The following is a 137,766-nucleotide window of genomic DNA, read 5'->3' as shown; positions in this document are numbered from 1 at the left end:
AACTCGCTTTTCAAAATCATGATTTTCAAAAGAGGTTCCTGTAAGGAAAACAAAAGGAACAGAAAGGGGTGAGCTTGCGCTCAATGAGGTACCAGACATATAGCAGAAAAATCATGGCATTTCACATTTAACAAATCAGATACACATGCTAGATGTAAAGTAAAGTAACTAATGATTCACATATGAAGGATACAGGTGGCTCTCAGGAGCCAAATTCTCATTTGCGTCACCGAAGCTTGATCGAAGTTGACACTCCGCCAACGTATATAGAACCAACGTCCGTAGACCCCTCTTTACACCGAATCCCGTTCACCAAACACCCCTTTACCGGGCCCGCTCACCGCAAACGAACAGAAATGGTAATACTCGAGTATACCCGGAATCAAGGGTCTCAATACCCAAAATCCCTGAACAGACTACCGTGGTTCGTTATCTAATCGTTCAGGCCCTTACCGGCCCGACTCGAATAACTTACCACAGGATTGAGCTCATAGGTCATAGAAATCCGAACATATGCAGACACAGATAACAGATTCAAATTTTGCATAGTAAATTGGCATATGAACAGACAAGAGAACGAGTGTGATAAAGTACACCCTCGTCTCAAACAAATTAAACAGATTGCAGAGCAAAAATCAAGTTAAACAGCAATGGAGGGGAGTGGTACACTCACCGGCTCAACTTCAAAAGTTTTCACTTCAGATTGGCCTTAATCGCCAAGAAACCCTAAAATAATCAAAATAAACCAATTGAAGGTTTCATATTTAAATCGAGCAAACGGAATGCACAAGTGAGGCTCGACTACACGTCGTATGCCTTGCCAAAATAAATACTAATGCAAGGGTGCAAAAACATGATTTTCTTGGAAACAAAAAGGTAACATGAAGACTTAGGCGCAAACAACTCAAAAGCCTTTCATTTCTACCAAAAGGCAAATCCAACTTAAGGAACCAAACGGCCTAGAAAATCGGGCAGCACTTCCCCTAAATTTCTTACTTTTCCAGCCCTTAAGGCTTCACTATTACCTCAAATCAGTAAATCAGTCCCAACATCTCACACAAAAGTCATCTCATTTCCCAAAAGCCGTTCACTAGGCTCAAAATAGTACAAGTACAAAAGTTAGCTAGGAAATGATCTGAATGAAAACAAGCCTTAAAACTATTCAAATAAACACAATAAGATTCGTTTACAAGTCATAAACCAAGGCCAAGTATTACCAAAATAAGGTTTCATAAGAATATATAAGTATTAAAGGAAACCAGAAAATCCGGAAATGGAAATAAGATTTAACCCAAGAAAACAGTTTTTGACGTCATTTTACGGTTTTGGCACCAAAGACACTACGATTGTCGGATGAGGGTGCAAGACCCACCATTTCGAAGCTAAAAGACAGGGCTACAATATCACAGAAGGTCACTCAGCCCAGTTTTGAGTGCAAACAGGTCAAAAATACAAGATACTTCATCAACAATGTAAAACAGATTCACCAAAACGCATTCAAGCGGAAACATCATAACTCAGGCTCTACAAGTCCAAATCCAGAAATTTCAAAACCAGTTGAAATCTAAGAAACATGGCTAAATTTCATCAGAAGACCTCAATAACCAATTCGGAAGCAATTCCAGCCAAAACAACCAACTACAGTCGCAAATCCCAATTTCGGGTAAACCAGAACAGCAAAAGTAATTTCAACTTTTCTCACTCTACACAACTCCGATTGACCTGAAATTTCGTAGGCATCTCTAAAATGTCATTCTCTACAACTTTTATGTTTTAAGCAAAGGCCAATTCGGCCTCTATCTAGGACCTAAAAATTCGGACAAAATGTTCATCACAAAACCCTCACTTTTCAATTTTTGGTCCAAAACAAAAATTGATTGCAATTAATCACTTTTTCCACCTCATAGAGTCCTTAAACATCATTTCCAATCATCATACATAGCCACACAATCATGCTTATATTAAAACAGAAAAATCCCCAAAAATAATAAAATTTCATAATTTCAACCACAAATCAAGAATTAATCCATAAATTTGCATTTTATACTACCACTAAGCATGATTTAAGCATCAATTAAAGGAGGAGGGTGGTTCTTCACAACTTACCTTTAAAACAAGAGAGAGAGAGCTATGGGTCACCTTAACTTTCCAAACAACTTCACACACCAACTCACAATCACTACTTGAAGAGGTTTTATGGAAGGAATTCAAGATTAAACGGTTAGTTTGTGAGATTGGACAATATTGGAGCAAGAAACTTGGAAGCTTTTCTTTCTTTTCTTGTAAGAGGAGGTTCGGCCAAGCTTGAAGGAAAAATGGAAGATTTTTGGTCAATTTTGATATTAATTTGGTAAAGTCATGAATAGTGGTCAAATGGCAAAACTAACTCTTATGGTGACACTTGTCACCTTTTATTAAATATCTACCTAACTTGTTTCCCTCATATCAATCCACTTAGCACCCTCTACTTATCTCCTAACACCCGGTAAAATAATTCCAGTAGTCAAAACTTAATCTAGTTGGCCGAAATTTTTCGAACTTTTCGCACTAGTGGGTCCCACGTCCAAAATACGCTCTTAGTTTCTCAAAATCTATTCGATACTAGAAAAATCATCTAAAAACTATATTTACTCATAAAATTTATCTAGAAAATTTTTCGGATACAGAAAGTGCAGAAAACAAGCCATTGAAAACAAGAAAACCGAGAAATATAATAAAACCTAGAAAATAGAAAAATTACGGGTTCTCACACACTGACCTCTCCCTATGAGGAAATTTGCTGACAATAAGTTATGTGAATTTACTTTTATGCCCTGACTAATTGTAGAAACTTAATGAAAAAATTCTTCACTTATTAAAGACAACTTTATTTTATTAGTGTGCACTTTTAATTATTTCGAACTAGACTTATTTCATGCTCAATAACTTTTAGTGATGCTTAAGTATGTTGTTAATCAGTTGATTGCTCAGTGATTTTTTTTTTTTTGATATATAATTGGTGCTAACAACATATATAAGCAGTTGTGTTACCCCACAAATAGCTATTCACATTGCTAATAGAAAGTTTTAAGAGCGAGGTGTATTCTTTATAAGCTTTGCTGCAAGAATCGAGATAAGTAGTCGTTTAACTAGTTGTTAATATCCACTGGTGCTTCATGTATCATTGGTAAACTTCATTCAATTGCACTTACATCTCTTGAATTTTACTAATTCTTAATAGCTTTTCATATTTTGTCATTCCTTTGTTAATACAACTTAGCAAGTAGCATGAAGGGCAAATCTGGTATAAATTTCTCATCTTACTCCTTAAAACAATTTTTTAATGGTTGCTTTTCTGCCATGGATTGAATATGCAACAAAATCCTTAAGTTCAAGTAGGTGTGTGAATCAAAATCGAAATCGGAACTTTGAAATCGGAATTTTTCGAAATTTTGGTATTAGAATTTTCGACCGATTTCGAATTCGAATTCATCAATTCCGAATTCGAATTCGTTCCGAATTCAATTTGAAATTCGGTAAATTCCGATTTCACCGAATTCATGAATATAAAAATTATTATTATTATTATATAAATATTATATTACATATATAAAAAAATATTATATATATGTGTGAAAACGATATTGAAATCGGAATCGGAATTCCGATTTCACCGAATTCATGAATATAAAAATTATTATTATAATATAAATGTTATATTATATATATTATAGATATATATATATGTGAAAAATAGATTTGAAATCGAAATAGGAATTCCGAATTCAATTTCGATTTCGATTTGTGAATTCGAAATCGGAATTTCCGATTTGAAAAATATCATTACCGAATTCGACCAATTCGAAATCGGATATTCCGAATTACCGAATTTGAAATTCCGAATTCAATTCGAATTCGCTCGGTAAATCGAAATTTTTCGATTTTGCACACCCTTAAGTTCAAAGGTGGTCAGTGCTATTTTCTAAATCACCGGGGGGGTGAGTGCTAGTATCAAAAACCTCAGGGGAGGTTTATGCAATTTTCCCTCTGAACAAAGCAATTGGGTTCCTTGAATATGGGCCCATAATCCACAAAACACTTTCCTTTAGCATTCCATCTGCAGTCTTCTACTCATCAATTTTACAAAGTGCTTTCTCCTCGAGGGGTCTTTCGTTAAGTAACCCCTGGAGTGAAACAGTCATCTATCTCTCCTCCTATTTTGTTACTAGTCATCCTTGTTTTAGCAACTTTATGGATTGCTATTTTCTACCATTTTTATAAAAATAATATATTATAATAATTTGATGCATGTGATGTTTAAAAAGCGATTAGAAAATATGTTCATAAAAAACTTTTGAAGAAAAATTACAATCCAAATAAGGCCTTAGTCTCTTGATTTAAATTATTCTGTTTCTTAGCATATAAAGTATATTGGTCCTTGTTTGGATTGCCGGTTTCCGTCGAAAATTTACGTCATTTTCCGTTATCACATTTTTCTATTACCTTTTCCCTCACATATATCAAATCGCTACAGTAATTTTTCCATGAAAAATCACGGAAAATGCAATCCAAACACAACAAACTTTCTTTTGTGTTGCTCTTAAAAAAAAAGACTGGCAGATTAGTAGTATTTGCAATGGTGAGAAATGTCAACCCGTCGAAAGTTGAAAGGTGAGCGATTGGTTCAAGGGCGTGCGTCTTGGACAAGAAAAAGATTAGCAAATTTCTTCATTTTGAAAGAATCAGCGAATTTGTAAAGCTGAAGGAATTGGGAAACTTGCTTATTACGGATGTTGGACCTGGCGTCAACATCTTATCATATAAGTGGGAACACAGCACGTCCGGAGACCAGCCGACATGAGTTAGGTTCACATGATATGATGTGATGAGAGTCGTGGGTGGGCTGCTCCACAATTTTTAGCGCTTCCAACTTCTCATCATATCGTACTCAGTGGTGACCTTTGAATTGCAAGGGCCACTTAACCTGCCCTGCTCAAATCACTCGCGAGTCTTACTACAACTTGTTTTTTTTTTGACAATCATAATATTTATATAATTTAATTTATTCTATTCTATTATAATAATTAAAAATATTATACTAGTTATATTTTTATCTATTTAACCAGCATATTCTTTTCCACCCAACCACCAACAAAGATCAGTAATAACCAAAATTCACGGACGTTATCTGTATATCTCGTCTATTATTAATTAAAGAGATCCACTTAGATGGTATATTTTATAATTTTTTTTTTTGTAAAATTTTACTGTAACTGATTTATTGTGAAATTTGTAGAAAAACTTTTGGTGTGTTTATCTCTAGAGAAAATAACCAGGGATAGTTGTGGGCCGCAATTTTTTTTAACCTACCAGTTTTTTTTAAACAATTTTAACTATACTAATCTCAAAAAAATTTTCAAAATTTTTAAACTACACACAAAAAAATTTACCTTCCTTCTTTCTTCTTCTTCCTCTCCTGCATCAGCCCGCCACCACCTCCGACACCAATAGAGGTAGGTTTTTTTTTCTCTCTCTTCTTCCTCTCCGCCTTCCTTCTTTTGGTCACGTGATCTGCATAGGAAGGGAGGGGGAGGGTGTTAGGGGAGGAAGAGGTGGCGGGGAAAAGGGAAAAGGAGAGAGGAAAAATTTTTAAAAAAAACTCTACTGCTGAGGTGAGGGGGAAGAAGAAGAAAGGAACAAAAAAAGAAAGGAAAAAGAAAAAAAGTTTTACATCTTATAAATTTTTCTATAAATTCTACAATCAATTACGGCAAAATTTTAAATAATTAGTCGAAAAACTCATTTCCCAAACGAATCTTTGTTCTAATTTAGTCCAATGAGGTCGTTCCGTTATGTATCCACTTGATGGAAGTTAGTTACTGTTAACACCATCCATAAAAAAGAAAAGAAACGGCGAGTGGTATCAAATACGGAACGGCAATGATGGCGCTGCCGGTAATGTTAACGCAGTGCTTCCGTGGGCTAAGTTCGTTTGGAAGCGAGTTAAATTTGAAAATTTTGGAGGGTTGGGATTTCGTATTGCACCGGACGACTCAAGTAGTGACAAGTGCCATCGTCCGAGTTTCCCGCTTTCTGGTCAGCTCTGACCACTAATTAAGTACTACTACTTGTCTAGGCAGAAGGGTTTGAGATGTTGCGTAGCCATTTTTGCATTTTCTTTTGTTCTTGTACTTGTAGTAAGTACCATATTATCTTCTTCCCCAAGACTCTTTCTTAGGCAACAAGTTTCTTAGCGAAGCCAGCCCAAGTTTCAAAGTTGAAATTTCCAAAGTTAAAATATATGCACGTGAAGTAGGATCGACCAACAGATTGTACCATTATTTAAAATAATTATCATGACACTTTTTGTGATGTAATATATATAAGATAAAAAAATAAATTAAAAATATATTTATGATAAGAGTAAAATATTATGTTCAGATATCAAATTTTTTCAAGTAATATTTCGCTTGCATCATAACTATATTTTTAACCTATTTTTTTATATTGCTAATCACCCTTTTATTTCACATATCTCACATTACAGATCCATTTGGATTAGTTATTTTTTGAGGTGTTTTTGAAAAACTTTGCTGTAGCAGAGTTTTTAGAGTATATTTTGAAATATTTAAGAGTAGAAGAGTTTCTAAAATATATTTTAAGATATTTTTTAAAATTTTAAAAAAATTTAAACTAATTTTTAGATTACCCTTTAGAGTACTTTTTAAAAATTTTTATTGTATTTAAAAAATTAATTTTTAAAAAACACTCCAAAAATAGAGGATGCCAAACAGATATGTCACGTAATTCTCTATCCAAATAGTGACGGGAGGACGAGAGAGGAAAATTCCATTCCAAACCTAACATCCGCAGGAATCAGGAATGTGCTTGCCCGTCGTGGAAAAGCCAACGTGTCGCTATCCAGGAAAGAAATGTCCATAATAGAAAAGGAGTAGCACAGTACCACCGACCACGACCGCATATTACATGGCGTACAGGACAAACCACTCGCTAATTAATACTAGTAGTAATTACTCTTAGGTAGCAACTAGAAGCACTCTATTACTAGGTAGCAACTAAAATAATTCCAATTAACACAATTTTAGTAAAACTAAATCAATAAGAGACAAATTCTAGTCAAATGAACAATCTTGACTTTGATTTATTTAACTGATCATCGATACAAAAATAAATTCATATAGTCATAAATAAATTCTAATAATCTGCCTTTATCTTACTTTTTTGACAACTAAGGTACGACTATTAGTTATTTCTCTGATTTTTCTTTTTGGCAATTAAGGTACGACCATCAGAGTTACCTCACTAATTAGAAGATAATTCTAAATATGACCATATGATTTAACCTTTTAATAGCATTAAGATTTAGAAAAGCCACGAATTCTATTCAACAAACAAGTTACGAGAATTTGTTTAAATCAAATTATATATTCTCGTGATATACATATACATATATATATATATATATTTGAAAGTTTTTTCGGTAATCAAATTCGTTACTTATCATAAACGTAACTATCAAATAATTATAAATTTGACATTTTATATAACAATAAATTATTTTGTCAAATCAAATAAAGGCCTGTTATTTAATCAAACAAAATAATCATCTCGCAAATCTACAGAAAATATATAAATACTTATGAACTAATTGAAATATAAAAATCAAATTAGATCTCGTAGTTGTTCTCCTAACTAATGAAAGGAACTATACTTTCTTTATTGACTCCTGCTTGCTTAATAACTGCTAGTACTAATAAGAAAAAATAATAATTTATTCGGGTAGGAGATTATTTAAAATAATATTTTTTTAAAAATTATTATAGCACTTTTTTTTAATGTGATTTAAAAAATATGTAATATGCGTGGTGATTGAAAAATATATTGATGATTCAAGTAAATTAGTTTACTACGCAAGTAAACAAAAGGTGTACCTTTGTCGGAACAAACAGCTCCCCAGTCCCCCCGGCAGCGAATCCTATCCTGCCCTTCCGCCTCTTCTTGGAAGGAGCTTCGAAATGGAGCACCCTATTACATAGTACTAATATTCCGTTATTCACATCACATCAGACGACTATCAGAGGAGAGGGAAAAAAAGGCGAAAAGAAAACAAGCCCTGGATCCGCGGCCGCCCATTACGCCGCCCGCCCCAAGAACCATTCATGATACCTTCTTACTATTAGCATTATTACAAAAAGTCTCCAACAATCCAACAGCCAAGAAAGCTCTCACAACTACCCAAGTCTGCAAAGGCCCCCCAGGCCAGGCAAATCTTTTTGTCGTCTATCTTATTAATAGTTGCTTGGCAGTCAAGAACTACCACTACTACAGTACTACTACTACTATATAAATACTAAAAGAAAAGAAAGGCGTATAGCTATAGCTACCGGCGCAGGGTGGTGAGTGGATCTTTGGAGAAGCCATCAATCCCTCCCTCGACCACCACCAGAAGAAGAAGGAAGCAGATTCATCGAATTTTTTTGAAATCCCTCCTCAACTTCCGTATCTCTCTCTCCCCACTCGGTAGAGACTAATAAGTCTAGTACTACTTGTTTCCTTGCCACCATTTTCCATACATCATCTGCCCAAGTCGATACCACCAGCGTCCTCTTCAGCCACTCTAGATATCTCTCTCTCTCTCTCTAACCAATCATCGCCGGCCGATCATCTGCTGCTCTTTCTGTATCTGTACTGTAAGTCCCACTACTATTTCTTTTCTTCACTAGTTACTATGCCATTAATTAATTGTCTTCATACTCTAATTACTCCTTTTGCCATCTCAAACTTCATTTTCATACTCTAATTACTCCTTTTGCCATACTCTATCTTCATTCATTCATTCATATAATTGCCCGCTCTCTCTCTCTCTCTCAAGGTTCAATCTTTATAGTAGTAGTAACCAAAATGTTCGGACAGATGCTCTATCTTTTTTTTCCCCCTCTTTTCCTTATTATTTTTTCTTAAGTTGGTTTTATCTACTACCATACTATCATCATGCTATTCTTCTATCAACTAGTACATCTCACCAACTGCCTTTTTTGTCTTAAAAATGTCTTCTCTATTGGAGTACTAGTAGTAGTATGTACAAAAGTCAATAATGGCTTCCTGTTTCATTCACCGGTCCTGCTTTTTTTATGCCACTTTCTCATTAAATGTGTTTTCTTTAATTTTGATTTGCACTTACATGAAAAGACTCTTCCTCTTCCAGCTAATCCGCCCTGGACACTACTGATTGCATATGTTATGTGAAGTGTCCTTGCAAAATACAAACAGGTTTCCGCCTTCTTTTTTCTGATCCTCATCAGACCACCAAAACGCAAACCGTTCCCAGAGTACCAACCAACTCGGGAGGAACCAACTAAAACAATCTGTTAGTAACTAAACAATTTGTTAGGAAGGAGGGTCGTTTGTGTACGATGACGGGTGATGAAGAGAGTGGTTCCCCGCTCAGCGGCCATCCAAATACCAACCAGCTGCCCGCAGCCGCAACAACCCAGGGACAGATCCACGCTACTACTGCTGCTGCAGCAAATGGCGATCTGGTGGCCACTACTCAGCAGCACAAGGAGGAGCCCACCACTACCACTACCACCACCAATACCGTTCCCTTTCTTAAGCTTTTCTCCTTTGCCGATTCTACCGACATGTTCTTGATGATCATTGGAACCATTGGTGCCATTGGCAATGGCTTGTGCCTTCCCCTCATGACTGTCTTCTTCGGAGAATTGACAGACTCTTTCGGACAAACCCCGAATACCAAAGATGTCGTCCGGGTGGTTTCTAAGGTAAAATAGCTTCCTTCTTCTACTAAATCAATCGGCCAAATACCCCTCCTCTTTCGCTTTACCCTACGCCAACCCATATGCTCGTTCATACTTTTATGTGCTGCTCTACCATTCATAATAAAGTTAGTACCGAGTGGCAAACACTACTACTACTCATTGCTAAATGCAAACAAATACTATGTATTCTAGGACTCTAGTAATTTCATCCGTCCTCTTATGTTCCAGGAACACCGCAACGTATATCTTCTACTTTACTCATCATCTGCCCCATACCTGCTTAATTCTCTTCTAACTTCCCTACTTGTTTGCATCTTTACTTAGGTTTCTCTCAAATTCGTCTATTTGGCTTTGGGATCTGCTGTCGCTGGGTTCCTCCGTAAGTACTACTAGTAGCTACTCCTGCTGCTGCCTCCCTCATATTCTACCTCCACGTTTGGCATTGACCTGTGTCTGGATTTTTCTTCACAGACACAGGCTATTCACCTAATACTCAGTACACCCCGACATTCCATCATGTTTCAATTATAGGTCCTCACTGTGTGTGCGTGTGTTTGATACTAACTAATATCTGCGACCAATTTGTTATTAGAGGTGAGTTGTTGGATGATCACCGGTGAGAGACAGGCTGCTCGCATAAGGAGCCTTTACTTAAAAACTATTTTGCGCCAAGATGTCGGATTCTTTGACAAGGAAACCAACACTGGAGAAGTTGTTGGCCGGATGTCTGGGGACACCGTTCTCATACAAGATGCTATGGGTGAAAAGGTAACAACCTATGCAATCAGCCGTCTCCAGGGGCCGCTGCTTACACTAATTCCTTTTTCCTTTCTTTTTTTTTTAAAAAAAAAAAATCTTTTTTCCTTCAGGTTGGCAAGTTCATACAGCTCGTGTCTACGTTTATTGGAGGTTTTGTCATTGCCTTTGCCAAGGGGTGGCTTCTTACCCTCGTCATGTTATCTTCTATTCCTCCACTTGTCATTGCTGGAGGACTTATGTCCCTTGTCATTTCCCGAATGGCTTCCCATGGACAAGAAGCTTATGCCAAGGCTGCAATTGTAGTTGAGCAGACTATTGGCTCCATCAGAACAGTATGTCCATCACGAGCTCATTGTTAATTCATTTCCTAGTTAAACAAATACTAGCGCTTGAATTTTGTCTTCGAACAATTTTGGGATATTTGGAAATACCCTGCTTCCACCAGCTGTAACCATTGTTGCCATTGCTGCAATCCCAGGTTGCGTCGTTCACAGGGGAAAAGCAAGCTGTGGCCGACTACGACAAGTCCCTGACAAAAGCTTACAGATCAGGAGTACACGAGGGGCTGGCTACCGGCCTAGGTCTAGGATCAGTCATGTGTCTTGTGTTCTGCAGTTACGCTTTGGCTATCTGGTTTGGTGCAAAGATGATTGCAGAAAAAAAGAATACAGGAGGTGAAGTGCTTAATGTAATCATTGCAGTGTTATCTGGTTCCATGTGAGTATTACTCGATAAATTGCTCTACTTTTTCGAAGGCTTGTTGTCTCTACGAAATTAATGTCTCTAATTTACACTCTAAGCTTAAAAAGAGCCCCTTCATTGTACTATCTTTTGCTGATTTGATTTTTTGGATGCTATTTCAGGTCCTTGGGACAAGCATCGCCCTGCATGACTGCATTTGCTTCAGGTCGTGCTGCAGCCTTCAAGATGTTTGAGACAATAAACAGAACACCCGAGATAGATGCATATGATGCTAGTGGAAAGACACTGGACGATATTCGCGGAGATATCGAGTTAAAGGATGTATATTTCAGCTACCCTGCCAGACCGGATGAACAAATTTTCAGTGGATTATCAGTATTCATACCTAGTGGCCATACTGCAGCATTGGTTGGGCAAAGCGGAAGTGGCAAGTCAACTGTGATTAGTTTGATCGAGAGATTCTATGATCCACAGGCTGGTGAAGTTCTAATTGATGGAACTAATCTTAAGGACTTCCAGCTCAAATGGATCAGGGAAAAGATAGGTCTTGTCAGCCAAGAACCTGTGCTTTTCACTGCCAGCATTAAGGACAATATTGCTTATAGCAAGGAAAGAGTGACAATTGAACAAATTAGAGCTGCAGCTGAGTTGGCCAATGCTGCTAAATTTATTGATAAGCTACCCAAGGTTCTTCTTCTCATGTTCAAAATTATTTGCATCTATCATGCTGACTCTCACTTGTATTAAATTTCATGAGCATGGGATAACTAATCATTGTAATTGGCATGTCCAATTTGCGCTTATGACTTCTAAACACTTACATAGTTTGTTTTCCTCAAAAATTGTGAGCAGGGATTAGACACCATGGTCGGAGAGCACGGAACTCAGCTTTCTGGGGGACAAAAGCAAAGAATTGCCATAGCTAGAGCAATTTTAAAAGATCCACGAATTTTACTTCTAGATGAAGCAACTAGTGCCCTAGATGCAGAATCTGAAAGAATAGTACAAGAGGCATTGGACAGAATCATGGTAAATAGAACAACTGTCATTGTTGCACACCGTCTGAGCACGGTGAGAAATGCTGACATGATTGCAGTCATTCACCGGGGAAAGATTATTGAGAAAGGTACTCACCATCATATGATGTTTTCAGTTATACTTGGAACCATTTTTTGTCGGAATGTCCTCTATCTTGTGCTCTTTTCTTCTTTACAGCATTTATGATGAATAGCATATGGTTTGTTTTCACTTTTCAGGTACGCATTCTGAACTAACTAATGATCCCGAAGGAGCTTACAGTCAGCTTATACGCTTGCAAGACATGAATAGAGATACAGAAGAATATATTGAAGAAAAAGACAAATCTGATATCACCATAGAATCTAGTAGACAGTCAAGCCAAAGAATGTCACTCAAACGTTCCATCAGTCGTGGATCTTCTGTAGGAAATAGCAGCAGACGGTCAATCACTGTCTCATTTGGTTTACCTACTGGACTAACTATGTCTGAACATACAGTGGCAGAACCTGATGTCAATACGCAGGATATCACAAGTAAGCCTTCAAAAGTCTCAATGCGCCGCCTTGCTTCCCTTAACAAGCCTGAGATACCGGTGATCTTTGTTGGAGTAATAGCTGCAGTTGCTAATGGCGCAATATTACCTACTTTTGGAATCTTAATATCTAGCGTGATCAAAGCATTTTATAAGTCACCTCATGAATTAAAGAAGGATTCACGATTTTGGGCGTTAATATTTATGGCTCTTGGAGTGGCATCATTACTAGCATACCCATCAAGAACGTACCTTTTTGGCGTGGCTGGATGCAAACTGATCAGACGAATTAGATCTATGTGCTTTGAGAAGGTGGTTCATATGGAGGTTGGTTGGTTTGATGAGTCTGAGCACTCAAGTGGAGTTATTGGCGCAAAGCTCTCTGCTGATGCAGCTAGTGTGCGTGCATTAGTTGGAGATGCACTGGCGCAGTTGGTTCAAGACACTTCCTCAACAATAGTTGGTTTGGCTATTGCTTTTGATGCAAGTTGGCAACTGGCACTTATTATTCTTGCTATGTTACCTTTGATAGGATTGAATGGATATGTACAAATCAAGTTCATGAAAGGGTTTAGTGCAGATGCAAAGGTTAGTTTCGGAACCCATACTATTAGTTTCATTGCTGTTGCTGTTGAGAGCTGATTTTCACTTATTATAGAGGATGTCAACAAATTCTTTCTAGAAAAAAAATCAAAATATCTGATTTTTTTTTATTATTATTTTGGTAGTAGTGGTGGTGAGCATTGGCTAAGTCACCCAATTATGTAAAATGTATATGTTTGCAGATGATGTATGAGGAAGCAAGTCAAGTTGCTAATGATGCAGTTGGAAGTATAAGAACGGTTGCTTCATTTTGTGCTGAAGAGAAGGTGATGGAATTATACAAGAAGAAATGTGAAGGACCAATGAAAACAGGGATTAGGCAAGGTTTGATTAGTGGAATTGGTTTTGGTTTATCATTCGCATTGCTTTTCTGTGTTTATGCCACCAGTTTCTATGCTGGAGCCCGTCTTGTGGAGGATGGTAAAATAACATTCTCAGATGTTTTCCGTGTAAGTACAGAGAACAATCTACTGCATAAAGTACTAGAGTCTATTGCATAATCACAGGACAATTTCATCAAGTACTGATTAAGGAATTCTGTTGCTTGATTAACGGATTAAACCTCTTAATAATCTTGCAGGTTTTCTTTGCTCTAACAATGGCAGCGATGGCAATCTCTCAATCTAGCTCAATTGCACCGGACTCAAGCAAAGCCAAGGGTGCTGCAGCTTCAATATTTGCAATACTTGACAGGAAATCAAAGATTGACGCAAGCGATGAGTCTGGAATGACCCTAGAGAGTGTGAATGGCGAAATTGAGTTGCAACGTGTAAGCTTCAGGTATCCAAGCAGACCAGACGTTCAGATATTCCGAGACCTGTCCTTGAAGATTCGCAGTGGCAAGGTGATATTGTATAGAGGACAATTTTCAGACAGTTATTTTTCAGACATTTTGTTTTTTACTAATTTGATGGGGGTGGGTTGTGATGTTTCAGACGGTTGCTCTAGTTGGAGAGAGTGGAAGTGGGAAATCCACAGTGATCTCGTTGTTGCAAAGATTTTACGATCCCGATTCAGGTCATATTACATTGGATGGGATTGAGATTCAAAAATTCCAAGTGAAATGGCTAAGACGGCAAATGGGCCTTGTGAGCCAAGAACCCGTGCTGTTTAATGATACAATCCGAGCCAACATAGCATACGGGAAGGAAGGGAATGCGACGGAAGGAGAAATCATAGAAGCAGCAAAGTTGGCAAATGCGCATAAGTTCGTCAGTGGGTTGCAACAGGTTCGTCTCTTGTTGTAATTTAGTCGTGCATTCCTGCGATTTCGGGTGCTGTGATAAGTTTTGCAAGTACTGATATTTGGTTCTTTTTGGTGGTTATTACAAAAATAAAAATTGAAAAACAAAGGGATACGAAACAATAGTCGGAGAGCGTGGAGTCCAACTGTCGGGCGGACAAAAGCAGCGGGTGGCCATCGCACGGGCCATAGTAAAAGGTCCAAAGGTGGTGTTGCTGGACGAGGCAACCAGCGCATTGGATGCTGAATCAGAAAGAATAGTTCAAGATGCACTGGATCAAGTAATGGTGAGTCGGACAACGGTGGTAGTAGCGCACAGGTTATCAACAATTAAGGGAGCAGACGTGATTGCAGTGGTAAAAAATGGAGTGATCGTGGAGAAGGGAAAGCATGACGCTCTGGTCAACATTAAAGATGGTGTTTATGCCTCCTTAGTCGCACTTCACATGAATGCCAATGCCAATGCCAATGCTCCTGCTGCTTCTTCTTCTTCTTCTTCATGACCTTAAAGAATACTCTACTTTGCTGCCGGATCGCTAGTTTTTTGCTGCCGGATCGCTAGTTTTGTTTCCTGGAGTCGTATGTATTCAACGCCACAGATTAATCATATCCAACCCTGCGGGCTGAATAGCGCACAGCTTAGCTTAGCTATTCTTTATTTCTTGTACCATCTTCAGCTTGTACGCATAAATCTGATCAGCATTCAATGTAAGATTATTGTAAACCTGGCACAAAATGACCATGGAACATCTAATGGATCTGTTTTAGAATTTACATTTCGCTGCCTCAGAACTTGTATTGTATGGTCGTCTTAAAGCTCGCTAAGCTAACTAAATTGTTTTAGAATTCCGGTCGCCTGTATTTCTCTCGATATCCTCAATAGCCTGGCTGTCAGAAAATGAAGTTTGTAAAAACAATAATGAATAATAATTACGCAAACAGGCATTCCTCATAAGCTAATCTTGTAGTATCATTGTTCAACAGTGATCAAGCCGATCGTGAACTGACTTTCTTTTTGAATTCGCTTGTAGTATGAAACCACTTTGCTAAAAAATCAATCAAAACTATCAAAAATCACCCATTCAATGTAAATGATCTCTAAATCAAGATGTTATGATTTCATTAATTTAGCATCAATGATTCCAACTTGCATTAATTTATTTTTTCAAGTAATTTTGGAAAATGGACATATTTTAACCATGAATTGACATTTTTATATATAATCATTAGGTATATATTTGATTTCAAGTCTAATATTTTTGAAACATTTTTCATGATTAGCCAAATATAATCAAGAACTTAATTTCAATATTTCTGAAACTTATGAAAATATAAAATAATTATAACATCATGCTAATATCAACGAACGCTCCGACCAATTGACCCATGACCCAATAGTTTAACCGAATCATTATCCGGTCCGAATTTAACAACAGTGCTGTTCAACTCTTACTCTTATACCACAAACTGCCCCATCACCTTTTTTTTTTTTTTTTTTACACCCAAGTATTACTGTGATTTGATGCTTGACTACCACTTGCCGTTCATAAAGAGCAGTAGACAAGATTTATACCTAAACCCAAATGAGAGTGCGCCCGTCTGTTCCTATCTCTGTACAGGAGGTAAAAAAAAATGAAAATTAGTTTGTTTATATCTCTCCCGTGCGAGCAACTGTAAGCTTTACTACTGTTCTTGTGGTGCTTTGTTTGTTTCTTCTCATTCTGCAAAGTGTTGGTTAAATCAATAATCATTCGGTTCACTAATTGAAATTTGGAAAAGAATACGCCCTTCAATCGGTGCCTACTGCTGGAAAACGGTGAAGATTGCAGCTTTTACAACCACTCTCCCTGTGTCGTGAAAAACTATTGCTGCCTCAGCTTCTGCAGCTTCATTCCCGCGAGTTTGAAAATGCATTTCCAAAGATCTCAAAGAGTTCCAAAGAGAGAAGAATTCATTCGCTCTAGTTCCCCATAGTTTCAGTTAGCAACGGTATCCTCACCAAAGTAGCAGTATATTGCAAATTAACAAATTAATCTACCACACAGAGAACTAAACAAAATCTCATTCATCTTCATCACTTTCACTGTACGAAACCAAACCGCTATTCCTAGCAAAATGGAACTTCTCATTATCGCTATTATGAGTTTCAGCTTTATCACCACCAGGTGTTTCCACAGCAATTGATGTCTCCTCTGAACCCATCAAATCCCCTTTTGCTTTCTTTGCTTGCGGCTTGACTTTAATAACCATGCCTAATGGTTGAGATGAAGGATTCTTCCTCTTGGACACATTTTGATCCTATTTACACCGAAAAATGATCATTACATCAAGAATTCAGCTATACAAACGGAGTTGCCAATCCTCCTTTAACCAAACTTTCTGAAGCATGGCATCATTTAATGCAGGCAGAGTTTGCAGCAGTACTAATTTCAGTAGCATAACTTGGGCCTCATTTTGCCACAAGATGACTGCTAGTATTGTGTTTATAGACTAACTAGATTGCTTTAGTTAGTAAAAAATGCCAGAGAAACTTTTCAACTCAAGTAGTGGCTTCACCATCAAGATTTGTGCAATTAGTCTAGTGCCACCTCCATCTGGAAACCAGAGTAGTCAATCTTTCATGGACTGAAGTTGAATAAAGGCTTTCCAGAATCTTCCCATTCTTTGGCACTTCCATTGATCTCAACTCATCCAAAGTTTTCATTCCATATATTAGCCAGTCCAGATAACATTGAACCTAAGATATGCTATCTCATGGCACCCGAAGACTCCCGAATTCACTTGGATAACTTATAGCTCTTAGAACTAGATAAGCTTTGGATAAATTGGCCCAACCCAACACAATAAAAAAAAACCTACCCCAAGATTCAGTAAAAGTTCCCTATCTTCTGTCTGGAGCTTGACAAGTGCATATGCATCATAAATCTCATCCCCAAATTGATCTTATATATCTTTCCCCAGGTTGATTTGTAAGTGATCTTCTGTATTTGATAAAATTACTTCATCCTTATTGTCTATGAAAAAATAACCATCTTATCAAATTTGTTTCCTAATTAAAAAAGTGAAATTGCAAATAGAGAAGCTAAAAACAGCAAAGACAATACAAAACTTACCTGTACTTTGGGAGCAGAAGGCGTCTCCTTTAGCTCATGAACATCACATTGTGCTGCCACAGCCGCCTAAATCAAAATCCTATAATTATTCGAAACTAAAGAAGAAAGGAAACAAACATGGTAGCATGTAGAAGTAAAAGACAGATGAAGAGGCTTCGGGCGATTAGAAAAGAGATACCTAATCCCTAGTTTGAAAGAAGGAAAAAGGCAAAAAGCAAGAGATACTCTATGGTTAACATTTTCAGAAATTCAAGCTTTTAGGGATTGTCAGGATGATACAATTCAGAGACCAAGAAGCAGCACAAGCAAATACTATCTTACGGCTTTTCTTTGATTACCTTCCCCGCCTTTTTTATTTTTGTGTTTTTTTGGGGGGCGGGGAAGGGGTGGGTTGGACGGGATACAACTGAGGATAACACAATTCCTAGCACCTTGGGTGTCCAAGTCAATGTCCTTACCAACCCAACTAAGATTGCTGTTCCCCTTTCCTTCCCCTTGTATTAAACAATTTAATGCAACTTAAGGGAGGAAAATAGTTTGAGAAGTATCGCGAAATTACTTGAAATCTTTGCAGCTGCAGTGCTTCTTCATCTGCCACTTGGCGTTCATATTCTCTCCTTGACTAAAAGAATATTCAAAAGTCAAGATAAAGCTACTATATCTACTAAAGCAGATACTAACAAATATGTATCAAAAACTTCCAAATCATGACATTACATTGTCTCCAAGTTTGAAATCCTTTACAAGTGAATAAGTGATATACCCTAACATCAAAGCTCATGATATAAATTTTAATTAATACAAACCAACAAACAGAAGGATGCAAAAACTTGTATCCCGTCCAAACTCTCAAGATTAAAGAGCAATGATGCGAATAATCCAAAAGTAAATTGTTTTATTTATTGTTCAGCTTAAACCTAAGGAGAATTATCCAATTGCAGACATCCTTTTTCTTTGTTAATTTTAATTTTTCTATTTCAGCAAGTCCTAGAGACCAAGAAATTAACCACCCAGACACAAATTAAAAACTTAAGGCAGATCTTCATGCATGATTAGCTCTCTTTTCATATACTTTCACAACTAGGTACGTGAAGTGCAAAGAAACATTAGCCTCCAAATTGCAGTCCTATTTCGGTAGATGAAACTCAAATCATACTTGAATTTGAAATACCAATAGCTTAATCTGCAGTTATTTGTGATTTACATCGACTTACTCTAGTTGCACCTCCATACACAAACAATAGCATATAAATGAAGCAGATAATAATGAATCCTTTACAAATTTTAAATTCTTGATGCGCACAACATTAACTTGAGAAAACCATAGAGATGAAACAAATCCACTTCAATTTACAAAGTAAGATTTTATAGCTAACTCCAACTTGTAGTGTGCTAATAGTCAACAAAATTTGAACTTCAGCACTTGAGCATGTTACCTAGAAAATCTCAACACGGCCATCGGAAGAGCTATGCAATACATGAATGGCCAAAAAAAAAAAAGGTGTCAAGAGTTTATTCATCCTAGCACGATGCTGAGTAAACAGGTTACCATCTCTAATTTATCAAGAAACTCAGTCTCATCTTCATCCAATGCTTTGGGAGGTCCTGCAACATAGGGAGATATCAACTTTCTGCTTTCAAATGATTGTCAAATGCAAAAACCTCAAGATTTCATTAAAAAAAAATATAGAATGTCTTTGTTTTTTTTGTGTTTTTTTTGGGGGGGGGGGGGGGAGCAATCCAGAAAAATGCACGCAATACTAAGAAATCTGAATTTAAAGAAGAAGAAGTGAGATTTCTTTTCTCAATAAGGTTGCAGAACAAGGCGCAAAGGAATTTTGTGCATAATGGAAAAAGACAACTAGAAGAAGAAATCTGGCCGTGGAAGACAATACTAAGAGCTTACTATGCTTGAAACGCTCATTGAATTCTGCATCTTTTCTGTCTTTATTCTCCTTGAGGATCTGCAATTTTGTGCGAGGAAAGATAGCTCATGATTGCCAACCAATTCAAAAGACAGAAAGACATTCATACAAAGAACAGGAAAGACGGGCAGGCAAAAAAAAATGCACATAAAATGTAAACTCCGCCAAAACTACATGAAGCGAAAATCCTGTAGCAACTTAAGGGTAGCCGTGTTTGCAAGGATAGACAACACAGGCTGATAGTGAGGAAAATCCGGAAATGCCTGAGAAGCTGATATCTTTTTGGGAATAGGAGCGATTATGGATAGCAAGAGTTAAAATGCAGGAGTTAATTATATTGATGCTAATAAATGGGGTTTTTTTTTTTTGGGTCTCTCTTGCCATATTGGCTGAAGTAATAATGGGGGAATTGTGTGTAGTTCGACTAAACTCGGAAAGATAATAGAATGCCAGTAAATAGAAAACCAGAAGCACAAAAATCTAGTAAACTCAAGAAGGGAAGGGAAGGGAAGGGAGGGGAAGGGAGGGGACTGGGGAAGAGAAACAAAGACAGAGCACCAGACCTCGTACAGGGACCTATCTCTCTGGGCAGTTCCATCGTCGATGCGAGACCCCCTACTTCTCCTGGCTTCTTCCAACTGAAATAACCCATCATTTTCATTCATGAATTACTTTGTTTTTTTATTCATTTATAAGGACCAGTTAACGACAATTAATTGATTGAGTACTAAAATCCTAAAGAAAGAGGCCAAGGGAGTAAGGAACCTGTTCTTCAGAGACGAAATTGACGAGCCTGATCTGGGGAGGTAAATGGTCGTCGTCCGCCATCTTCCTTCCCTCCCTCGACGAATTTGATTTGATTCCAGTCAATCAAACTTCAGAAAACCCTCTAAGGTTTCCTTGTTTCGGGTCTTTTAGCTGATAAGCTTAAAAGTGTATCCGATTATGGCCTTAGTTTTGGTTTTTGTGTGTGTGTGTGTGTGTGTGTATATATATAGGGATAATTTCACAAACCTCTATTAGGTTTTTAACAATTACAGAGAACTCCTCTCGAGTTTTAAAAATTATATATACCTCCCCTATTTTTAATGTTTAATAATAACAAGATCGATTTTCTCACAAAAATCCTAAATTACTCTTTTGTATAAAATTTAAAAAGAAAAATATAGTATATTCAATCATTTTTCTTCTACACTTTGCATAAATCAACAATTTTAATTCCTAACAATCATTCAAACATAAGTTTTAAAATCAAATAGTCATCCAAAAAATTTCAAATTAAATATACAATATTAATACTTGCCAAGCAAAAAAAAAGAAAAAAGAAAAAAAACACACACACAAACCCCATTGACAACCAGTTGTACCCCAAAATTAAATATTAATGTTCAAATACCTTTTCAATATAAGTTAGTCTGACCTAGAACTGCTATTATAACTCTCCTGTAGCTTTAAAAATATTAACATCTCAAAAGTAGAAAATAAATTCTATCTCCATATTAAAATCATAAAAAATTTCTAATCTAGTGAAAGAAATCCTTCTGTAATCATTAACATTTTATAAAAAAATTTCTTGACAACAAACAAAATATGACAAATTCTACATTTTTAGTTTTTCTAATTTCATCAATTTCATTATTTATTTTTGTATCACTACTTGTCTCTTTATTTCCTTCTAATTTGATACACAATCTGCAGTCTTTACTGAATTTGTAATTTCAATTTGCTAATATCCACAAAATTAACGATAATAAAAAGATGTTATATTAATTAGAAAAGAGAGGAGCGAAAATAGATAAGAGACAAAAAAAATGGATTTTTTTGGGTTTTGTAAATTTATTGTTTTAAAATCTAAAATTGTTTATCAAGTGGAGGGCATTATAGGTATTTTACTATATTAAGGGAAGTAAGTGTAATTTTTTAACGAGTGAAACTGTTAGAAACCTTAAGGAAGGTTTCTGAAATTATCCCTATATATATATATATATATGATAATAAAAAAATAGGGTAATTTGTGATTAGCATTGAAAATAGATAATCATTCTTATTTCTAATGGTAACTTTCAAAAGAAAAAATGGAATCTCTAATGATATAAAAATGGAAGGACAACCATAAAAAAATGTATCCACGCCACACCGGCGGTGGTAGGAGTGCATTGGAAATTTTCGTATCCCGATAACCAATACCTGCCAGCAGTGAACACGTGGCATTGGATTCCGTAGTGATGGAGAATGAGCATCCATATGTCATGTCAACATGTACGTGCATAAAAAAAATGAACTCTCTCTCAAAAAAGATTAAAAGTTTGCAACAAGTTTATGCATATAAATTCACAAGTATATGAACACATTTGAAATTTACGAAACTAAAAACACGAAAAAATTTATTAGTATGATCTTACAAAGATTGGATAGTTTATTGTTTGCATAATTTTTTTTTTTACCTACATCATAAATACATTTTCAACCATTTTTTTATCACATATATATCGCATTAAAAAAATATTATAATAATTTTTTTAAAAAAATTATCTCCTATCCAAACACACTCGATGTGGTTGTTTGGATAGTGTTTATTTGCACAAATTTTATTTGTTTGTATCACTGACGCATCTTTTAATCTCACTTACATTACATTAAAAAAGTGTTATAGTAATCTATTCATCGTTAGATGCATTAAAAAAGTGTTATAGTAATCTATTCATCGTTAGATGCATGACAACAGATATTACTCCTCAACTATGAGCTTTCGAGTTCCAACAGACGTTACTGCAAGTGGAAGGGACTAGGATTTCTTAACCACAAACTTTGAGGTTTGAAATCCAAAAAAATGAAAAGAACAACGTTGAGAGAGCTTTCCTACACAAGGGGTCTGATCCGATTTGAACAGGATTGGGTTCAAAACCCTTGGAAATGGAAAGGACAACGTTGAGAGATCATTCTCCCGCAGGGAACCTAACCTGACTTGAAACATACTCCTATTTTACATTCACATACAATCTTTGAAATACAAGCGGTATGAATTATTTAGTCTCTCTTTATTCGAAATCTTTCATTTAAGTATGAGCTTTGAGAATTTTGGTGATTTCTCAGGCGTGACCAATACTAATAGGCATTCAGTAAAATATCGATTTAACATCAAATTTACCATTCAAATATACACATTCATTTTTTATTACTCTCTCTTTACATTTGATCACATTTTTTGATTTAATTTTACAGTTTCAAAAAAAAAAAAAAAAAACCTAACGCTTAGAACCCCTCCTCTTATCTAATTCTAACTATTGCTTGTTAAACACCCATCACGCAGACCTATGAAAATAAACAAACACGTTCCAAGGATTTGTTGTGTTATTAACTCTTAATCGGAGATACACTTGCGCTCACTGATTACTAGTCTCTCAAGGATTGGAGCACACGCACGGTTAAGGTTCAAGTTGTAACTTTGAGGTAGAAATTTGATACGGTGCTATCAGGTAAAACGCTTGAGGCCTTTCCAGTTTCCGCTCCTGCTACTGCGCAAGAAGAGAAGGCCAAAACAAAGAGTACAGTAAAACAAAAGAAAACACACTTAAAAAAACTCTTGCATTTGCACTGCTGCTATTGTAAGAAGAGGCGGCCGGGGGGGGGGGGGGTGAAAAAATTCCATTGCATATGCGAAGTGTTTTATTGGCGTACCTTGCTATTTCAATAAGAGAAGTACACAAAATTCAGTTGAGACTTTTCATCTCTCTCAGTTACAACCGGTATAAATTTTTGACAGCAAAAGAAATAACTAAAACTAAAACTAAAACATCAACAACAAACGAAGAAAAAAGAAAAAGGAAGAACTTCTCTCATTGAAGTTACTGCATGGCGGGGCGGAGACTCCACGAGTTTGTCATCCAGAAAATATTTAGCTTGGCTCTGGTGGCAGAACTTTCAAACTTCGCATCCACTCACAGAAGCTGGGATCGTCAAAGTTAAGAAAGCTACTTTTCAGCTTCGTCCTCTGCTCTGCTGACAAAGTCCGAAGCTGTGGAAACCTAGCCTCCTGCAATCACCGTACAAGAAACTATCTATAACAAAAAGATCGGCAACCGGACAAAAAAATATTCTCCTGGTTTCACTTCTTACATGGGATTAAGCTCCATAATACACTAGTAGCATTGCACATTCCTTTTCACTTACCTGCTCGTATGGGGGGTCTTTGTGAGCCGGAATCAACCGAGAAACAAAATATCGAGCCTGAGAACTCCCCTCCTGTAAACAATACAATAATTTTGAGTTTTATGGTGGATCCTTCCGAGGAAAAAAAAAAAAAAAATCCTAGCAGAAGCATGTCAAGAAAGAAAAAAGGTGCCTTGAAAGCAAGAATCCGTGGAGCTGGGAACCGCATTTCAGTTAGCTCTTCAGCCAATGTCCTACAAGCTGCCAAAGCAGCAGCGCTTTTTCCTTCCTGAGCAGCAAGTTCGGTACCCTAAATGCCACCAGAAAAATTGGAATCACGCAGTTAGACATGAAGATAAAGACATAAAATGATCCATGTAGTCCTAGTTCTGCACTACATTCTCAGACTTCATGGTACTTCTAGGAGGACCCTAGAATTGATAAAAATAAACGTTTTTCTGTTCTGTATTAAGCCTAAATTTATACTCTTATATGAGTTTATTGTCAATACAACTGCCTCCAAAGACCTCTTTATTCACTTAATGGACTAGTCTTCCTGAAGGGTGCCAGAGTTTGTACAAGGGTGCTAAATTCTTTGGTTTATTTCCTCATTAAAGTTTCTGCAACTTCAGAATTTTTTACTTTGTAAATTAATTATTTCACCAGCCCAGAAAAACACGTCCATGCAAATCAGGGGACAAGCAGAGCCATATATGTCTGTGAAAACAATACAAAGAGAAAACTCCATCAGGAAGAACAGAATAAGATTTACATGTCCACAGTCTTAAGAACAGCAATCTATTTCTCTTTGACTAACAACCACAAAAATCAAATCAGATTAGTGAGACTTACGGGGCCTGCAGTCATAACAACAAAATCCAAAGGCCAGAATTATGTTTGTTGAATCTTTTCTCTAAAACAAAAAAGAGCAAGTTGTAGACCATCAAACAATACAACTTCCAGCATTATTACTGATATTCTCTATGTCTCTTCTCTGATATAACTGATTAGAAAGCAAAAGCCACAGTTTTGTGAACATTTCCAAGTATGTTAAAACTTTTGCAGACATTCATCATCCTGACATGAGCCCAAAATAAACTCAGATTTTATCTCTCATGTTTTTCCTTATTCTTATTTTATCTATCTGGGATGGTTACCAGATTGCCTGATGATAGATGAGTTGCTTGGATGATACTAGGAGATCCCAAATCTAAAATAGAAGATAAAGATCAGCCATAGAGGGCTCAAACAATAAAACTTCGTGCACAGAAAGGAAGAGAGATTATATGACACAAGGACAGTCATAGGCTGGTACCAAAAAATTTACAATATATTCAAATTGGGTAATACAACACTTTCAACAAATACTTGCAGGCCCAAACCATTAAATTTTGAAGGACTAAGTTGAGAATTTACAAAATTTTATGGGGTGAAAGCATAAATTTTTGGATACCCAGCACCTGCTATGTGCCAGAAACATTATATGCATGAAGAATAGCAGCAATTTTTCTTTAACCTAAGCTTTTTTGTTCTTTCAGGAACCCCCCCCCCCCTACTTTTGGCCTTTTTTTTTGGGGTGGGGTTGGGGGAAGGGTAGGTAATTCTTAAATGACCAAAAGAGTTGAATGACAAACCAGCCAAATGAAGACATCTGTTCCGTGGTCAAGAACCACTGCTGCATCAGATTGCATAGCAAGGTCATATGCAGGTAGCTCCTCAAATGTGCCCCCTTCTCGATGCATTAGACAGCGAGGTGCTACCATACGAAGTGACAAATCAAACGATGCATTCAGAAACAAGTTCCGCAATACAGACCTCTCGTCCTCATGACCGAGAATGCTTCCCAGAAGTGGGCCTCTTCTGAGATGGAATAATAGTTCTGGCAACAAAGAGAGTTCCTTCGGAAACTGATTAAGCTTTGATTTTGGCAATTGAGACCCAAACTTACTAGCAATATCTTTAACTCTTTCATCAATTGTTGATTGCATATCAAGTGCTTCATTGAAGTTCTTGGCTCGCAAAAGGGTCTTCTTGGCAATAAGTACGGCAGCAGCTTCATCTTGGACACTCTCAAGATAAGCCGACACAGTGTCCACTGTAGGAAATCTGACAGTTATCACTCTTGAGATATCAGCTTGATAAACATTTGAAAATTGGATTACAAATTGAAAATACACAAAGTCACTCTTGATGTCTGCCCTAGCCTCCATGAATAATGCAAAGCTCTGTGTTTCTTCAACACTAAACATCTTTACAGAAAGAGCGCCATCATTCCTGAATGCATCATTACTGTCAATGTGTGCCTCCTCACCAGGGCCTATTACTTGACTCACAAAAATATCATCAGAACAACGGACCTCCAGCAAACCTTGAGAACCTGCAGCCCTGCAAGATGCCCTCTGCAAATTCACACCAAATGCCTCACCAAAATCATCATGAAGAACAAGAACTCCACCAGAAGCTTTGGCAAGACATTGTAATATAGGTACTCGTACTGGGCATGTCCCAGCGCATAACACATCAATCACTGTACCACGGTGATGAGCCTCGCGGCCTAGATTCTCCATCCACTTCAGTGCTGTTTTCTCCAAGTGAGGATAATTAGGGTGACCGAAAGAATGAGGAACTGAACCAGGGCCATATGTAGTAGGACCACCAGCGCAGACAATTATTCTACTATTTCCACCAGGCCTTTTTACAACCCCCCGTGACACTTCTGCAGAAGGACCCTGGACTATTGCCAGAGCAACTTCTACCGCAGCACCCAGACAACGGTCTCTGGAAGCTTCAGGAATATTTAGTTTGAATGGCCTCAACGACGAAAATATTGTATGTGCAACGGGAAGGGATGCATGAATTGGTGACAAGTATATCCCAGTCCCATAAACCATTGCTTTTAAAGACTCTGGACTAGGTGATTTGCCCCCGGGGAGTACATCAGCACAGGCAGATAATTCTTCTGAAAAATCATACACTGACACCGTCCGGCCATAAAGCACAACTCCAATTCGTGTAGTTGGAGGCAGAGAATCAACAAACGCATGCAACGAGCTTTGTAGGTGTTGGAGATGTGATTCGTCCAAGCACTCATCTATTACAAGAACAATTGGTGCTGTCACCCTAGAATCAGAAACTGGAATAAACCCAGGTCTCTTGTTACCGGTCTGAACATATTCAACCAGTGGAGAAGACAATTCTGGCAGATTACGAAGTTCTTCCTTGCTGGAAGCTATGTATTCACCCTCACTTGCATTTAGATTACGGCATATGACACACTGCCACTGGCCTGACCCAAGCAAGATATTGCAATAGAGATTTGAAAAGGCCCCACAATTTTGGCACCTGTGGGGATCACGTTGTATTATTTGAGGACCTGGTGAGACCTCCTGGCCAGGGGAAACAAGTGCACCAAATCCTAAACTGGGAACATTAGCTAGTTTCTTTTGTTTCAGCACCTAAGGGAGTTGAACAAACAGTCATATATAAGGGAAATATGGATGGTACAAGCTCCTAGGTTTTCAAGGTTGCAAATCGGCCTCTGGAAAATTAATCACATTTGCTAATTGCAGCTCAACAACAAATGGGCCAGCCATGATAATATAATCTTAGAATGTTGAAATTCACCTCCCCAGAGAAACCATCGTTCTAAAAATTAGAAGTTGATTGTAGAATAAAGCAAACATATACTTGGCAATGTCCTTAAGTAAAAGATCTATCTAGCAGGAAAGAATCCATAAACTGAACAAACCAAGAGTCTATGTGCCTGAATAGAAGCAACAGACAGATACACAGACACATGCAGAGAGAGAGAGTAGATACCTTGTGGGCTGTGAATAAGACATTTGGAGAATCCGAAAGATGGCTATACTCCTCTGTAGTGTCAGAAATTTGGTGCTGCAACTGAGTGATGCCATTTAAAACTTGTGGAGACGAAGATGCGGGTAAAGACGAACCGGAAGAGAAAGCAAGTGGCTGAGGAGTGGCTGGCGAAGTTCTGAATGGCACAGCAGCAGGTTGCAGTGGGGAAGAGAAGACAGGAGGACCCGGTGGAGTGCTGAGATGAGGAACAGGGAGAGGGCTTGGGGTTCTGATGGGATTGGAAGGGGAAGCTAGATTTGGGATCTTGATAGACGGTGATGGGATTTGGTTGGGCTGCAGAAGTGGTGGCGCCGGCGGAGGAAATCTTGACGGTGGGGCAGATGGTGAAAGGAAAGGAGAAGAGCTGCTCAACTTAGTTTCCGCAGGGTTGGAGGGGTGGATGTTAACAGGGTAGGCATTGAAAGACGACTGTGGGGGCGGCTGATTGGTCATTGATGCCTAAGCAAATGCCAACCTTTTTTTTTTTCGGTTGGGGAGGGGGGCGGGGGAGGTTGAAGAGAAACAGGAATCCCAGTACCAGTTTGAGTTGTGAATCTAAAAATGCTCGGCTACCAAGTCAAAGTTAACCAGATTGACTGATTGATTGTGGTGAAATGAACCAATCAACAGAATAACAGCGGTTGAAAGACATCAATCAAACTGGATTGTAAAATTGGAATGAGTCTGCAATGTGAAACCTACAAAACCAGAGACCCAAAAAGACACACGGGGCAAGGGGAGAACACCTCCCCACGGGGCGGGGAAGTGGAGTATGGCCAATTAAAAAAACAAAAAAATTCACGGCGAAAGGAATCAAAGATTTCACCTTTCCTCCTCCTTATATAACACGCCCACTCCCTGGAGGCTGCAACGACTGCACAACCACCGGAAAGCTGTTGAGAAACTGCCACGATCAAAGTCACAGATACAACAACCTCAAATCAGTTCGGAATTAAAGATTGATCCAGAAGACAAAATATGATGAATTAGAAGCAGCGGTACTAAAAGTTTTGTTAAAACCCAAATCACCTGGGCAAGGTTGGAGAAATTTTTGCTATTAAAAACAGAGACGCCGACAACGGTTCAAGTTTGAAGACTGCAAAACGAGGGATGAGAGAGAGTGGACCGCTATCATCACAAGAAAATAGTAACAGCTACTATTGCTCGCTAAATTAGACTTTTCCTAATTCTACACAAAAATCCGGCCACAGTTCGATCCTCGCTCCGCCTCCGCCTCCGCCGCCCCCGCCCGGCGGTACGCTTAGTACAATGAAGACAGTCGTAGAGACCACACTACAGTACAGAGACTTGTCTCATATCTCTCTTCTAAGTACGGATACGGAGCAATTACTCCATCCCACCGCAGTAGATCTTTCTCTCTCCGCCTCCCTCCCTCCGACACTTTATTACTACTACATTTTTCTATCAAGGGGAAGTAATAAGTAATCAACTTAAATGCGCCTAATTAAGTTCGAGTTAGAACTAGGTAAAAAATAAAAAAAAAAATTCTATTCCACAATACTCTAAAATATGCCTGTAATTTTTTTTTATAGAATGTGTAAACTAATAAAATTTTAACCTATTATAGTTCATGAATAGTATATATATATTTTTTAATTATAATTTACATCATGTAATGACATATATTATCAATTATAACAATGAGATCGTTTATCGTCTATCAAAAAATTTTAGGATTTATACATACAAAACAAATAAAATGATAAAGTTTTAATCAGCTTGACTTGACGTGTCATATTGGATAAGAGTTAAAGTTTCAATTTAGAGAAAAGCGCCAATTTAGTCCTCAAATTATTTTACTAAGTCGATTTGATCCCTTAATATTTTATTGCATGAATTAAGTTCCTTAACTAAAATTCTTGTGTCAATTGAGGATCTGTACGGTGCCGTCACCCAAAACACATGTTTCTGTAGGCAGATCAAACGATAAAATGATAAAGTTTTAATTAACTTGACGTGTCATATTGAAAAAGAGTTAAATTTTCAATTTAATCTGCTTCAGAAAAAAAAGTGTCAATTTAATCAACTTCTTGATTTTTTCTTACCTTACTACATAAAAATCATGAATCACAGTAGTGTCAATTAATTTTTTATAAGCAATGCCTTATCCGAGTAAAACTACAGCCGAACACGAGGAGAGAGGATGTGTGTGTTGGCATATTTGTGAAGGAAGAGAAGCATATCTGGAAACTGAAGAAGAAATACAGAAGCAAACACTACTTACAACTTGCTACAAAAACTAGTGTAGTAGCAGTATTGTAAATTTGCAGCAGCTGCAGAAGGGAAGAAGAAAGCCAAGTAAGATAACAGAGACTTGCCATCAACATCATCAATATCGGCGGCAGGAAGGGGGTTGGGGTGGCCTATGGCGCTGCTGCAGTTGGAGTCTCTTCCAACTTGTTCCCTCTCTTCCTACCTCCCAGCAACAGCCACCCCTTGCCTCTTCCCACCCCACCGTCCCCGACCACCACTGCTTCTCCACTCTTCAGCTCATTATTCTTCCTCTGACAAACTTCTAGTACAACTACCGCCACCACTGCAGCAGCAACCCTTCCTTGGCCCCCTTAGGAGTCGGAGGTTCCGCACCCTTGCTTCCTCCTCTTCCTCCTTGGGAAGTCTTTTTGGTGGCATTTTCAAGGGCACCGACGCCGGCCAGTCCACCCGCACCCAGTACGCCGATACCCTCGCCCTCATCAACCGCTTGGAGCCCCAAATCTCCTCCTTGTCCGATTCCCAGTTGCGGGAAAGGACTTTCCTCTTGCAACAACGGGCTCGTCTGCCGGATTCCTCCTTGGACTCCCTCTTACCCGTCAGTAGTCTCTCCGATACCTTCTCTGCTACCCCTTTTTTCTACACACTTCATAGCTACTTGTGCTTTATTCACATGTTTATTTTCCCTTCATCTTATTTAGTCAAATTTTAATCTATTTGGATGGCCATTTTTATGTTTGTTACAAACAAGTGTGTTGTCACCTGTGGAACCAACGCGGTGGCATTTGCCTTGCAGGAAGCATTTGCTGTCGTGAGGGAGGCCTCCAAAAGGGTTCTAGGACTTCGACCATTTGATGTCCAATTGATAGGTGAAATATGCTGTTTTCAGTTCTACAACTTTAAGCAAGAATAGACTTTTACTAGCTCTGACAAACTCAACAATATTATCCGGGTGTGTTCAATATGCTGTCTTCACTTCTACAACTGTAAACAAGACTAGACTTTTACTAGCTCTGACAAACTCACCAGTATTACCCGGGTGTGCTCAATATGCTGTCTTCAGTTCTACAACTTTAAACAAGACTACACTTTTACTAGCTCTGAAAAACTCACCAATATTACCCGGTTGTGTTCACTGGAGTCTTCGAATGTTGACCTAGGTGGTATGGTCCTTCACAAAGGAGAAATAGCTGAAATGAGGACAGGTGAAGGAAAGACACTCGTTGCTATATTGCCCGCATACTTGAATGCACTGACTGGGAAAGGAGTGCACGTTGTTACTGTGAATGATTATCTGGCCCGAAGAGATTGTGAGTGGGTTGGTCAAGTTCCTCGATTTCTAGGACTCAAGGTCGGCCTTATCCAGCGTATGTATTGCATTTTCCTCCTTTTCTAATTTAACATAGTCTTTTGACACTACTTAGTGACATTCAATCCTGTGGCTTCACTGACCATGTAGTTCACTGTACAATGGTGTTCCAAATTGCTAAAAAAGGCCCACCAAAAGTAATCGCATTCTACCAAATACACATAATTTGGGGTCAACTCTTGAAGCTATAGCTCCTAAAATCCTGCATCATCTGTGCTTCATCCTCTTGTTGGACTTCATTTCACGCTTTTCATTTATGGTACTCGGGCAATTTTTGAGCTCCTCCTTTGTTCTTTTGCCTCAATATACTCTTCTCTTCCATTCCTTTGTTGGACCTGTGAGTCAAATACATGCACTTCTATTCTGATCCTCAATTAGGGGTATGCTGGCTTGTCTGTGAAGTTTCAAAATATCTAAACAAGGGGTGTTTTATACATGCAGAGAACATGACAAGTGAACAAAGGAGGGAAAATTACTCATGTGATATCATATATGTCACAAATAGCGAGCTGGGTTTTGATTACTTGAGAGATAATCTTGCCACGGAAAGTAATTTTGCTTGATGTATTTGCTTTTGGTTAACTTTCAACAATTGTATTCTTTTTCTTCTATAATTTGACGCTCTGCTGGAGGTAACTTATTTTGTTCTGCAGAACGTCGATGAGCTTGTACTCAGAGGCTTCAGCTACTGTGTCATTGATGAGGTTGATTCTATCCTAATTGATGAAGCAAGGACTCCTCTCATCATATCAGGACCCGCTGAAAAACCAAGTGATCGGTATTATAAAGCTGCAAAGATAGCTGCTGCTTTTGAGAGAGATATACATTACACTGTAAGATCATAATCATAATGCTCCCAGAAAAGAACAGAAAAGAGAAGTCTTTAGGGTTTAAGTCGAGTCCATACAGACGAGATTACTTCTAGTTAACAAGTTACTTTCTTTCCTGAGAGAGACTACTTTTTAAAGCATATGGTGGATCTTTGGGTCTTATTTGGGGATCCTTATGGAGAAAAGTGCTTATGCCTATTCTCTTTCTCTCTTCATCAACTTTGTACTATAACACGTAAAGATTCTGGGTTCAATTCTCAAACCTGCCCTGTAAAGGTTTGTCTGTCGAGGATCCTTGTCAAAGGAATTCAAGACACGTGTGAACTGTGAGAGGGTGTCTTAGAATGTTTAAATATTCTGATACAATTTTCTCCCTTGTAGCCTAAGCTTATATATTAGGGGTAATTCAGTAGTGATAATCCTTCCCTGCTTGGGGAAAAACTTTATCCAATGTTTTCTACGGTACCCAAAGTGTACTGCTTACATTAAGAGTGTCTTTCAAGTAAATCCCTTTGTTCCCGGTTTCACAACTGGGGAATAAAGACTTTAACTCTTGGTCTTGGGAGAGATCTACATTGCCTTGTAATGACAACAGTTGTTTTATAAGTGGTGGAATTCATAAAGTTCTCTTTTGCAGCAACTATCGGGATATTGATTCTGTTTGTAGGCACTGGAATATGTATGTGTATGACTAACATCATTGGTGTTGCAGGTTGACGAGAAACAGAAAACTATTCTACTTACTGAACAGGGTTATGCAGATGCAGAGGAAATTCTGGATGTGAAGGATTTGTATGATCCCCGAGAACAGTGGGCATCATACATTCTGAATGCTATAAAAGCCAAAGAACTTTTTCTTAGAGATGTCAATTATATCATCCGCAGCAAAGAGGTTCTCATAGTTGATGAGTTTACAGGTCGAGTCATGCAGGTAATTCTTTACTGATATTCCTGTTCTCAGTTCCATAAAAATAATTGAAATGAATTAGAAGACTTCAACAGGACATGGCTTGTCTAAGAGCTGCTTAATGCACATACTCCTATCTATGATAAAACTTCTCTGGAAGCTATCCTTCTATCTGTATCTCTTTCTTCCTTGTTATCTTTCAGGAGCATGTGTTTGTCTTAATTCACTCTCATGTATAATCTACATCTCCAGAACTTTGTCTTACATGTGAAGAGAAAAGCTAAATTGGTTGATCAATGAGAAGACACATGAGAACACACCAGAATTGATCTTAAACAATTTCAAATATACCAGTGTTGTTTTCATCTGGTTATCATGTTGTGAAGTATGGTACGTTTTGATATTTTTGGTTTTCTTTCTTATTCCACCTCTCTTTCAACAATTTTTTGTTTTCGTTATTACCAGAGACTTTTTTTTTCTCTAATTCTTTTTTCTTTAATAGGATCTGCTAGAACTTATATCCTTTACTGACTTATTTTTTTGCCTTTAGCAGCTAAAAAGGACAAGTTTTTATCCAAATTAACTTTGTTTTCAAAAATTATTCCCACAGTAACTATTTCAAATTATATTCCCTTTCTAATACCTCTAATGCCATTTAGCCTTCCTATCTTGCACCATGAAAAAGAATCATTTGCAGAGCCTTCGTTTACTGCAGCTGTCAGCCATTTTTATCGGCTTAATCATCTTTCTTGTTACACGCTGCAATTATATCCCCCCCTAATGCAGCTTAAAAGTTTTTGTGTTTTCTTTTTTAATAGAAAAATGTTGATAGTACTCAATGATTATAAACCTATTGTTTTGAGACTTTGCGCATGGACTCTACTTCTATTGAGCAATCATTTAAATTGAGGATGCAAGCCTTGGACTTAACGAGATTTTACAATTTGCTTCACTATTATCAAGTCATCTTAAACTCTAAAATGCCTCAAACGAACTTAAAATAATGCCTTAAATGTCCCAAGGCTTCACATACTTGGATGCTTTCCCCAGCACAAGGCCAGTAATTCATGTCAATGTAACAGATTTTTATTTTATTGTATTTTAAGTTTTCAAGAATTAAATCAATCATCTAACAGGATTAATCAATGATCCATGTGAATTAGTATTCTTGTGAGACTATTTCCAAATAGATTTTCTAAGGTCAAAATTTTATTTGTGCCATTTCATCATACAAGTTGGGGATGAGGATTGTTTGCTATAATTTGAAAACTCACCAACTGCCACATGTGTGAGCGTGTATAGAATAAGAAACATGTTGTGTGCCTTTGATATTGTTTTTGTAATTCTACATTATTAGTTGCTTTTTTGACATCTGGTATGATTCTACATGAATTGTTGAATTTAGGAGCAATTATCATTTGGTACAGTTGTTACCCAAGGAAAAGAAGAGACGGGGTGGAGAAGAAAGGATTAGTGTGAACTAGGGAGGACAAGGAGGGTTTAGAGATTGGAGTCTATGTGGCATAATATGATTAGGTAGGGAATTAAATTTGGAAGATTGCTTCTAGGCTATTTTACAGAAACAACAATTTTCTGGCTAAAAGCTCCAAAAAGAACAGGTAAATTCTTATTTTTAGTTTTTCAATCTTAACCTATACTGGAAAGCTGGACACTTGTCAAAGAGAAGAAACTGCATTATCAGTGCTCGACTTTTATTTCTAGTTCCTACTTACCCTCCATCATGGTTGGTATCTCTTTCTTGAATCTTCATTAGTCTTCCTCCCTTCCTCTCTTCTTAAAACTTCACCATTTCCATGGCATCTAGAAGCTTTAGTTGTCCTTCCTTTTCTTCTCCCTTTCTCACACCCACTTGCTTTTCTGTAAAGGGTTTTTGAGGAGACAATTTGGCACAGAGACTGGTATGGAGATTGGTTTCTTACTGTTGTGTTTGGTGTATTTTTATCTAACTTGGACACTGCAACACTCTACTTCTCTTTCTCTACCATATTTTTCTCTGTTTAGTTTCTAAAAATTATGGTGAAAAGTCTGGTGATGGACATCTCATGAGCCAACTTGGGTTGACTTGGACGATTCACTCCTAGTTGTTTACTCTATGTGTCATATCATCCTGAATTGTCCAAATCTAAGTGATTCTGCCTCATCCTATGGTTAAATAATATCATTTTTTGGTGGCTTTATTCATAATCTGCACGAGGTTAACAATGACAAACTTCTTTTTTTTTTTTTTTCAATTTTTTTAGCTAGGGAGGGTTGGGATTTTAAGGAGAGGGAAATAGGGGGATTTTGAACCAGGACCTCTAATTCCTAGAGCCTCAACCTTAGCCACTAAACCAAGGCCTCCTCAGCGACAATGACAAACATTAATAGACTATGGGTTAGTGTCACATTTATTCTGTCTCAGAACTTTCAGGAGCTCATGTATATTTTATCATTGGAAAGATATTTCAAAAATTTCCACATAAGATATAATAAGTAGGACATTGGGTAATATGTGAAGCACAAGAAAGCACATGTTTTTAAGGCAAGTTAATTTAACAGTTGATCATTTGTTTCAGGGGAGGCGTTGGAGTGATGGCCTTCACCAGGCAGTTGAAGCGAAAGAAGGCTTACCTATTCAAAATGAAACTGTAACCCTGGCTTCAATTAGCTACCAGAACTTCTTTCTTCAGGTTGAGGCCCCTCCTTGAGCAATTGAGAATTTTGCTCAATCCATCTGATGTTTGTCACCTTGTTTACTCAAAAGATTATAATGTTGGTCCAAATTACCGTTATACAGTTCCCAAAACTCTGCGGCATGACTGGAACTGCTGCTACTGAGAGTACTGAATTTGAGAGCATATACAAGCTCAAGGTTACAATTGTACCAACAAACAAGCCAATGATAAGAAAGGTTCATGCTGAGCATATCACCTACTTGCCTTGTCAAATATGTTTCTTAAGCTTAACTTTTGGATGAGGGAGAAAAAGCTGCAGTGGATGATATGACATTAATTGCCTCTTATTTCAGGATGAATCAGATGTAGTGTTCAGGGCAGCTAATGGAAAATGGCGGGCAGTTGTTGTGGAGATATCCAGAATGAACAAAACAGGTCGCCCTGTTCTAGTTGGTACAACAAGTGTTGAGCAGAGTGATGCGCTGTCAGAACAGCTTCATGAAGTGGGGATCCCACATGAGGTAGGTCGCATGTGGACAATGAAGAATAATTCACAGCATGGTTCCATAAGTTAGAATCTTCTGTTAACACTGATCCTCTGACTATATGTTTCTTTTTTGGGATTATCTTGTCTAAGAACTTTTACTGATTTCTCAGGCCTTCTTTTTTCTGCCTAATATTGTTGCAATTTTTATTGTGCATGTAAGGTACTAAATGCAAAACCAGAAAATGTGGAGAGGGAAGCCGAAATTGTTGCACAAAGTGGTCGTCTAGGTGCAGTTACAATTGCAACTAATATGGCAGGTCGTGGAACGGATATTATCCTTGGCGGCAATGCAGAATTTATGGCAAGACTAAAGTTACGTGAGATATTAATGCCAAGGTATTTTATAGCTTCATGACAATTTATCTGTTTATATTTGATATTTACCACATTGTCTCGATGTGCTTGTCAATATCTTTTGCCTCTTCAAGCTGCCTGCACTTCCAAAGCCACATGACCAACCTACAGAAAATACAGAAAAGGAAACGCGACTCCTCCTTGTCTTTAATGTGCAGGTTTTAACTTGTTCAAAGCATTGTGATTTAATCTCTAACTTCAAAAGATTATGCAGCAGACAGAGTGTAATGTTAATGGTGACTACATTCTATCGCCTTCTAAACCAACCGAGTAAATTTTTTAGATTTTGTGTTTTAACTAACATGTTAGTGATGGTAGTCACCTTTGTGGATTTAATTGTATCAGAAATTTTTGAAAGAAACAGCATTTGAATCTTTAATCTTGTCTTGGCTCTTGCACGTGTTAGTGGACTGTCCTTCTTAGTTTGGGATAGGGCTGTAGGCCTGTAGCAACCTGAAAGGAGGAATTTGTTTTAGAAGCTGGGATCTCACTTTTTTCTTCACACAGTTAAAGATACAAAATTTCTTGTTCTTCAATCCTTCATATGATGCAGAGTTGTTAAACATGCTGAAGGAGTTTTTGTTTCTGTGAAGAAACCTCCTCCAAAGAAGACATGGAAGGTTGGTTTTGATTTTTGGAGTATTTAGTTTTATAAATGTCTGTTTGTGTTACCATTCTCATAATGATAATATCCAGGCATGATTTTTCTAGGTGAATGAAAATTTATTTCCATGCACACTGTCCAAAGAAAATACTGCATTGGCCGAGGAAGCTGTGCAGCTAGCTGTCAAAACTTGGGGTCAGAGATCGTTGAGTGAGCTTGAAGCAGAGGAAAGGCTCTCTTATTCTTGTGAAAAGGTGCAGATCTTAGACAGTGCTGGTTCATTCCAAGCAGTCATTGACATTTTCATTTGATATCACATGATAATGTTGATAGTAGGGATTGTGGATCGAGGATCTTGTTTTGTTTATGTCATTTAAGATAAGCCATAGTAAATATGGGATGCACATCCTTCTGAAATACATGTAGATGTACTGTAATTTATGCTTAGAGGACATGCTTACCATATACTACAGGAGTAATAATATAACGTTGAATTTGTAGGGCCCTGTTGAAGATGTGGTCATTGCAAAGCTGCGGAGTGCCTTTCTGGAAATTGTTAAGGAATATAAAGTTTACACTGAGGAAGAGAGGAAGAAGGTACCTGTATACTGCTAGTATTCCTATTAATGAATTTCTGCAATATGAAATTGCAGATCACAGAGAAAAGATCCTATTTTCATCAATGTACAAACCAAAATGAATTCCTCAATGTACATTTTCAGCCTTACACATCTATATGGTGAGAGCACATACCTAAATGTCATAGCGATGTCAGGGCCTTACATTTTTAGCCTTACATGTCTATATGATGTCTGCACATACCAAAATGTCATAGAGATGGAGGAGAAGAAAAAGCAAAGATGAATAATAGGTCAAAGGGAGGCTGAGAAGAATGACAAGAGTTACAATTTGGTCAATGTACAGCTGTATCCTTGTTTGGCTATAGACAGTACAAAATGCAGGATTGCACAGGACTGTAGAATTAAAACATTTTTATGTAGTGAGAATGGTTTGTACTTGTATTTTAAATTTCTAAACTTTCATAGGTAGGAACTGGAGTGGAACTTCAAGCTGTTTTTGTATGTCCGCCTTAGAAGAAATAAAAGTGTGCTGCATTTTCTTTGCTTGTATAGAATGATAGATAATTGACATACCGCATCATGATTAAACTTCCTTTGGCTTTATTATGTCAATATTATGCAGTATATTCTGGATGTAACATGTTTGCTGTCTGTGTTTGTCATCTTTTAAATTTTCTAGCTTTCCCTATTAAATTGTCATGGTGATGACAGGTGGTGTCAGCTGGTGGATTACATGTAGTGGGTACTGAACGTCATGAGTCACGCCGAATTGACAATCAGGTGATATGTCACAATATCCTTCCTTGGTGGTGTCTTCTATATTGAAAATCACTAATGAGCAGAACCTTCGGATGTTTCTTCCACATTCATATTTGGACAAGAAAGGAAACTTACACAAGTTTATCTTAATTTTTTTATTTCCTTTCCTATATTTCATTGAGTAAATGTTGTGTAAATTGTGCTTGAACTCATCATGTACTTCATACTCCTGTTCCCAAAGTATAACTTTTCAATCATGTAAAAGCATCCTACAACTGAATTTTAATATGTGCAGCTGCGTGGTCGAACTGGCAGACAAGGAGATCCTGGTAGTTCCCGCTTCTTTCTTAGCCTTGAGGATAATATATTTCGCATCTTTGGTGGAGATAGAATCCAGGTCTAATGTGATCTATGGTTTTTTTTCTCGTTCTACCAGGAAAATGCATGTGAAGAAGTTTTAAATTCTTGATCATTGTGATTGCAGGGTCTGATGAGAGCTTTTAGAGTTGAGGACCTACCAATAGAATCCAAAATGCTGACAAAAGCTTTAGATGAAGCTCAGAGGAAAGTCGAGAACTACTTCTTTGACATTCGGAAACAATTATTTGAATATGATGAGGTTTTGAACAGCCAAAGGGATCGTGTCTACACAGAAAGAAGACGGGCCCTAGAATCTGAAGATCTCCAATCTCTTCTCGTTGAATATGCCGAACTGACCATGGATGACATCCTAGAGGTAAAATGTCTGTTAAGTATAGCTACTGCTACACTTAATTTCCTCTGTAACGTTTAACCTCTGACACATTGTTGATTAGGCAAACATTGGTTCTGATGCTCCAAAGGAAAGCTGGGATCTTGAAAAGCTCGTTGCAAAACTTCAACAGTATGGAATATTTACTTTTACCTCTTTCAGTAAGTTGTAATTTGTGTTCTTCAATGTGTAGCCACACCTCCAGGACAGGGCGGACGAAGAATCCTTTACTGTTCCTCGATTTGTTGAATTTCCAGTCATATTCTCAGGAAAAGGAGGAAAAAGAATCCTTTTTTTATTCTTCCAAACTTTAGCCTTCTGGTTGTGTTAGGAAGACAGAGTCCAAACATTGCCTGTTGATTTACTTGGCCAGTATATCACTTCAATTTCTCAATGACATATTACATGTCCTCGTTCTTGTTCCTTTGAACTTGCCTGTCATTTGATTTGGAACATGGTCTCATTTTGTTACTTATGAAATATGTAGGTACTGCTATCTTTTGAATGACTTGACTTCTGATTCATTGGCAACCAAATGCACAAATTATGAGGAATTGCGGGACTACCTTCGCCTTCGGGGGACTGAAGCTTATTTGCAAAAAAGGGTCAGTGTTTTTTGTACCTTTGGAGGTTTTATTAATCATATTTCGTGCTAGTATGGCTATCTACACAATTCGAGATACTATGTTATTCTTTAACCATGTCTTCTGATATTACTTTGGCGGGTATGTTGTGTCAAATTACGTCAAAGCTTGAGTCTCTGTTCTTGAATTTATGCACAGATACTGAGGATACCTTTATCAGGATGTTGTCGCCTTTTCCCATCTCATTCAGGGGTTGCATGATCATCCTGTTATATTTTGATTTTGTAGGCTATGGTGGAGGAACAAGCTCCAGGCCTGATGAAGGAAGCAGAAAAATTCCTGGTCTTGAGTAATATTGATCGGCTGTGGAAAGAACACTTGCAAGCACTCAAGTTTGTTCAGCAGGCTGTAGGTTTACGTGGATATGCACAACGGGATCCACTGATCGAGTATAAGCTTGAAGGATATAACCTCTTCATTGAGATGATGGCACAGATAAGAAGAAATGTTATATATTCCATATACCAGGTTTGTAACTGGCAAGCAGAAAGTTTTGACGTTGTCAGATATTTTGTTGATAAGAAATAGCTTCGGCAGCGTGGTGTTGGGAAACCCTCCTGCCACCAACTCTCTCTTTCCTTTTGAGTGATCACTGCTTAAAAGTGTGTTTGCTCAAACACCTTTTTTCTGTTACAGTTTCGGCCAGTGTTGGTGAAGGAGCAAGATCAGGGAGAACAGACAAGGGCAGACAAGCTCGATTCAAATGGAAAGGTAACTGATAATAGCATGCCCAAAGCAGCTGGTGCTGCTAAGCCCTCGCTATAGCATGTCAGGCTCTGGTGAAGACCGATCGAGGAAACTTGAAAAGGATCGGACAGCATATCGATGTACAGAAGTGTGGTTATTCTTACGACACGACCTATTGTAAATGCAGAAAACACGGAAAGAGGCATCAGATTTTAATTAGTAGACTCAGCGTTATGTTCCAAGAGATTGAAAATTTGAAAAACCGGAGGATCAAAAGTGGCATCATGATTTCTCTTCTTGATATATGCCATTTCTCGGCATTCAAAGTTCTATTTGGAGCTCCAAATAGTCAGGAAAGACTATTTGCAATAACAAATCAAGACCCCGGGACCTGTTGTCGAGTACCAATTATATTTTGGTTTTTCTTGCCCCTTCTCTTCGATGTTTTGAGTTCTTAAACGATACATGTTCTCAACAAAAAAAAACCCATGCATCTAATTGACATATGCTTTTAAATAAACTTTGGGTTAGTGAGTGTAAAAGTTACAGCACGAAGCAACAAATCAATCTCAAAGGCTGAGAATTTGAAAACAATTTCGGATTTCTGTTGTTCATCCTACTTTGGGGATATTCTGTTCCCGTCTTTTCTCAAAATTGAGCTCAAAACCTGCCTCGAAATGTAAGTCTCAAGTTCACTAGAGACCTGTGTGAGCTGTAAATCGAAATTGCTCCTGTATCTCTGCTTTGGTGACCCCATTATGGCAGCAGGTATTGTCGGAGAACAGGAAATTCGTCGTCTTGGACTTGAAAACTTCCCTGGCGATCCTGGAATTGTCTCCTTTAAAATGAGAGGAGTCAAAGCCGTTCCCATATTGCTTCCTATACTTTTCTCAGGTTTGATGGACGGTCCACTTTTTGTTTCTAATGGTAAAGGTTTCAAAGGATCATGCTGTGTCATGGTTTTCTGCTTCATAAGCCTTTCTTTTGCTCTATTGGCTGCTAATATAGCTTTCTCCTGACTCATCGTTATTAGTTTCCATGGATTGATGCTGGCACGAAAGCCTTGCTTTTTGTTCGTTGTCGATGCTCCTGCTTGTCTGTCAATTGTTATGGTTAACTTCTCTGGGTTCTGCAGTGCACAATGTGCAAATTTTTCTTGTAAAACAATATTACATAGCAGAGTTTGTAAGAAGAACTTGATGACTTGCTGCTATCCATGGCATTACCTGATTAATTCCTCCTTCACTGCATGTGACTCTTGACATAAATGATGGCTTTTCCGGGGAACTGGAATCAGTACTTTCATCTGAAGAAAAATCTGAATCTTCTGCTGATTCTACTTCCATAAACTGGTTCTCCTCTTTCATTGCCAAGATATAATCATAGGTTCTCATTCCCTGCCAAAAAGAACAAAGTACTATTTCATATTTCAGCAAGAACAAGATCAGCAATATCAGTCAATGGCTCCATTGATACGACTGAGAGAATCTTTCAGTCATCTGTGTAATTGCAGTTGTAGTCTTTTTAATATCAGCACAAAACCTACAGTGAATAGGTTTATAGCTAGCATCTAGAATTAGTAGAGACCAAAAAACCAAATGATATTTCGTTTGACCATATTTGTATGTCTGTTTGGTCAGCTGTAAGATCCTAAAACCTTTGCCCATTATGTGATTCACACCTATCCATCTGGGGGTTACCTGGACTTGGTTAATGAACATGAAAAATGGATCCAGGATGGTCATAGTATATCAATACCTTTCGGATAAGAAGCATGTGAAAGAAGAAGAGCTGTCCCAGTGCTATTGAACTATATGCGGTCATCATAACCAACAAAACCTGTGAAAGAAATAATGCTGGTAAGTTCAACAAAAATGGAGGCATAAATGCACTGAATCATAGTTGCTAAACTGTTGGAAATGCTGAATGATAAAGCTAATTATTACTGATATAACTGCAAGAACTCCTCGGGGAAACTTCAAGTAGTGTCTTCTATTCAGTTCTAGCTCTATCCCTTTTTGATCCGCGAAACACCTAATAAATATAGCAATAGCTGTGCCTCCTTCAACAATAAGCTGCAAGTGGCAAGCATTGATTTAACCGTCAAAGCCAAGCTTTTGACAAAACAAAAGAAAAGAGAGACTTTTTGTGGAATGCTGATGTCAGTATGATTTTGGCTTAGTAAGCCTTACTAGAAGGGACTTGGAAAGAAGATGAATGCTTGACGCTTACCATTATTAAAACAAATACCATCAAGAGAATGAATGTTGTGTAGTTCTTCTTCCCAACACAATTGTTTAACCACTGGTAAGAAAATCAAACACAAAAGAATATTGTGGGAGAAAATAACGTGTCACGCAGCAGCAGTTTTAAGCATGCATGTTAGAAAGAATGATCAAACAGGTCCGGAGTTGATTTACCCTGCAGTGGTGATCAAAACCTTCAACGCATCGGTTGCAGGTCCTGCAGTGTTTGCTGTGCTTTTGAACCTGCAGTTGCAGTTGCAGGGGTAGTGACAAATCATCATCACAATAAAAAAGCACAGATCACATATATTTTATCAATTGGATAGCAACAGGACTGATAACTGAAGTCAGTAAGGCAATAGCCAGGCGGCAGAACTCAGTTATGAAGAAGTCCAATCGAAGTTTGCAATTCACCCAAGACAAGGAAGAGGAGGAGGAAACGGACCTCAAAATCACATAGAGCGCAAAAAGAGAGGTCGAGCTCCTTGGGATGGGGAGCCACAGACGCAGAATCATCATCCCTGAGGACGAGGAGGTGAAAGGGCAGAAGAGGCTGAGGCTGCACGGATGGCTGTTGATGATCCAGAAGGAGGTACTTCCTCCTGATGAAAGTCCTGAGGATCTTGCGTTCCACTCTCCTGAAAACCCTGGCAAGAAGATGTCCCAACGCGAAGAAGCCAAATTTTAGATTGGACGAAATGCTTCTTGCCTTGACAGTAGTTTTCTTCCTGCGTCGAAATCTGTACCGGGTCTTGTCAGTGGGATCGATGGCCGTGCACCTAATGAAAAGGAAGGAAGCAGAAAGTGCCTGCAAAGGACGACACGAAATGATCCTTCATTGGGAAAAAGGGATTGGTCAACACTCCAGTGGTGGCGACTATGGTGAGAAGGTGTTTGGGGGGGGGGGGGGGGGGGGGAATTACTTATTTTTACCGCAAAAGAAAAGACGGTGGTGACGGTGATTTCGGCTATGGCGTTCCCGAGGAACAGGCCCAGGAAACAGTAGAAGGCGGCAGCCAGCAAACTGAAAACTGACATTCCCACAATCTGCAATAATAATAAGGTGAAATTGATTATATATGCGCCTCTTTCATGGACATTATTGCATTCGGACTAAAGGAGCAAATTGTTGTTGAGGTGTTTGGTTACATTCTGGAGAAATTGATAAAGGACAACGACTGTAACGGAAAAGCAGAGCAAGAGTAGCTTTACCTGTAAAGGGTGAAGAGGACGCTGCCAGCCATGGCGTCTCATGGTTTTTGGACTGAAAAACAGCAAGAAGAAGAAGAAGAGCAGATGATGAAGTGAAGGTAGTATGAATGATGATGGCTCTTCCTTTCTTGCGAGATCCCCAAACTACTACTACTACTACTGCTACTTCTTCAAGTTCAACAGGAGGAGGGAAAAAGGCCAGTCGTTGGCGGTGATCCCAAACCCAAAGGGAATTAATTAGGTCAAGAAGGCTAATTAGCTGCGCAGGTCAGGTGGAGGAGGAGGAGGAGGAAACACTCCCGCTTTTGCTCTCTCTCTCTCTAGTCAAGCGTCATATGCAGTACAGTAGAATATCAAATGTAACGGTCGACAGCTCTCCCACTCCTTCCTCTTTTTTCTTTTTTTTTTCTTTTGAATTTTGAATCAATCTCAAACTTTTATAGTAGTATTGTTATTAACCCAGCACTAGCAGCCAGCGATACCTTTCTCGGACGACGCGTGATCCTCCCCGACAATACAATGAATACATTTGACATTGAGATACGTCCAGCTCTCGCATTCTGCTGCTCCCCCTCCCTCACCCATGCCATTTAACATCAGCGCGTAACTCGAAGACACTTTTCAGCAATGTTTTTAAACTCGGACCGGTCAGTGAACCGGAGAGGTGGCCGGTTCGCGGTTCGACCGGTCCGACCGGCCGGTTCATAGGTTCACTGTTTTTTTTTTTTTTTTTTTTTTAAAGTGTTAAGTACTAAGCAGGTTTCATTCTACACTTGAACTTTACCAACATAACTTAATTTAAGTTATGATAATAATAAATTTTCTAAAAGTTTATACACAAAACATGGAATGATAAATATAATTAAAATATCATAATTCACCACAAGTTTTCATAAATTCATTATAAACATAAAATAGATACAATCCAAATGTGCACCAATTATCACAAATAAAAAACACAAAAAAATAAATAAATTAAATATTGAAATTCTTTTACAACCCTTAAAAAAATCCATAAAAGAGTTCAAGTTAAGACAAACTATTTGAATAGCAAACTTTTATCAGTGGCATGATAAGCAACCACACCACCTTCACAATTTCATCAACTTAAGCTGAAAAAGTTAAAATTTTTATTATAAAAATATAAATCTAATTGCTCAAACTAAAAAAAACTAAAAATTTTTGAAAAACAAATATACAGTTAAACACATAAAAAATTAATTGCTACTAAACATTACTAATTAACATGTTATATTAAATTCAATGATCCTATACCATTAATTATTTTAAATTCAATTATCAATAGCTTCGATTATGTGCCAACTACCATATTTTTTGACCAACCCAATGTTATTATTTGTAATTCCTACCAATTCCTACACGGATGTGCACTACTTTTGCAAAAATTTCATCCTTAATTAATCGAATAAAAATAAAACAAAAATGAGGGAAACATATGAAAATTGAGGGGAAAAAGAAGAAAATGCAAAAAATCAACTAAAGATAATAATATAGAAAAAAACCTTGAAAAGAAAAAATTAAACTTACTAAAATGTTGGAAAACAAGAAAAGTTGAAATTTTCAACTTGTTTACAATCTGCTAAAGATAATAACCTGATAATAATGGTGAAGACTTGAGAAAATCTTGTTGTGGATATTTGGGTTAAAAATGGTTAAGAAGAAAAAATTGAAAAAAAAAAATAAGAGAAGAACTTGATGTTTTAATATATTTTTTAGTCAAGTAGAATTCTCAACAAACTTAAGTACAGTCTAGCGGTAAGATTGTCATATTTAATCTTGGAGACCCAGGTTTGAATCTTAGCTACACCATTCTTGATATTTTGTTGAAGAATTTAAAAAACCGCCGGTTCACGGTTCTTAACGATTCGCACGGGTTTCAACGGTTCTCCGTGAACTTCCGGCCGGTCCGGTCCGGTTCTGAAAACATTGCTTTTCAGTAGCCGATGAACGAATCTACAGACTACCGCCGAGAATTTCAATAGGTATTGTGGTTCAACTTTTAAAATAGTTTTGAAGCTTCTGTCAAGGCGTTTTGGTGCTTTTATTGAAATATCCACGCAAGTAAAATGGTACCACCAAAACTTGCGACTGCATATGTTTCTGGAAAATTGTGTGTTTAACCGTTAGGAACTGCTCAAACATGTCTCAAGTACTTGTTTGTGCTTTCTCACTTCAGCTCGACTTGTTTCTCACTGCTGACGCTGTTTAAAGCTCTTAGCTCCTAATCGAACGAGAGATCAAACCTACACCTCTTAGCTCAATAGAGGCCCGAGTTAGAAACTCCGAGAATCTAAATTGCCTGCTTAGATTCTTAAGCTTTCCGATGATTAGCCTCATTAATCTCTGCTGCTTCGAATGAAAGCTGAAACAGCTCACACGCAAAAAGTCTTGGATTCTGCAGACAAAGAACAAATTGGTATGTTCGTCTGGGGCAGCAAGATGGCAAAAACCTAACAAACCATCGCCACTGCCCGCCCCAAACCTAAACAATACTGCAAACACAATTCCGCTGAAACCTCCAGAACATCATTGGAGGAAGAAGATTAGCAAAATTATTCATAAAATGGCCATTTTATCAAATCCAAAAAAATGAAAAATACAATAAGTTTTCTTCTTCTGGTAAGACTATTTACTTGCACACATATTGAGCCAAAAAGTCTTTTACCTCAGCTGCAACTTCATAAGCACCCTCCACACATCTCCCCAAAGCTACCCCAGAAACATAGTTACCCCCAAGAAACAGTCCTTTTAATCCACAGTTAGCGAGACCATTTTTTGCAGCATTTAACGTATCCAAATGACCAACCAAAAACTGTGGAATTGCCTGTGACCATAATCGGACCCCCAGAACAAGAGGTTCGCGAGCATTAGAATTTATGAGCATCTTCCTCACGTCACGATCGACTGCTTCAACAAGTTGGCTCTCAGTCTGGGCGGACAAAATGAGGCATCAGAGAGTATAAAAACGAGATGTGAGAGGCTTAAAGCATGATAGGCCCAGAGGTCCAAATAAATGTCTAGCAGCCTTTCTCCAAACGGTAGATTAAAATGTTCAAACACAGAGATCTCACGAGAAAGAATTTTGTGAGTAAATAAAATGGATGTCAAGAAAAAGTTCTGTTATATATGAATCTTAATCTCTCCTTAACTAGCTACAGAATGGGTCCGAGTACATGGTAAAGTCTCCCTACCTTCAATGAAATTCCAGGATTTGTTGCTCCTCCAATGTAGTTCAGGAGAAGGACCCGCCCAGGCGGTGCACGGTTAGGGAAAAGCGATGAACTGTATATGGTACCTGAGTGACCAAATTAAACAAGATAACAAGTTTGATTGAAATTCAAGAAAACCTTCACCATGACTACTTTTCTGCACATTAAGTCCTCTATGTAGATTGTAAACTTTCACTTTTGCTAAGAGAAAAGAAGAAAGTCGATTAAAATGGCAGTTTACCCAAAGTTTCAACTCCTTGGGTGCGTGGATGCAACTGTCCAAAACCCTTCAGTTCACCATCAATCAAACAATTCCCACGAACTGCCTCCTGAGGATACGAAATGGTGACCGCAGCAACAGGAGGGTAGTAGAATTTTGAAAGTGCATCAGCTGCAGCTGCCTGCAAACAAGCATATAAGAGAATCAACAAGGATTTGATTACAGACCGCAGTCTAAAACTACAACTTCAAAACATAAGCCTCAAACATAAATAAGTGCACATAAGTAGATGGATACAATGTCGAAGAATGGTCTTCACAACACACAACAGAAACCTCCTTTATCTTCAACAACTACAGAACACGTTCAAAAATCAACTATACTACCATTCTCCACGTCTGACCCAGAAATGCTATCTGACTCTGGAGAACATACTTGGCCTCAAGAATCTTATTCCCTACCTTTTCCTTGAGAAAATCAAGTATACTACATTTTGTCTGATGCAGCAAGGACGTTAAATGTCCACAACATCAAAGCAACAATGACTATAATGCTACCTTGCACGGGTTATGCGATAATACAAGACAGTTTAAGATCTAGCTAGAATATTCTCTAACCGAACTAACTGTCTTATTACTGATATCATCTTTTGGCGTTAAATTTAAGCCAAATATTCAACAAACAAGGCATGAAACAGCAGAAACTTACTGAAAGAGGACGCAATAAACTGCTTGCCACATAGGAAGGAACAGTCATCACCACACTTCTGGTCTGCACAGAAATAACTCCCGCCGGTGTCTCATATATTAAGGTATACCCATCGTCTTCTGACTTGGCAATACTTGAGAGCTTCCATGACAATTTAACTTTGCTTCCCAACCTAAAAGAAGAACAAGGGCAGAGTAGTAATGCAAACCAAGAAGATGATGCACTGATAAATTACTTTAAGGTATCATCAATTCATCATAAGCACTGATAAATTACTTTAAGTCTGTAAAGACTACCTTGACCATAGATACAAAAGAAGGAAACAAGAAGTTAAAAGGCATCTCAAGCCATATGAAATACTCATAAATCATCATAATGTTGCAAAGACTACCTTGAAGAGATCGCATCAGGTAACATGGCCAGTCCCTTCTTAAATGATCCGACTGTTTGACCTTTTGGCTTTGGCAAACGCCTGAGAAGTGCCAAGAGTTAGTGAACTGTACGAGTATGGATTAAAACAGTGAAAAGAACAACAAAAAAGGACGAAAGATGAAATAAATTGTTACGGATCTCGAGGAACTTTGGCGCTACTAGATCTATCTTTTAGTGCTTTAATGGTTCCACCAATGATGCTGCCGCCATTTTGCTCCAACTTCCAAACTTTTCCAAAGGCAGCTTTCATACTCAACTTTGATGGATCACCAGCATAAACACCTGTGTAAGGCCCCGGTTGGGGTTGGAATGCTTTTGTTAAAAAAAGCATTTTGGAGGATAAAAGCATTTTTACGTGTTTGATGAGCATCATTCCTTGAATTCAGGAGTAAAGTTTTTAGCCATTAAAGCACTTTTGGCATAAGCAACAATTAGTGCTTTTAGAGCAACTTAAAACAGCTGAGACAGCACCCTACATATACTGTACTCACAAAAACATCCATAACTGATGTACATGTTTAGGAATGAAGTAAAGGAACTTGGGCATAGATGTACTTGGCTAATAAGAGAAAGCCGCCACAAACTAAAGCAACAGAGAATCACAGGAGAATGTTCAAATTCATGGTTTTATCAGCAGAGCAGAAATTTATGTAGCAGGCACAGCAACAGAAAAAGTAAGGCTGATATAATAACTTGACAGATACTTTTTGAGAGTTAGGGGAAGTTAAGTACTAGAAGATACCAGAGCAGAAAGGCTCAATCAAGCGTTCAAAGACCTCGTTGCCAAGATTACGACGCACAAACTGTTCAACCGACTCCTCATGAGCCTGTCACCTTCGTCAAAGTATATGATATGAGCAGAGTAACCACAAAGTTGGGAACACTATCACTGTGATTTAATTTTTCTTACACTTAACCCCTCCATTAGGCAACTAGGGTGAAGAATTTAGAAGCAAATACACACGTTATGGAGACGTGTAACAATTAATTGAGCCATAGCCAGAACAAATTGTACGAATAATATGTGGTTATTCCAGCATTGGCATCGCTTAACTGTTTGTGCTTCTTTTAACAAAACAAAGGGTTCTTTTTTTTTATTTTTAAAAAAAACAATTTACCTCAGTAGCGCATTTTTTTTCCCCTTCGGCCATGCATGACAATGTACTAGTAGTACCAAATTTCCAATAAGAAATGCATGACAACTAGGCAAGATCACAAGACTATCATTTTCTTTGGCAAAAGAACAGAGACTAAAGAGGACGCACTGGAGGTGAAGGACGAAAACCTAAGGCACCAAAAGCGGCCCTGAGTTTGGCGGGGAACGACATCAAGTCGAAGAAAGGAAGGTCGGTGGGGCTTGAGGGGACAGCTCTGAGCTTGCCCTCCCAGAAAACGAAACGAGGGGCTTTGGGATCTCCCAGTACCAAATCATCCTTGAGGCCGCTATCCACGACCAGGGTCAGCATTGGGTCGGAGGGCTGGAAACTGTTGGGACCCTCTTCCCATAGATATCCGTCCCTCTCCACCGTGGTAATGTTGCCGCCCACTCGTTCTCTGGCCTCCGTCACGAGCACATTGTTACCAGACAGGGCCTGGGCGATGGTGAGGCCGGTTATACCGGCTCCAACGATGACACAGTCCAAGCGGGATGTGGAGCTGCCGTCGATGGGAGCGTTGGAATACGGGGTGACTGTGGTGGAGTAGGAACATCGGAAGCTCCTCCAACTGAGTGTATGACGCCTGGAGGAGGCCAACTTTGGGGGGCTTGTGTTGATAGTGTGGTGGCAATGGCAACAATAGTAGCCCAAGGAAGTGATGGTTATTGCCATTTCAATATCAATTTCAAACCCCTAAACCCGAAATCCCAAACCTAGAATTGGGATTAGATTCCCGCGTTCAAAGAAATTTAGAAAAACAAAAAAAAAAAAGAGGAAGAGATAGAGAGAAGACAAAACGCTCCTCAAGGAGAGGAGATCTTCAACTTGTCCTTCCCGGAAGGAGTACACTCCGTCGGTTTCGGCTATCTCCCTTATCCTCTTCGCTGCTCCCGTTTGTGTGTTAATCTTACCCAGCTTGGGAGTTACGGCACGGTAGATTGAAGAAAAGAAAAGAATAAAAGTTTGGGTTTGGCTTGTTTGAATTATTTGCCAATTTTTATTTGATCGCAACGTTGACATATTTTTTTAACCATCTTCTTATTTTCACGTTTATCACATTAAGCAAGTACTAAAGTTTTTTTTTTTTACAAAATTATCCCAATAATATATTATCCAAACATATTCAAATTTTTTGAGTGTGTGTTTTTTAAGTTATTTTTTGAGTTTCTTATTATAGACACCTCACGTACGTTTTCTAAAACTATTTTATGATACTATCTTCTTCGCATGTATCACATAAATACTACGTTAATCATTTCAAATGATAATTTATCCGTTTGAATTTTCTATTTTTCCAAAAAACAAGTATTTCAAATATAATGCTAAAGTAGTACACAAATAAAAATAACTCAAAAAAATCTCATTCATACAATATATTAAATATTTTAAAAAATATTTATAGTAAAAAATTTGTATATATACTGCTACAGTAAATTTTTTAAAAAACACAAAAAAAAAATGGTTAACCCAAACAAAGCGATAATATTTCATGATTTTTATTGTGAGTTTGGCTAATGGATGCCGAGGAACACTCTTCAAAAGGAAGGAATTTAAAAAGTGACAAAAGGTTAGAAAGAATTTAAGGGATACTTTTTAAACTTCACTCGAGATTTTTAAACATTTCACCCAATTTTCTTAAGATTTGAAAAGTTACACATACCTCCCTTGAGTTTATCGTTTTGGTAACAAAAACTATTCAATGGTCAAATTTTTGAATGAATAATCCAAAATATTCTTATGAAATTGTAAAGTTCATTTTGCCTTCTTATATAATTTTTTAAAAATATGGAACATGCACAAAATCTCAAATTTGCTTTCAACCATCATTTCTACTATTTTAAACCTTTTATATTCCTACATCTCATATTAGTAGTACCATTATCATCATAACTATCACCATTATCAGTGCCCAAATTCTAAAACCTCAATTTAAGTTAAAAAGAAAAAAAAATCAAAAGGTTAAAAAGAAAGTCAACAATTGCCTTAATATAACGTTCTATCCCTCAAATGTTATGATGCCAACACCAGTTTAGCTCCTTTTAAACCTTTAGATTACATGTTCTTCTATTAATTTCTAAATCCTCCAAGCAAAACAAAAATTAATTTGTAATATGTTAAAATTGTATTCATTACATAATTGGTTATTCTACGAGTAAATCATATTTTTGGTTTCCATCAGACATGTAGTTGTGCGATGCATTCATTTACACAAGATTAATAGCAGCTTGTTTAATTGCATAAAAAATATTAATATGTTAAGAATATTATGGTCATTTTATAAGATTAAGGGAGATAAGTGTAATATTAAAAATCTCAAAGGTATTAGGTGAAATTGTCAGAAATCTCGAGGAAGGTTTTTAAAATTATTCCAAAATTTAAATATAGAACGTTGAATTTTTAAAATCTCGTACCAACCTTGTTTTAAATAAATTATTATCCAAACACACTCATAATAATATTAAATCTTGTGGAACATGATTTAATACTATTTCTTCCTAAAAAATAAAATAATAAACGTTTGATTCATTTTGGTATATTAAGCCTTGTTTGGATTACAACTCTTCTCTAATTTTTTTTTTATATTGTTCATAAAATAGTTTTAATCATTTTTTATAATATATTTTAAAAAACTCTAAAAGGCAAAAAGAATGCAAGAAAAGGAAGAAGGAGGGAAGGAGGGAGATGAAGAAAAAAAGGAAAGGAACATGGAGGTTGACAAGGATGTTGGAGAGAGGAGGGGAGGTGGGGTGGATGCTAGGACAATTTTTACAAAATTTTAAAAAAGACTTCAATAAAATTTTTAATTTTATCTGTTTGGATTCTTGATTTTTTCAAAAATTGGTTTTTTAAATGCTATAAAAATTTTAAAAAATACTTTAAAAAGTACTCTAAAACACCCAAAAAAATAACTAATATAAAGTGAGATTTAAAATTAAGTTTTTCAAAGACAGTGCTATAGTAACATACAATAATTCAAAAAAATCTCATCCATACAATATATCAAATATTTGAAAAACTTTTTGTAGTAAAAATTTTTTATATACATTGCAATAGTAAAAATTTTTAAAAATACCCAAAAAAACAGCTGACCAAGGAGATATGGTTGGTTTGTTTGGATTGTGAATTATTAGAGATATTTTTACTGTAGCACTTTTTGTGATGTGATGTATGTGAGATAAAAAGGTAATTGGGAAGATAAAAAGGTGTGTTGGAAATTGTAATGATAATGTAAGCAAATATATTTTAGAAAATAAACCGCAATCCAAACAAACTTGGTGTAACTGCTCTTTGCAAAAGAGACATGGGTGATTCACGTCGCAGCGGCAATTTTTTCCTAAAGCGGAAGAAATGCCTTTTCTCAGCTATGGCACGGACTCCAAGTGGCGGCAATAGTAGGAAGGCGTGATATGATGTATGTACATGATTTAGGTCGTCCAGTGTATGATGTGTTACGCCTTCAACTGCTCTGAGTTTTGCGCGGGGTGAGGGAGTATCACGCCGTCTGCAGTTTGAATTTGACACCAGACGCCCGACCCGGCTCGGCCCGATATTTTCCCGCCTGATTACTGCTTTCCTCTCCTGCTCGCGCTACTTAAATTAAAAAACCTTTCTCAAAAATTGCTACCAGAGTTGCTACCAGGTCCCAAGGAGGGGGTAGCTACTACATATATTATCATAGTAGTAGTAGTAGTAGTGTGTTAGCATCACCGCAATTCGCCGCACACGCAGAACCGGAAAATGCAGCCACATTTTGATAGTATAGGCGACGAAGTTGCATAATAAACTCTGCATCTATCACAAAAAAAAAAAAAACCCTAGCAGTACTCGTTACGGAGCCCGACTATGTTGTTCTGAATTTCCGGTCGGAATTACAACTACTCTCATCCTCGACGACAGCGCTAGTAACTCACTCCCTTTCTCTCGCTCCGTAAGTTATAACGACGCTACCAATTTCTGCTCTCTTTCTTACCCCGTCTCTTGTTTGCCACTGCTATGATCTATTTCATTATTGAACTAGAATGAGTTGCCGCCATTCCTATTTCACGAGTTCATAAATTGGTCTAGGTAAGTAGCTTCAGTGCTTTTTTCGTACTTGAGATCTAGTGGAAATGCTCCAGACGAACCTTTGATTTCATTCCTTCTTACGTTTGGAGATACTTTTGAAGTTCAAGTGTTCAAATTACTGCTTCGTCTGGCGTGTCTATAGATAATGAAAATAGGATCGCTGCTTCGTCGGTTGAGTCCCACTTATCGAGGTTTTTTTAGGTTTTGAGCCATCGGTTTCATGATCTGTTTCGTCTATCCTCAAGTCTTACAATCTACTCTGTTTACTCGTCCTTCTTCAAAAGCTTGCTGTTCCATAGGATTTGTAGATCATGTAATAATATAATGACTTGGTTTTCTGTTAGGTGTTCCGACCCTATTTGTCCTCTGAAAGTCTTTTGACGATGGATTTAAGCCAACAGCCTAATTTCTCTGATGTAAGTATTCACGCCTTCTCCTTACTTGATAAACAGCATTTGCTTTGCTACATCAATCATATTTTTGTTCATAACTCAACGCACGCTACTCTGTAGTAGTGTCCCCTCGTAGTCTTGGCTGCGCTCTTTTTCTTTGTTTATTCAAAAGTCTCTTTTCCTTTCTCCGTCTTAAAATTTTTACTAATATCTTCTGATTTCGTAAGACCCAGTTCTTATTCTTCTGATGAATACCAGGGCCAAGCAAGGGAATCCAGAAGTTTTCACAGCCTGTCTGGCCAACCCCGGAAAATTTCCATAGGAATCCTGGCGGATTCCTTTTGCCAGAATTCTGGACCCAAAGATGTCAATGCCAAGGACTCCCATGTTCTAGTTGATGAAAATGTTACTCCTAGCAAAGCAAATTCTGCTCAAGATGGAAAATGGACGGACAGAGTTCTTTATGCTGCTAATCAAGGGAAACAAACAGAGGAGCTAGTCCAGGAGACTTCCCCTTGGTTATCTCCTAAATCTTTCAACCAAAAGTTACCAACACCAGAGCAAGTTCGTGGTGCAGAAGTCACTTGCATTTTGCCAGCCACCGGGCCTGTCACTGAAACACACCATGTACTCCATCTACCAAGGCCACCACCAGCAAATTTTTCTGCGCACTATTTTGAAAATCACATGTCAGGTCTGGAATCTAGTAACGGTTCACAGAGGAAGTTCGATGGGGACATGCCTGGAATGAGGGACATAACTGGAGAAGGCTTTGAGAAACTCTCTTTTACCACCATACAGAAAGTTGCAACAGAAAAGGATGTGGGAGGGTATGAAGCTACAAAGGAAGAAACAAGGGGCAGTGAAACTTTAAGAATGAAGCTCTGGGAGATCCTAGGAACCATTTCATCCCCAAATGAACAACATCCCAATGATTGTGACCTTGGGATGGAGGCCAAAAACATGAAATTAGTGCAAAAGAGTGATGCAGAGTGTAAGCCTGTTGTGAAGCCCACACAAAATTCGGACACAATAGAAAGTGATTCTGAGGGTCATGGTCGTCCTGTTAGGAGACCGAGGAAACGCTCTTTGATCAGGAATGGAGCTTCCAATAAATTAAAAGCAGCCAAGTCAAATGATGCACAGTTGACTCGTTATATGAAGGACAACCAAGAAAAGTATGCCTGCTTTGAAGAGGTGCTCTCCAGAAGACAACATTACAGTGCCACTGGAGGTACGTTAGCAGTCATGAGAAAGAAGAGTGAAAAGTGGAGCACTGGAATCAAGTCAAGCATGATGCGCTTCAATGAACATGAAAATCCAGGACATGATGAGAAGGTTAACAATAGGGGCGAAAGAAGACCTGCACTTCAGAATTCAATGATGCACGGAGATGAAGTAGGAGATAAGAATGAAACATATAAGAGGATTAAAAAAGATTCTACTGAGCCAAAGAAAGTTTCCCTTGAGATAAGTTCTCAGAAGGTTCATGTTGAAGGGGTGTCTGAGCACCCGAGGAATGACATTGACGGTCCAAAATTACAAAAAGATGTGGATTTGCAGCAAGATGTTGGTTATGCATTGCTCAAAAGTACATCAGAGCAAAAGTTTGACATCCCCTGTCCTGCACTTGGAGAGAAGACACCCAGAGAAATATTTCCCGATTTGTCACCAAGTGAGATGAGAATACATGCCACAAGATCCACTCCTGGCTCCCCACCAGAAACCAAACCGGGGGAAGCAGATGATGACAGTCCTCCAAAGCTTGTGTCGAATACGGAGGGAATTCGACGCTTCAAGAGCTTTTTGGCCTCAAAGTTAACTTGTGACAAGTCAGATTCCAAGTCAAATTCTTCTGTATCCTCCATTATGTTTGGCTATGATTTTGTCTACCATACTGCAGCATGATTCTTTTATGAGATGCTTTATGGCTGCTATTCCTTAAGCGAACAAAGGATGGCCCAGGAGGATTAGAAGATTTTTCCTACATGAAACCCAGGCCTATTGTGGAAGACCCAGGAAGTAGGCTGTCTAGCTCGTCATCGGAGGGCAGTGATTCAGAGACCTTGAAAGAGGATTCCCTCCCTAGCGCACAGAGCAAGAGTAAGCTACTTCACTCGAGAAGAAGAAATACGCTTAAAGGTTCTTAAGATTTACCTGTAGGAACCAGACTAGCGTGCATTCCTATAATTACTCACTTTTTTCACTGGACGCAAAGGTTGCTTTACTGCAAAGCCTATCTACTGCCGATCTACTTTCGTAGTTTAACTTTAATTGGTTGTGGAAACAACTTTTTTGTTGGTTTAAGTGATGTATTTGTTTGATTAACCAACTCTTGAATGACCAGTTGGGTGATTGTGATGAATTATGCTCATTCATATCTAATTAAGGGTTAATTTAATGCTGTTTACACGATAATGAACAATTCTGCACAATGCAACTAATGATTTTGCTTCATTTATTAGAGGTGATTTCTCTTCATTTATTAGAGGTGATTTCTCTTCTTGTTTGGTTACTTTCGAACTGTCCAGTTTTTAGATTTTTCTTGTTTTTATAGTGTTTATATTTTCACTTCTTAGTTAAGCGCCCTGGGACTCGGCTTTTTTATTTCTTTTATGGGAATAAAACCTTGGGTTATGAGAGTGTTATGTTCTAAGTATCTGGAACTTACAAAGGCATTCTTTATGCTTGACATTTAATTTTTGACCATCGATAACTTGGTATCATGCCCTAAGAACTCTGTATATGCGGTGGGGGACCCTGGCTATTATTAAGCATTTATGATAAACTTGCAGGTCCGGGTGAATCAGAACTTTTTCCAGAAGTTGGTACTGTAAAGAAACCGGATTTTGTGCTTCATCTGAACAAAAAGCATCAGTATCAGGAAACCATTGAAGTTTCTGGATTTTCTCCCACCTCATTCTCTCGAAAAGGCATATCTGCTTACAGATTAAAATCTCAGCTTCTGTTGCTGGGTTAATCTTCTTTCTCATTTTTGCAAAAGAAAACGCCTGACTTTTTGTAAGATTCTTTAATTCCATCTTCTGTCTGCACTCTGTGAGCAGGAATTGAAGACTATGGAAATGTTCAGCAACATTTGGAGTTGCATCAAGGGGATGGACTTGCTAGGTATTCTTTTGGTCATTGTATTGAAATATAACAGAAAGCTATATACCAGTACAGCCCTGGCAATTATTTTTCCTGCTTAAATTGATTGATTTTTTTGTTTAAAATTTCAGTGCTGTTACTCTATTTGCCTTGGCTTTAGAAAGAGTTAAAATCAGAATGAAGTCGGTGATCAGGAAAAGATCTGCTGAAATTCTAACCTCTGTTGCTGAAGGAATACATATGCAATTGCAGACCGCTGAATCTCAGATTCAAGCTGATATGTAGGTACTTATGCAATGACTGATCACTGGCTCAAGAATTTCATCTCTTATGCAGAATTATTGACTTTTTTCAGGGGAAAACTGACTAGTCTCACTAAATCAAAGAGAAAACATCTGGAGATGAGATTTCAAGGTAACCATTTTTTAAAAGTAGGAACTGATAATTCTTGAATAATATGTGTTCCACTGCTCACCTGTTGACCAGCATATGATAACATTTAAATCCATGTGAAAGTTGAAGCAACTTGACTCCGTCTTGTCGAATATTATGCATAATATCATCCTCATTAGGACCCAAATGTTGTTGTGCCGGTGCTTTTTATCAATAGCAAGTCTTGCTCTTTTATGATAATGCGATCATATAAAGTTGTTTTTGGGAGATAGTCATCTGGAGTAATTAACTAGTTTGCCTGACACTATATCTTGGTAGAGAACAACTCCACCATTGAGAAGGGTTTCTTGGTATTTCTTCTTTATAAATCATATCACTTTTTGACCTATACATCATATTTCGTAGACTTCTTCTTCGGGTACTCCTTTTGAAACATTAATGTCACATATGTGTTGTGAAATTTTTTTTTTATTTGAATCATGTTTCTTAGTTATTTTGCTTGTTGTCAAAGACTCAAAATAACTTTTGAGCAATTTTATGCGGCAGGAAGATATACAAGGGAACGACTTGTTACTTTTCTTCCCCTCCCCTTCCTAGAATTTCTGCCTTCTTTGTCTTCAGATAATGCTTGTAATTTTGAAGTTGATTGCGGAGTATATCATGAGAACTTACTCATCCTTGTAGTATTTTACAGACAGGATCTTATGAATTGTGCAAAATTCAATTGCTGTTTGTGCAAGTCATGATTGTTTGATGTCACTAGGATTTATCTGTAGGACTAAGAACTGAGATACTTTATGTACACTTTATCTTCCATTATGTGTTCTTGAAGATTGAATGACTACTGATGCAGAACTACAAGGACAGTTGAATGTCATATATGCGAAGTTCAAGGAAGAGGTTCATCAGCATCTTCAAGATTGCAGAGACACAGTTGAGTGTCTGGATGCAAACCACATGGAGCTTAGAGGGATAGTGGAAAAACAAAGTACGACTTATATTTTTTCTTAAAAGTAATTTTGCATAGCTGAGAATGTGGTTTCTATATGCATAATGCAGATTTGAACTGCCAATCAAAATTTTCTCGTTGCAAAGAAATGTCCCTCATTTTTCCCCTATAGTATCAGGTTGTTGATCTTTTAACGTTCATAATCGAAGAGTTTATTGAAGTCATTTGCAGAATCTAACTAGAGCAATTTTCAAGGTCAAAATATGGACACTACAATATTTGGAAAGCTAAAATCAGATAAACGGAACCTAAACAGTTTCCGAATGTTTCCTATTGCTTTTATGATTAACATTCTAACTGTAAGCTGGTAGCCAAACAAATTTAAGCTTTAACAGGCTTCAAGCTTTTTACTGGTCTTTAATAATTTCAGGTGCATCTCATAGAAAGCTTCTTTTGCAAGCTGAAGAAGAAATTGAGACTCATCTGACTGATGCTGGGAGGAGAATAATGAAGGTCCATAATGTAAGTATCTTCAGCTTGAAGTTTCGAGAACACTTGGCTTTCAAACTTGCTGCTTGCTTCTCTTCCCAAACGCATTGTTATGTGACAATATTGTTGTGTGATATGGTTGAGTTATGAACATGGTTATTGCTCTCCGCTTGCACTATCTTGATTTCTAATTGTGCCATTAATGTTTATGTATTTGTTAATAATACCACATAACTTTAGCTATTAAATACTCTCCAACTCTACTTACGTGACATGGTAAAGACAACTTGATGCTTGCCTCATACATCACCTGGAAATTTTAGCATGTATTCTCTCTCTCTTTTTTTTTTCCCCTGTTCTTTTGCCATCTTTTCCATCCATGTACAGCGGCCACAAAGGACCATCACACTGGAGTCCCAAGACCATACTCTTACATGCAGTCATCAACACCAATTTGAATCAAAATGATCATAGAAGGCCCAAAATACAAATACCATAAATTGTACATCCAGTGTATATGATATTTGCATCAGATTTGAATGAAGCAATAACAACTGGACAAATTTGGCATGTCAAAATTTGCTGTGATCATGTTAAAAGTTTCGAGTCATGCTATCCAACCAATTGTAGAACCAAAGAAGGTGGATGGCAGCAGCCATCCAATGGTTTTCAGGAGTTACCCCTTTTCCCACTTGAAATTTTTATTCTTTGACCCCAAATTTTCTGAAAATGAAGGCCAGTCGACGAAACATGGATGCAAATATATACTTTTGATATTTGCATGGGACAGGTTCAGTTTGGGGTATCGGTCTATCTTACTGTACAAATTAATAAAAAATCGTTTCTGATAAAGATTGTTATACGTTGATTATGTATTCATGAAATATTTTTTTCCATCTGGGATGACTTGTGCAATACATTGTCTCTGCAGTTGGCAAGGGAACAGATGCTTCAGTTGAAAAATGCAGTAGTTGACTGTTTGAATGAAGGTAACCTTGGTTGACATGATTGCAATTTATGTTGGAGGATGCAACGTCCATGATCAGGAAGAATTTCTTGTCTGCTCAGAATTTGTTTACGTCTTCCTGCCTGTGTATAGCTTTAGATTTTCATCAGCATTTTTACTACTTCCGTTCCAGAAGTATTGTGACAAGTATATCTCGATTGGAGCGATTGTTGTTGAAAGTGCAGATATGAGTTTGCAATTTAGAGGTTAATTCCACTCAAGTTGGGGTAAGCTTCTCAAGGTTTTGTTCGCCGACGCCCCTAGATCTTCCTTCTTGAGGTCACCAATGTATCCTCGCTTTTGCATTTTTCACCTGAAAATACAATAATGCTTCCATACTGAGTATCTTGTCTTCTGCCTAGTTCATCACAACAGATGTATTTTTTGGTATGAACAGGTTCTGAATGCAGTAGCTCTCTCTCTCTATTGAGATGGATTTGAAATTTTGACCGAAAGAAAAAGAAAATTATCTTACAAATTCTTCTCAACGGTTATTTATATATTTTAACAGAAATGATTAAAGATACTTAGGGTTAGTGAGAGAATTCGAGTGTGTTTGGATTTGAAATCCTTCAACTCAAATCCCTTCGTTGTTTGCATAAACTCGCTCAGATTTGAATTTGAGATCCAGCACACGGAGGAGTAATTCTAAAACTGATAGATTTTAAATTCACCCAAATTTGGAACTACTTCTAATCTCTACTTTCTCACTCTCTCCAATTTTTGTTTGAAAGATCCTCTGCTCCCTACTACTGCGACTTTGGGTGCATTTATGAGGAATTGCAGCCAGAGAGACGTTTGCGATTGTGTGGGTGAGAGGGGAGGAGCGAGGCCGCTTTTGCCATCATCGTTGCACCAGCCGAAGGCGAGAGCAGAAGCAGAGGCACCAAAACGAAGCAAGTAAAGGTTGCAAGTATCGGTTTGCTGGAAGAGAGGAAAATGGAATATCCGATATCTATCACCATACTTTCTACATTTTCAATTTTCACCCTGATCTTGTTTCAGTAATTAAATCTCATGGAAGTTACAAGCGAAAATGGTCAAGGCAGCAACACGGATTTGCTTGCGTGTCTCATCCTGAATTGATCAACCCTTTCTCGATACCGTGACGCAATTTCTGTACAGCGAATGCCCAAGATCGGACGGACTATAATCAAGGTCGACCAGCTCCCCCACCGGTTTGAAATCCCAAAAGATTTATAACATCACGATGCGCAAAGTCGCCATTATCCAACAGATTGCAACCTTGCATCACATCTTGGTATTAACTCATCTCTACGGTACCAAACATGAATTGCAATAGGTTCAATCAAAGGCTGGGGACTCCAGGTCAAAGAACTGCTTGATGTTTGCTTACAGGATTCAAGAAAGCTACACACTCAAGACTTCAGTACTTGACGGGGAAAGACGTTTTCTGACTGCTTTAGTAGCTGCGCTACCCTTAAAGTTCAGATTTGATAGAGCATCAGACAGTGAATCAACAGTCTCCGATTCCTCAGCAACACCCGCCATACTATCAACACCATTTTTGCTGATGGATGCACGATTCGAGTCTTCTCCAATTTCTAGCTCTAGAATCTTTAACTCATCGTCAATGTCTTCATCCTCAAGAACTGCACTAAGTGGCGCTGATACTGAAAGTCCAGATAAAACGAGGTCAATGAGATAATCAATCCAATTCCACAAAACCATGTACAGGGGAAGATTACACTCGCAGAGCATGATAAAGTACTAATTTCATTATTTCCGACTTTCTGTTTGTACTTCTTGATAGTTATCCTTCCTGGTTATTGCCTATCCATGATTATAGGCTGAAACTTTGCTTGATCTATGAATACCCATAACTGAACGGTGTTTGTTAGGCATCAACTTTATTAAATAATATAACCGCCAACTTAAGCGTCATCAGATCAACAGGAAATTCTCAGAACCATTGGCAGCTGAAGATGCCACCATAAGTTGTATCACAATCCTAGCCTGGGCTTAGAGTGGTTTGAAAGTAGTATCAAACCAAACAAGTAACGTAGTAATAACTCGAACCATTTGTTATGCTATCAATTTTTGGTTAGAGCAATCATCCTATAGTATGATTTATCACCATTTCCCCTTAATATCAATTTATTGAGTCATTAGATTTAGTAATCAAGATATCTGATTGAAACTCAAAGCAAAGACGAAAAAATTACCTAGAAGTTCATCCACTTGATTTATTGAACTAATGCTTGTATCCAGATCCTCTAGACATAAGTCAACTTCTTCAATGCTAATCTTATTTTCTCTCATTGCTTCTGCACCAACTTTCATTGCTTCAGACACCTTCCACCAAAAGGTTAATGAGTTAAGCCAAATTCAAACTATTCTACGTGAAGGAGCAAATATAGATGATCCAAAGACTAGAAGCCAAGCAGATGCGCTGTACATCCACTGAGTTCCCCGCTAGTCATATTGGATGACATTTTGCCTTGCCAAGATGACTTGAATTTTGTCAACTGTGACACTGCTCAGAAAGGTTACACTGTAGCTCAACATATGTTCTAGGAAGCCTTTAAAGAGTTATACAAGCTACCTTTCTTGAGGACTCAGCATCTGCAATTACTCTAAGGACTTCCTCCACACGGTTCAGAAGTAGTGTACATTTTTCTCTACTTTGAAATGCCAACTTCAGTTCCCTTGCATGCCTCAGGGCAATTCTCCTATTCCCAGATTTTAGACAACCCACGGCTGAACTTTTAGACCTGCGTTGCAAATAAAGCTGCTCTTATGCAGAAAAGATTGAAAGCGAGAAAACTTAGTAACAATTTGAAACGGGAGAAAAGGTTAACGTTGCACGCAAGTACTTCGCAAGCATAGTACTCAAACCCACACCCCAGCTTAACATTTCTTGTTTGGATGTTAATGTCTTTGTAACATTACAAATTCTGCCCATAAGCATAACATACAGTTGATGCTCAGAGACATCCTAGAACTAAGCTCATTCTTTGTCTCCAATTTAACATTTTAAATATCCATATGAACATCTTTTAAAGAAGCTCTTTATGACCTTAATGATTACGGAGAACCCAAACCTGAAAACTTTGTAATATGTCTGTGTACTACATACAAAATATGTAGGAATTTAAGGTATAAAACAAAAGATTCTGTCGATCTAGATAGCGAGAAACTGCTGGAGGTGCATACAGAAATAGTTGCAAACATGTTAAAGATATAAACCATATTTAGCTTTAGCATGCATTAAATTGGTTAAATCATAACTAATTAATTAATAGTATTTTCCATTATTTAAAATATTTATTAATTTATTTTGCAAAGAGACTGAATCTACAGGGCGAATTGCCTTCTAAAGTCTTGAACTCCCGATTTTGGAACAATGTGGTCCATCAAACTTATAAGTTAAGCACATGTAGTGTCTTGCATTCTCAATTGTGGACCAAATATCAAGAATAGATACAAATTGACTAAATACTAACAGGAAGAACAATGTGAACTTTACATAAACATAAACTTCTAGCTTCAAATAGAAACAAGCAGCCATGATTCCTAACAACTGATGTCCCAGTTCTTGTATCTCAAATACAGTTGCAGTGGGAAAGAGAAGAATTAGGTTATTGATTGGAAAATGATGCATAAATACTTTTATCTTTTCAAAATGTTGAGGATTAACGTGCACATGAAGCTCACAGGATATTTGTGTTCATAACTATCCAATTCCCTTGAGTTATCCTTGATTCAGACCTGATGAAGCAGTTATTAAAATACACTTTGTTTTCAGAGAAACTAAAGGGACCTGATGAAGTCAGAGTTCTCCTACATTTTATGACCATTATAGAGTCTGTTACATCTCCGGAGCACCAGATGGAACATTTAGTGTTTGACTGACTAGAGTAAAGACGTGAAAGTTGTGCAATTAAAACAAATAATCAAAAGTTGATTCTTACTTTCGACAGCGTTGGTCAATCACTTCAAGCTGTTGCTCAAGCTTGTCAACTGTCCACATTAAGTGCAAAACATGATAATCCAGACTAGTGACCTCAGAAACTTCTCCTGAAGAAAGAGAGACTTTCACTCCCTGCAAGGAACTAGTGGCCGTGTTAAATTTGGCTTCTAAATCCTCATAATTTTGCCTCGGAATGCTTCAGGATGCAATAATGTTAAAAACTCAATGAAGACATACAGAATATATCATAATTGAACTACCTCCATAACATCCTTCTTCCTGACCACAAGGTATTTAGCTTTCCCACAGCCTGACAAGTAACTCAAGACAGCAGATGCTTCCTTCGGTCCTCCACAAGTTTCCTGGAACTTGGTCAGCGTGATGACACAAGAAGATGTCCAGTGGTTTTCAGAAAGAAGTTGGACAACTTGAAGAGCTCTTTCCTAAACGTGTCAGGGAGAACTTTTATCTTTTGACTGGAACTTGGGTGCGTACGTATGAAAAGTAGTAGTAATAATTCCAATACTTCACAATCAAAACTATTCAGGTCTACCTCCAACAGGGTTGAAAGTATGCAGTAACAATCTTCAGAGAAATCAGATGGCTGGGCGGGTGTAGAGAAGCCCAGGGTATGTATTGCTTTCCTTAAGATGAGGGAAAGCCTGGCGCTTGGACTCGTCGATGTCCTTGTTGGGTCCGTAAGATCAGAATCCCGCAACAACTCACCAGCATTATGCATCTCAAACTGAAAGACAATTGCAGTAAATACTACTAGTACTAGTAACTAACTAATATGTTCGTAATCGTAACACGCTGCAGGAGTAGCAGTATTAAACTAAACTATAGATAGAGTATTATGAAAGAAGACGATAAAAGTGGGGTTTTCTCTTAACTTACAAGGACTTGGTGGAGGCACAAGGGGGACAAGGCTCCTTCCCGACGGAACCAAATGTTGTTGAGGCGGGAAGGACGTATGATGAAGGTCCCCAGATGTCGAGCCACTTTGATGATAAGGTCCCTCCAGAAGAGATAGCGGCCTTCCCAGTCGGACCTTTGGCCGCTGAACCCCTTGAACCGCGCCACCGCCTTCACTGGGTCGTCCCAGTCTTCTACTTCTCTCCTCACCAACTCCCTCACCTTCAGACGCTCCTCCTCCTCCTCCTCCTGTATATCGTTACTTGCACAGTCCATCATCATCAACTATTCCTCTGGTACTCCTACTCTACCGTATTTGTTCGATCGATCTATTCCATCCTTCATCCTAATTCAGTAATTCCTAGAAAAAGCCGATTACGCAGACGGTGTCCGGAGAGAGGGGTGGCTTAAGTTTGGCGGGCATTTTGGTCGCTAATAAGAATCGAATCAATTGGTCGCGTCGCGGCTTTTCTTCTGATTCTTCTGTCGCGGCTCGCTGGGGTGTTTGCAGATCCAAAGTGCATTTTGCAATTTGTCGTCTTTTGGGCTAATGCTTTTTGGGCTTCGACTTTTCGGCTTACCCAAATCAGGATATAATATAATAATAAGGGCGAAATACGTAGAAAACTGCAAGAGTCACCAAAACGACGACACCTCTCTCTTTTCCTTTCTCCTCCTATTCATTTCTGTCGTCGGGGAAACTGCAAGAACATTCATCATTTTTTTTTGTGCAGCTCCCAACACATATGGTTCAACTACAAGTTGAATGGTTCAACCTCAAAAGCTGATCAGTTCACCGAATCACCACCGGTTCAACTACAAGTTGAATGGTTCAATGACGAGTTGTATAATAATAATATTATATAATATAATACTCTATTTTAAATTATAGAAATAATAAAATTTTTAAATTAACTGTTCAACCAATTGTTCAAGCAGCGGTCCTTTCCCAATTTACCGATTAAACCGTCGAATCGTTGACTGATCAACGAATTTGTTGCTTTAATCGATCTAATTAGTGACTCATTCAAGTCTTATGATCGGTTCATCCAGTTGACTGGTTCCGTATTTTTGTTACAGTATTTTTTTTCCAAAAAATTATTCCAAATAATCTAACATCCAAACGCATTCCGCGTGATTATAATTGAACTTGACACCCATTCTTGTGTCCCATTTACCAAACACCACCTAAAAAAAGCCAGTAAAACAAAATCTAAAAGCAAAAAGACAACAACATATTTGCTATATACGACAGTGAATTATCCTATGCAAGATCCACCATGAATGCAAATGTTAGAAAGTAAAACATCAATATTTGATTACTTGTATTCCTTCGGAATTTGACATTTCAACAGAATCTATTGGAACTAAACATCAATATAAATGAATCAAATGGTATCAAGTTACCACCTTCCTACCTTGGCACTGAACCAATTGCAAATGTTTCATCACTATGATTCCCAAAGTGATAGTTTTCATACACTTCGAGTAGTAGTTGCCTGCAGGGCACAACAGCCCCGAGTTTAATGCACGCAAGAAAAGCACCTGAAAGCTTCCGGTGAAGACTGTAAGCCTCCTGAGGAGGCGGTGTCAGTCTGTGTCTCAACATTGTAGCTCCAAGATTTGAAATACTTTTAGTAATATTGGCAGAGCGGAAGTCATAACCCCCAGGCTTAGCAAAAGGCAGTCCTACTATGAAGCCAGCCTGAACATGAGCTTCCAGCATTATGTCGGATTCTTTCCCTGTGAGAAATCCAAGTCTATGGGACATCTCAACTACGGCTTCTCGGTCACTGTTGGCACAGGCAAGGACCTGATTCAGACACATGCATGTCAAATAAATATGATTGAATCATGAATATGATCACAAGAAGCGAAAGAACGAGGTCATAACACCAGAGAAAAGATCAAGATTTGATCGCATAGAATAGTAGAATTATAAATTCTACAAGAAGGATTCAGCCAAACAAGGACACGGACAGACAAGCAGATTAATTTTCTCCAGGAATAACAACGCATTAGCAAATATCATAATCCCAAATAGGTTACTTGGAGTGTGGAAAAGAATTCCGCAAATTTGAGAAAATATAAATCAAGTCATGTTCTATGAATGCTCACAAGATAAAGGCTAACATGATCAAAAACCAATGGAGACACAGCTTAAGCATAAGCTTGGGGATACTGCAAAAGCAAAACCAATTACCATCCTCAAGTAGTCATCAACAAAACTTTTAGGGTAGTCCCGAGCTGCTCCAAAATCAATAAGATTGATGCATTTTGCAGATTCATCGTATAAAAAATTGCTCCAGTTGGGATCAGTCTGCATTAAACAGAACCAAAATACAATGTCAAGAGAAAAACTGACAGACAATCACAAGCGTGTAAGAGGTAATTGGTGTTTCTTTTTTCCTCTATTTTCTCTCTTCTTCTGGGGGGTTGAGTGGTTTTTTTTTTTTTTTACTACGTAATTGAGCTAGAAGTTTGCTATTCAATACAAACTCTTATAATGGGGAGAGCTAGTATGAATGATAACAAACCTCTTGACATGGACAAGGGGAGCAAAGTTAGGGGAAGAGTGTATCAGGATGTAATCGCAGTATGCTAGTCTTAACATGCCAAAAACCAGTTTTAGAGGGGTAACCAAGCATACTAGAGGCAACTTACCCCACAAGACCAAGTTCCACAATTATAGTCCCTTGAAGTCAGATTCCATGTAGCACCAAAAGTTGAAACCTTACATCATTAACCTTAGGAGAAAATTTCAGGTAAAGGGATGACTCATCATAAACTCAGAAGTCCTATGAGGAAGTGAAAGCAATTCTAAGCTCATGATTAAGTATGGGTTTCGGTGAAAACCAAGAAAAATCTTTGACTATGTGACTAACTTAGCAGAAAAGCTAGAAGTGCTCATAAGGAACTGAAGAGACGGGTCAACTTTATTTAATATTAATACAAGAATATCAAAAGAATGCTGAAAAAGGAATTTATAGAAGTCACCCCAAACAAGAATCATTATTCTTTTCCCAAATCATAAGAAATGCATTAAAATGCTTTATGCTTATCAGCGGGTATAAACTTCGCTTAAAGAATATCGTACTTGGATATCTTAATTTTTCTGTGACCAAATCCTAGAACCATATGCTATAACCAACCAAAGAATGTCCATCAAAATATGATGTCTTAAGACCAATACATGAGTATACCCACCCCAATTCACAACCATTTACATGTCATATCCATATTCAGAATTTGCAGGTGCGAGGCATCTCATAACTTCATGTCCCAAACCATTCAAGAAAATTCTAAAAAATGAAAAGGCTTCTCACTATTCTTGTTCTATAAGCTTTTCAAAGTGTAATTCTTCCATCCCAGTTTTCCTAAGAAGACAATGGGAATATATTAATTAGGCAATTTTTGTTCACTGGTGCAAGTTACAAGGCAATCTTTTGTTAGTTAAGAACATCAATCTTGAGCAACACAAGGTTTTGTTAGTTAAGAACATAATTGGCGAGCAACTTTGGTCATATTTCCCATGAAGACACAATGCTGTTGTAATAACAGTTGAATCTCAATGCAAGTGCTCAAGCTTTAACCCCTTTCTAAGTCATCTAACATAAAGTATTTAAAGCATCTACACTTCTACCTAATTAAACAATATCTTATACTATATATAAAGTGTGAAAGGAATTGTCAGTGTTACGTTTTTTGTCATCTTTTACCTGTTCACCCTTGCTACAAAGGGTAAATAGGACCAACTAATTAAATAAATTAAAAAAAAACATGTTTATCTGTAACTTCCCCATCTACACTTTTACCAACGTCAGAACTTTCATTCTACCTAATTGTATCCTAACCAACTGCCAATGTTTCACACTACTCCATCCAAAAGTGTACATCTAATGATTCACCCAAACTACTGCAGTATTCTAACACCACTACAACGGCAAAACTAAACAAATAAACCCCAAATTCCTAACTTCAAAAACTTCCCCTCTTCCTTTTACATTTTATCTTCTCCTTCTTTCTTTTTCTCAAAGCAATTTTCTATATTTGAACACACATGAAGTGTGCCTATAGCACTAGTATAATACATAACTAATTTGATTCCACTAGAACAGCTCAAAGTTTTGGTGATACGTGAAACTGTAGCCAGTTTCCTGTTTTGTAGAAGCTGAACAGATTCTTTTTTAACCTATTGTCCAGACAATTGGGCACTAGCAAATTTGACCATCATCCCAGTAAGAAAATTTCGGGTTATACATATGCCATATTAAAAGTTCTCAAACTTTCCCACTTAAGAGATCCATGATTTCCTATTCATTGCAAAAATTATTTTCCTAGTAACTGTCCCAAATAGCAACTTACACAGTATATTTCCCTTTCAACGACTTTTCAGTACTGGTATTTGATCATTAAGTAGGTAAATTTCCAAATATAATTTGAATACATCAACTTGTTTTGCAGGCTTAAAACTCTAAGCAGCTACTTGTGCAACGAAGCTAAGAACCTCTTCATGTTCTCAAAATATAAAGAATCTCATTATAAGGACAACATAATAACTGCACACAAGACATGCCTGCATGAATCGAAAGAAAAATAACTCCGTCAAAGTAAGTTCAAGCAACTTCTTTCCAACATAATTTCGAGTCTCTTGGTCTAGTAATGCCACCTTGTCGATTGGAATTCCTGGAACAAAAAATTTTCATGATCAATATCATCAATCATTTTTTTTAGGGAATTCATCGTACTTATGTAGGTAAAGAATTTTACAATGGACTATATCAAGATATTATACAACAGGGAAACAGATTTGATTGCAATGAATCTAAAGCCAAAAGAGACAAAATTCTAGATTCCGTTTGAAAGCTTGAAAACTCATCACATACTTATACAACATATGAGAGAAAATATGTGCCTTAATTACCACCAACAAGTTCAGTAGTAAGAACTCTTCTGCTTGACAAATCATCCACGACCAGGGGAACATAAAACCCTTGTGCATCCGAAAGCAGATGACGAAATCTTTTCTGGTTTTCTGCCTCCAGTTCGTAATTGCATTCTCGAGAAAGTTCATCTTTTGCTACCTGTTATTGTTTCCAGGCAGACCCAGTCATATTTACTTCTTTACTTATCAAAAATCTTATATCAGCTTCTCCAGTTACATTAGTTCAAAATATTAAATCAGAATATTTCAGACCCTATTTAGATACCGAAAGATAGATAGAGGAAGTGCAATCGCTTTTTCAAATTCCGTGTATTTCCTAAAACAATCAAGAAGACCAGGATAAGTGGAATAAAATGACCAGATATGGCACCTATGAGTACTTATAATCAATAGAAAATTGGATATTAAAAGCAACATTTTAAGAGAGCGGTTTGAAATACTTAGGTCTAAAACTTCAACAATGTAAACATCAAACAAGATGGGCCCAGGTCAAACTTGAACAACTACAAACAACCAACAAACAATTACTCTAATGCCAATAGTTACAAACTTTCACTGGCATTCTACATATGTCTACAACAGGGTAGCCTTATGTTGACCCAGAATCCAGTTAGCAGCAATTAATGAAAGCATGATCCAGCCAGCAGCAGAAAAAAATCAGTCAGCAAGCAACGAAAAAGAATTTGATAGAAGCTCCTATTAAAAGTCAAAAGCATAAACACTTCATGGTAGAAAATGGACAATTTCCAACCAAGCACAATTTCCTGCAATAGGGCCCCTGTTTAAATAATGACATATGATGCAGCATTATCCACATTACACTACTTCCATGCATCAGCAAATGGCTTACCTGCATAGCATTATCAAGATACAATCTTTCTGGAATAAGATTTGTATAATTGAGTAACAACTTGACATTCTCAATGTCACTCTCAATACTGTCTGCAACTCCAGGGTACTGTATTTTCATTGCAACCTCCAACCCTTCCTCAGTAATGGCGCGATGTACCTAAAGGTGAATTGCAGATATGGATCAGAGCTGCATCATGACTAGAAAAAGGGCATTCTTCAACCCAACACATATTGCAAGAGAAAAATATCTAATCTCTTTTGTATGAAATGAATTAGATCATTGTTATAAAATATAAAAAATTCAGGAAGAAAAGGCAAGAAAAATCATATCAATGTGAACAAAAGTTACAACTCCGCTAAGATGGAACACTACATCCAAAGCAGAAAACTGTAATGACCAAAACATTACCACACTTAATAATGTCTCTCCCTCCAAAGGTTCTAAGCACAAAAGCAAATGAAAGATGAACTCTAGTACAAGCTAATACAAGTTTCAGCAAGAAAAAGAGAGAGGAGGACAGAACAAGGGAGAGAATCCAGCACAAAAAAAGAAAAAGAAAAGGAAAACTAGATCCAAAAATGGTCATCTTTAAAAGATTATTGAGTAATGAATTCTCAAAATATCACTGAGTTGCAGAACCACTGCAGGAAGAAATAGATAAACCCTCAATATCGAACCCTAACCTTGACAATAAGTGACTAACACCATATCACACCATAACACATTGAAAGGATACTTTAACCAGTCATAGGAACATCAACAAACACTACATTAATAACTCTTGTTCTCTATGCATGATACTACATGAATAACTCTTCACAGAAAGATGGTCTAACTCATGCAAAAGCACAATCAACATAAGTAAAAAATTAAAGGTAATTGATAAAACCACAAATTCCAGGTGTCACTTGCATCACCTGTCCAATACTTGCAGCAGCCATTGGTTCATAATCAAAATTGATCAACTTAGATGACCAATTAGGCCCTAATTCAGCATCCAAAACTTGATTAAGCTGGCTCCTTGGCATCACATCAGCACCTTGACGGACCATCTCCAAAGCAGCCAAGATCTACAAGATGTGAGAAACTTCTGCCTTTCAAACAAAACTACTAAATTCAGAATGTTTGTTCTTTATGCAAGATATATGTAATGGACAATATTTAGTTCAGTTACAGAAAGAATTATTTTTCCAAAGAGAATGTGTACTCCATCGGGTAAGTACTTCAACAACTAATACCGAAGCAACCATTAAAACTAGAATGAGGTAATATGGCTAATTTCAACAGCTTTTCATAATATTAAAGACTCCAATCCGATTCTCAGATTTTTTTTTTTATCAGAGAACCTCAAATTTTTTGTATCCCCAGATAAATATTATGTTGTGTATATAACTAAGCTCCAATACTGACAGCTAGAAGTTGGAACCCAGACAATCTGGTGCCTCTAAATGTTGGATAAAACTGAGTTGTGAGAAGAAATCAGCACAAAAGTTCACATAGTAGTTCAAACACTACGTATCTATGAAGCAAAACCTGGTTCTTATTCAATCTAAGCAAAAAGCCGAGAGCAAGTTGAATTTTCCAGAGTTTTTCTTGGTAATTATAACAATTTCAATCAAATTTTGCCAAAATCATTTCGCACAATCTTATTGCACCAAAAAAAGAAAAGTAGGATTGAATTCCTGAGGTTTCTATCAAACTGTTCAAATTCCTGAAATTCAGAAGTCCATTGATAATTCCATTCCGCAAAACTATCATCTGGAAGAAAAATCCATTCCTTTGGCGCTATGCAAGCAGCAGGGCCAAACAGCTGATTGACAATCCAAAGTTATTTATCTTTGTTTCTCCTGTTACAAAAATTGAACGTGGTGAAGCAAAATGAATCAGTTAAAGCATTTACCGGAGCAGGTACAAGGGATTCATCTTGTATACTAAGCATCTGGCCTAGTTTGAGGGCTGCCCCACGCATTCTGCACAGTGCAAGAGCCAAACGTTCTGCATTTTTCTCAGATAAGAATGGCGAAACGACAGATTGTTTCTCTTGCAAGTTTGGATTACCAAAAACAAGCCTTTTGGCAGATTCCTGAAATGTTCCCCACGCAAGACCTGCTCCTAGGCCAGCAAACCTTCAACAGTAATAAACTAGACATTACTTACTGAAAACCAGGAGCCAAAATAAATGCGCAGGAGCCGTGAAGCAAAGTGTGAAACGAGACTATCTTCCATTCCAATTTCCAGTGTTATGGTTTCATTATCATCCCAATTAGAAATTAGAACCACTATTAAATCGGAGCCCTGGAAAAGATTAAAAAGAGAGGGAGAGAGAGAGTGAACATAAAGCCGAGAGGGAAGACTGACCCGAGGGCTCTGGAGAAAGGGGTGGAGGGAACTCTCCTCTCTCTGGGTTTTCTCGGCTTTTTCCCAGACAGCGGTGGAGTCTGGGTTTGCGTTGGCGAAACCACATCGCCATCCCGGTTTGTGCCAGCACCAAGAGGGGGAGGGGGAGGAGCAGCCGCCGCAGTAGGATCCTCTGCCTTCAAATCTGAAGGGATTTTTCCAGCGCTGCCTCCGGAGTTGGAGGGCGCAGTGATGAGGGCCTCATTATCATCAGAAATGCATGAAACGTGTCGAATCGAATCTGATTGCGGGAGCCGCCGCAGTGGCTCGCCGCCAACGCTTCCGGGCTGTCCCCTGGTATCATCACTATTATTGATATTGTTGCTAGTAGTTGTTACAGACAGCGGGCGAATCTTGCCCTTGGTAAGTCCGGTTAGGTCGGTAGCGGAGAAAATAGTTTTCTTGACTAGGGATTGCAGCAACTTATTCCCTACTTCTCCTCCTTCCCCTTGGCTTTGGCGCAGAACATCACCAAGGGCCTCCTTCGCCACCAAAGATAATCCATTAGCAACCCGCAAGATGTCCTTCAGCCACACCATGCTCCTTCCTTTTTCATCATAACCCGGTCTTAAGAATCCCCATAACAAAAAGCTCCAATCATGTGGGGGATAATTTCAGAAACCTCCCCTGAGGTTTCTGATAATTTCACTGAGCTCCTTTAAAATTTAAAAAATTGTACATACCTCCTTTATTATTTAAAATGACAATTTTACCCTTAAATATTTTAATGAAATTCTCTTATTTGGTATGCTTATATTTAGAATGAGTTTTAAAATTATTTTTTCATTTCTTTTCCTTCTTATTCTTTTTTTTTTAAAAATTTTGGTCAATAAAACTGTAGAATTATCACTATTGCCTCTAGGTTTCAATAATAACCAAATGTCGAACTAGTGATTTTGTTGATGAATTAATTTTATATATAATTCAATATTTTTGCTGATCTTTATTTTCTATTTTTGGGTATTAAAATTAATAATAAATTAAAAAAAGGGTTAAAAGCACTACTAAATTATGATAATCCTACAATTTTAAAAATTTATAAACTCTAAATAAATTATTTCAATATTTTCTTTTCTATCATATAAATCTAAATTCATAATAAAATAACATAAAAAATATCATATCACAGTAATAAAATTATTATTATAGTTGTTTATCAAATAGTAGACATGTACATGAAACTTTTGGCATCCTTTTCTTATAATTATACTAAATAATTTATAATTGTATAGGAAAATAAATTAAAACTCATTTCACAAAAGCATTTTTGGGTATTCATTTAAAAAATTGTCTAAGTCAATATTATTTTAAAATTTTGTTGCTAAAACTATCAAATTAAGAGTCATAAATATAATTTTTCAAACTTTAAAGGAACTCAGTGAAATTATTAGAAAATTCAAGGGAGATTTCTGCAATTATCCCATCATGTGGAAAAGATTTGCTTTCTCTCTCTTATTTTTTTATTAAAATGCGGTATACCGTATACCTCCCAAAACATAGGCCTTGTTTGGCAAGTAAATTTTTGGCATGTTTGTCTGTTACAAATTTTTTAATAACTTTAATTACGATAACATTAAAAAATTTCTCTAAAATATTTTAAACTATACACTTCAAAATATCAAAAAATTTATACATTTCAAAAAAAAATTTCTACAACTTCTATAGTAACATATAGTAAAGTTTTAGACAAAAACAAAAAAAACTCACTTGCAAAACCAAGGGTATAGTTTAAAAATTTTGAAAAGTTTTTTAAGATTGCTGTAGTTAAAATTGTTAAAAAACTTGTAACAGACAAATTCGACAAAAAATATACTTGCCAAAAAGACAATCCCTTGCCTCACTTACTTTCAGAAGTTTGTAACATTATCAACCTAATTCAAAATATATTATTAAAAAACTAGTTTTTGGATAATAGAGATGACTTTATTTCATAGTTGCCCTTTTATTATAATCTCTTAATTGTCAAGATAAATCAATTTAAAATCTAGGGATAATTTCAGAAACCTCCCCTGAGGTTTCTGACATTTTCACTTACCTCCCCTGTAGTTTGAACAATTACACTGACCTCCCCTGAGGTTACTAATCCTTTACAAATTCAGTCCAAATGATTAAAATATTATTTTAGAGAGTGAAATTAGAATTTTGTACCTGATTTGTCCTTTGTGCCACATGTCCAATGAATGGCAAAGTATTACAAATTAATTAACAATTAATAAATTTTAACGAGCGTAATTTATAGGCAAATACGTATTGCCTATTTAAAGTACCAGCTCTTTACATGTATTTTACTTTCAAACATTTACTTTATCACAAATATTTATTCTCAAATACAGATTTGTATTTACTCTCAAATATTTAATTTTTGTCAAACACAAAACCTAACAGTTTTTCTTCCGTAGAAATATTAATATAACACTTTTTCAATTTTAGTTATAAATATTTATGTATTTAACATAAATTAAATGATTCAGGATAAAATATCTATAAAGAGCCAATATTTTACTCATGTAATGGATGAAAGTCATAAAAAATTAATAGTTTATGAGGCCATTTATTTTTTAAATAATATTTAATTTATATTAAATAGATAACCTACTGATTTTTTTTACAAGAATATTACTTTAACACTTTTTAATTTTTAATTACAAATGTTAATATATTTATCATAAATTAAATATTTGAAAATAAAATATCTGTAAAGAGTCAATACTTTAAATAGGATATACGTATTTGCCTATAAACTAAGCTCGTTAAAGTTTATTAATTGTTAATTAATTTGTAATACTTTGCCATTCATTGGACATGTGGCACAAAGGACAAATCAGGTACAAAATTCTAATTTCACTCTCTAAAATAATATTTTAATTATTTGGACTGAATTTGTAAAGGATTAGTAACCTCAGGGGAGGTCAGTGTAATTGTTCAAACCACAGGGGAGGTAAGTGTAAATGTCAGAAACCTCAGGGGAGGTTTCTGAAATTATCCCTTAAATCTATTAACATTTGAAAACTTAACTGATGTACTTTTGTAACAGAAAATTATAAATATATTTTGAATTGGGCTTGGAAGTTACAAAAATTTTAAAAAAGGAAGGTGAGTAATTATTCAAAACTTTAGGGGTGCTAATTGATACTGTGAGAAAAGGAAAGCTGATACGATAATTGGCCTCAAACAAACAACGTGCATGATTGAAATCGAAACCCTGAAACCATTAACCAAACGCCTCCTAACGTTATCATTTCTCCTGTTTAACGGCTCTGCTCCTCCGGCTATCAGTCATCGACAACAGTTGGAATAAACACGAACATCAGTATGGGAGGGTAAGAGAAAGTATTGCTATTCTACTCTTAATCAAAAGGGGATTCTCACATCTCAAGCGGTGCGGTTTGTCTTGTGGCGTCCTTCTTAGGGGCGCGGCATTGTTGCCCGGGAGGAGGGAAAAAGAGTCTGTCAATTGCGTTCCCAAGGAGAGGAGACGAGGGGAGAGGGGAAAGGAACCATTACTGCTCTACTTGTCAAATTGCGTTGCGTCGAGGGAGGGCCATGATGGTTGGCTCTCATTTTTATTAGCGAGACATTCCAATATCGTATTTCTTGGCTCAAGCGAAAGGCCGACAAGAAAACATGCGGACCGTGTCATCGATACCAAAGGAGCCGGAGCAGGTGATGAAACAAAGAGATGGGTCCGTACTGGGGAAGAAGACGATACTCAAGAGCGATCATTTTCCTGGATGCCAGAACAAGCGCTTGATCCCGCAGATCGATGGTGCACCCAACTATCGCAAGGTTTCTCTCTACCCTTCGTTTTATTTTATTTTATTTGGTCATGTTTGATGAATGTAGACTAACTTCAAATTTAGCTTTCTTTTAATCCAATTGATACATCAGGTAATCACATATTTCGGTCTTTCGTTTCTTAGCTCTAAATCTCACATCCCTGTTCACTTGATTGATTTTCTATCAGTTTGATTTTTCTTTTCCTTTTCATCTAATCAATCACTGTTAACCACCTACCATCCTTATAAATTGAAACTATACAAGTATCTTTTCAAAATAGCTGCCCAAGAAAAAGCATATAAAAATACATTAGCAGCTATGTTGGGCTTGTGTTTCTTGACTCAAACAAACTACCCTTTCTTGGCTAATGTTTCCAAGAACTTCAATTTATGTGGACTGTATGCAAAAATAACAATTTAACTGCCTTTGAGTTAATGCTGCCATGTAGGTTTTGCACCCATGTTTGACCATCCAGACACCAGAAACCAACATTCGAAGTCATACACAAACTCCATTCCTGAAATTCATCACTTGTGAGCTTGTTAAGACTGTTAATGTCAAGAACTTGCCTTGTTTCCCCAACCTAGAGGACGGTTGATTTGTCAGACATTACCTCTGTAGTAGTTCAGGATACCGATGCCCGAATTGATTGGTGGGGGAGGGATCATAACTGCATAATTTCTGATGTATTATAACCATTGTTTTGAGAATGAATCAAATGCAAAATGAGACCAACTCTTCCTTTACAAGAAGACGAGAAAAAAAGGTAGAGATTTAAAAGCAGCAAATTGAATTCTAATTCACTGAGAAAAGTTTTGATATATTACCAAATCTGTCTAGCTATAAACATTTTCCACGTAAATATCGATTTCAAATGACATTACTGATATTGTAATTATGTTATGCAGCAAATTATGTGAATATAAATGTTAAATGGTTACAATCACTGTTGATAAAAGTGGAAAGAGATGAGAGAGAGAGAGAGAGAAGATAAATGAGAGAAAATGATGGAAGCGGGAACCAATCCTTGAACAAAATCAGCTTAGCGTCTGAATGCTATCTATAAAGCTAGTAACAAGACTATAAATAGGCAACTTCTAACACTATTTGCAAAAGCAAGTTACTTAAGTTTACATTCCTATAAGCAAAATAGAAATAGACAAAATAACTAATTGCAGTAATACTTAATTAAGCACCAACAGACTTCATATCAAGAAAATTAGTTTGTTTAGATTTCAGTTTCCATAGGGGTCAAGTTTCCTCCAAACATGCAAGTTTGTTTTAACACATCGACAGAAGCAGTTGCACTACACTTTTTGTTAACCTTGATTGTTGTGGTAGCAATCTGTATAACAAAGTTTAAGGCTGTGTTTGAACCTTTAAGGTTTCTTCATAGCTCCATTATATACAGCATTGGCTCGACTACCTATACAAATAGCTTAGACAAAGTTTTCTTCTTGATATTGGCCTCAACAAAAAGCTACAAAAGGGAAAGATAGAATTAACCACCAAAAAGCAGTAATTTTGACTACAGATCCTATTCATTGAGGCCAGACCTGAAGTTAACTGTTGTCGATTTATGTGAATCATCACATCTTCCTTACATATTATGATACTGTGGCAGAGTTATTGGACTTAGAACTGTATTCTTCCACAAACATCATTTCTTGTACTTGTCATATGAAATTTGCTTGGAGATGCTGCTTATATTTGGCTACTACAGGAGGGCACGTTGTATGCTCTTCCATAACCCCCCATTTGCCTTACTATAGGTCTGTCAATGTTGAATCCGCCAAATTTTGTTTTAACTTTTATTACCGTTCCTGATACAGCAGAAACCTTAAACTTGGGAACCTATGGGTTTTTAAGATTTTAAGTACCCATGTTTCCTGAAGAATTTAAATATGCCCCCTATCCCTATATAGAGCAAAAGAGCGGCTGGAGTTCAATTGAGTCCTAGCAAGACTCAAATTATAGCAAGAGGTTGTGAAAGATAAAATATTGTGGTTTGGAATATAGTTTGAGCCACTATGGGTTTTAAGGTCTTGAAAGCGGTACATGTTTGGTTATGGGTATGTTTTCATCACTATTGAAGACTTAAAAGTGGGCAATGGTCATTTCCAGAATATAAAAGCATGAAAAACCGACAAAATGAAATAAATAAATAAATAAATAAAGAAGACACGCAGCAGGCCTCATTGTTGTCCTCTTCTCTGCATCACTTTTCTGCCCATCTCTCCTATCTTCATGGCTCTCTAATCTTTCCACTCCTAAACCCCTTGCTCGCTCCCTTCCCTCCGCCACTATTCATTCCTGTCTGTGCTTTTGTTCTCCCCCAACCTCCTCACTAGTAGAAGGCAACACTTGGTTGTTATGGCTGCCATGACTTTTTGTTTTTGGTCTATATATGTAGTTTGAATATAATATTTTGTAGTTAAATACCACTATTCAACCTGTTTTTATAAGTCTTGGGACTTTCCCGTAAACATCAGTAGACTGAGCTTGACCTTAGTATAGTTCTTATTTGCCTAAATGTGATTCAAGCTTATGGGACTGATGTTTGTCGATTGACTATCTATTTTGCTGTATTACCATGGAGACAATCATTTTGATGTCTTGATTTGGTTGGATGCAGCCTCAAGATGTTTATTGCTGGTTTTGGCCTTTTCCCTTGAGTTTTTGTTAATTTTGATTCAAAAAAAAATTTTGAGATCAATGGAGAATTTGAAGTATGGTCATGCTGAAGTTGTTGAGGGTAGTCAATTGCCAGCGATTACCGAAAGTTGATATTGGCCGAGGAGATGTCATTTAAGTTTTTTCTAGTTTAGGTTTTATTGTTGAAACAGATAAAACTAAAAACAGTGATCACAATTGCAGTGAAAATACCAAAAATAATTTTCAGAAAAAGGAATTCTTATAAACATATTACCATTTGAGGGGGTCATTATCGTTGTCATTTCATAGCTTGTGCCAAATGTCTAGTAGGCCTGCTAACATCTTCTTTTAACCTTTTTGTCAAAAGGTTACACAATTGGATTTTGAAGTTTATATATGTCGAATCATTATTATGGGAGTACATCATCATGAGCTTTCACTAATCTCCTCTAACTCTTCTTTTGATCTCTAGAATTTTGTTTAGCTTTAAAAATCATTTTTCTATTAATTAGGAAAATATTTAAGAAACCTAAACAAAGTGTAAAATAGATCAGAAAACAGCTGAAGGGTGATCTGAACTACAGGTTTTTTGGGATCTTAATCGAGTAGCTCTTTAGGTAAAATGACAAGGATGGATTGTGTCTCTATTGGTGGAATAAATTTTATGCTTTGTCATCAGTGATAATATACATTTCCAAACTACTTGTAGCATGACTGTAGCGAAATTTTGTAACAAAAATTTTAAAGAGATACAAAAACTTCCAAACTCTGAGAGGAGGCAACTGTATATTAGCGGACAATTTAAAGCTCTCTCGCTTCATAATACCCATTGAGAATGCAAAAGTAGACAAAGGTAGAGAAAAAACTGAGAACTAACACAATCACTGAAAATAAATTGTATACTTTAGAGGGTGTGATACCAATTGATGCAAGGCAAGATGGTTCAAGAGGAAGAGGAGAGAAGAAAGAAGGAGAACAAAGTACCAACTGGCACAAGAAAATGAACTGAATAAATGCAACTCTGTCTGCAAAGGTCACTACTGGATTTTTAATAGGTAATTGCTAACCTCAACTCTACAATGAGAGACAGCTGGCATAATTAATTTTACCAACTAAATCAGTTTAACTAAGCTACTATATGCAGACATAAATTAATAGCACAGTAGGACACTTCAGACAGATGTCCAAAGTGCCAATGTGTTGCTATGTCATCTATCTCTTCTTTTCTTTATTATGTTGTGGCTTTCAAAGGATGAGATGCTTACTCGTTTATGTTCCCAGGTTGATAGCCATTAGCATGTTTATCAATTATTTGACATGGGTTTAGAGGTGGTGTCATTTGTATTTATTTAAAAACCTTATTTGGTTCTCTGCTTCATCTTTAATTTGACTTTCAGAATTTGTTTGCCCTTGTGGAGTAGGCTGACTTGTTGCATGTCCACGGTGTTGCTATTCCAACCATTCATGGCATTAGAAATGTTCTAGACCACATAAGAGCTCAAATGCCGGGGAAGCAAACTCATGTCCTTTGGATTAATCTGCGTGAGGAACCGGTAATAACTTTGTCATTTCTTCAACTTTCGAGGTTCAGTGCTATACCAATTCCAGCAACTTTTAATGTTGTTTATCTCATTTTTTTTATTCAGTGGGCTATCAAAATTGTAAAGGTTTTAAAGCTTCATAAACAGCAGAGCAACTTGTACGGTTGTCCACCTTTAACTTGCCCGCTCTAATATTTTGTATATCTACTTTTGGTGGGTCAAAGCCTTTTAATGCTTGGAAATTAAACTTAGGATCTTCACATGGTTTGATTGAGTTTTGACATGAACAATGATTTCATTTATTACACCATTATTGTTTTGTAACTTTATCATTTGCTGTTTTAGCAAATTTCATTCTTCATTTTTTTCAACTCTTAGTTTCCATTTTACTTGAAAACATACACTTACTTATCTTTGCTTGCTCTTCATTTTCTTAAAGGCGATTTTTGCTCTCAATTTGCTCTTTATTTCTTCAACATAGTAAACCTGTCTCCTTAATTCAGGCTGTTGAACTTGGAAGGTTTTTTAAAGCTTAATGTTGAAGAAAATAGTGACTTATACAGTTATTTGCCTTTAACTTGCCTGCTCCAGCATTTTGCATGTATCTTTTTGGGACAAATGTGTGAAAGCCTTAATGGATAATGAAGAAAATCAAAGTTAGGATCTCTGCATGCTTTAATTGAATATTTTTTGCAGTAGTGTCATTCATTTAGTATTCATTTGTCACAACTTTTATGTGTTTACACTTTTTATTTTGGGGGGAGGGGATGCTATATTTGCCTCTTGAATTTCTTTGACTGATATTCCTGAGTTCTCCTTTGTTGTCTAAATTGAACATCATGCTGATTGGGGCGCTGTATATTGTGTTCAAGTTGTTGAAATACTTACAATTTTTGTAAATGTTTTTGAACCTGGTGAGTAAAATTTGGATGCTCCTAGGGAGTTCTGATTTAGCATTCATGTGTCTTGTTCTACTCCTGTCATTCTTGGAACAGGTGGTATACATAAATGGACGTCCTTTTGTCTTGCGGGATGTGGAAAGGCCATTCTCCAATCTAGAGTATACGGTTAGTTATTACAGAGGAATTTCCCACTACATGCAGACTGCTGAGAATGTCAAATAAAATTATTTTCCTCTTCAGCTTGTTACATTGTAACTAAGAATTTGTAGCTGTTATGAAATCAGGATTTTGCTGGTTAAGAGAAAGATAAGCAATATAAATTTTGAAACTTATGCCATGTCTTTTTTAATATAGGCTGTCCTCTTAACTGATATTGATGAGAATTTCTCTCAAAGCTGCTGAAGTTGCCTATTTCTTCCATGTAGCAAGTATATGGAGAAATGGATTTCTATTAACTGATATTTATGAGAATTTCTCTTAAAGAAACTGAATAGAAGGCTGCTGAATTGGCCTATTTCTTTGACGTAGTGATTGAAGTATATGAAGAAATGGATTTCTTTTATATGCTCTCTCATCAGGAGGAAAATTTCGTCATAATTTGTCAAGCCAAAGCAGGCAAAAGGATTTTGCTTTAACTTTTTAATATTTTGAGTTGACTTTGAGAATGGCTAATCTTCAGGATTGATTTGTTGCTGGTTCTTTTGAGAATTTTATTTTTTTTGGGTCCCCTGTAGAAATTATCCAGTCTTGCGTCATTTGAATATTCTTTTTCATAGTCTGGATCTAGTAAAAATTTTTGTTTCAGTTTTTGTTTCCCCTTGAAACTCAAAGTTTTATGTTTAGCTTTTTTTTGGGACCAAATTTTGGCACATTAAATTAGGGTATCAACAGGCAGAGACTGGAGCAAATGGAGGATCGACTAAAAGAAGATATTCTGCTTGAAGCTGCTAGGTACCTATTCTGGGTTGATCTTGGCTCTCTATCTGTGTCTCTGTCTCTCTTTCTCTCCATGTTTTTTTCTTTGATCTGCCTTGTATCTTTTCGCTACACATCCAAATGACAGGTATGGAAATAAGATCCTTGTTACTGATGAGCTACCAGATGGTCAGATGGTCGATCAATGGGAACCAGTGACAATTGCTTCTGTAAAAACACCGCTGGAGGTATTTCAATTTGTTCAGAAGTGTCATGATTTAGTCAGAGATTGGATTGCATCCAATTAAGTGCTTACTCCCATTCTAAACATTCATTTCAAAGCCAGGTGTACGAGGAACTGCAAAAACTAAAGTATCTTGTTGACTATGAAAGAGTTCCTATAACAGATGAAAAATCACCCAAAGAGCAGGATTTTGATATTCTTGTGAGTTTCTGCTGAACAGGCTTCTTTTGTAATACTCATGAGTCATCCTTTTTTAGTTTATTAATTTAGTTAATATCATGGAAATTGCAAACCCTAGATATTTCATCAACTATTCCCTTGGTTATTTTCTATTGTGTGTAAGAGTAGATTACTGAAGAACTTTAGATTGTTCTAGCAAATGCAGGATCTTATAGCACTTTTAGGACATTTTTGCCCGAAAAATTTGATGGCTAAAGAAGATTTGTTTCCATGCCTTCTTTTGTTGCAAAGAAGTCCTACACGCAAACAGAAAGTTGGATGTTCATATCTAATGATGATGCAATCAACTTAGCTTCATTTTTTTTTTATGGGATCATGATAGCATTAGGTCAATCTTGACTTGGTTTTACTTTTGTCCTTGTTTTAAAAATAAAGTAACTTTTAAATCAATGTGCTTGATATTGCAACAGTTTACATAGATTTAACTTTTGATCTTCTGTTATTGCTAGTCCTATAGACACTTAAAATTGTGATCTTACTTGAACAGTTGGTCAAACTGAAAAAAGACTTTACCTTACTGTGGTAAGATGTATCATCGCCATCATGATTATCAACATCATGAAAACATTTAATGCACTTATCTACCTGCATATTCTGCATATATTGGAAATACGATTTGTGAATATACCACATCATGACTTCAATTACCCCACAATTGACTTTCTGTTATTTGTTGGCAATGTCATTAGGAGTACTCAGTTTCCTATAATATGCATCGATGCATGGGCTTCTCTCTCTCTCTCTCTCTCTCTCTCTCTCTCTCTCTCTCACTCACATACTACTTTTAGGTTCAAAAAATTTCTCAAGCTGATATGAAGACAGAGATAGTATTTAATTGCCAAATGGGACGTGGAAGAACGACAACTGGGATGGTGATTGCAACATTGATTTATCTTAATCGACTAGGAGTTTCAGGTAGTATTTACATAGATCATGTGTTCTCCTATGCTTTTTACCTCTTGAGCTGTACGACTGCCCTCATTTACTCAGCTATTTACAAGAAAACCTTACCACTATTACTTCACTTGTTTTGATCCTAAATACCTTATTCTGAAATCTGTGCTAGTGTATCTTGAATTTTGTTTTGCCTTGTTGGTGTTGGGGTGAATACAAGTTTTATATTGCTAATGAAATAGCGAAGGGTAATATCACCTTTACACAATGAAGCTAAAAGCTTAACACAACAATGAAGGATTAAACTGAATTGCTACTAATCTAAAAGCTTAACACAATGAAATATAGCAGATGATCCATGAGATAAAACCAATTGACAGCTAGAGATTTTGAATGGCCTTCTTTCATATGAAAAGCAAGCACTATGCACCTTGAGTTTTGTATATGCAACACACCTGAAGAAAACTTGCTCGGTTCTGGAATCATCCATCCTTGTAACAAACCTTAGACGAATACTTTTTACTACTCTCATCTTCTGTTAACTTTATGATCAATCGTTCAACAGGTATTCCCAGGACCAATTCAATTGGCAAAGTTTCTGACTGCAGTTCAAGCATCACAGACAATTTACCAAATTCTGAGGAAGCAATTCTTAGAGGCGAATATGCTGTCATTAGAAGCCTGATTCGGGTTTTAGAGGTGTGCAAAAGTAGCTCAACATTAGTTTCCGTAATTTGACGACTGGAAGATTTTGTTGAAATTATATTGACTAGAGGTATGCCTTAAGGGTGGTGTTGAAGGCAAAAGACAAGTTGACAAAGTCATCGACAAATGTGCTTCAATGCAGGTATTGAGTTTCTTTAGAGCTTTGCTTTATTTTGGATTTGTTTTATTAGTAATCATTCAATTTAAAAGCAAGCATTGATGCAATAGGCAAAAGTAGCCTCTTAGCTTGTCTGGAGAAGGCTACATGCACCAATCATGTCCCCCCAAGAGTTGCAGAAGGCTAGAAGCCTTTAAACTTTTATATTCTTATGACATCACATTGGTTTATCCCTTTGTAACTTCTCCTGCAGAACCTAATGCTTATTTGTCTGAAGAAAATTTTTCACCTATGATATCAGTGGTTTGTTTATTTTGATTTTGCTCCAAGAAGATTTTACTGCCTTCTAGCTTTATGGACAGCTATCTTTCTTGGCAATTGTATTTCTTGTATTCTAAGTTATTCATCTGTGACCTAATATCAGAACTTACGTGAAGCCATTGCTACTTATCGCAACAGTATATTAAGGCAACCAGATGAGATGAAGAGGGAGGCATCACTATCCTTCTTTGTGGAGTACTTGGAAAGATATTACTTCCTAATTTGCTTTGCCGTCTATCTCCATACAGAAAGAGAAGCACTTAATGCTAAACTCCCAGATGGGTGCAGTTTCACTGACTGGATGAAAGCAAGGCCAGAGTTGTATAGCATAATCCGAAGGTAAAAGAGAATTCTACTGCAGAAACTGTGATGGATCTATGCTCATGTCTTTGATTTAGAATGAAAGAGTCACTTCTTGCTTGCTCCTCCAAAGCTAACTGTTTGCCATGATTACAATTTTGCCTCAATCTCACCCTTGTGATTGAATAAGCTTTGGTAGACTTGATACTAAAACTCAGAGGATCATGTAGGCTGATATTTGTACGAGATAAATCTAACTGCTGAATTGAGCCATAAATACAAGTTGGAGGAGAGGTTCTTAGCACAAGTAGAATTAATGAGAAATATCTTACTTAGACTTATTTTGGATGGCATTCAACTGTAACTCGTCATTTAACATTAGTTGTCATTATAGATAAGTCAGCAGCTTTTTTGTTCTCTTTAGTGAGTGTCAACAAATGTTCCCACATATATCTTCCACCTCCCTCAAAAGCATAGGGGAGAGAGCAGCTCAGGAAGTGACTGCATGCCCAAAACATCATACCAGGTAAACTGCTCTTCAGAGCCTGCAAGCATGTTAAAGCTAGAGCACTGATCCTTGGGCGAGATAGCAAAAGCCTATATAGCAGGTTTAGAGGTCTCTATGTTATACTGTTCTCGTCTGAGAATCTTTGCACTTGAATAGATCAACTTTTCTGTTAATTAGCAACCTCTCTTATCGATCTCATGCAGGAATAGTAACATAAACCCTGTGCAAATAATAGGGCACTTCATCCCCACAGTGTGTCATCATGTTAAAATTTTTGCCTCTCGTCTTTGTTCCCCCCCCCCCACCCCACAAAAAAAAAAAAAAAACCGACACTCCCTTCTCTCTTTGTCCCGTTAAGTGTTTGTTCATTTTGACACAGTAGAGGGAGATCACCTGCCTTAGAGTCCAGCCTCATGTCTCTAGATATCCTTATTTCTCTCAAATTGATTAAGCAGAAACTATTGACATGGCACAAAGCTGATGGTAGTCCAACAGATTTTTATAACAGATTCTCAAGCTTAGAACTCATTCGGAAATCAAAACATTATAGGGTAAAATTGCTGGCACAAACCATAATAAGCAAGTAACAACAGAACAGATAAGTAAAGAAAAATTGCAGGAAATGTGCAAGTAAGAAGGAGGTCAGATTAACAAACTCCATGAATTGCTCCTAGAAACCCTTAGGTATCACACTCAAGGCTAGTTTGCATCTCACAACCTCAAGAAGACAGCAAGTATTCACGAATATTTATTAACAAAGAAAATTCTGTCTTATCTTTGTGGAGAAGTACAATACTTATAGACCCCTAGACCGAATCTGACTTTAACTCCAAATAAGACTCTCAAGTAAAACAGAATCATATCAGAAAGCTTCCTTATTCACTCTTTTTTAAAAACTAAAATCCTAATTACTAAACAGAAAACTACCATAAACATAAAATTACTAAAATTAAAAAGTTCCTGCAAGAAGCTAAATTAATAATATACACCTAAGTACTAAAACCTGGAAATCTGAAGAAGAATAAATGACTGATGACTCAAACTGACTCTATAAAGACTCTTTTAAAACTGAGAGTAAATTCCAGATAATACTCTATATCTTTGAATGTGTGCCTAATCGAAGCTTGAGCAAAATTCTGGAATTCCTTGAGCCATTCATTGTCTGCATTACTATGTCTAATACTGCTTCCAGTTGAGTGGTTTTGTTTGCTTAATCTTAGTTTGTGGCGCATACCAAAAGAGAGGATGGAAGTCTGGCACCCAGTCTTTTATTATTAGCTTGGCTCCACTTGCGAGCTTTTCATGGTCTGAGACAAGATTTGATGATCAAGGATGGATACTTAGATGTTAAAAATGCACAAGTGCTATCAAAAGCTCTTATCAAGACAGCATAATAATTTAATCCTGGACAACTAGTCATGTATAGCATTTTCACACATGGGCATAGTCACCTTAGTATGTTTATATTTCATTATCCAAAATAAATTATTTTTCTTGGTACAGGTTGCTAAGGAGAGATCCAATGGGAGCACTTGGACATACAATTTTGAAACCATCTCTAACAAAAATTGCAGAATCTGCTGATGGCCGCCCCTGTGAGATGGGTCAAGTTGCCGCAATGAGAAATGGGGAGGTACTTGGCAGTCAAACTATTCTTAAAAGCGATCACTATCCTGGCTGCCAAGACTCTAGTTTGTCAGAAAGAGTAGATGGTGCCCCCAATTTTAGAGAAATTCCTGGTTTTCCAGTATATGGTGTTGCCAATCCTACTGTGGATGGGATTCGATCTGTCATCCAACGCATTGGCAGCTGTAAAGGCGGGCGCCCTGTGTTTTGGCACAACATGAGGGAAGAACCTGTTATCTACATCAATGGAAAACCCTTCGTACTTCGTGAAGTTGAAAGACCATATAAAAACATGCTGGAGTACACGGTATTTTCAATCTGAGATATGTCCCTTTGTGCATATTCATTATGATGACATCACTGATGGTACATTGGAACATTCAACTTATTTCGTTTTTATTTTTTATTGGGCCAAACTACTGTAGTTTTTTTTTTTTCAGAAGAGCATGGCTTAGCTTGATTTGCTGAATTCTGCAGTTCAATTTTCTGCCCTAGAGTCTTTGATTAGTCTATTGATTTTCATAACATCCCCATAGAATTTGAGAGGTTTGATTATTTCCTTCGGAGGGAGCACAATTCTGAGAAACCAAAGTCAAATGGACACAGAACTTACCAGATGCAACTTTGAGCATATGAACGTTGAAAGCTATGCTAGAAGCATCAGTAATTTGACTGAAGTCTAGAATTGCAGATAGATTTACTGTATACCGAATAAATCACAATTTATATTCTTTCAGACCACTAAAGCATTTGATTGCAAAACATGCATCCATGGCTTCTAAAAAATTACACTTTTTCATACTTTCATGGATTTTAGGCTAGTGTCCTAGTTCCCTAAAAAATAGGTAAAGTTACCTTCAAAAAAAAAAAAGATAACATTTAAGGGCTGTACATCTGCGGAGAAGAACCCTATGACTGATGTTTTTCGAAGGGAGAAGTGTACTTACAGTTCCCAACAGCAGAAAACAGAGACCTCTATTCGGCTGAAAATCCAAGATACACAAGGAAAATTTACAGACCAAACTGAAGGACTTGAATATGCAAAATGTGCTATTATAATTTTTAGTGCTTTTGTTAATACTAAACTGATGCAGAAAGGATATTGATATTTAGTGCTGAAGTAGTAAATCTACATTGTAAAATTTATTGCCAAGATACAACGACAAGAAGTGGAGAAATAAGAGGTCTAGATTTAAATAAAAAAATGAGATGTAATCTGCAGGATTAGTTATCTATAAGTTCTAGAAGCTAAGATCTAGTCCTTCCTGCAGCTGTTTAGATTTTTAAATAAGTGCTTTGTTGAAAAGATATTGCACACATTTTGTCAGAAGATTAAGGATTGAAGCCAAAGTGTCAAGGAATTGGCCTAAAATGTAGGACTTTCCCCTAGCATCACTTAGTGGCGAAAATATTGATTAAGTAAACAGCATATTAGCAAGTTCTTGGATGATAATTGCTAGAAAATTCTGTGACAATGTTTTTAGTGTTGTTTGTGACAGTTTATGTTGAATAATCAGTGTGTTCACAAATGATTAACCCGTATTATCCTTAATCATAAAACATCATTAATAGGGAAAGGAAGAAATATCATTCTGCGCAAAACCCAGATTTATCAAATAAATATTGTTAACCTGCATTGGTGGTCAATATTGTATTTCTTCTGCAATTAAGGGCGCATGTATTCATCATGACGTACACATCTAATATTGGTTATTCATGAATTTATACTCTGATTTGAAGTCTATAATATTGACATGTCTTTTCCATTTTTCCTTTGCTTACAATATCTTTTCCTTTGCTTTCATTTATCATCTTTTATACCATGATGTTGGGGGTGTAGGAGATTGGAACTATGTGTCTGGTATTTGCAATTGCTTCTTATTTGTTGCTTTCTTTAAGGGGAAATATTGCCATGTAACCATCTTGGACCTGTTCTTAAAACCGAAATCTTTCTCCTGGAAGTGCAGTTACCTAAGTATACGTCGCTGTTATAAAACAGATCAAATTTAAACTCCTATTTGAAAATTTGATTTCTGGAATTACATCTTGATGTCTGTTACTTTTGTGGTTATAGTAATCAGAAAAATGGTGGTAAATGTACCACTTCTTTTTAAATTCCAATTTGTAACTTACTACTAAATATAAGAGTTTCATTTCTGGATTTACAAGTTTATTGTGTCTGAGTGTCTGTTGCTTTTGTGTTTATACTAATTGGAAAAATGCTGGTAAATGTACTTTTTTTTTTTTTCATTTCGTGATTATATGCTATTACAAAATGCAATTCTGGCAGCTTATTTGCTGGGATATTGCATCTAGGGGATTGACTGTGAAAGAGTAGAAAGAATGGAAGCTCGTCTGAAAGATGATATTCTGCGAGAAGCTGACCTTTACCATGGGGCTGTAATGGTTATTCATGAAACCGATGATGGTCAAATATTTGATGCCTGGGAGAATGTGAGGCCTGGTGCAGTTCAAACCCCATTGGAGGTCTTTAGTTGCCTAGAGGCTGATGGTTTCCCAATCAAGTATGCTCGTGTGCCAATCACTGATGGTAAAGCTCCCAAAAGTTCTGACTTTGACTTACTGTCAATGAATATAACATCTGCTTCAAAGGACACAGCTTTTGTTTTTAACTGCCAGGTAGAACTTGTCTTAACGTATAGATGCTGAATTCTTTGACTTCTTATAACCATTTCAAATTTGTTTTCTTTGGAAGACCTGTTCTTTTCATGCCCTATTGGATAGCACTTTTTTTCTGGTTGGTATGGTACATTAGTTCTATTATGACCCTGATTATGATTTTTTTTCCCTTATATGTGACAGATGGGTATAGGAAGAACAACCACTGGTACTGTAATTGCTTGTCTTCTAAAACTTCGAATAGATTATGGAAGACCTATTAGAGTATTAACTGATAATACATCACCTGAAGAGTTCGGTGGTGGTATATCAAGTGGTGATGAAAGCGAATGTCATGCTTCAACATCTACAGCAATGACGACAAAACCTCAAAGATACACAAGTTATGCATTTGGGATAAATGACATTCTTTTGCTATGGAAGATAACAAGATTGTTTGACAATGGGGTTGAGTGCAGAGACGCCTTAGATGCTGTAATTGATAGATGTTCAGCTTTGCAGAATATTCGCCAAGCTGTCTTGCAGTACAGGAAGTTATTCAATCAGCAACAAGTTGAGCCTCGGGAGAGAAGAGTGGCACTAAACCGGGGTGCTGAATACTTGGAGCGTTATTTTCGTTTGATTGCTTTTGCAGCATATCTTGGTAGTGAAGCTTTTGATGGATTTTGTCGACAGGGAGATTCAAAGATTACGTTTAAGAATTGGTTGCTTCAGCGACCAGAAGTTCAAGCCATGAAGTGGTCCATTCGGTTACGGCCTGGGCGATTCTTTACTGTCCCTGTAAAGCTTCTCTTATTAAACACCTTTTGTCTGGGTTTTGTGGTTTTCTTTTGCTTCTGTTTTACTCTGCTGGCATTTTTGTAAATTCAGGAGGAACTGAGAGCTCCACATGAATCTCAACATGGAGATGCAGTAATGGAGGCCATTGTCAAGGATCGCAATGGTTCAGTTCTGGGGAAAGGATCTATACTGAAGATGTACTTCTTTCCTGGTCAAAAAACTTCAAGCCATATACAGATTCATGGAGCACCACATGTATACCAGGTATGCTGGACCATTCAGTAACAAGTAAAACAAACTGGAAATTTACCATAGCAAAATGGTGTGTCAGAAACTTTGATTTAGTATCTCATTTCTTGTGTTTGTTGACCTTCAAAGGTCCAGAGTAGGCCATCGATTGCCTGGTAGAGGCCAGTTTGGTATACATATATAGGAGAATTTAGACATCCTGCGTAAAAGAGCTAGTTTGTGCAATTCGATGTGAATTGTCAATTACTATGGTATCAATAACAGCTAGCGCAGTTTTGCCATTCTGGCTTATTGGATAAAGAGCCAATTATAGATTTGCTAGAACTTTTTCTGCATCAAACTGGATGACCTACTTTTTCTTTTTGTTATGTTATAGCACAATGTTCTGAAAATCATATTTCTTTTCCTTCTTAAGAATGATATATGAAGATTATCATGTCCTTTTGATGGATTAAGTTGTTAAATTGCAAAAATGTACATGGCTGTTGCTTTTTTACTTTATTTTATCCTCGCAGCTAGCTATTTGGACCATCATTGAGAACAGACAGAGGCTTATCATAATGCTCTTCTACTAGCTTTGTAATTTAATGGCTACACATCCCTTCTTCACTTTCTAGCTCAAACAAGCTATCCTAGCATCTATGTGCGTACATCTCTGAATACTTTATTCTTTTCATGCCAAAACAAGTATTTTACTGCTCATTTCCTAACACAATTGGGTATTCAACATTTCTACTCTTTCTCCCCCTTTTTGTTTATAAAAGCCAAGTCTTTCTATATGATACCACTAGTCATGACACAGTATTCACTCTCATCTCTCTCCTCTCTTCCCTTTCCACTTTCTCCAGTGTCCTCCTTGATTTGGTGTCATGTTAAGAACCTTCTCTTCCCACCTTCAACATAAAAATGTTGCCCGACTCTCCCTGATGCTCTCAAAGAAGAATGTAAGAGTTAGCTGTATCAGTTTTGAACCCCCAACTTTCTGATTGTTAGGTACCTGCTAAGACAAGGTACCAGGATATAAGTTCTAGTACAAACTCTTTATTTCAATTGTAGATAATCACAATTTGTCTAGACCTGTAGTTAAAATTTAGCAGATGCAGCCTGAATGAAAAGGATTAGATGTTGTACTTGGATGATAGTCCAAACAATTCAACTTGAATTTCAAGCTGCTTTTGCAAAAGTACCTGCTGTTGGCTCCTCTTCTCACCTGCTTGATCTTATGCTAGGATAATGCATGTTTTTGTCTCTGTACTTCTGTATATCAGTTATTTTGTCAGTCCTACTCAGTAATATGATTACACTCTAGCTCTTAATGAGTTTTTGATGTTTGGAAAACTGTAATCAATGAAATTTTATCCCACAGATACCAATATTTTTCACTCATAGGATCTTGTCTAGTTTGTCTGGAAGATTAGGAGATCCTCTAAAGAAATTATGGATTTTCTTTCTGGAAGTAAAATGGCTTAATCTGTTTGTATGGGGCAAGTTAATCTGATTATTCCTTTCAGGTGGATGGTTATCCTGTATACAGTATGGCAACACCAACAATTGCCGGTGCAAAGGGCATGTTAGCATACCTTGGTGCCAAGCCTGATCCTACTGGAAGCACTCCTCAGAAAGTTAATGTAACTGATCTGAGGGAAGAAGCAGTTGTTTATATCAATGGAACGCCTTTTGTGCTCAGGGAGCTGAATAACCCTGTTGACACGCTGAAACATGTTGGAATCACTGGTTCAGTTGTACGTCTTTATTTGCTTTACTGCCACTTTGCAGGGTCCAAAAATAAGGCTGGAGGTACTAGTTGCATATCCAATGTATCCTAACTTTGTTTCCTCACTGCTTCATAGGTAGAACACATGGAGGTACGACTTAAAGAAGATATCATAACAGAGATTAGACATTCTGGTGGTCGAATGCTTTTACACCGTGAAGAATATAGTCCAGTGTCAAATCAAGTCAGTGTCATTGGATATTGGGAGAATATATTTGCAGATGATATCAAGACTCCGGCTGAGGTTTATGCAGCTCTGAAAAATGAATGCTATAATATAGCATACAGGAGGATACCTTTAACTAGAGAGAGAGAGGCTCTGGCCTCTGATATTGATGCTATCCAGTACTGCAAAGATGAGTAAGTACCATAATTAGTTATAGCAAAGATAAAGTGGTTTTTCATGATCTTAGCTGCATATCAACTTGAAAATTGAAATGTCTCCTATCATGTAGAAGGCTGTGTCAGGGTACCATCATGTAATCTTCTAATTGGTTAGATTGCTTTCTAAAATATGTTCTTTAATGGAATGTTGAAACTTAATGGCAGGGGGGATATTTATTATAGTTAAATTGAAAATCGAATAGTAAATTGGCAAAATCTAAGTGGTTCTTGTTGTAATTAATCCTTATCAGAATTCAAAAATTTTAACAACAGAACAATTCAACACTTTTTAGGACAAAACGTCAGCTACTGCCTCCCTAGTTTTGCAAAATGACATAAACCTCCCTTCTAGGTTTTACATTATTGATGACCTTTCTCACAATTAACTTTGATTCAATGGTGTTAATTATTCTGTAGAAATTTAGGCCATCATCAGATGATATTTCTGTACCTTGTAAATATTATATCTGTTTTATTTTTTTTTATATGTACCTGTCTGCCTTTTATGCTTATAGCTAAAGTTAACAGTAAGGGACGTATTGTGTACATCTATTGAACATTAGGGGAAGTATCTTAAAAAGCTAGAAGAAATGCGAGTCTTAACCACCTTTTATGCTAGTTTAGTATTTTACCTTTTAACTGTTTGACCATCGAAGTCTTCTAATATCTTTTTATCTGGAAATGTTGTACTTGCTTGTTGGATTCTTATTACACTTTTATTATTGGTAGAACAATCTTAACAAAACTGACTAGATTTTTCTATAATATATACATTTCTATCCTATTAAGTATAGATGCAATGGTTGGTGGTCTAACTTGTAAAGTTTTTGAACTAGCTGGTGACGTAACATTACCATCCAAACTTCGAAGGTTTCATACCATCTTTCGTCTCAGGTACATCAGCATCCAGGTTTGATGACTTAAAAAAAAAAAAAAAAGACGTTTAAATGTGTATATCTGTAGAGAACTATGTGGTGCTAAGCATATCCATTATGTATTTGAAGTACGTATATACTGTGAAACCATGTAAAGATTAATATTTGACTATTTGAAGTACCATTGCAATCTTTATGCGTCCACTAGACATATTCTGAAACCATAGTGAAGCCATATATTACATATTGGATGCTTTCAGTTCTTGATGAAATGTGAATTTTGTGTTATATGCGATGTGGACTATGATTGGTAGTAAAAGAAGGCATGCAAATTAAGATTATAGTGATGATTTCCGAGTAAAATGATTCAGCAACATCTTTGGTTTTTTCTTCAATTCCTTTCCATCTCAGTTCTGATTAAATAATGAATGTTGTAAATGAACTGAATTTATTTCTTTTCATTTTTTTTTTCTGGCTTAAAAAAAGCTCTGCAGGGTCTTATCTGTTTGTATCACACACAGGATTTGGAGGGGTTGCCTACGCAATGGCTATTCTTTGTATTAAACTTGAAGCAGATGCAAACTTGACATCTTATGCTCCGAGATCTGTAGTGGTTGCTCCACATTCATTCCCTTTACCTGAGGAGAAGCTAGCTTCCCAAACTTCTGATGAAGAAGCACAGCAAATGGGTGATTATCGGGACATATTAAGCCTTACGAGAGTTCTGACGCATGGTCCTGAGAGCAAGGCGAACGTTGACACTGTTATAGAACGGTAAGCGATTCTGTTCATCTAATAAAAGGAATTTCCTTATCTTGTTAAGCTTTGAACTTTTTTGCGGGTGGTCATCAATTCATCTTTAAGATCTTGATGAGATCATAGTTCTTCATGTCCTTTTCCTGCTTCATTAAATTATTTCTTGCAAATTTATAACAATATTTGGCTTCATGTCCTTCGATTCAAGCATTGTACCACCATCATTTAGGCCTGGACTAGACATAATAAGTTGCGTCAGGTTCCACCTATCTAGTTAGATGATGTAACCAATGAAAATGCAGAAGTGAGTTGAGTTACGGCTAAATGACCAGCAAGAGCCTTTGAGCTTTGGCATCATCTTGACAGGGAAACTACTTCATTGCTATGGCATCCAAGTCGTGCTGTAGCTGTGTTCTGCTCCATGTTCAAAAGGGAATTAGTTTTTCTTATATTTTACAATGTAAAATCTTGGAATGCTTCAATGAATAGAATCAGTTTTGATCAACTAGAGAAAGGGAGAACTAATAAATGGCGTAAGATCCAGGGTAGAGTAGGCTTTGGGTGGAACATGATGAATTTGAAAAGAAGTGAAAAACTTTATTGTAGTAGAATTCTCATTCATAGGTGAATTAACTACTGCTGTGGTTTGACGTTGATGATAATGTAAGTCCCTATCCCTGATTTTGACGAACTTGGTTCTTGAATTTTCCATGCTATTAAAGGTGTGCGGGGGCAGGACATTTGCGTGATGATATCTTTTACTATGCAAAGGAACTTGAGAAACTTCCTGATGATGATGATGAGAATCGGGCATACCTGACTGACATGGGTACTAAAGCTCTAAGGTTAGTTGACGTTTTCGCTAGTGTACTTGCAGCAAACTGAGTTTGTAAGCATTGACTACGAAGTTTTTTTATCTAGGAAACGTCTGCGTGTTTAGGTTTAGGTGCCCATGTTTCGGCTATCTGGAAAAACCTGCATCTAAAAAGATCAAATAATGAGTGTAAAGTTATCCTTCATATTGAGTTGCTGACCGTGGTGGCATTTGGCTGGCATGCTTACACTAGCCGCCACAGAATTGGACTTGACTTTATATGGCTGCAGAGAAACATTGAGAATAACAATTTCTTTTTTTTTTTTTTTGGGGGCATCCATTTTCAGGCGATACTTCTTCTTGATCACATTTAGATCTTACCTCTACTGCACTTCTGCGACTGAGACGAGATTTACTGCCTGGATGGATGCAAGACCGGAGCTCGGCCACCTGTGCAATAACCTGAGGATCAAATGATGGTGGACCGGACCGACTTAATAATACGACCGGAAGCTGGCTTTCCTTGATAAAATAGTAGTAGTGGCAAGCAAAAAGATACATCATATTCGCTACATGGATGAAAATAACGCCACAAATAAATAGGTATTTTCCTCTAACTTCATCATAAATAATGAATTACAGTTGGAAATGCGTTTTTTAACATGAAGTGTAATAGTTAGTATGATTTTTTATGAGAAGAACCCAAATAACTTTGGGGGCCGTTTGGAATCGTTTGCGTTTCTTTTTTTTTTTTTTTTGTTTTCCTGTTTGTTTGTGCGTAGAATTTGACATACAGAAAAAATTAATGGTTCATATAGTTAATGTTTTACAGCAAAGAGAAGCGTTTATGAACATGAATCTTGTTTTTAAAACGCTAAAAATGTTTATTTTTAACTGTTTAGAAAACATCTAAAATAGAAAACCATAATTTCATATTTTAAATCTTTTCATTTCATTTTTACTCGATTATCAACCATTAATAATTTCATCATCGCCTAATTTTGTTACAAACAAAAACACTAAAAGTAAAGACCCGGAAAGCAAAGGCCAAATTTAATAGGGATATTCCTTCTGAAATGATTGTTCATTCTAATCTTTTTCTGGAATCACATTCCTCAAAAAACCTACCCCTTGTTTGGCAGGTAGGAATGACCGAGAAAGCAAATGCCTTTCCAACTTATTCATTCCATTCCAACGTTAGGTATAATTCATTTGAGTGGAAAAGCCTTTTCCCTGCGAAATGTTCATTCCTCCAAAAAACCGTTTCCACCTTCATCGAAGGGTGGTTGATTTGGACTGTAAATCGAAGCAAAAGGATGATGGTAATGCAGCAAGATTATTATAAAATAAAATCCGCAAATAGGGATGATAATTCAAGATTCGTCCACAAATATTGGAGTGTTTGGATACAAAACTCATCCCAAATAATATTTTGTTTGCATCATAAACACATTTTCCAACCCACCTTTTTATATTCCCAACCACCTTTTTATCTCACATACATCACATCACAAAAAGTGCTACAGTAATTATTCCAAATAATATTTCAAATAATACCCTATCCAAACAAACCTGGACTTATAAGTAGCACATTAAATAGGGGTCATGGAGTCAGAGCCAGATTTCAGAATTACAAAATGAGCAGACAACTCATTTACCTCATCCGCAGTTCAGAGCAGCACGACCCCACTCTTTGATCTTCAGATTAATGTCTCCTCATTCAAATAATTGGTAATTCAACTGGACAGGCCAAGCAAGTTACCATCCAGGCCTAGTACTTCAAATGATCTCGTTTCTGAGAAGAAGTAAAGGATTGGATGGATATCCGCTAAATTCTTGACAACGAGCACATGCATCCATTTGTCAACTTGACCAGACAAATGCAGGCCTCGGTGCAAGCTCTGGATCTTTGACAATGGGATTCTCAACCGTACCAAGGAAGTCTGCAAAGCGACTCCTCTCATGGTGACAAATAGACAAGCTATCTTAACAAAAGGCCTCCATTCCTTAACCTTTATCTCAGTTTTTAACAGGCCATTCTCTTTATACCTGAAACAGAAAGAGAATCTACAACCACTCAAACACCCCGTCCTACCCTTGCGCTTAATTATTCCTCTAGATCAAAAGTTTAAACATGAGAATTAATATAGCTTTTGTGTAACTGAGAATGACCTCCATTGTCCTACCTCTACAAAAGCACACAATGTGCTTGGACTTGGATGCATATTGATCCACTCTTCCACTCTCTGGGTTCCACTACTGGGAGTTCACAACAAAAATTTGTCCATCCACATAACATTGTGAAGAAGCTCCTGGCATCTCTTATTTCTTCTGCTTCATATGGAAGCTTTTCCGAATCATGCAAAACTATACTAACATCTAGAGCTCCTTCAAGAAGAGGATAGGAGCTCAAATCTCCATCACGTCCTATTATTCCATCAATATTATCTGATGGTTATATGATAAGATCAATTGCTTTTCATGAATCATAAGATAATAAAGTCAATTCAATAAGAATTTAGATGGTCGGCTGTTACCGTTCTAAAGGAGCTCATACGTCAGTGGACTCAAAACCAAAGCAACAAAATTCTTGCTGGTGGCTGATCAACAAAACTGCCACATGTCCAACTGAACAACCATCACTACTGTATTTAGAGAAACCGGTACACCCACTTCCCGCCTTGCCCTTCTCCGAGCAGACAGCCGTTTTGACACATTTTCAGGATTTCTCTGCCAACTGGTGGTCCCTCTCAAGATAGTACCACGAGGATTCTTACGCTATAATTTGAGCCTTTGGGATGCCAGCCATAAAAAAAAAAAATCAGTCAAATCCAAGTGATACCCATATAACATCTGGAAAGGGTAAGCAACAGCCCTATTTGGTGATCCGAAGAAGATCAGTCACATCCAAGTGAGTCCCACATAACATCTGGAAAAGGTGAGCAACAGCCCCATTTGGTGTTTGAGGATTGATCTTCGAAGGGCTGTGGAGAAGTAGGGCTGACGAGTGGAATCTACCGTCAACATCCAGATTGCCTGACACAACACCTTGTGCATGCAGCTACATAAGTTCAAAGTGACATGTTTCTTTTTCTAATAATGCATAATACTAGCTGGTTATCCATCCATAAGCATTAATTTCATTTTGGGTAACAAGTCACTTCACTAAGTTATATAGGCTATAAAATCTCACAAAAGAGGTTAAACTGACATAGAAAGACTAGCACTATGGATGCAATCAGCTGAAACAGACTAAGCACTGAGCACCTCAGGATTCAAGAAATTCTTGAATTTGGCTAAAATTTCATTATTTTTTGTCATAGTCAGATGTTAAAAAGGCTGGAGCTGATCATATAAGTCTATTATCTTAAATTCCTTATTTAGGCCTACTGTTTGATAAGCGAATCTTGCATAGATTAAGACGACCAACGCAAATTAAAAGAATTACAAAAACTACTTTACAGCCCTACATGCAAATTAAAAGAATAGCAATGATTAGGAGAAACTGAAAAGGCAAGAAGCAATAGAAGTTTGCTGAAATCATTGCAGAAATCATATAGTACCTTTTGCGCACATTTGTTAAAAAGAAAGAATCTTGAGAAGAAGAGGCAGATTTTAGTAGATGAACAACATGGTTTGATTAACTAGAAAAAAATTCCATACACTTCATGATAGTACAAGTCAAGGTTAAATAAGGCATCTTCGGGTGTTCAACGAGGCCAATATCACGTATAGCCTCCTTGAAGCTTGTCACAGACTTGCAGTGCATAATTTGGTAACAAAACCTAAATCATTTTGCAAGAGAAAATCCATTGCAAGTTGGTATCATCTAAAATGTTTCGATGAAGTTTATCAACATGAAGGGACAGACTTACGCTTGAAATCATAAGTCAAAGTAATGGGTAAGTCATTCATAACCAGAGACTTTGTTCTGAATTGCTCTCTCTGCTGCTTCTTTTATACACAAGAGATTCATTTTTATCTCCCGACAGAGTCTGCCTTGAACAAGGTGCACGGGCAACCAAACTTTAGGCTCCACATCCACAATATAAGAAAGATTAGTATGAAATTCTTGGCCTTTAATAGAATCGGCTATATCATAGTCTCCTGTACTGATCTGCACTTTGAAAGCTTTGACAATGTTAGCACTTGTATGCATGTATCAAACAAGGACAGTATTTCCGGATACAAAATCTGATCAGTTAACGCAAACAATTTGCTCCTACTTGCTGAGGGAAAGATCAATTGATAAGGCAGTTCTTATTGAACAAGGAGGTCACTAAGATGCTGTGCACTTGGGAGAAAGGGATGGAGAATATAAAAAGAAAAAAGACCGGAGAGAGAGAGTTCCACCTGCTCAACGCACCACTTTCCTTGGAAGAGTTGGAAGTCACCTTCAATCATCTCAAACTCAATATCGCGCCTTTTACCGAAGGGTAAATTCTGAATTTCTTTCTCATAACAGTCAATGACACCTTTGGCTTTGAATTTTAGTCCAAATGCCAGGTTTTGCTGCCCAATCTGCTCAAGATACACTGACGATCAAGAATAGGCTGATATTGCAGCAAGACTGAGACAATATCACCAAGCACCCATTTATATTGCTATATTGGGCAGACGAATGACTCTGATTGTAATGGATGATAACACAAACAGGGTCGAAAAGTAAATAGAGTTTCCAAATTAACGTTTTTACAATGGGCAAAAAAGAGCTTTCTTTACATAATATATCAAAAAATTACACGCATACACAGGCACGCACCCAAAAAAGAAAAAGAAGAACGAAGAAGAAGAAGCTGGGAGGCACGAGGAGGAGGAGACCTGAAAGAGACGGGCAAAATTGTCCGTCTTCTGGAGCAGCTGGCTGACTGCAAGACCCGGTATAAAGTCGGCCAATTTCTCATAGTCGGTCAAGACGTTCCAGACGGATTGGAGGCTGGCGTCAACGGAAACCCTGGATTGGATCCTCCGACGGTTGTAGCCAGTTTTTTGAATCTCAGTGTCAACGTCGCCGCCGCCGCAATCGGCGTCATCCAATTCCTCGTCGCTATCAGTGAGCCGATCAGTATGATGGGGACCATCGCCACTGTCTTTGTAAGCATCCGGGATGCTCCAATTAAACTTAGACGGACTATTATAGCGTGTGCGATTAGTAGAAGCATTAGTAGAAGAAGAGCTGAATTTGGGCCTGTAACTGTAACACAAAATCAGTAGAGAAGGGCTCCTGTTCCATCTTCTGCAGCCTGATTTTGAGTCTGACGGCGCACCACCGCCAGCAGCACGGGTATTTGTTGTAAAAGTAATCCTACTTCTGCTGACGGCGGCTTTCCAGCTGTTGGAAGAGTAATAGTAGCATAATAAGGATACAGCATTCAAACCGCTGTGCGTCGTGTGGATGCTACTACTTGTATTAGTATTGTGGCCGCCATATTTGAGCTTCATTTTTCTGTTGCACTCCCAAATCCTACCAGTAGTGAGTGCTCTTCTGCTATGACGGTACTTGTGTCGGGTTGGCCGGACATTAATAATATCTTTTGTTAGCTTCCGACTGACCCGAGAATCATTATTGTATACAGTAGTACCCCCAAGCCTATTAAGCCAACTCTTACTCCCCCGAGACTTTCTGAACAACTTTGGGAAAAATAATACTCCTACTAGGCTACTACTAACCAATAATGCTGCCTTTACCACCACCAACCATAAAAACTATACACATTATCCGCATAATAAAGATTGCTCAAATTTCAAGGGGGAATTTTTTTTTTTTTTTTTAAAAAGGCTATTTCATTCTAAAAGACTAATTTCCCCCGCTTCTTCCGCGAAACTAATAAAAATTTGTCATATAATTTTATTATGGTTAAATTTTAATAAATAAATAAGTACTAAAATATTAACGTATTATCAAATTATTATATATTGTAATTTCATTATTAAAACCCATAAAAACAATCAAGCAAAAGTTATTTGAATACAATCCTACGTGATGAAACAAATACAACTAAAATAGTCAATTTTTCACTTTTGATACAAGTCTGTTTGGATTGTAAATTATTTGAGATATTTTTACTGTAGCACTTTTTGTGATATGATGTATGTGAGATAAAAAGGTGTGTTGGAAATTGTAATGATGATGTAAGCAAATAAATTTTGACAAATAATCCTCTATCCAAACAAATATACGTGTGTTTTTTTTTTTGAAAAAAAAGTGTTATTGTATTTTTTTTTTTGAGAAAAATTATCCAACATGATAATGTTTGAGAAAAATTCCTAAAGTAGTCAAATTATCATGTTGGATAAATTTTTTTTCTTTGTAGCATACGAATTTGTTTTCATTCTGGTCTACTTTTTGTAAAAATTAATAATAATAACATTAATAAATAAAAAATCCCAGTGCGAACATTTTCCATGCGCACTCTAATGTCGCCAAGCTTTTACGTGGAATGCTTATGAGACCCAAGGGGGAAGAAATTCAACATATTTTTAAAAAAAAAATTTACAAATTCTAAAAAAGTTATAGTAAAATTTTTTATAAATACCTAAAAAATTCATTTGTCGTGATTTTGTAGTATAGGACCAAAAATCCATCTCTCCGGATTATCACTTTTCGACCCATCAACGAAGCCTATCCACTTGTAGGAAGTTCCAACCCAACAAATTCGCAATGGTTATGCCAGTGATTATATAGAAAACGGGTCTTGGGTGCAATGAAAGCCCAATTGGACCATACACGACCCAGCCGCAACCAAGTGGGCCGAAATTCAGATTGGAGTGCATCAGCACTTTCTCGACTCGTCTCGTCTTCTTCTTCCAATCGAATCGCGTAGTGACTTGTTGATTTGAGGATTTTAATAATTATACATGGAGTACTATTTGTTATGAACGTCGAAGCAGAGGGATTTTGGTTGGTGTCTGTCTAATCCCTAATTACTACCCCAACCCATCCCTAAGCCAGCCAGTTGGAAACCACTCCAATGTATATTCTCTGAGAAAACCCTAATTAATTGATTGAGATCGCATTTGGGATTTGTTTTGATTTTCTGGAAAGGGATATGGATGCTAAAGACATCCTATTAGGATTGCCGAAGCCGACAACGACGCCGACGCCGCTTGGACATCAGCTGCTGCCTTTACCTGCCGACAAGAAGTCGAGGCCTCCAAAAGAATCTCAAAGAAAACCCGATGGCATCTCCAGAGAGGTACCGTTTTTCTTATTCCCACCATCCCCGCCCCCAAAGGAAAGATTATATACTTAATACTAGTATCTTGTTTTTAAATTTCTTCTGAAGCTCTAATAACAAATTTTGTTGGTTGGAATTGAACTCGTTTTTAGGTTTATGCCCTTACAGGGGGCTTGGCACCTCTCATGCCTTCGGTTGATGTCAATCACTTGAAACGTCGAGCTCAATCAGAGAACGAGAAGGTCCGTTAATACTAGTGTACCTATAATTTACCAAAACCAATCATGACAGTGCAAGGTTTCACAGAGATTGGGTGAACATTTACGAGATACAACACCAATCAACCCACCCTTTTTTTTTTATGGTTACAAAAAATTACTCATCCTCTGGAGTCTGGACTTGTATAACTTTTGTTTGTCCGCTCCCTCTTTGCTTCTATAAATCTTTAGAGTAGTCAACCACAGCTGAGCCTAATGGGTTGCAAATTCCCCATTTTTATTGGTCTGTTTATACTCTCTATGTTGTGCTATAGAGTTGGTTCAGTAGATGCGTACCTCCCTAGCTCAATTTCATTTCTTTTTTTTTTTTTAATTTTTACTTAGTCAAATTACAAGACGTTTGAGATTTGCTATTCACTGTTTAAAGTGTCTACTCTGAATTGTATTCTAGCTGTTGTTCCTTCTTCCTCCTTCCTTCCTCCCCCCCCCCCCCCAAACTCTTTCCTTCTTTACCTTTCGGTTGGATATTTCATCCCTGTTGATACTTATTCCATGACAATTTTCCCTTTCTACTCAGATTACATGGCAGTGGCTCCCCTTCACAAGTTCTGCACGAAAAGATAATTTGCAGTTGTATCATTGGGTATGTCTTACAAAAGTACTTCTGGAACTGCTACCTGTGTGCTTAATTAATTTTCCAGCCTCTTATCCCTTTGTAGGTTAGAGTAGTAAATGGAGTGCCGCCAAGTGGTGACTATTCATTTGCCAAGTACAACAAGGTTTGGGGGAACAAAGGATTTCATAACACATCATTTGAGTTGTTGGCCAATTGTAGTGGTTGATTGTCATTGTGGACGATTTGCTGATTATTACTGATGCAATGCAGTCCGTTGATGTGATCAAGTACACAGATGACGAGTACGAGAAGCACCTCACTGATCCTGTGGGTATCAAGCTATGAATGTGTATATTTTCTATAATGGTATAGCTGTTGCCGTCTACATTGTTGAAAAAAAAAGAACTCATTTTTCATGTGTATGAGAGCAGCAGGACTTAACAAAACTCTTCCTTTGGAATCTGTAAAATAATACAAGTATTAGCGATGGATTTTTCAAATCTTTTTACGTTGCAAAGCCTTAAGAGGCTCTGCAGTTAGCTATTTTAATCTTCTTTCTGATTAATCGTTTTGGGGGACTTGGTTTCTCTTAATTCTTCTTCCATTAGATTGAGTTTATACAGTAGGGGATTAATCAATGATGGAAAAGTTACACATAGCTCATTCTTTCTGCTCCCTGCTTCATTGTTATAGTCTATGTCATATGAGGTTACCTAAAAGAACTCATGGAGATAGCATCTTTTCTAGTTTATGGAGAGTTATGCACCTTCTCAGGAAATTTTGCTATAATTTTCATTTTGTGTGTTGGCTTTGAGAATTATTTAGCTTTATTCAAATATTACTAGGTTATTGGAGGTATTCCTTCCTAGCTCCTTGTTCATTTTGTATCTGTTCTTACTATTATGTTGTTGGGGTTTCCCATTGGCCTTTTTCTTCCCTTTTAGATGTGGACCAAGGAAGAGACTGATGAGTTGTTTGACTTGTGTGAGCGGTTTGATCTCCGCTTTATCGTGATAGCTGATAGATTCCCAACATCACGGACTGTTGAGGAGCTAAAGAGTCGCTACTATAGTGGTATGTAAAATGTGTACTGTAATTTTTGTTCCCATCTTGGGAATTCAAGTTTCCTTGATTTCAATAAGATGCTGAACTGCGTGGCTGTGCATTTTCCCCCCTCTGATGACTTTGGCTCTCTTTTTTCCTTAGTATGTCGAGCTATCTTGATTGCTAGAGCTCCTGCTCCTGGTGACATTGCTGGACACCCTCTCGTGAAGGTCCTTTAGAACTGATGATATTTTTAATTCGTTTAAGAATCTGAACCTTATAATATATGGTTGTTGTATGCTCCTCTTTAAGTTTTTACATGTGTTTCTGCACTTCGGACTCCTGAGGTTGGATTTCGCATCACCAGTCTTTGTAACTCCTTGCACTCATGCAGGATCCTTACAATATTTCACAAGATGTTGAACGTAAACGTGCACTATCAATGGTGCTTTCTCAAACAAAGCAGCAAGAACGAAGAGATGCAGAGGTTAAAATTTTGCTGTTGCATCTCTTAGCCCATAAGACTTACTTAATAAGCACTTTTATGGAGCCTTTAATAGACATGAGGTTGAATATTTGAAATCTGTTTATATTTTATTGCTCATGTTCTGTCCTTATAGGTTCTTGCGGAAGCAAAGAGAATCTCTGAGGCACGGAAGGCCGCAAAGGTATTTGGATATATATCTGTTTGTAGTCATGATCATGCATCCTTTTGGTATGTTGTAGATGATTTGGTTTCCTTCTCAGGGTACTGATGAGTTGGAGGTGCCAGCTATGACTGATACTGTTCCAGATGACAATGATGGGGCTGCTGCTGCTGTAGATTCTCTGTCACCATCTCCAAATGCTCAGTTCACATCTGGTGCTATTGCACCTCCTGTTTCAGAAATTGCTTCAACTTTAGCATCTCTTCGCATGGTATGAAATCCTGTGTACTCGTTTCCCTTTGTTGTGTGTCTTTTTACTCATTATTACTTCAACTACTTCTTTGCACCAGCTGATTTTGGCCTTTGGCTGCTGAAAGACTGGTTCGAGTAGCTTGATGCTACTATTTGCTATTTACGAGCTTCTTGTGGTAGACCTCCAATAGTTAAAGAGGAGCCCACTTAGGAAGCCTGAGACTTGCACTCGAAATCAGTTAGTCTTAGTAATCGTTATTGCTAAGCTGTCCTCTTGAAGAATTACCATGCATGATACATAGTGAAGGTTTTGAAATTGCACCAGGGTCTACTGCTTAACAATTTACACCACACACCCCCTCCCCAAAACATGACAGAGAGAGGAGGTTTTGATGGGGGACTACAAATATTTAAAACTCTATGTGTAGCCGATTTTTCAGCTTACTAACTATATTTTTCAGATGCGGGTGTATTTGAGAACGCATGCTTTAGAGCAGATGGTGCAAGCTGCTAGCTCCTCAGCAGGACTCAGGACTATTAAGCGCGTTGAGCAAACTTTACAAGATCTTGGGGTTTGATCCTGCCTCTCTGACTCTGAATGTTGATTTGCACTCTGACAGGGATTTTTTGGTTTCACACTTTTCCGCACATACTGAGCTTTGTACGAGGTTTTTAATCAGCATTATAGAGGTTTTCAGGAAATGCAATAACTTCTGTCACGCTTTTTGACATTATTGATTTCATCATGTGTTTTTATGGACTGTTAACTCGATAGAAGCTTATTATATTTTCTAAAGAAGAAAATGAGCTATATCCTTTTCAAGTTAGGAAGTGTTTCGCCTGCCTCTGAATGTTACTTCATCTTGCTTGAAATAGACTAGTTCCTTAAAGCAAAAAGAATTGGTTGAGTTTTGTAATTAGATCCTTTAAGAGTATATTGCAACTATAGTTGAAAATTTAATTTTACAAGCTTTTTCTTTTGGCTCCCTTTTTGCACTAGATGGACTAAACAAACACTATCTCTTTGTTCTATAGGTTAATTTGAAACCAAAAGTCCCAACTAAAGCTGTTTGTGCAGAGCATCTTGAACTGAGGAAAGAAATTTTGATTCTATTGAATCTTCAAAAGCAGGTATTTTGTTATTAAATCATTGGTTAATCTTGTTCTACCTGGATATAACTGTTGCACTGATCTTACACTAGTTGCCTATTTGCACGTATTCTGGTTTGAATTTTTTCTTAGTGGAATACCAAATCTTTTGAGCTACATAATCAGTAAATCATCTCTTTTGGCGGGTTAGGCTGCATCTAACATTGTCCCATCCCCATTCCTTGCCCTTTTAAATCGTGTGGCCTGCCAACCAGCTTTCCCAGGTGCATTTGTTATCTAAATTCTGATGCCTTAATTTGGTTGAGTGTCAGTTGCAATACAAAGAGGCAGAAGGCTCATCTTATCGTGATGGTTTATATGCTGAAACACCCGGCACACCTCCTAAGGTAATTGGTTTGTTCCTATCCACTTCCATTTATAAGAACTTATGTTCTATCGAGCCTGTGACAAGGATTTCTTTTTCTTTAATATTTTCTTTTTTTGCAAGTAAGCTTTTGATTTCTTTGTTGACAGCGTGTACAGCGTGCTGTTGAACAGGACCGAACCTTTGTACCAGATTCATTCAGTTTTGGAGGTAATCATAATTGGTAGCAAGCATTGACTATTACCTAATTTTCCTTTCTTCTTCTTCTTCTTCTTCTTCTTCTTCTTCTTCTTCTGTTTTCCCTTTTGGATGTGTTGTATTTGAACTTCAAGACCTGATATTTTTTCTTTTCGAAATTGACATTCATACCATTGTAGGTGAAAGAATGGGGAAAAGGGATCAGAAGCGTAAGGTATCCATTACTTAACAATTTCTTGAGTTCTTTGTATACTCTTCACTCTCTCAAGATTTATCGTCAATAATGTGTGTTTTGGATATGGCTTTCAAGGCTCCGGGAAGATTGTTAGAAGGTCCACCATCACCTGCTCAGTCAAAAAGGCCACGGAAGTTCAAAGCTTCAGATGGATAATTTTGCAGGTTAACATTCTGCTGATTTATTTGTATGCTAGTGCAATTAATTTGCAAGTGTTGCATATGCACATGCGATCCATTTGGCAAAATATGCATATCTGTATGGTTGGTACACACACTCCATTTGGCAAAATAATGGCATTTGGTATTTGATGGATATATTAACCTCCATTTAATATTTGAGAATATGCTACAATGTCTTCTGTTGAACTTCCAGTACCCTATTTTCATTTCTGAGTCATGGTCTATGTTTGTGTCTGAGCAGCTAATTAGGTGCTTTGAGCCTCTTGAGAATCTTCTACCTGGCCGCAACACAGTCGATCGTTCATGCTTAGCTGTAGATGTAGGTTAACGAGTAGGAGCATCAAAAAAGATTCAATTAGAAGTCTGCTGATGAATCCATCTTAAAAGAGTATATGTTACGTATCGCTTCCTGTGTGATATTGTTAATTTTGTAGTATATTGGCCAAAAAGAATCTTAAAAGGTTTAGCTGGTAAGTGATGAAGAGCATGTCTCTCTTTTTTATGTCGAAGGGGCCTTTGCCTTTGATGTAATCGGTTCTGTATTTGATCTGCCTTTCGATATAAGCTGGTCCCTGGTACTACCGAGCAAGTGGCTCTCAATTTTTAAAAAAATAGAGAGTACTTTGCCCGCACTTTGTGAATTTGTTAAAAACAAGGGTAAAATACACTAAACTTTCTTGTGGTTTGGGTTATTATCATAAAATCTTCTCATTGTTTGAAAATCCCCAACGAACCTCCTCGTGATTTGGACTAATTTGACCAATGAATGGAAATCGTCCAATTTAATGTTGATAGAAAGTAGCAAGCCATTTATGTAAAAATATATTGTTGTATTTTTTTTTTTATTCTTGAACTAAAAGTGAAAGATATATTGTTGCATTTTTTTTTGTCTTGAACTAAAAATGAATATGAATAGCCACGTAATCATATTCATGAGAAAACTTAATTACTATTCCAATGAATAGGGGTTATACTACTATTTAATAAATATTATCACATTGTAATAAATTTCCAGGCAAAACTTTTATTTGCTAATTCAACAAATAATCTTCAAATGGTATAACTAAGTGTGGGAATTACATATATGAGAGATAAAAATATTGAAACTTCATTATCGTTTGTTTAAGCAAGGATTGATTTTTCCAACTATTAGACGCTCGCTCATTAGTAGCATATACCTAAATTACTATGTGGATGAATTTATTTATTTTTTCCCCAAAGTAATCATACTCTTGCTATATTATGGTGAGAGGGGGTTATATAGTTGTGAAAATATAGAATTAACCCATGAACCAAAGGAACGTTCAAGAGTTTAAACCAACCCCTGGTATGGGGAATATGAGATTTGTGGTTTTTTTTGGAAGAAAAAACTTTGACGAGAGCCACGGTGCAAATAAATCTTCTTTGAATAAAGAGAGAAAATTCCACGTCACGGCAATCACTGTAAATTGTGGGAGAAGGAAACCAGCCAGTGGACAGGATTTGACTTTTGAAGAGGAATGAATGAATAGGAACCGTCTTATCTCTCCTAAGTCGAGATAATGAAGATGAAGCGGACGCATCTTTAAATTAAAGTGAAACGGCAGCAGCAGTCTGGTAGTGAGAAATCCTCCTCCTGTCCTGTTTAGGAGATGTTTGGAAACCTGAATAGTCCAGCAGTCGTAGGAGGAGAAAGAGTGTGGAGTAGCGTTGGCGTTGGCGTTGGTTCTTCCGTATCTCTTATTCTTGTCAACAAGAAGAAGAAGCTCCCTGATCATATTCATTATAATACCACCAGGATAGCAACAAAAATATGCAGCAATTGGAGGAGGAGGAGGAAGTTGTCCCCCGGAATAGCAAATACTAGAACTAACAGCAACAATAATACTCCTCCTCCTCCTCCTCCTCCTAGGGGGAAATTGCCGACGATGATGGTCTCAATAATATTATTTGGATGCGGTTTCACGTTGGGTCCTCTGATTGATGGACTACATTCGCGGGTCGACCTTATGGTGTACCAGACGGGAGCCATTGACATTGGCCCGCTTCACACCAATGTTTGGGTGAGTGAAATTTGCGTGTCAACAACAGCCTTTTACTTCTTGGCTGCCCGTGATGTGATTGAATAAACTTCTTGGCTGATGCTGATAACAACCACCTTTTACTACTACATATGTATATAGGTCCCGCCATTGCTTGGATTGTTCTATGCTTCCGTTGGCCTGCTTCAACTCCAGCTTGACGAGAAGACGGCTCCAAGAATAGGTAGCCTCCGGGAGAAAACTGCGGCCTCCCTCGCGTGAGTTTGTAGCAGCTATATATAGACCTAGCGTCCGGTAGAGTTGGTTCATTTATATGCATGCATCTACTACTACCAACTGCTAATTAGTCTTTTTCTCTTTCTTCCGACTCAGGGCATTGGTGTTGTTTATCCAAGTAAGTGCGGAAATGTACCAAGCTGGGGTGCCGGATAACATCGAAGCTTACGTACTGTTTGCGGCCGCGGAACTCATATGGTTGCTGATTGATAACACGGCAGCCGGATTTTTACTGGCTTCTGTTGTAGGCATCGCTTGCCCGCTCGCAGAGATTCCCATAATGAAGTAACACACACAATCTTTCTTTCTCTTCCAGTTATTTTCTTGAAGGACAAAAGCTTTGTATTTTATACTGGTATCAAGTACGAACTAAATTGATAAACTACCATGTAATGTTGTTTGGCGCAGGTTGTTCAACCTATGGTACTATCCCCGAGCAAACGTTGAGATCTTTGGTCAGGTAATCACCGGATTTTTTTTTTTTTTTTTGGTGCATCTTTGGTGTCAAATCTTTTTATGACACACGCAACTCACAAGCCCTCTGTTCTTTCCATTCGTGCAGGGGCTCGTCTCTTGGACTATCACTTGCTATTTCGTCTACACTCCGTTTTTGATTAATTTATCACGCTATCTAAAATCAAGGCTTGCGGCTTCTGTGGATGAAAGCGAATCAGAATCTGCCTAGGCAACCCCTCATATTCATTCCTTCATCAGCTGATAGACAACTGGATCTTCCTCAAGCACCCGAAATGAACCGGGATCATGGGATGAAGATGGAATCAACCACACTCATCACGGGAAGACGGGAATTTGAATGAACTGAATAACATAAAATCATCACACTCCCCTCCTATGTAATGTAGTATTTGAGATGGACACGATAAGCAAAGCACTACCAACATGTCTGCTGTTGCTGTTGACTTCATCTGCTTGAATCAACATGGTACTGTGTTGTAGAGTGGCACGGAATTCGTTCATATTGTGCGCCATGTATGTATGTATGTATGTAGTCGAGATAAATTACAAACCTATCAGAGGGCTTTGCAATTTGCGCTCTCTCTTGACAAGAACCCCTTCAGTAGTGCCCAAAACATTCTGAACAGAGCATGTAAATTAAGCTGCTAATAATAATCTTACACATCTACACTCTGCCACCTGCACAGTGTGCCCACCAGAGATTGTGCTGTTGTTTAACCTTGAGCCACCGTATCAAAATCATCAGCAAACCAGAGCGTCCAAAGCTTTCAAAGCAAGCAGCTAGTCCGTGAGAACAACATTCGCAATATCAGGGAACTTCTCCCTTATTGCTGCTTTGATTCCCAATCCAATAGACTCAGGCCCCGCATATTTTACAACGCAATCCCCTCCCTCAACAGATAATACTTGTATGCTACCACCATAATTCTTAATGGCTGGTCTCAGTATGTCCAGATGACCGTCCACTGCCTGCAAATGTGGAGATTCTTGGACCATTAATAGCTGCACAATTCATGCATAAGCAGATCCATGGGCAATTGAGCAGCTACCCAATTTTTTTTTTTTTTAAAGAAGAAGAAAAAAAAAAGAAACAAACAAACAACAACACCAGGGGGTTGAAAATGAACTCACCTCAATAGTGGTCTCGTCTATTTGCTCATCATACACCTGGCAAATTTCCTTGATAGCATCACCAAATTTTTCCTTGAGTACTCTTTCAATCCCCAACTTCATCGTTGTAGTTGAACTAGGACAACTTCCACATGCCCCTGTTTATCCATAGTACAAGTGAAATCTGTATCAGATGCAAAGAAAACATGATTTTGTAAACCATCTGGGTTGGTACTTAATTTCTGAAGGTTCAGAGATCCAAGGATCAGAGCAACTAGAGTAAAATGTTGGCTTTGTTACGTACACATCAAACTATTAAAAAAACTGTTTTTTTTTCTTTTAAATTCCATCTGGTTTATCAGTAGATGGGGTGAAAAGGTCCTCGAGCAGCTTAACCACATTAGGATGCACAGCATAAGATGGTCTACGAAAACATGGAGGAAAAGTAGGTTCTTTATTCACACCAATATAATCATATAAACATATACCCACAGAAATTCTTGAATAGCAATATGTCGTGGCTCAACATGCCTTGAGAATGTAAACTAAAATGTTCCTTCCCCATATGGAGTCTACGGCCCAGGCCTCTCCTTCGCTCCCTACTGGGGAATCTCAATGTACATTATGGTGGCCATTCGAGGGATGGATGCAACCCCAAAAGGCTCACTGCCTTGGAAACTTCAAGTCAAAGCATGCCAGCAACCATTCTGAATCTCTGGCAGATTATTGGAATCAGAGCTGATTCTCTAAAGGATGAGGAGGTTGAAGCTGTTCTCAATGGCACACCAAACGGAATAGGGTTAGAACAGGGCAGCTTTTGGCTGTGGGATGCCTGGTTGTAACTGTAAAGGAGGAGGTGATTTCAGAAGCACTAAGTGACACCTCAGTAGTCAGTTTATTCCAGTTTGATGCCTTGTTGTATAGCCCGCGTCAAAACAGAGGCATTTGACCATCAGGCAGAAAATCTCTTTATTCTTTAAGGGCTGCTTCCAGGATGGAGTCTGGATTGGTAGGGAAGTGTTTTGATGCAATGATGATATCTTTAAAAGTCAAGACAGCTAACTAGTAAGTAATTGGTCTTTGGCTATTGCAAGTTGCGGCTCAAACTTGAAAAAGTATAATAATTTCTTCCTCGGGGAGGGGAGGGAGCGAGGGAGGTGTGAATGATAGAGAGAGCATCATCATAATCCATAAGCATCCATTGTTGTGTTGTTGAGAGTTCAGACCAAGGCGCAAAAGTGACCCCTTTGCGTTCTTAAAGAACGCACGAAAGTTTCGCAAGTAAAAAGGCCAAACATTCAAAACCAGAGAAATTTGAGATTAAAGTTGAAGTGATCAAACTATAATGATAAAGTATTACTGTGAAACAAACAACTGGGGAGGGAAGGAAGGAGGCTGTATTTGAAGGCTTACAACGTTGACGAGGAGCAATTAGAATTTGGTAGCGGCTGCGCTGTGCTAAGTAAATATTACTAGTATATTGCTAAAAGAATTCAGAATTTAGCAGTACTACTGCTACGAAGTATGGAAAGGGAAGGAAGGCAGACCTTGAAGCTTGAGAGAGACGATGCCGTTTTGAACGGATACAACGTCGACGTTCCCCCCGTCGGCGATCAAGTAAGGACGCACGTCTTGGAGAACCAAATCGACATTTTCCGGGGTAAGCTCAAATTGGTCGGCGGCAGAGTAGAGTCCCTGGGACCCACTTGCTGACGAGCTCATCTTCATCCTCCTCGTAGTCTTCTTCTTCTTCTTCTTGGTGTTATCAGTAGCAGTAATTGAGAAGGGCAGGGGCGGCGGCGTTGAAGTTGAAGTTGAATTTGAAGAAGAAAAGGAAAAGTGGTAGCTAATATTGGGTAATCTTCGATGGGATGGAACTTGGAATGGTGGTACAAGTAAATTGGTGGTGGTGCAGCTGCTTGCTGCCGCCGCCGCCGCTGCCATATTCATTCCTTCGTCAGCCGAGCTTCTGTTCTACCACAAATTCTCTACAATTTACAAACGTTGCTGCCAGGAATTATTAATGGATTGGACTGGACGAGATTTTTATAAAAATCCGGTAGGTTAGGGTTTGTCTGGTCAATGGCTTACTAGAAAAAATTTATTTGTTTGCACCGTTAACCTATTTTTAAATTTTTTTTTATTTCATATACATTATATAAAAAAAATATTATATCTTTTCCTCTATCTATGCCCTATTTTAACGGTGAGTTTTTTAGTATTTATATAAAACTTTAAATGCTACATCTTATGCCCCATTTTAATGGTGAGTTTTCTGGATGTTTATATAAAACTTTTGGCTTATTTGGATTGTTAGTTTTTTGACAAGTTTTTTAATGACTAGCTATTGAAAACTCAAAAATTTTCTTAAAATTTTTAAAATACATACATCAAAATATCCAAAAACAAACAAAATTTTTTTTCCTTTTTTCCTTTCTTTTTCTTCCTTCTCCTATCTCAACCTATCACCGTTCACTATCAACGCTAGCATTGGTGGAGAGAAAAAAATGAGGAATGGATAGGGAGAAGAGAACGAAAGCAATAAAGAAGGGGGGAAAAAAATAGCCTAGTATTTTTGGAATATTTTGTATAGTTGACCGAAATATAATCAAAAATTTAATTTCAATATTTCTAAAACTTATAAAAATATAAAATAATTATGACATCATATTGACATCAATATATTTATTAGAAATATCCGATCAATCCAATCAGTTGACCTTTGACTTAATAGTTTAGTCAAATCGCTATCCAATTCGAATTTGACAACATTGATTAGTGATAGTTACAGCAGGTGATAGCAAGGTGGAAGGAGAATATATAAAAGAAAAGGAGAAAGGAAATTTTTTCAAAAAAGATCAATTTCTTCACAAAAAAATTTCTGCAACTTCTATAACATCAAGTTATAGAAAAATAAAATTTATACAAGCATCCAAAAAACTTACAATTCAAATGTGTAATGTAACTTAATGTTGTAGAAAAACTTGTGTGTAAGATTTTGAGAAAAAAATTTCGTTTTTCTTTTCCTTTTCATTTTCTTTCCTTTTTTATTTCTTTTCTTCTTGTTCCTTCATTCCTCCCACCCCATTGCTTGACGCTAACAGCCACTATCACCTCACACTCCTTTTTTTCCTTTCTCTTATCCTCTCTTCCCTCTCATTCTCTTTTCCCCCTATTCTCTCGTAGTCCCTTTTTTCCCTCTCTCTCCTTTCCCTCCTTATCCCTCCCTCTCTCCCCTAACCCCTTCCCTTCCCTCTCTCCCACCTCTTTTCCCCTCTCTCTTTTATTTTATGAAGAAATAAGAGAAGGAGAAATAAATGAGGAAATAGGGAAAGAAAATGGGAGTGCGCTAGGGCGCCAGTGCTAACAGAGTGAAGTGGGTCGAGGTAGGGGAGGATGAAGAAAATAAAGGAAAGAAAAAAATTTGAATTAATCTTCTATACACTGATAATATATACACTTTTACTATTTGATACATGACACATAATCTGAATTTGAATTTGAAACTCAAATTTGCAAATGTATCATGTATCCAACCGTGATATTATGTACACTATCAATATATATAAGATTTATTTGTTTTATGATAATTTAGGATGTGTATATTCAAAATTTTAGAGTGTTTTTAAAAGGTTATTGTAAACAAAGGTGTAAAAAAACTTGTCCATTAAAAACATGACAAAAAAATGGATGCTAAACAGGCCTTATACTATATATAAAAAGAGAACATCAAGTTTGGAATAAACTTTTTTGTCATTTTTGGGATTTCCAACTTCATTCTCGCAATCACTTGATTGTCTATACTGTATATAAAGCAACAGCATTGGGTTTAGCGTAAACTTTTCCTATCACTTTTAAAATTTTTAACTTCGTCCTCGTAATCACTTAATTATGCTTTTAGCACTTGATTGCATGTTGTTAACCAATGTAACTATAACTAATTTTTAACCATAACTATCCTTTTTTACCCATAAACCCCCACAAAACATTATAACCACCAAATTAATTAAAACTCTATTAACATAATTTTAAAATATCAAAGTTTTTTTTTTGTTTATTAAAGGTTTATACCAAATTCTTCTATAAAATAGTGATTATTTCTAAATGGTACATACATGGGATACGCCTTTATCACTAGAAATGAAACATGAAGCATAATCTTTAGAACTAATTTTTTTTTTCATTTTTATTATACTAATTTTATCCTCATATAAGTAAGGATTTACACTTAACCACTACAAATAAATTGTTGGTAGTTATTAAATTTAAATAAATTCTATTAACTTCTATTGTTTCAATAACTGCTAAAAATTTCTATTGTTTTAACCTTTAATGTCTTCTTATATTTTTTAAAAAATTAGACTTCTTATTACTACTACATTTTTATCTTAAAGAAAACTATATATTTTTAATGTGCATGGTCATAGGGTGTGCTTTTTCCACAATGTATATAAATAAGGGATAATTTCAGAAACCTCCATTTGCGATTTTTGACAATTTCACTATCTCATCACAAGATTTTAAAAATATTACTTACCTCCCTTGTTAGCCATTTAGGACCCCATACTCACCCCATCTATGTCAAATCATTTTATTACCCTTACAACTTAGGAAATATTACGTAGTTATATGGAGAAAAATAATTGGGTCATATGTACTAAATTAACTATAATTTGGAATGTAAAAATTTTAAAATACAAAATACTAAATTTTATAATAATAATTGTCAATATTTTAAAATTCTTTTTCTATATTTTAGTAGCTATTGTAATTTCTTCCCCCTAAAAAAGATTAAAATTCCGATTGAAATATTATTTTTACGAAATTACACAAAAAATTAGGTAAAGCATTAAAATATGTTCACAATTAAATTTTATTAAGTTATGGATAAAATATAACTATACACAAGCTATTATTTCTTTTCTTTTTAAAATCTTTTTGCGTTTATTTTTTTCTTTGTATATGAAATCCAAACAAGATGGTTAGAAACGATTTTTTACTTTGATTTACTTGTTCCCCATTAAAATTACTTCATTTTTATTAATCCAAACATTACCTAAGAGTTGTTATTTTTTTATTACAAATGATGAAAAATTCTTGTAAGTCATGTGAAATAATAGATCTCATAAATAAAGGAAGTACTAGGGTAGTAGTGCCTACGCAAAGAGTGGATATGTTTGGTGCATGTGGTTAAAGAGAATTTTAAGGTAGTTTTTTGTTGGTGATTATGTTGTTATTTTGTGGAACTTTGAAAGTATTTAAGTTGGTAGGAAAGTAAGTAAATGAAGATAAGAGTGGGATATCATATTAAACGATAATATTTCATAGCATATGTTTCAATAATAGATTGTCTACAATGGCCATTTAAGTCTCCCTTTATTTATATTATTATTCAATTTGCATTTCACAGATTACAGGTGATTTCATTAATTATATATCTATTATTAGGGTTAAAATGTTAATCAACCCGTTGATCAACAAGAATTATAGCATCTATAAAAAAGTCATTTAAGTGTCCCTTTCTTTAGATTATTATTCAATTTAAATTTCATGGATTACAAATTTCATTAGTTATATGTTTGTTTTTGGGGTTAAAATTCAAAGCCATACTCATTCTTGTATGGTGTGAGGTTTTGTTTCGCATCTTTTTGATTTTTTTTTTTCATGTTTTTAGTTTTTCGTAACAATTTTAGTTTTGTTTATCTGCATAAGCAAGCACTCATTGAAATTGTTTGCTTGGAGGAGTTTTTACAAATTCATCACTGCTTAAAGAAAGCGAACCATTTCTATTATCTCTACTTAATTAAAAGGTATTTGTGAAACACCATCAATATGAACGATTTAGAATGTATTTATTCTATTAATTCACCAGTGGTTAAACAATTCAAACTCAAATCATAAGTATGTTATGTAACCTACCAATTCACAATGCTTCACTGTCAAAATGAATTCCACATATGAATTATTTACTACATGCAATAGAAAACACACCATAACTGAACTAATTAAGGTGTTTTTTGACTTATGTTATTCTAGATACCCCCTGGATTTTTTTTTTTCTTACGATTGTTTCAAACCTATTACATCATAACCATACCATTCAAATTATACAGATCAACCAAATTTGTGAAAAAATCATAAAATTATAGTTACATTACGCAATCAAATTTTCAAATTTTGTGATGGAAACAATCACCTGACACTACACACCACCAAAATCATCCATATAAAACAATAAAATTAAGGAACAAAACTCACATCAAACTGAACCACCAAGAATAGCTGCGCTTGAAAATCATTTTGGAATGCAGAGTATAAAGGCAGCAAAAATAGCCCAATCCCAGAAGTCAAAAGAAAAAAAAATCGAAGAATTTAAAGGAGAGGGCATTCGAACAACCATAACTGATGCTGAGGCATTACATCATTAACATACCTACGTTTTCTTTAGTTTAATTGAGATGTAAATGGCAAATACAAATGAATATGTTTCAGGCAATTGAATATTCTCAAGCGGTAAGATTACAACAATATATTTTCATTTCAATTGCACAATAAATACCACACTTCAAGTAAATGTATCTGTAACACCATTTAAATAATTGCACGAAAACATAAGCTTGTATGACTTGTACCCGATGCAAAAACGATTATAAAATAATTTCACATTCAAAAAATACCCAAATATTTCCATAAATAAACGTTTTAAATGTACAACACGAGTAGATTTCCACGAACATACCAAAACACATGCTACCATCACTTGTACCCAAAACTAAAAATAAACTCCACATCATTTCACATTGCAAAAATACCCCTATCTATGCGGTTGAAATTCAAATCCCTTCTTTAACCACAACTCATTCTTATATGGTATATATATAAACAATTCAAAAAAAAAAAATATAGTCATCATTAGTACCCTCTTTTGTATTTCGTGTTTATTACTTCAATCTTCCTTAAAGTTTCATATCTAGACAATGTTCCTATTTACTTTTCTTATTTTGTTCTATGTTTATGAATTAATTTTTTTATTGGGGTAAAAATTCCTTAGTTGTGCTATAACTAAGGAATTATAGCACTTTATTTTTTTCTGTGCTTTTATGAAAATCAAAAAAGAGATTGAGTGCCACTAGAGTATTTTTTTTCTATGCTTTGGATATAGTATTATTTGAAATATTATTTGGAATAATTACTGTAGCATTTTTTATGATGGGATGTATGTGAGATAAAAAGGTAATTGAGAATATAAAAAGGTGGAGTGAGAAATGTGTTTATGATGCAAGCAAAATATTATTTGAGATATTTGTGTTATCCAAACACTCCCATGTTTTTTCAAAATCAAATATCAAGCAATACGCATCAACCTAGTTCGATTTTCTTTAGTTTAGTACAATCTCTTGGCATCAACCAAATAAGAACCTAATATTAATTCATTTAGGTATTATATATGCACGAGATAAATAAGTGCCAATGTGACTAAAATACAAAATTTGTCTTCGAGTGTATATAAAGGGACTGGTCAACGGTAACTGATTTAAATTTGTGATAACAAAATTTATGTTAGGTCTTGCAATTATTTGTCACATGCTTCTTTTAAAAATGGTCCAATCTTATTAAAAAAATGTATCCCTTTTTTTCAGTTTTAAAAAATTAAAATTATGTTGGAATCCATCCATAATTGTAGGTAATTAACTAATCATGGGTATGTTTCAATTCTCATCAGATTCCCTAACAAATCAATTTTGACAGTGTGCCGTTGAAGAAAAAATCGCAAAACCAAATTATTTGTAAAAGTTATGATAATAAATACATGTATTTTTATTAATAAAATGTGCATTAATCAATACTTGTTGTTGTAAACAAAGCAACTGATAGAAAAATCACCTTGTTTGGATTGCGATTTTTCGCAGAAAATTTTTTACATTTTTCGTGAATATATTTTTCAATCATCTTATTATCTTACATACATCAAATCATTACAGTACATTTTTCTACAAAAACTCCTAAAAATTGATTGACCAATTCAGCAAAAGTAAGATTGACTGATAAACCAAAAAATTGGTAAAAAGTAGGAAGGAGGAAGTAAATAGGCCATAAGGGGAAAGAAAAGGAAAAACAAAAAGAGGAAAAAGAGAAGTACCAAAGAGGAAGAAGAGAATGGGGGAGGATTGGTAGTAATGTAATTTTCTGATTCAGAATAAATAAATAAGGTAAAAGGAAAAAAAAAGAAGAAAAGGAAAGGAAAAATTGGAAAAGGAAACCCTAAGGTGGGTTTTCTTGTTTTTTGGGAATGGGGGGGGGGGGGGGGGGGTGTGGGTGTGGGGGAGCGGGTGTGCGGGATTGGGTGGCGGGCTTTGGAATGGGGGCACATAAGCCCGAGTAGAGTCCGCATCGCAAAAAATGAAGAGCGGTGCTATTGGTATTGCTAAGCAGCAGCAGTCGTCCCCCTTCTCAGTGGGTTCCCTGGTCGAAGTCACCAGCGACGAAGAGGGCTTCCAGGGTGCCTGGTATCTCGCCACTCTCCTCCGACCGCCTCCTTCTTCCTCTTCCCCTACTAGATCTGCTTCTTCTTCTTCCTCCTCTACTTCCTCTGCCAAGAAGCGCAAATCCAAATTCCACCCCAATAGTAAGGCCTACGTCCAGTACCACACCCTCGTCGCCGAGGAGGGCTCCAACGTCCCTCTCCGCGAGTCCGTCAATGCCGAATTCCTCCGTCCTTTGCCTCCTCCTGACCCTCCTTCTTCTGAACCCTATTTCGACCTAGGCGACGTCGTCGATGCTTACTATAGGGACGGCTGGTGGACTGGTGTCGTCACCGCTCTTCTTCACCACCAAGACGCCGACCGCCACTACCACCACAAGCAGGCCCAGTCCCCCCCTCTTCTGAGGTTCGTCGTCACCTTTCACAATCCACCCGACGAACTTCACTTTGCTCCTTCCCAATTGAGATTTCACCGCCGATGGGTCAATTGCACCTGGGTCCGACCCGCCAAGCAGGTATATCTTTCTTTGAATTTTTTTTCTACAAATCTTCTCTCCTCATTTCGTCTACTTTCTAGGGTTTTAGTAGCCCCCTTTCCCTCGTCTGCCCCCCCTCTCTGTCTCTTCCCCTCCAAATTGACAAAAGCTTTTGGAGTTTCTGCATCCGCCTTAGCCAACTACTCTGTTCAATTATGTGTCTAATAAAGGTTTTTGTTTTTTTTTTCCTTGTTTCTGTTGTTAAAAAAACAAATTCTTCCTGGAGTCCTTGGAGGTGGTGTTGGTGTAAGAATCGTAGAATCTTATTCTCATGGAAGCGAAGCAGCATGATACACGCAATTAATACAACTATTTTCAGTTACTGATTGAGATAGCCTTTCCTATCTTGATTCAACCTGTAGTTAATCCGTAGTATTTCTTTTTGTGAAATTACCTGCAGCTTATACCTCACCCCTAGCATATACCTAAGCTTCCTAGTCTGGCAAATTGAAGATTAGTCTGCAGTCGTGCTTCTGTCTCGTAGTGTTTTTCTTTCAATTTTTTTTTTTTTAAAAATTCTGCCCCATGTTTCCCCGATTCTTATTTTCCTCGCTTCTTCTTGAATTCCCGAAAGAGAGCAGCAGGACTGATGTTTAGTGTGGGAAAAAGGGTTGAAGTGTCCTTTGACCGGGAAGATTGGCGGGATACTTGGTTCCCAGCTACTATCCTCGAAGACATTGGAAATGACTCTTTTTTGGTGGAGTACCACTGTGAAGATGCAGCTCCTCTGAGAGCAACGGTTAACTTCCTTCACATCCGACCTTGTCCTCCACATCTCAAGGACAAAAATTTTGTTTTGTTGGAGAAGGTGGACGCCTACTACCATTCGGGCTGGTGGCCTGGTGTAATTACCAAAGCACTTGCTGATTGCAGGTACAACGTCTTTTTTAAGCACACAAAGAGGGACGGGGAATTCAGCCACACTGATTTGAGGCCTCACATGGAATGGAAAGATGGAAAATGGTTCACTTCTTCTCAGGTTCGAAATCTTCTCTCGCATGATTCAGAATATGGTTTCTGTGTGGTTAAAGGTGACATGCTATTTGCACTTCTGTCCTTTCTGCTTATCACTCTTGAAGTTCACTGTACTTGTGGTTTATGGCGTGTTTCTTTGATACTCAGTCGCCTGCAAGTAGTCCCAATCGATCTTGTCTGATTCAATGATTAAAAAGCTAAGAAGGTTTTCATCCTTCATATCTATTTTGTGCATGTCATACTCGGTAAGGAAGCTTCCTGTAGGTGAAAAGATGATTTGAAGGAGGCTTCGGATTATGAATTGCAATTTTTCTTTCTACATGTGGGACAGTTATTTTACATGGGCAATTAACAAGGAAGGAGAATTTTGGTGCAAGTTAGTTTATGTCACTTTTTGCTTCTTCTTGTGGCCATGCGTGCTGTAACTGTGGATTTGAAAAGATGATTTGAAGGAGGCTTCGGATTATGAATTGCAATTTTTCTTTCTACATGTGGGACAGTTATTTTACATGGGCAATTAACAAGGAAGGAGAATTTTGGTGCAAGTTAGTTTATGTCACTTTTGCTTCTTCTTGTGGCCATGCGTGCTGTAACTGTGTAACATAATATGAAATTTAAGTTTTGTATCTTATTTTCTTTCCAGGTAAGTTAGGTTGCTATTTTTACAGTAGTACTTAGGGATAAAAAAAAAGAGTACAATTTGTATGAAACTAATCGTTTTATGAAGCATATGATTCGCTGTGTAAATTTTTTCTCATCTTCGTTTCTGTTAGCAATTTTTCATTTTAAGTCCTCTATAATGCCCTGGCATTTAGTAACCATTTTCCATCACTGCTGGGAATAAGCAACATTCTCGTTCTTTTTCCCCCCTCTGTTTTTGGGCAACAGGCTACCTTTATTTCAGGTTTTTTCTTTTGGTGCATAAGCTTTGATTTCTAGCTTTTGCAGATGAGCTTTATTAGTTTGGCTTTAAAAAGGCAATAAATATGAATGCGGGACTCTTCTGACGTCTAGAAGCTGGTTACGGTTTTCCATCTTTTGGAGCTAAACTTTTCTTATTTGTTGCATTTAAACTAAGAATTATGTGCAACTCCTACCCTGTTCGCACCAGAATGTCTTGAGGATAATGCCTATCACTACTAGTCTCTTTTATGCTAATAGAAAAGAAAGTGGGCCCTATTAACTTGGATCTTTTAGCCTTTCTCTCTTTTATGCTAATAGGAAAGAAACTAGATAATTACTTGCGTAGCTTATCCAAAATGAACACAAAAAGGTACTTTACTTATGAAACTGTGATATTAGACTAAGAAAGGTGCTTGTTTTTGTTCTATGTTTGTATTTGGTTTTAGTTTGAGTGAGTGCTTTTTCATTTTCTTTCAGGACATTTTGAATAAATTAGATTATGAGAAGCCTGAAGGTCATGTGTACAATAATGTTGATAGCACAGAGGTGAGAGTTCCACTTGGAAACTCTGGCTTTAGGGAGAGCAACTCTGAAGAGAAAGCCGCTTCTTCTCTTAACTTAGGGGAGAATCAGGTTGAGCTACCAACTCCTTGCAGTGAGGAAGCTCTTAGAGTTTACTCTCTACCGGAGGAAAAAACACAGGAGACACCAGTTTGTGGTGGTGAAGAGATTTTAAAAGAAGAAATGCCTGCAGTGATGCCATCTTTAACTGCAAGTCAGCCGTGTACAGAGGCAACAACAGGAACAACAGGTAAAGCAAAGTCTTTTGATTTGGCCAGCCCATCCTCTGAATCTATTGGCAACAATCTTGCAAAACAACCTTCGGGTGGAGATCAGTCATCAGAGAATCACACCTGGGGCAAGAGAGTTGTGAGTTACATTTCATTTTGCTGATTCATTGTTTATTTTTTGACTTCATGATACTTTAAATAGCAATAAGAAGGATGATAATTAATTTATATGCCACTGGGTAGGATTGATGCCATCATTTGCCTATGAATCAGCTAACAACAGTTAAAGATTCATTGAGAATTGTTGTCAGTTAACAGCATTGATTGCTTGTGGATCACTTCAATATTTAATTTTCGTCGTTTTAAATGGAGAATAGCACGGGAGGTGTGATATACAAAGCTTATGACCTAATTTAAGATGTAAACGTCTCTTTTTCTGCTAATTGCTGGATGGGCAAAGTTTTAATCTCCTATTGTGCAGATATTCCGTCTAGAACTAGGTGTAGCGAATGATTTTCTGGCTATCTACTGAATTTGGTATGTAATGTCAGTTCTTGGAAATGCAGCGGAAACATGCACAGAACTTCATTGTCGTTAAGGAAGTATAATCTGTCGGCACTATTTTGCCTGGTTTAGTTTGTTATAGAATGCTCAGAAGAAAAAGAATCATGATTTGCATGCGATGTGTGGTGAATGCTATTTTTCATGAGACAAGTTGGAGGGATAGGTCCATTATATTAAGCAGCAAGCTGATGATGTAATCTGGAAAATTGATGAATTGTTTAATGCATTTTTTTAAATATTTTCAATTCATTCGTTGCGCCTCGAGTATTTGTAACCAAGACTTTTTGTGAACTTGTGCAGAAGAGGAAACGAATAAAGACTTCTGAAGAGGACGACAATCGTACATCAGGTTCTGGGAGAACTAGCAGCAGTTCTAGGAAAGTGCAAGTAAAAAGCCCAACAACTTCAAGTGGAAGTATGAAATTTGATTTCCAATTCCTCTTTATCTGTTATATCGCCATTTTTTTTTCATGTTCATTCAAGTGCGATTCCGAGTTTTAAGCAGGCAGGGAGGGTGATGCAGGAGTAGATGCTGCTGAAGGTGTTCAGGAAGAGTGCGTGACAACAGAAACCAACCTTCCTGTTGTCCTAGGATTGGAATGTGACAAAGGCAGCAACTCAAGTACCAGAAAACCTTGTCTATCCGGTGGTGAGGAATTGTCAAAGCTTCCAGACAATCATGCTGGATTGAATGATAATGGACTCTCAAGTATAAAAGTGAGTTTTGTGATGATAAATAGCCCTTGATGCATTGGTAGTTTTGGTTGGCAGGGCAATCTGTTCTCAAGTTTTTCATTTAGTGTGGTCTGAAATCTCATAGCTTTACAATCTCTAGCAGTGATGATTGTATACTGCTAAACTAAAAGAAAATTCTATATAACAGAGGACTGGATTTGGTTGTAAATGGTGAAACAATGAATGTAATTGAGTTGAAATTCTATGCTAAGATGATTATGTTATGTTATAAGATTAAGATGGTTTGATCACAGTTAAAAAGAAAAGCACTACATTGACCGCTAAAGAATTTGCCAAACACAATTATGGGATGAGATAAGGGAGCATACTTTTGCCACATTGAGTTGTTGGTGTTTTCCACCTAAAGGTGTGACCTAGTAGTCACCTCGGTGACGGTTGTCAAGGGTCTGTTAACAGATTGTGCCTTAGCAGTATTGATATCTGCTGCTAAGTGTGTCAGACAGCCATACTTTGCAAGTTGGGAAAGGTGTGGTGTGAGATACTTATGCTTTTGTAGACCCAAGCTTAAAATAGAATTGGAATCACTTATCAATTTTTATTGGTCTAAGATTCGCTATAAGCTTGTGCTTGCTTGAGGAACCAACACCAGTTATGAATCTAACTGTATCAAGGCTACTTTTTGAAAAAAAAAAAAAAACTCAATATGTAAAGCAGTGTTATTAATCTTGTTTCATACTTCTAATATGTATACCCTATGTCCCTTCTAGCATCAGCTACACTAACTAGTCTCACTGTCGGGTCCTATATTGAGTTATAGCTCTGTCCTCCTTTAAATATATATTATTTCATCTTTATTCAGTATTTTTCTTTTGTTTTTGAACTCCCTGTGGAATGTTTTTTTGGTGTTGTTTGAGTAGGACAGCATCCAGTTAGACTCCGAAGAAAAGATTCCAAAGAGACGGAGGGGACGGCCTCGGAAAGTTGCCACCAACAGTTCTATTACTTTAGCTTCAGGTAGAATCTTACATTCTCAAGCCACAATGACTGTTGTCTATGGGAAGTTGCTGAATGCTCTTGTTTCACTGTTTCCAGAGGAGCCACGAAAAGAAGTCATTATTCATGAATTGCTTGTGAAAGACTGTTTGATAAGTGAAAATGATTCTCTTCAAGATGTTGAAGTAAAGTCAGCAATGATGGATTCTTCAGTTCCTGGCCAGGAATGTGTAATCAATGGCAGTGGTAAGCACATCATTCGGAACCAGGAAAAGCAGAAAAATAAAACAGGCAGTACTGCAATATTGTCAGCATTGAGAAAGCTGAGTGAGGAAGTTGTTGAAGCTACAACCAAGCAGCAAGAAAGGCATTCCTCAAAGAGAGGTAGAAGACGGACAGTTAATTTAAACAGTGTCTCTCAATTTCAAGGTAAGCAAAGCCTCATTCTGAAGAGTTTTTTTTTTTCCCCTCTAATGTCAGAATTTTCCTAGTTGTAATATTATGCATATTGCCGATGCCACACAAATTCTTGTTAGGATCATTTTGAGTTGTAGATGGATATTTCATCAATTGTGAGATAAGTGCATGAAGTTCTGGATTTTTTTTCATCTCTTTTTAGCTGTGTGTGTGGAAAATGTAGATTCTCCAAATTCAAGTGGGAGCAAAGTAACTGAATCAAGTTGCATGACAAAAGAACTAGAAAAGGTCGTTGAAGAATTGCCTGCAAACACATTTGAGGATCAACCTCTTTCGAAGTGGTTCCAAATGAATTCACCGACCACTAATGATGCCTCAAGTAAGCTGAGAGTTTTGTCCTTTTTTTTTTCTGCTGTTTCATGATGGTATATTTTTTGCCCCCTCCCCCCCTTTTTTCATTTTTCCTGTACTTTTCTTTTTCTGCCTTTTAGGGCTTTCGCCAACAAGAAGTGTTGAGCAATGTGCTGTGGCCAGTAATGGACAGTTAGCAATTGTCAATGAAAATCATGCAGTTGACAAACGGGAAATTGTTACGAGTGAGCTTCAGAACTTGCCTTTTGTGAAGAACACCTTGCTCTGGTCAACACTTGAATCTATGCAAGTTTTCCAGAAGTTGCCACAAAAGCCACATTTTCAGCCTTTAGAACAGTGTAAAGAAAGTTCTCGAGAAGGATTAGCCATAGGTTTTATGGTTACCTTTTCTAGTGTGGTGGAGAGAACCTCGAGGCTGAAGTTTGATGATCCCAAAAGCACCATCGATGACATTTTGGAAACGCTTGTGGAACTAGAAAGCCATGGATTCGATGTTGGGGTTGTACGAGATCGTGTAACCCACTTGATGACAATGAAAGAGAAGCAGGAAAAGCTTCAAGATCAGGTAGAGCAACTGGATGGTGAAATTGAAAAGCACAACCTTGAGAAGTCTAAATTTGACGAAGAGGAGGAAGAGATAAACAACCAGATGAAGAATTTGCAGGAAAAGCTGTCACAAGTTGCGTCAATGAAGGCGACAAAGGATCGTGAAATTACTTCGCTGCAGTCTAAACTGGAAGGAATTAGGAAAGGCATCACAAATGTGCAGAGTGATTTTCAAGGCTTAGCTACTTTAGTTTGAGTGGCGTTAGGTTATTGCATGTTCCAGGTGGGAATGTGATTAAGTTTTTACCCCGGATTTCAGTAGTTTTTTTTTTTTTTTTTTTTTTTGTTCACTCATTTGTAAGCTTTTGCTAGTATTGTAGCTGTTAATGGCGTAGACGTATCTTGTACATGTGTTGGGGCCTTGTGTCTCGATTGTTGGACATAACTTATATTCTAGTATGAATTAATATCGTGGCTTGGAGTTGGAGATGGAGCTGAAAGAGTATAAAAGAGGCACTGATGATCTGAACGTACCAAAGGGGCAAGCTAAGCTCGGAGCTAGTTAAATCGATAAAGGGGAGCACTTTTTGTTCTGGAGGGGGAGACGGTCATGCAGTTTTTTTTTTCCCCGGTCCTCAAGGCAGAAGTGGTGGAATGTCGATTGAAGTTGAGGCCTCTTCCGGTCAGATGAAAGAAAAAAGGGTGGTCAGTAGTAAATGCAAGCAACGAGTGAGAATCTTTTTCCGAACGAACAGGCGCTTAGCGGTTGTGAATGCAAGACCAGCAACCTAAGTTTCTGTGTTTATATTATTATTAATTGTCCGGTTCTTCCAGAATCTTGCTCTTAATGGGGTTGGCAGATTGAAACTGAGATAGTTACAGGTTGGCTCAACATGATGGATATAGAACTATTATATATATCTCTTTTTCCTGCTACCACGAATTTTGCGCAAAAGAATACCTACTCATTGTCCTTAAAGTTCTAGGTGGACATGGGATGTGCCTGGCACAGCTTACTTGAATAAAAATGAAGATGAGTTGTTGGGATGATTGATGATGAGGTGACATTGAAGGCAGGAAATGGAGCCCCGGCCCAGCGCCATTGTTCTCCTCTTCAAGAAGTGATGTCGTTCCGGCGAAGGGGAAGGGCAGTATATGTAGTAGTACAAGGAGCAAAAAAAAGAGAGAAGGGGTAGTGTAGTGTGCGCTGCGGAGGTAGCATGTGACTGAGCGCTATAGAAGATTTTTACAAAAAAGGGACCTGCAGTGGACATGGGATGTTTTTTTTTTTATTGTACTTGTACATATTGAAAATAGCACACTCGAATCTTTTGCCACCTCTATTAAACTACCACAACGGAGTTTATAGCATTCTTTTAGAACTTAATAATTTTAAAAGCATTCTTCTAGTAGTAAATAATAATAATATGTTCTTTTTTTTTTTACGCCAATGCTAATAAAAAAAATTTACAATAAATTTTCTCAATTCACAGGTTTCGCTTCCCAACTCAGCTCCGCAGTGAGTACCATACCCAGGACAGTTAGCACTTGGCAGTGGGTGGGCAGAGACGAGAGAACAGGAGAACAGCGGTGGGGCCGTCGGTGGCGTTTTATTTTTGGCTGCCTTCTGTGGCTCCATCCGCTCTGCTTTCTATCTCTCTGTCGTAGCCTCATAGTGGGAAAGGAAAGTAAATTGAGGGAGAGGGAAGTGGTAGTAGTTTAGACTGTAGTAGTAGTAGTCGTTAGAAACTAGTAGCGTGTCCTCAGAAAAAGGGCAGGCATGCAGGCGGCGGCGGCAGCAGGAGGAGTTGAAAATGTTTCCTTCAAGAAAGGAGCACAAGTGGAAGTGAGCTTTGAGGAGGAGGGGTTTAGAGGGTCTTGGTACACCGCCACCGTCCTCCGCCCCGTTTCCAAGAAGACCAACAAGATCTACTTACAGTTCCACACTCTGGTGGCCAACGACGAACCCGGGTCCAGCCCCCTTCAAGAGCACGTTGACCTTATCCTCGTCCGCCCCGTCCCTCCCCGCGAGCCCCGCCGCTCCTTCCAAGTCAGCGACGAAGTCGACGCCTTCCACAACGACGGCTGGTGGGAAGGTATCGTCATCCATGTTTCCCCCCCACCTACAACGCCAACAGCTCCTCCTCCCATAACCAGGTATTCCGTCTTCTTCCGAAGTTCCCGCGAGCAGCTTGATTTTCCCGAGACCGATCTCCGCTTGCATCGGGAATGGGTCCACGGCAAATGGGTCCCTGCTCTGGAACCCACCAAGTAGTAATTATTGATTCTGGATTCACTCTTTTTTTCTTTTTTTCACTTACTCTGCCTTCTTAGCTCCTCCTCTCGCACTAGCTCTAGCTGATAGATGGACTCTGTGAATCTCTTTGCTTGGGCTTTCTCTTCTCGTCTTTCCTCTGCAACAGCCATAGCCAGCCCTATTCTGGAATCGAACTGCTGTATTATAGTACCTAAGTCAATCGAACCACTGTTTTTAGGTGCCCGTGTAAAATTGCAGTATTACTACTGTTCTACCAGTATTATCTATGCCATGATTCACCGCTGAGAAGCTTCAAGTAAAAAAAAAAAAAAAAAAAAAACTCTACACTATTCTTTGAGGTGTTCTCTCGCGTACTTGCTTTTCAAGCGTGGCAGTTTTTCTTTTATTCTGCTTTTCTGGACTCTCCTGTCTTGTCTTCACTAGTTATGGAATTCACGCTCATCGCGTACGTGTTTGTTTGATTTCACCTGTCATGGATGTGTGATTTGGCGATGTCTCTCTCTGGTTTGTTGTTCTGGCAATAAAATAAAATGGAGAACTGGACTGAAGGTTGATAAGCTGTCGTAATTTTGGAACTCTTCTCTTCTGAAACTCTCTAGATGTTCTGGGATGCAGCGTCGTTTTTGTGGTAGTTTTATTGCCTATTTTTGCAATGTGGCCCTAAGGCCAGGCATTAGTACTAGTGTTGGTTGGATTATTGTGGCCATTCGTCTTGATGGTGTACATCCTCTCATCGACCTTTTGAAACACGGGACTCCTCCTCAACCTCAAGTTAGCCGTGGTAGTAGGGATTTGAGTTCCTGGGATCCCTTTGTTCTGGCTAAAGCATCGATCAGACTGCGTTAAGAAAAACTACTATTAGGGGTTGATCCCTAATAAGGTGATGTAGCCGTAGGCATAGGAAATGATATGATGAGTGGGTTAGCAATTTGGTGGGCAGTGGATCAACTTCATGTCTTCTTGTTAAGAGACCACGCGCTTTTTATTATTGTTTGGGGAATGTATGTATAACATTTAATCCGACCACCCGTTTCGTACTTTTGTGCAGTTTTTTTTTTTTTTTCTTTTCAAGTTAGTTGGTTGTTGGCGATGTTAAATCTATGACCCAATTTTCAACATAACACGCTATTTAAATTTGGTTTTACTACTTAGTTATGTAAAAGAATAAAATTTTTGGGCAAAAGAGAGTAGTGTTTTGTAATTCGGAAAGTAGGTAGATAAAATTATTTATTTTGCACAGCATTCCAACTCATGAGATGGGTGACAATTTTTAAGTTTTAATAGCAGAGCCACTAAAGTTTTGGGCAAAACAAAACTTTGATGATTACTATATTTATCGTGGTAGTTATATCATAACCCAACTCAAGCATTTTTAAAAATATTGAAAAATTAGAAAAAAAAAAAAAGGATCATAACACTCAATTTATAGCCTCATATCATGACACATCATATCAATGAGCCTCAAAAAATAGGTAGGCCGTGTGATTTCTAGAAAATGAGGCATCACATCATGAGACACTACTAATTCATGGATTATGGAAAGTAATAAAGTCATTGCTCAATGACTTAACTACCTTCATAACAATAATGTTCATTTGTATTGAATTGCAACACGCAAATTAATGAACATCCTGATGTATTGTGGTGAACAGATATATACACCAGGATGTGCGTTGCGTACTGAAAAGTGCAGGTATAACAGGGAAATACGAGGTCCCCGTCTGGTAGGGGTGGGCACGGGTCGGGTACCCGTCCCTAACATGATTTGGCTGATTCGATCCTAATGTATCGGATCAGTTATTTTGCCACCCTAACCCGCTCATAATATTTTCGGATACCCGAAAAAAATGGGCGGGTCATAGGGTACCCGTCCCTAAAAAAAAATTATTTTTCAATAAAAAAAAATATTTTTCACTTAATATTAACATGCTTTTCCAATTAATATTGGTAGAGATGTTGTAATTAAAGTCCATACATCACCATTCTCACACATTTCATCCAATAATCAAATCGATCTCATAAATTTAGTACATATTAGAATCATAATATCTAATGGACAAGACGAAGTTTCATAATAATTTTGAGTACATCAGCATTCTCATACATTTCATCCTTCTACAACACAACAAACACAAGGATAATAAGTATTTGTTAACTTCCCCAACTTCCTTAAGGATATTATGGTACAAGACTGCATCTCAAATAAGTCGATTGTGAAATCAAGTTCGCAAATGAATTGAATAGAACTAATTATTTTTGGAAAAAATATAATCAAAATAACCTTAAAAAATCTTCCCCAACTTCTTTACATCTTTGGAATAGACCTTATGGTATTAAAGGTGATGAAAAAGAAAAATAAATTTCTTACACTAAATAAAAGAGACAAATTTAAGAGACATAATTGCAATAAAATAAATCAAATAAATAAATAAATGAAAGACACAAATATTTTAATTATCTAGCTAACAAAAAATTGAAACTCCAAACACAAATCTTTGATTGAATTGATGCAAGATTTGCAAGAAAGATCGATGGAGGTCGAATAAAAATAAAAAGGATGAAAGGGATGAACAATTTTTATAACAGAGTTTTACAAAATTTTTTTCATTTTGTCCATGTTTCACTAAGAATTTTCGCTTTTTCTTCAAATAAGATGAGAAGAGTGGATCATATAGGATTAGAATATGAGGCTACGAACCACTTCACTTGCACTTAGAATTAAAATTTCCAAAGTTATAAAATGACCCATAATTTTTTAATATTTATAAAATATACCCTGCGGGTCAGGTACCCACGGGTTTTTATTTTTCTGATCCGTATCCGTACTCGACTTTTCGAGTATCCGACCTTCATCTACCCCGCTAAGAAAAATCAGATCGAATATCCTATTTTTCGGATCGAATTCATCAGGTTTTCGGATTAGCGGGTTTTTTTGCCCACCTCTACCGTCTGGTACGTGCACTATGGGTAAATTCATAATTGTGTTTACGAAATTAATTAAATTTTTTTACTATTCATGAACAGTACTTATTACAAAATGCTTGAAAAAAATTGTGCACCCTATCTGTGAAATTTCGATTCATCCTATTTAATTTCATTTTTCTTTTATTGTTGGAGAGAGAATTGAACGTTATTGGTGTGGTTGACAAGTTTAGATACAAGAAGTGGGATGTATTGAAGTGCTAGCCGACAGATTGATATACGGATGCCCAATGTCTCTTTCCTGTTCTTTAACCCCCAAAAAAAAAAAATCTATAGTAATCCTTACGCTTATAACAGAGGTGAGGTGACATCGAACTGAAAAAAGGAGGAGGACGATCGAGATTGGAATAATATGCACCATTCGTGATTCATAGCATACGAAAACAAATTCAATGACTTAACTTCTTCTGCTTCTTTTTGGATTGAGAAAGTCTCAATTTCGTAGAAATTAGGGGTATAAATAACTTATTAAACTCAGATGGATGGATGATGGATCACTCTTTTTTTCTTTAAAAAAAAAATAAATTATTGAGGACCAATGCATGGATCACTTTCAATTTTGCATTAATTAGTGGTAGTAATTGCGACTTGACATATAGCGAAGTAGTGGAGTCAGTATTTAATTTGCTTCCGTCCGCCAATGGGCATTTGGTTAAATCAAATCTTATCGCATGACAAACAAAATTATAGAGCAAATTATTTGAATAACCACTAAACTTTTAGAACTGTTGAGTTTTGGTCAGTAAACTATTAAAAATTTGATTTTGATCACTGAATTATCTAAAGTTTAGGTTTCGAGTCATTCCGTTAGATTTGATCGTTAACTATGCCAGATCTGAATGTCCGCACGATTCACGGACAAAAGAAAAAGATATAGTTAACGATTAAATCTAACAAAATGATCCGAAATCTAAACTTTAAATTGTTCAATAATGAAAATTCGATGATTCCAAAAGTTTAGTGGCCATTCGCTCAAAATTATAAGATGCACAGCAGCAGGAGTCCGGTGCGTGCTGCTAGCATTCATGATCATTGTGGTGCGAGAATGAAAAGGAAGTGAGGTTGAAATATGAGGTGGGAATTATTAGTAAGATAAAGACTTGTATGGTATTATACTAGTAGTTGGGGCCATTGGGATTTTGGGTTGATTCATTTGGTAGCTAATTATAATTATAATAATTATAAGAGGTCGGCTCGGCTGGTGCTGGGTTGTCTCATTAGGTCCCGGTATCGTGTGATCAGGGTTCGACTCTTTCTACCATCTTGTGTATTTTGGGGCGGGTATCGTGCGATCAGGGTTCGACTCTTTCTACCATCTTGTGTATCTTGGGGGCGGGTACACAGGCACAGGTCCGAAAGGAATACTTCCTGTGATGACAAACAAGAAAAAGAAAAAGGAGTAACTAGGAGGCAGAGTGATGAACCGATGACGGTGGTTGGTTGGTTGCCGCCGAAACTCTCTGTTGATACCAAAATCGAACCATGCTCTTTTTGTGTTGTGGCATTCCCCTGGATCGATGCATTTCACCAGGGCAGCCCTCCCTCCTTTACTTACTTAATAATTGGAGTACCATCTCATCATCTGCTCCATACTTTCTCATTCCAACTACTAATCTCTGAACATCTCCTACTACTGTATACAGGTTTGGGCCGGCCCCCATACTCATTACATGCCAGCATTTAAGCAGAAGATGCAGAAAGTGGGTGTTAGTTACAAGTCTCTCTCCCTCTCCCTCTCCCTCTCCCTCTCCCTGTCGACTCCACTCCACTCTCTTTCCCGTGATTCCTCTCTATCTGCCTACCTTGGCGGCTTCTGCTGCTGCTCCACTCCTCCTTCCTCCTCCTATCCCATGATATGTATACTCACTAGTACACTACTTAATTACTACTACTACTGCTACTCATAAGCTTTATGTGAATCTTTAAACCCCAAACCAGCTATTACCATACACACACATACACATATATACACACACACACACACTCTCTACTTTTGGTGTTGCTGGATGTCATTATCAAATATCAATAATGTAATAACTCATCGCCGAGCTGTCACAACTCACAAGTGGCTTAATGTGCATGCTTTTGTTTTAAGTAGCTTGAGCTTCCACTCCGCCAAACATTCTTCTTGCTTTCTTTTCTTTTTAAGATTTTCTGGCATTCTGCTGCTGCGCCATGAAGAAGATGTTTGCTGTCAAGGTGGAAGAAGGAAGGGAGGGCCGGGACGGCCTGCCCTCCGTTGGCCCCGTCTATCGGAATCTATTAGCCCACCATCACTTTCCGCCCATCGATCCCCATTTATCCACAGCTTGGGAAATCTTTAGGTAATTAATTAATTGATTGATTGTAGGGGGAGTAATTTTACAATCTCGACGATCAATTTTCCTACCACTTACCATTACTACTCTAGATCTCTCTCCTCATTCTTTAACCCACTCGTTCCGCAAAATACCGCTATATATGCTCTTACTAATGTATGTATAGCTTTTTATCAGTAGTATCTTCTAAAATGGATATTGATGGATGTTGCGCGTACAGGGCCTCTGTTGAAAAATATCCAGGAAATAGGATGCTAGGATGGCGTCCATTTCTCGATCACAAGAAGGTCTTTACTCTTTTATCCATCCATTTTCTACCACACCCTGCCCGCCTTGTATTCTCAGTCTTCTTCTTTCACTGCATCTGCATGCTCAGAATTTTATTTTATTTTTTTAACAAAGCTTTTTTTTTTGGGGTTGGGTCTATATATAATATAGTGGGGCCCTTATGCCTGGAAAACCTACGAAGAAGTCTACGGAGAAACTCTTTGTGCTGGTTCAGCGCTACGAGCACAGGGCATTCAACCTGTAAGTAAGGAAGCGCTAGCTAGTGCGCATTTGGAAACTTTTCTTCTCCTCCTTCTTCTTGCTCAATGCCAATTGATAATGAATTTCCAGACTAGAAATGCTCAATCACCTAGATTTATTAATGAAAACTTTGGTTGGGTTAATTACAGGGCGCCCGGGTGGGCATCTATGGATCAAATTGCCCGCAGTGGATTGTCGCCATGGAGGTTTGCTTTTGCATACAGTACTATATAATAGTATTTCATTTCATCTCCGTGAATGTTGACTTTCATTCGTTTCTAATTATTACTACTATATATATATATATATGTATGTATACACTCCCCGCACAAGTCAGTCAAAAGTATTAACTTGGAATGCGTTGGTCGTGCAGGCCTGCAGTTCCCAGAGTTTGATTTGCGTCCCTCTCTACGACACTCTCGGTAGAGTTAAAACTTAAAAACTTGTTGCTTTCATTTCAAGCTTTCTCACCCAGCTGCTACTCCAGCTTGATGCTTCTGTATTCTTCCTCTTTCAGCAAGCAACTTGCGGGGATATCTTTCTAATTCTAATTTCTAACCTGTACATATGTTAAAGCCTTCCTCAATAATTAAACAGAAACTGCACTTTTGAGAGTTCTCTACTGCTTGTTACAACATGTTCAATAACCATTTAATCCAGGTTTAATGAAACAGGATGAAACTACTACACTATTTTTTGGTGTTGGCAGAAATTTCAGTTAGATTTGCATATGGCTTCCTAGCTACTTCCTCTATTTCTTTCCCATTTTGCATCCAATATTATACCATATGCAAAGAGGCAATATAACTGAGTTGAGAAGCGTACCTGTACTCGTCGCTTCATTCAGGTATTTGAGCTTACAAACGACTGAATGATGTTCTACTTTTCACTTCTCTGTGCGATCGAGCAGGACCAGGAGCTGTTGATTTTATAATAGATCATGCAGATATTGATTTCGTTTTCGTACAGGATAAGAAAGTGAAAGAAGTAAGTTTATTCATAATACTTGACCTTTTTATTTTTATTTTTTTTAAAAAAATTTGTATCATAGCTTTTAACACAACACAAATCTGTTATCCTTGTAGCTTTTGAGGTGCAAGCATGCTCGACGACTGAGATGTGAGTTTTTTTTTTTTTTGTAATTAAATTCTTGCTGTGCAACTGGAAAGCGCCTTCTTAAGTTTTCCTCTTTCCTTGTTGCAGCGATGGTTTGCTTCACTTCCATGACAGAGGAAGAGAAGGACGGAGCTGCATCCGTTGGACTGAAATCATATTCTTGGAACGATTTTGTTCGAATGGCAAGTCTCTCACTTCTTTAGGATTTTTTTTTTATTTCTTTTGCAACTGCTATATTTTCTTCTCAACAGCTTCTTGTCTGGCAAACTGGGACTGACATTCTGGTGAGACAGGAAACGGCTGATAGGACTTTAGTCCTGCATCTGCAAAAATGTTCTGTGCACCAACCACACATGATAGCTATATCCTTTAAGTTATCCTTGTCAGGATCACTCCTTTAACTATATATATATATATATATATATATATATGTACAGGCAGAGTTCATCAAGTCTGTTTCAGATTCTATTTATTTATTTGTTTTTGAAAACCTCCAAATTTTTTTGTTTATAAACATGGGGCTATCTGACAATTTCTGAGTAAATTGGCTGAATGCCTTTTTCCTTGATCATTTCCCTTAAATAAGAATCTATTTACAATCTATTTTAGGTAGTCATCTATACATAGCTAATTACAGCTAATGTCCTAATTACTGATATTCTATTCTAGGTAAATATATATACACAATTAATGAACAAATCTTGGGCATGATTTATGCCATAATCTTTGCTACAATTTCTGCCATTATCTCTACCATTGATACTATCAACATCAGGCTTTTAAGGAGGGACTTAACCATACTTTTGAGCACCACTTGTACTTTCCTAGCCTTTCTCCAATACATCAAGTAGGTGACGTTAGGAAATGAAAGTAGGACTATTTGTTTACCACATCGTCTGCTCGCAAGGTGTGCCTTACACACTTTGATGATAAATGATTTGCCTAAATTATTTCACTTAGGCAATTAAAGTCAAAACATGCTTTTTTGGCACTTGATCTGTAATATGATAACTTGTTTTGCTTCTATACATTAGGAGATTGGTTATGAA

At 37.3% G+C, this 137,766-nt stretch overlaps 17 protein-coding genes across 28 annotated transcripts in view; 9 read left to right on the top strand and 8 right to left on the bottom strand.

Moving 5' to 3' along the window:
* Positions 1–8,646: 8,646 nt before the first annotated feature.
* On the top strand, positions 8,647–15,414 carry LOC113780930 (ABC transporter B family member 11-like). 2 transcript variants are annotated; one of them, XM_027326725.1, is made up of 13 exons: positions 8,647–8,690; positions 9,249–9,782; positions 10,104–10,158; positions 10,372–10,547; positions 10,649–10,870; positions 11,017–11,255; positions 11,402–11,927; positions 12,093–12,366; positions 12,497–13,380; positions 13,578–13,844; positions 13,976–14,239; positions 14,331–14,624; positions 14,749–15,414. In XM_027326725.1, the coding sequence occupies exons 2-13, from the start codon at positions 9,414–9,416 to the stop codon at positions 15,139–15,141; spliced, it is 3,963 nt and encodes a 1,320-aa protein (XP_027182526.1). In that variant the 5' UTR covers positions 8,647–8,690; positions 9,249–9,413; the 3' UTR covers positions 15,142–15,414. The 2 variants fall into 2 exon arrangements, with proteins under 2 accessions (XP_027182526.1, XP_027182519.1); XM_027326718.1 differs by having other exon boundaries at positions 8,654–8,690; positions 9,206–9,782.
* A 1,152-nt stretch (positions 15,415–16,566) lies between these two features.
* On the bottom strand, positions 16,567–20,630 carry LOC113752398 (PSME3-interacting protein). The gene is made up of 7 exons (XM_027296514.1): positions 20,442–20,630; positions 20,240–20,314; positions 19,658–19,715; positions 19,301–19,356; positions 18,311–18,373; positions 17,752–17,817; positions 16,567–16,936 (listed from the first exon to the last, which is right to left on the bottom strand). The coding sequence occupies exons 1-7, from the start codon at positions 20,502–20,504 to the stop codon at positions 16,700–16,702; spliced, it is 618 nt and encodes a 205-aa protein (XP_027152315.1). The 5' UTR covers positions 20,505–20,630; the 3' UTR covers positions 16,567–16,699.
* Positions 20,631–23,311: 2,681 nt separating this feature from the next.
* Positions 23,312–29,061, bottom strand: LOC113759525 (protein transport protein Sec23A). 2 transcript variants are annotated; one of them, XM_027302111.1, is made up of 7 exons: positions 28,713–29,061; positions 28,510–28,587; positions 27,645–28,343; positions 25,460–27,280; positions 24,019–24,135; positions 23,847–23,918; positions 23,312–23,709 (listed from the first exon to the last, which is right to left on the bottom strand). In XM_027302111.1, exons 3-7 carry the CDS (start codon positions 28,134–28,136, stop codon positions 23,572–23,574), a joined length of 2,640 nt encoding a protein of 879 aa, XP_027157912.1. In that variant the 5' UTR covers positions 28,137–28,343; positions 28,510–28,587; positions 28,713–29,061; the 3' UTR covers positions 23,312–23,571. The 2 variants fall into 2 exon arrangements, with proteins under 2 accessions (XP_027157912.1, XP_027157905.1); XM_027302104.1 differs by having other exon boundaries at positions 27,645–28,587.
* Positions 29,062–29,860: 799 nt separating this feature from the next.
* LOC113779473 (protein translocase subunit SecA, chloroplastic) lies at positions 29,861–41,031 on the top strand. The gene is made up of 20 exons (XM_027325057.1): positions 29,861–30,513; positions 30,712–30,784; positions 31,076–31,282; positions 31,726–31,829; positions 31,938–32,117; positions 32,827–33,045; positions 35,598–35,711; positions 35,819–35,932; positions 36,050–36,217; positions 36,404–36,579; positions 37,151–37,217; positions 37,309–37,455; positions 37,703–37,798; positions 38,494–38,562; positions 38,837–38,938; positions 39,026–39,277; positions 39,357–39,424; positions 39,780–39,897; positions 40,165–40,404; positions 40,573–41,031. Exons 1-20 carry the CDS (start codon positions 30,070–30,072, stop codon positions 40,699–40,701), a joined length of 3,087 nt encoding a protein of 1,028 aa, XP_027180858.1. The 5' UTR covers positions 29,861–30,069; the 3' UTR covers positions 40,702–41,031.
* A 69-nt stretch (positions 41,032–41,100) lies between these two features.
* LOC113779482 (protein S-acyltransferase 18) lies at positions 41,101–44,336 on the bottom strand. 2 transcript variants are annotated; one of them, XM_027325070.1, is made up of 9 exons: positions 44,082–44,336; positions 43,803–43,916; positions 43,315–43,677; positions 43,044–43,112; positions 42,856–42,927; positions 42,570–42,698; positions 42,382–42,462; positions 41,850–42,020; positions 41,101–41,752 (listed from the first exon to the last, which is right to left on the bottom strand). In XM_027325070.1, exons 1-9 carry the CDS (start codon positions 44,121–44,123, stop codon positions 41,240–41,242), a joined length of 1,554 nt encoding a protein of 517 aa, XP_027180871.1. In that variant the 5' UTR covers positions 44,124–44,336; the 3' UTR covers positions 41,101–41,239. The 2 variants fall into 2 exon arrangements, with proteins under 2 accessions (XP_027180871.1, XP_027180876.1); XM_027325075.1 differs by having other exon boundaries at positions 42,579–42,698.
* A 2,122-nt stretch (positions 44,337–46,458) lies between these two features.
* LOC113761142 (protoporphyrinogen oxidase, chloroplastic) lies at positions 46,459–50,759 on the bottom strand. Its single transcript, XM_027304004.1, has 8 exons — positions 49,937–50,759; positions 49,414–49,498; positions 48,806–48,953; positions 48,631–48,711; positions 48,240–48,411; positions 47,553–47,712; positions 47,294–47,397; positions 46,459–47,031 (listed from the first exon to the last, which is right to left on the bottom strand). Exons 1-8 carry the CDS (start codon positions 50,498–50,500, stop codon positions 46,732–46,734), a joined length of 1,614 nt encoding a protein of 537 aa, XP_027159805.1. The 5' UTR covers positions 50,501–50,759; the 3' UTR covers positions 46,459–46,731.
* A 2,797-nt stretch (positions 50,760–53,556) lies between these two features.
* LOC113782211 (meiosis-specific protein ASY3) lies at positions 53,557–60,642 on the top strand. Its single transcript, XM_027328118.1, has 11 exons — positions 53,557–53,756; positions 54,238–54,309; positions 54,544–56,142; positions 56,241–56,388; positions 57,081–57,218; positions 57,351–57,414; positions 57,525–57,674; positions 57,749–57,807; positions 58,640–58,774; positions 59,166–59,257; positions 60,156–60,642. The coding sequence occupies exons 2-11, from the start codon at positions 54,277–54,279 to the stop codon at positions 60,225–60,227; spliced, it is 2,490 nt and encodes an 829-aa protein (XP_027183919.1). The 5' UTR covers positions 53,557–53,756; positions 54,238–54,276; the 3' UTR covers positions 60,228–60,642.
* An 892-nt stretch (positions 60,643–61,534) lies between these two features.
* On the bottom strand, positions 61,535–65,630 carry LOC113774455 (charged multivesicular body protein 7). Its single transcript, XM_027319011.1, has 7 exons — positions 65,062–65,630; positions 64,718–64,909; positions 64,425–64,607; positions 64,166–64,296; positions 62,797–62,965; positions 62,417–62,546; positions 61,535–61,864 (listed from the first exon to the last, which is right to left on the bottom strand). Exons 1-7 carry the CDS (start codon positions 65,359–65,361, stop codon positions 61,602–61,604), a joined length of 1,368 nt encoding a protein of 455 aa, XP_027174812.1. The 5' UTR covers positions 65,362–65,630; the 3' UTR covers positions 61,535–61,601.
* A 742-nt stretch (positions 65,631–66,372) lies between these two features.
* On the bottom strand, positions 66,373–73,813 carry LOC113774897 (protein ABC transporter 1, mitochondrial). Its single transcript, XM_027319550.1, has 8 exons — positions 73,236–73,813; positions 72,778–73,003; positions 71,795–71,947; positions 70,875–71,033; positions 70,004–70,163; positions 69,656–69,765; positions 67,283–67,399; positions 66,373–66,892 (listed from the first exon to the last, which is right to left on the bottom strand). Exons 1-8 carry the CDS (start codon positions 73,811–73,813, stop codon positions 66,494–66,496), a joined length of 1,902 nt encoding a protein of 633 aa, XP_027175351.1. The 3' UTR covers positions 66,373–66,493.
* Positions 73,814–76,512: 2,699 nt separating this feature from the next.
* Positions 76,513–97,017, top strand: LOC113780652 (paladin). Of its 2 annotated transcripts, XM_027326435.1 has the most exons (19): positions 76,513–77,060; positions 81,128–81,259; positions 82,243–82,314; positions 83,030–83,100; positions 83,213–83,312; positions 83,411–83,509; positions 84,337–84,463; positions 85,008–85,141; positions 85,230–85,289; positions 85,690–85,925; positions 87,898–88,327; positions 90,337–90,660; positions 90,844–91,440; positions 91,531–91,704; positions 93,201–93,431; positions 93,540–93,823; positions 95,209–95,496; positions 96,201–96,323; positions 96,640–97,017. In XM_027326435.1, the coding sequence occupies exons 1-19, from the start codon at positions 76,899–76,901 to the stop codon at positions 96,767–96,769; spliced, it is 3,774 nt and encodes a 1,257-aa protein (XP_027182236.1). In that variant the 5' UTR covers positions 76,513–76,898; the 3' UTR covers positions 96,770–97,017. The 2 variants fall into 2 exon arrangements, with proteins under 2 accessions (XP_027182236.1, XP_027182242.1); XM_027326441.1 differs by lacking the exons at positions 95,209–95,496; positions 96,201–96,323; positions 96,640–97,017 and adding an exon at positions 94,684–95,090.
* A 797-nt stretch (positions 97,018–97,814) lies between these two features.
* On the bottom strand, positions 97,815–101,901 carry LOC113774965. Of its 4 annotated transcripts, none has more exons than XR_003468849.1 (5): positions 101,114–101,901; positions 100,646–100,813; positions 100,168–100,409; positions 98,830–99,340; positions 97,815–98,740 (listed from the first exon to the last, which is right to left on the bottom strand). XR_003468849.1 is itself a non-coding variant. In XM_027319656.1 (4 exons), the coding sequence occupies exons 1-4, from the start codon at positions 101,732–101,734 to the stop codon at positions 100,200–100,202; spliced, it is 951 nt and encodes a 316-aa protein (XP_027175457.1). In that variant the 5' UTR covers positions 101,735–101,901; the 3' UTR covers positions 99,928–100,199. The 4 variants fall into 4 exon arrangements, 2 of the variants coding, with proteins under 2 accessions (XP_027175441.1, XP_027175457.1); XR_003468850.1 differs by having other exon boundaries at positions 98,830–99,328; XM_027319656.1 differs by lacking the exons at positions 97,815–98,740; positions 98,830–99,340 and having other exon boundaries at positions 99,928–100,409; positions 101,114–101,628; positions 101,677–101,901.
* A 1,231-nt stretch (positions 101,902–103,132) lies between these two features.
* Positions 103,133–109,031, top strand: LOC113781371 (SWR1-complex protein 4). Its single transcript, XM_027327293.1, has 17 exons — positions 103,133–103,488; positions 103,623–103,712; positions 104,266–104,331; positions 104,408–104,467; positions 104,575–104,631; positions 105,249–105,378; positions 105,511–105,578; positions 105,743–105,835; positions 105,969–106,016; positions 106,096–106,266; positions 106,709–106,819; positions 107,283–107,378; positions 107,669–107,743; positions 107,871–107,931; positions 108,099–108,133; positions 108,230–108,318; positions 108,578–109,031. Exons 1-16 carry the CDS (start codon positions 103,342–103,344, stop codon positions 108,308–108,310), a joined length of 1,389 nt encoding a protein of 462 aa, XP_027183094.1. The 5' UTR covers positions 103,133–103,341; the 3' UTR covers positions 108,311–108,318; positions 108,578–109,031.
* A 717-nt stretch (positions 109,032–109,748) lies between these two features.
* On the top strand, positions 109,749–111,610 carry LOC113781383. 2 transcript variants are annotated; one of them, XM_027327312.1, is made up of 5 exons: positions 109,749–110,378; positions 110,499–110,614; positions 110,730–110,918; positions 111,042–111,093; positions 111,276–111,610. In XM_027327312.1, exons 1-5 carry the CDS (start codon positions 109,968–109,970, stop codon positions 111,294–111,296), a joined length of 789 nt encoding a protein of 262 aa, XP_027183113.1. In that variant the 5' UTR covers positions 109,749–109,967; the 3' UTR covers positions 111,297–111,610. The 2 variants fall into 2 exon arrangements, with proteins under 2 accessions (XP_027183113.1, XP_027183105.1); XM_027327304.1 differs by having other exon boundaries at positions 109,759–110,378; positions 111,196–111,610.
* Positions 111,522–114,279, bottom strand: LOC113781397 (nifU-like protein 1, chloroplastic). The gene is made up of 3 exons (XM_027327324.1): positions 113,768–114,279; positions 112,242–112,378; positions 111,522–112,079 (listed from the first exon to the last, which is right to left on the bottom strand). The coding sequence occupies exons 1-3, from the start codon at positions 114,168–114,170 to the stop codon at positions 111,891–111,893; spliced, it is 729 nt and encodes a 242-aa protein (XP_027183125.1). The 5' UTR covers positions 114,171–114,279; the 3' UTR covers positions 111,522–111,890.
* Positions 114,280–120,584: 6,305 nt separating this feature from the next.
* Positions 120,585–127,978, top strand: LOC113780524 (DUF724 domain-containing protein 7-like). Of its 3 annotated transcripts, none has more exons than XM_027326331.1 (9): positions 120,585–121,217; positions 121,813–122,217; positions 123,594–124,046; positions 124,772–124,886; positions 124,995–125,188; positions 126,085–126,181; positions 126,260–126,589; positions 126,801–126,956; positions 127,069–127,978. In XM_027326331.1, exons 1-9 carry the CDS (start codon positions 120,621–120,623, stop codon positions 127,749–127,751), a joined length of 3,030 nt encoding a protein of 1,009 aa, XP_027182132.1. In that variant the 5' UTR covers positions 120,585–120,620; the 3' UTR covers positions 127,752–127,978. The 3 variants fall into 3 exon arrangements, with proteins under 3 accessions (XP_027182132.1, XP_027182124.1, XP_027182137.1); XM_027326323.1 differs by having other exon boundaries at positions 124,977–125,188; XM_027326336.1 differs by having other exon boundaries at positions 121,092–121,217; positions 121,820–122,217; positions 124,977–125,188.
* Positions 127,979–128,071: 93 nt separating this feature from the next.
* On the top strand, positions 128,072–130,810 carry LOC113780544 (DUF724 domain-containing protein 3-like). The gene has a single exon (XM_027326343.1). The coding sequence runs from the start codon at positions 129,276–129,278 to the stop codon at positions 129,768–129,770; it is 495 nt and encodes a 164-aa protein (XP_027182144.1). The 5' UTR covers positions 128,072–129,275; the 3' UTR covers positions 129,771–130,810.
* Positions 130,811–134,784: 3,974 nt separating this feature from the next.
* LOC113764933 (long chain acyl-CoA synthetase 1-like) overlaps positions 134,785–137,766 on the top strand; it is a 7,755-nt gene continuing 4,773 nt past the window's right edge. Inside the window, exons 1-8 of one of the 2 annotated variants that reach the window (XM_027309082.1) lie at positions 134,785–135,079; positions 135,294–135,357; positions 135,512–135,601; positions 135,751–135,807; positions 135,975–136,023; positions 136,512–136,588; positions 136,687–136,720; positions 136,805–136,899. In XM_027309082.1, the coding sequence (XP_027164883.1) occupies positions 134,931–135,079; positions 135,294–135,357; positions 135,512–135,601; positions 135,751–135,807; positions 135,975–136,023; positions 136,512–136,588; positions 136,687–136,720; positions 136,805–136,899 (615 nt within the window). In that variant the 5' untranslated portion in view covers positions 134,785–134,930. Of the gene's footprint in view, positions 135,080–135,293; positions 135,361–135,511; positions 135,602–135,750; positions 135,808–135,974; positions 136,024–136,511; positions 136,589–136,686; positions 136,721–136,804; positions 136,900–137,766 lie in introns of both variants that reach the window. The other variant, XM_027309011.1, reaches the window with a different exon arrangement.

The sequence above is a fragment of the Coffea eugenioides genome, chromosome 1, assembly GCF_003713205.1.
Source record: "Coffea eugenioides isolate CCC68of chromosome 1, Ceug_1.0, whole genome shotgun sequence".
Classification (NCBI taxonomy): Eukaryota; Viridiplantae; Streptophyta; class Magnoliopsida; order Gentianales; family Rubiaceae; genus Coffea; species Coffea eugenioides.
Note: the sequence above shows the minus strand (reverse complement) of the source record. Positions and strands in the feature narration are given on the sequence as shown.

Coding starts and splice junctions, on each gene's coding strand:
- LOC113780524 (XM_027326323.1), top strand. CDS start 120,621: ATGAAGAGCGGTGCTATTGGTATTGCTAAGCAGCAGCAGTCGTCCCCC. Junction 122,218..123,593: donor AATGGTTCACTTCTTCTCAG/GTTCGAAATCTT, acceptor ATTTTCTTTCAG/GACATTTTGAATAAATTAGA. Junction 125,189..126,084: donor ATGGACTCTCAAGTATAAAA/GTGAGTTTTGTG, acceptor TTGTTTGAGTAG/GACAGCATCCAGTTAGACTC.
- LOC113779473 (XM_027325057.1), top strand. CDS start 30,070: ATGGCGCTGCTGCAGTTGGAGTCTCTTCCAACTTGTTCCCTCTCTTCC. Junction 36,580..37,150: donor CGTGAGATATTAATGCCAAG/GTATTTTATAGC, acceptor CATATGATGCAG/AGTTGTTAAACATGCTGAAG. Junction 37,218..37,308: donor CTCCAAAGAAGACATGGAAG/GTTGGTTTTGAT, acceptor TGATTTTTCTAG/GTGAATGAAAATTTATTTCC.
- LOC113782211 (XM_027328118.1), top strand. CDS start 54,277: ATGGATTTAAGCCAACAGCCTAATTTCTCTGAT. Junction 54,310..54,543: donor AACAGCCTAATTTCTCTGAT/GTAAGTATTCAC, acceptor GATGAATACCAG/GGCCAAGCAAGGGAATCCAG. Junction 56,143..56,240: donor ATTCCAAGTCAAATTCTTCT/GTATCCTCCATT, acceptor AAGCGAACAAAG/GATGGCCCAGGAGGATTAGA.
- LOC113780544 (XM_027326343.1), top strand. CDS start 129,276: ATGCAGGCGGCGGCGGCAGCAGGAGGAGTTGAAAATGTTTCCTTCAAG.
- LOC113774897 (XM_027319550.1), bottom strand. CDS start 73,813: ATGGTGTGGCTGAAGGACATCTTGCGGGTTGCTAATGGATTATCTTTG. Junction 73,004..73,235: donor CCTTTCTCCAGAGCCCTCGG/GTCAGTCTTCCC, acceptor TTACTGTTGAAG/GTTTGCTGGCCTAGGAGCAG. Junction 71,948..72,777: donor AATCCCTTGTACCTGCTCCG/GTAAATGCTTTA, acceptor CACATCTTGTAG/ATCTTGGCTGCTTTGGAGAT.
- LOC113774455 (XM_027319011.1), bottom strand. CDS start 65,361: ATGATGATGGACTGTGCAAGTAACGATATACAGGAGGAGGAGGAGGAG. Junction 64,910..65,061: donor TGTGCCTCCACCAAGTCCTT/GTAAGTTAAGAG, acceptor ATTGTCTTTCAG/TTTGAGATGCATAATGCTGG. Junction 62,966..64,165: donor ATTGACCAACGCTGTCGAAA/GTAAGAATCAAC, acceptor TTTGCAACGCAG/GTCTAAAAGTTCAGCCGTGG.
- LOC113759525 (XM_027302104.1), bottom strand. CDS start 28,136: ATGACCAATCAGCCGCCCCCACAGTCGTCTTTCAATGCCTACCCTGTT. Junction 23,919..24,018: donor CACGGATTCTTGCTTTCAAG/GCACCTTTTTTC, acceptor TATTGTTTACAG/GAGGGGAGTTCTCAGGCTCG. Junction 23,710..23,846: donor AAGACCCCCCATACGAGCAG/GTAAGTGAAAAG, acceptor CGGTGATTGCAG/GAGGCTAGGTTTCCACAGCT.
- LOC113781383 (XM_027327304.1), top strand. CDS start 109,968: ATGTTTGGAAACCTGAATAGTCCAGCAGTCGTAGGAGGAGAAAGAGTG. Junction 110,379..110,498: donor CGCTTCACACCAATGTTTGG/GTGAGTGAAATT, acceptor ATATGTATATAG/GTCCCGCCATTGCTTGGATT. Junction 110,919..111,041: donor GCAGAGATTCCCATAATGAA/GTAACACACACA, acceptor TGTTTGGCGCAG/GTTGTTCAACCTATGGTACT.
- LOC113752398 (XM_027296514.1), bottom strand. CDS start 20,504: ATGGCGGACGACGACCATTTACCTCCCCAGATCAGGCTCGTCAATTTC. Junction 19,716..20,239: donor GAGATAGGTCCCTGTACGAG/GTCTGGTGCTCT, acceptor ACAAAATTGCAG/ATCCTCAAGGAGAATAAAGA. Junction 19,357..19,657: donor CAATGAGCGTTTCAAGCATA/GTAAGCTCTTAG, acceptor CCTATGTTGCAG/GACCTCCCAAAGCATTGGAT.
- LOC113781371 (XM_027327293.1), top strand. CDS start 103,342: ATGGATGCTAAAGACATCCTATTAGGATTGCCGAAGCCGACAACGACG. Junction 103,489..103,622: donor CCGATGGCATCTCCAGAGAG/GTACCGTTTTTC, acceptor ACTCGTTTTTAG/GTTTATGCCCTTACAGGGGG. Junction 106,017..106,095: donor AGGCACGGAAGGCCGCAAAG/GTATTTGGATAT, acceptor TTTCCTTCTCAG/GGTACTGATGAGTTGGAGGT.
- LOC113781397 (XM_027327324.1), bottom strand. CDS start 114,170: ATGAATATGGCAGCGGCGGCGGCGGCAGCAAGCAGCTGCACCACCACC. Junction 112,379..113,767: donor CGTCTCTCTCAAGCTTCAAG/GTCTGCCTTCCT, acceptor ATGGATAAACAG/GGGCATGTGGAAGTTGTCCT. Junction 112,080..112,241: donor TAGACGAGACCACTATTGAG/GTGAGTTCATTT, acceptor CCACATTTGCAG/GCAGTGGACGGTCATCTGGA.
- LOC113761142 (XM_027304004.1), bottom strand. CDS start 50,500: ATGGCAATAACCATCACTTCCTTGGGCTACTATTGTTGCCATTGCCAC. Junction 48,954..49,413: donor GATTGAGCCTTTCTGCTCTG/GTATCTTCTAGT, acceptor GGCCTTACACAG/GTGTTTATGCTGGTGATCCA. Junction 47,398..47,552: donor CCAAGGAGTTGAAACTTTGG/GTAAACTGCCAT, acceptor TTGGTCACTCAG/GTACCATATACAGTTCATCG.
- LOC113779482 (XM_027325070.1), bottom strand. CDS start 44,123: ATGAGACGCCATGGCTGGCAGCGTCCTCTTCACCCTTTACAG. Junction 43,678..43,802: donor CCACCGTCTTTTCTTTTGCG/GTAAAAATAAGT, acceptor CGTCCTTTGCAG/GCACTTTCTGCTTCCTTCCT. Junction 42,699..42,855: donor TGGTATTTGTTTTAATAATG/GTAAGCGTCAAG, acceptor TGCCACTTGCAG/CTTATTGTTGAAGGAGGCAC.
- LOC113774965 (XM_027319640.1), bottom strand. CDS start 101,734: ATGAAGCTCAAATATGGCGGCCACAATACTAATACAAGTAGTAGCATC. Junction 100,814..101,113: donor ATTTTGCCCGTCTCTTTCAG/GTCTCCTCCTCC, acceptor TATCTTGAGCAG/ATTGGGCAGCAAAACCTGGC. Junction 100,410..100,645: donor GAAAGTGGTGCGTTGAGCAG/GTGGAACTCTCT, acceptor TTCAAAGTGCAG/ATCAGTACAGGAGACTATGA.
- LOC113780930 (XM_027326725.1), top strand. CDS start 9,414: ATGACGGGTGATGAAGAGAGTGGTTCCCCGCTCAGCGGCCATCCAAAT. Junction 10,548..10,648: donor AAGATGCTATGGGTGAAAAG/GTAACAACCTAT, acceptor TTTTTCCTTCAG/GTTGGCAAGTTCATACAGCT. Junction 13,381..13,577: donor GGTTTAGTGCAGATGCAAAG/GTTAGTTTCGGA, acceptor ATATGTTTGCAG/ATGATGTATGAGGAAGCAAG.
- LOC113780652 (XM_027326435.1), top strand. CDS start 76,899: ATGCGGACCGTGTCATCGATACCAAAGGAGCCGGAGCAGGTGATGAAA. Junction 85,926..87,897: donor TTGTATAGCATAATCCGAAG/GTAAAAGAGAAT, acceptor TTCTTGGTACAG/GTTGCTAAGGAGAGATCCAA. Junction 90,661..90,843: donor CTTTTGTTTTTAACTGCCAG/GTAGAACTTGTC, acceptor TATATGTGACAG/ATGGGTATAGGAAGAACAAC.